At 39.6% G+C, this 144,179-nt stretch overlaps 4 protein-coding genes across 5 annotated transcripts; 3 read left to right on the forward strand and 1 right to left on the reverse strand.

Moving 5' to 3' along the window:
* Positions 1–6,216: 6,216 nt before the first annotated feature.
* Positions 6,217–31,213, reverse strand: TRA2A (transformer 2 alpha homolog). The gene is made up of 8 exons (XM_071560927.1): positions 30,999–31,213; positions 22,091–22,224; positions 20,427–20,592; positions 16,941–17,129; positions 8,706–8,821; positions 8,127–8,234; positions 7,345–7,412; positions 6,217–7,173 (listed from the first exon to the last, which is right to left on the reverse strand). Exons 1-8 carry the CDS (start codon positions 31,032–31,034, stop codon positions 7,163–7,165), a joined length of 828 nt encoding a protein of 275 aa, XP_071417028.1. The 5' UTR covers positions 31,035–31,213; the 3' UTR covers positions 6,217–7,162.
* Positions 31,214–31,439: 226 nt separating this feature from the next.
* Positions 31,440–53,742, forward strand: CCDC126 (coiled-coil domain containing 126). Of its 2 annotated transcripts, none has more exons than XM_071560930.1 (4): positions 31,440–31,636; positions 50,439–50,572; positions 51,193–51,523; positions 52,161–53,742. In XM_071560930.1, the coding sequence occupies exons 3-4, from the start codon at positions 51,286–51,288 to the stop codon at positions 52,340–52,342; spliced, it is 420 nt and encodes a 139-aa protein (XP_071417031.1). In that variant the 5' UTR covers positions 31,440–31,636; positions 50,439–50,572; positions 51,193–51,285; the 3' UTR covers positions 52,343–53,742. The 2 variants fall into 2 exon arrangements, with proteins under 2 accessions (XP_071417031.1, XP_071417030.1); XM_071560929.1 differs by lacking the exon at positions 31,440–31,636 and adding an exon at positions 36,781–37,070.
* Positions 53,743–60,842: 7,100 nt separating this feature from the next.
* FAM221A (family with sequence similarity 221 member A) lies at positions 60,843–68,771 on the forward strand. Its single transcript, XM_071560928.1, has 7 exons — positions 60,843–60,965; positions 62,482–62,655; positions 63,123–63,313; positions 65,372–65,578; positions 66,388–66,498; positions 66,837–66,925; positions 68,670–68,771. The coding sequence occupies exons 1-7, from the start codon at positions 60,910–60,912 to the stop codon at positions 68,736–68,738; spliced, it is 897 nt and encodes a 298-aa protein (XP_071417029.1). The 5' UTR covers positions 60,843–60,909; the 3' UTR covers positions 68,739–68,771.
* A 5,771-nt stretch (positions 68,772–74,542) lies between these two features.
* STK31 (serine/threonine kinase 31) lies at positions 74,543–107,162 on the forward strand. The gene is given in 19 exon segments (XM_071561252.1): positions 74,543–74,616; positions 75,436–75,532; positions 76,377–76,460; positions 76,462–76,536; positions 79,291–79,360; positions 79,363–79,465; positions 79,467–79,498; positions 81,332–81,503; positions 83,412–83,510; positions 84,295–84,401; positions 84,404–84,453; positions 91,002–91,043; positions 95,778–95,833; positions 95,835–95,955; positions 98,380–98,496; positions 99,524–99,621; positions 100,704–100,833; positions 103,101–103,166; positions 106,971–107,162. Coding segments are annotated over 19 exon segments (1,785 nt in total).
* Positions 107,163–144,179: the final 37,017 nt, after the last annotated feature.

The raw sequence follows: 144,179 nt of genomic DNA on the forward strand, positions 1-144,179 counted from the left end.
GCTGGGGAAGTTAGTATTCAGCTAATGGGAAGCTTGAGTACCTGTAATTAACTTTCCTCTAAAGTGAATTAATTGCTCTGAAAAAAGAGAAAATGTTAGAGATGATCATGCCTCTTGGCACTATATTAATTATTCAGTCAGACTGAAGTTGTATGTAATACAGTGTTAAAATCTTGGAGGCTTGGAGTTGTTTTTTGTTAGTGGTGTGTTTTTCTGTTTGCCTTTTGGGTTTTTTTTGGGGGAATGACTATTTTGGTTGGTTTGTTTGTTTTAAGGAGACCAGCATTTACCACACAAAACTGTTAAAGCCCCAACACAGAAATCCAAACTGGCAGCTCCTTATTCTGCCTCAACCAGGCAGAATTCAGCTGTAATCATGGAATTTGGCATATGGAATTTTTCAGTGTGAGATAGATCACCTTTTTGTTCCCTAGGTGTTGCTCCGGCCAAATCCTGCACTGAATCCAGTAGTCTGAAGAAAGGGAAAGTATGTTAGGCTGTGAAAGGTGAGAAGCAGAAGACAGCAGTTGCTAGCAAAGTCCTCCTTTCCAGTGCCATCCTGCCACAGCTTGGATCACACCAAAATATCCTAGGAGTGCACACAAGTCATCAAGCAGTTGACTGTTGCCTGATGAAGATATTTTGTGTATTTGTTGTGAGATTAGATACTACACAATATTTGTAAAGATCTGTGTTGTCAGTGCAGTGAAATCATGTATCATCAACAGTGATTTAATCAATGCTCAGTGGTTCCTCTCTCCTGCACTGTTGTGGGTGTCAGGCATCTGCTTCCACAGAACATGTAGAAGACAGTGGAGTCACTACAAATTATTAAATTCCAGCATCGTATAAAGTAAAAACATTGGCTGCCTCAGCCATCTACCAGGTTCTTGATCTCCATGAATTTTAGAGGGTTTCTACCACGAGACAGAGAGGGCTAGCTTACAGCTATTGAGGTAGTGCTGCAAATTTGCATCTCTTATAACCTTTCATCCACAAACTAAACTGGCAAAAAACTGGCCAATTATCATCATGCTGAGAACACGAACAAAAATGGAGCAGCGAAAAAGAGGAGTCCCAACAGTCCATGGTTCCTCCATCTAGAGTTGCAAGACCAGATTCCACACAGAACTGATCCATTGTTCCACCCCAACTAGTTTATATTAGTTTATGTGTGGGCAGTTTAGAGATTTTTTTATTATTACTGTTATTTATTTAAAGCAAATATAAAGGTCTATTCAAGACCCTGTGATACACTTGTGTGCAACTCGAGTTGTTCTCTGTCCGTACTTTCATTTGAGGTAAATCCTGAAAGACAAAGACACTGAAGCATCTTGGAGGGTTACCTTGTGCCTGAGCTGCTTACCACTGCTGCTATAATCCATGTATCATGGGACAGGGTCAGCATAAAAAAATTTAGCCTGGAAGTTTCGGCAGATCATAAATTACTGAACTTGAGATGCTGTGTAGAGAGCATGCATCCTGGTCCTAACAAAATAATGGGAGAAGAACAAGGAATGTCAGCATCTCAGATTGGACTAATGGCACAATTACATCAGTATAGGTTCTTGGCAACCACAATTCTTCACTCTTGATCCCTAATGTACCAGACACCTTCAGAGCCGGAAAGCTCAACTAAAAATGAAAGAAAAAATAGAAAAAAGGGGATGTCAGAGAAATAACTACTTTTTAAGCTTAAAAAGTATCTTGTGCATGAAGTACCACTGGCCTTTTGCACAGTGGGAAAATTATTTGCACCATAGCTGCTTGTTCTTTAAGAATTGACTCAAAGAAAGTTGTGTAGACCTTTGTTAATGAAGATCTTTTTTCATGTTTTGCCAAAAAAAATGTAGTTATTTGAAAGAGATCTGCTATTAGGTATCAAAAATGTAGCCTCAGTTGCTACCACAAAGATTAAGAAACCACTTTGTGTTAAGGTGGTCTCTCACTTCCTCAGGAAACTCAGCAACAGACCCACTGAAGTGGCTCACAGCCTTTCCAAGGCTGGTTTCAATGAATGGTTCAACTTGCATATCTAAAGCAGTAGAAGGAAAAGGTATTAAGGCTTATTTGTTCCAGCTGAATAACAAGTTTAACTCAAACTGAGGAAGTGTGATGATGGTGTTTTTTGCACCATCTGGACATACTGACCTACTTAAAGGAAATAGCTTTCTACTTTAACTTGATCAAAGTGTTGTATTTACAAAAACAACTGTATGAAATACAGAAAAAACCTTCCTCTGCTGAACCTTACAGTCCTTACTTGTCCCTATACAGAGGAAACCCTACCCAAAATATTTTATGAAGTCAAATGTAAGTAACGCAAGAAATTATGCCTACAGGTACTGCAGGTGGGGTGGCTTGAGTTTGCATTTCATGTTCTCCTTTATGGTGCTGTTTTAAAAGGCAAGGGAAATGACTGAATACGAGAGAAATTTATTCACATCATTTGCCCAACCAAAAAAAATAAATTGCTTTTGTAGGAAGCAACAGAAAATGTTTATTCTAGATTGTTTTCCTTCTCTAGTTATTCACATTAGTTCTAGAGAACTGCAGCAACTGAGCAGAATTGACTGATAGTAAAGGGTGGCCGTAGCGTAAGTCTGTCTAAACTGTTGTTACTTTGTGAAGCTGTGCAGCAGAAGGTGCTTTTTCAGAAAGCATTCTCCAGCTGTCTGGGCCACACCACTTCCATAGCATGCAGCACCAGAGTCAAATGATTTGCCAAGTATTGTAATACCACAGGTTTAATGTCATTACAGATTTGAAGTGTAGTTATGTAGGACAAATGACAAAGCAACAGCCTTAATGAAGTTCACTTTTTGCACATCATCTTTATACACATACACACACTTGGAAGGTACCGTGAGTCCACATGTAAACCAATATGTCTCTTAACTGTTGTCATCGGGTGCAAATTTTCCATTACAGTCTCAGACTAGCCTGTGTAGCAGCTGTTGTGAATTTCTTGTGGCCACTTCTTGGAAGCTTTTGGGAACACTGTATGTATTAAAAGCAAGTGTTATCTTGCATTCTATAGGCTATACCTAGAATTGAGGCTATATATAAACCTAGATAGATAAATGTCAGTTTTGTTGAAAGTCAGTATTTAAATATTCCCTGCAATTCATAGTGAACTTCAGCTTCTTGTGCAGTAGGACAGAGTATCATCAAGATTATTTTAATAAAAAAAGTTAGCTTAGGCTAACTTGTTTTTAATTTTTTGCAAAGCTGCAGTATTTGATCAGAGTTCTGAATATGCTTGTAATTAATTTAGAACTAAACAGAGTATAAAAACCTCTAGAAAAAAGTATGTATCTATTTTGGTAGCTGTGTTTACAGATAACAGTGTGAGAATTACCAGGTCTAATTAATTTCATAATCAGAATCTGGAGCTTAAAGAAACAGTGTTCCTAAATCTATTCACAACAAAGTATAGAGGAGGCTCCCATTCCTGAGAAAAATGTAAGCCACAGAACTTAAAAGAACTTGCTAACACAGAGATCTCTGCTCAACTGATCTCAGTTAAAAAAACCAAACCAACAAACAAAACGAACCCCACCCACAAATGAGGAAACAGCTGCAAATTACCCTTCCCATTTCAGGACTGTCAGTTTTAGATATGATCAATTAACTAATAATTTCACACATGTACAAGTATGTCCAATACAGTAAGAATTACCACTTTCACCAGTTCTTGCAACAGACTGCATCACATCAGTGAATGTGAAGAACAAAATGTACTGCATAATACAGTGCTGTTACTTCATATGTTCTTGTGGTAAGTAGGATGTTTAGGTTGAAAGACCTAACTGTTGGAAGAAACTATCTTCAAGCTAAGAATTGAAACACTGCTTTAGCTTTCAGGTAACAGTTGCTGAACGGCTCCCTAGGTGACTCATGCAACTTCTCCAGCTTTGACAATTACAGGCCACAAATGTGTTAACCTGCAGTAAGTAGCCACCTCTCTCTCTCACTTCCTATTATCCTAATTCCCTGCACCTCCTTCAACTCGCCCTGAAGCTATTTCCCATGCTTTTGCATCTGGTTGCCTCACTATTTCTGCACACAGAATCATCCAGATTGGAAAAGAGCTATAAGATCACAGAGTACAATGTATCTTTGACCAATAACCACCTTGTCAACTAGACCACAGCACTGAGTGCCACTTCCAGTAATTTTTTAAACATTTCCATGGATGATGACGCCACCACCTCCCTGGGCAGTCCTTTCCAATGTTCAACCCTGTCCATCAAGAAATTCCTCCTAATGTCCAATCCGAACCTCCTCTGGTGCAGTTTGAGGTTATGTCCTCTTGTGTGATCACTGGTTGCCTGGGAGAAGGGGCTGACCCCCACCTGGCTACACTCTCCTTTCAAGTGGTTGTACAGGACGATAAAGTCTCCCACCAAGACTCCTTTTCTCCAGGCTGAACACCCACAGCTCTCTCAGCCACTCCCCGTAGGACTTGTGCTGCAGATTCTTCACCACCTTCATTGCCCTTCTCTGGACTCACTCCAGCACCTCAATGTCTTTTTTGTCATGAGGGGCCCAAAACTGAACACAGGATTTGAGGTGTGGCCTCATCAGTGCCAAGTATGAAGGGACAATCACTGCCCTGGTCCTACTGGCCACACTATCCTTGATCCAAGTCAAGATGCCACTGGCCTTCCAGGCCACCTGGGCACAGTGCTGGCTCATGGTTCAGCTGGCTGTTGACCAGAACCACCACATACTTTTCCTCTGGGCAGCTTTCCAGACATTCTTCCTCAAGCCTGTACCACTGTGTGGGGTTGCTGTGGCCCAAGTCCAGGACCAAGCCTTTGGCCTTGTTGAATCTCATACAAGTGACCTTGGCCTATCGATTCAACCTGTTCAGATCCTTCTGCAGAGCCTTCCCACCTCCTGCAGATCAACACTCCCACCCAACTTAGCATCATCTGCAAACTGAGCGAGGGTGCACTTGAGCCCCTCATCCGGATCATCCATAAAGGTACTGAACAGAACTGGGCCCAACACTAACCCCTGGGGAACACCACTACTGATGGGACACCACGTGAATGTGGCACCACCATTCATCCCCACTCTCTTGGCCTGGCTATCCAACTGCTTTTCTTACCCAATGAAGAATGCACCTGTCCAAGCCATAGGCTGCCAGCTTTTTCAGGAGACAGTACCAAAGGCTTTGCTTAAGTCCACAGCCTTTCCTTCCTCTCATACACTAGGCAGGTTATCCAGACATGAAATCAGGTAGGTCAGTCAGGACCCGATCCCTTGGTTGTCCTGTATGTGTGATTGCACTCAGGGATGATTTGTTCCATAACTGTCCAGACACCAATGTCAGGTCAACAGACCTGTACTTCCCTGAATCCTCCTTCCAGCCCTTCTTGTGGATGGGTGTCACATTAGCTAACTATGTTTTGAAAGAACAAAACCAAAATGAAACATACCAACAGTTCTCCATCTTGAGATACTGGGACTTTGGTTTGTAGAGAAAAATGTTCACATTTCCTAATTCATCTGGATCACCAATAAGTACCAGTGAAATCATCATCAGAGTTGGAAGATTTAACTTCAGTGTTTTTGACACTGTGCTTTCACTTTACTAAGAGTTTTCAAATGCAATTTATGTGTAAAACATCACGGATCCAAAGTATTGGGCAATAATCAGTTAAGTTAGAACTTATCACCAATTTCTTCTGGCATATTCTATCAAGCTTTTAAAATAGTTGGATGTGTGCTAGTGTTTCTTTCAATTACTTGTTAATAATTCCTGGCATTGACACTCATGCAATACCAAAATACTTAATTATATTTCATAACTTACCCTCTTAAAACCATGACAAAGTCTTTTGGGGCACTCCCTGACAACAAGGCTGAAATTTTGCTGTGAGGGCTTCATGGTCCTATTCCTTTTGCTGGGCCAACATCAAAATTCAACCAGCCACCTGCTAGAAATCTAAACAAAGTCAATAGTGCTTCTCTCCTTCAATCATCTCACAACTCCAGCAAGTGACAAGGATGGCACAAGAGAAAGCTGGATTACCCACTCTGCTTAGCCATCTCAATATAACCACATACCGATTCTCATCGAAGGCAAGGCTCCTGCAACAACAGGTAAATGCTGCCTTTATTATCCACACAGCAGTATCAAGTCTCATTTAACCTATCTTCCAAGGTGATACGAAATGCAGAAAAAAACCACAAGAAACCATGTATCAGTGGACTTAACTTTTATTGAGGGGGAAAAAAGGTTTACATGTAGTTGTAGGGTTTTCCATTTATACTTTCAAAAGTTTAAAAAGGACCAGAAACAAAACTTGCTTAACCATAATTGCAATACCAAAATGATGGTGACTTTTCTTTAATGAACAGCAAATTATACAACTAATTGCTATGTTCAATGAATAATTTTTCTCCTGCACCAATTAAGGGGAAATATCCAACCAAGTACAATGAAAACTCCAGGATTTTAAGAGTTTTAACTTCAAATGTTATCCACTGTGTAGCAATCCAAAACTTTTTTCTATAAAACAGCCTTAATTGAGTGTACAAGGATCTATTCTCCCAGTCAGTCAAGTACCAAATTTTGCTCTAGCTCAAATAGTCTACTCTCAAAGCAACTACTTGACAAAAAAAAATCCTCTGGTTCATAACTATCTAAGCAAATTTGTCATTACAGAAAAGGCTCAAAGTTATTACTTGTTTATCAAACAGGTAAACATTTTAACAGAAAGATTAACAACTTACTTGGAAATGCAATTTTATGTTAAAGTATCCGAGTGTGCATAATACATATGACATGCAAGCTTTAAAAATATCAGTGCTCTCTTCTGATTAGTCAGGAGTCCAACTGTTTCAAAAATGAAATAAGAATGACTTCCAAAATGTATCAGCACTTTGGGTTCTCTATTTCATTTTGCTCAAGATGTTTTACTACACAAAAACTACAACAATTACAATATTTAAGAGTATTACAATGAGGAGGGATGGAAAAAGGAATACCTCAATTGAAAATATGTATATTCTAAATGAACCCAAGACTTGTGAAAGAGCTGGAAAGAGGACAAGAAAGAGAGGATGGAAGGGAAAGCAGTAGAGAAGCTAAAGATCTGAACTTAGTATTTAAAAATCAAGTCCCCAGCTGGAACTCTTTTGACCTTTAGTAGCGTCCTGGAAAAAACAAAAGACAACACAATTACTATAAACTGACTATACGCACATCATCTCAGGTTTACTGTGCCCACCTTTTTTGCTTTCACATTCAGAATTTCCATTGATCAATTCATATAGCAACAATGTTTATATCAGTCAGATTTTATTTATTCACTTATATTTACTTACTTGGACTGTAGGAACGGGATCTTGATCGTGATCGGTATCGACTATAGTAAGGCGATGGCGATCGTCTCCTTTAAAGGAAATGAAAAAAGGAGACCAAACAACATCCATGATGAAAGAAGCCTTATTCACATCACTTCTACAGAACAGAACCATTTCCTTAGCACTGAAACACTTGGCCTGCATGAATGATTTCTGCTTCATTTGGCTGTGGCTTACAGTTATTTAATAAATGCTTTTGTATTTCTCTATTTGATGTGTTTAAAACTGTAAGATATTCCTAGACAAAGAAATGAATAAACTCTCACTAGCCTTGGAAACACACGGAGTGCTTTTCCAGATGCCTACAATTCTTGTTGAACAGCATTCTCTGAAACCAGATAACTTTCAAAACAGCAAGATGGTTATGAAATGTCAAGCATTAAAAACCCCATCTGCAAATAATCCTTTTTAAACAGCAGTGTGTATCACCTGTTCCTGGTTCTATATACAGCATGGAAAAATGAGTTCCCTTCCTATCTGTCCACTTCATTCACGCAGTATATGCTCTTTCAGGTAGCAAAATCAGTCCCTTGCCCAATCGAATAACCAAATTAATTACATAAAGACTGAAGATGATGACTACTTTAATTCAACAAAACCTAAAGGAATGAGGCTCTAATACCTCTAACAGGCGCGTATGCAGAATATTGCTAAAAACTGTGTAACATTTTTTTTGTCATCTACCTTTTCAGTTTTCCCTACAACTCTGCTGCTCCTACAGAAATAAAATAAATATTAGGTACCTGTATCTGTAGTCATATTCTTCATATCTGTCATACCCTCTGTCATAGCCCCTATCATAATATGAGTCCCGGCGACGACCGGCTCCACCGCCACCACCTCCTCCACTGCTATTAGGGGAAAAAGCAAAAAACCTCTTTAGATACCTCCTCATCTTGATTTAAATTACTTAAAAGCTTTCTTAAAGTGGTCTTGTAGTAAATCAGACACTTAATACTATGCCATGAAACAAAACACAAATGAAATATTTAAATAAAAACACCTTCAAAAATTCATGAGTGATTTAAGTCTAATTCCCATAAAAATCAAAGGCCGATGGCAATTTAGGATTTCAGCAGGGTAAGGGTGCATTAACTGATGATGCTGTTTATTATTTTTTAGAAATAATTCCTTCGGTTTCTTTAATAAATAAAGATGAAATAAACCACAGTAGGATTTAACAGTGTATGTGAACCACAGTAACATATTTATATTAGTAACTGTGTGATAAAATCTAAGTGGCATAACTCATTTTTAAAAAAAGTATCTGTCGCTCTATTTCAACCAGATTACAGCATTCAGTTTAAATCCATCAAACTTACTGTGTTGGCCTGCCCATGTAGATGCCTGGGGTGGGTGTATGTGCTCTCTTGGTGATTGAGTAATCCACCCGAATCCTCCTGCCATCCAGCTCCATTCCATTTGCATGTTCCATTGCCTGCAGGAGAGACAAGGAACAGGTACATGTAATCTGCAACCCACTGGTTAACTATGGAAGGCTATGTACGAACACATTATTTTCTATCAGAAAAACAAGCTCTGAGCTTGTTTTATTTAGACTGGTTACTAGTGCCCCACTGTGGCGGAGGGCTCATCTCCTGCCCCCTGGCCTGTTTGCCGGGTGTTACAGAACCGCACTAGGGTGCTGGACTAACGTGACACTGAATCCTTTCTTAAGAGAGCACAGTGTTAATCACTGGTACAGTCACTTTCCCTTTACTTTGTCTTCTACCCATCAGGAAGGTAAACTGAAAGTCTAAACAGCTTTCTTCTGAAACCTGCCTCTTTCTTACTGCCGTCTCTGACCCCCGAGGGGACGGGTGGATTCAAAAGCAGTGCAAAACAGTGGCTTCCTGTAGGGTGCATATGGCCGGATTACTGCTAGTCGGCTGCCATTTCATGCTCTCCCAGCCTCCTGCCATCTCCTTTACAAGGACCTACTTCAGCAGAGCTTAGTAAAATGGCGGGTTCAGCCTACATGGATACCTAATTACAACCTTCCTCCCCACTCCCTCTCACAATAGCAGCTCGCTAAAGTGATACACAGGAGGGTCTGCGGGCGACAAGCCCGCGCCTTCAGACCCACCCGCAGCCCCTGCCCGCGCTCCCTGGATGTTCCAGCCCGATTTCTCTACTCTTTGAGAATCAATACCATGGCCTTTCACAAACTCAAAATCATGAAAGTTTTTCAAAGGAGCACAGCATAATTTTGAAAATTATGTTCACGCAGTAGTAACTTAAAACACCAAACCCCAACAAACCTGCAACAGTTAATTTAAGTGTTAATGTTGGGCTTGAAGGGATTTTTAAATATTTGCTTTTCAAGTTTTAATAGCTTTTATTAGCTGCTCTAGGATCTCTGAAATACTAGTATACACCACTTCGTGACATTAAGCACAGCACTTATTCAATTTTTGTTTTTCATGAGTGGAAGAGACACACTGTTACAATTTTGAGTTAAGGAACGGGACTGCTTTGCTATTTTTTATCTGCAAAAAGCCAACACCCAACCTCAAAGTATGAAGGTACCTCCAAGCAGAGCTTTTTTTTTTTCTAAAAAATGGAACAACTACTCAGAAATTTAACTATTTGCAAGTCTAACAAGAACCTTACTGAATTTACAAACAAGTTATAGAGGAGATACAAAAACCTGACACCCATATGATTTAAGTGATGTCGTCAAACTGAAAGTGACTGAAGTACCACTAATCTATTAAACTACACCGAGTTTGTATTTTAATAATGCTGTTTGTATCTATACTATATCGCCACCTAGTGAGTCCTGTTCCATACAAAACTGTAACTACATGAGACAGCTGCAAGACTCAGCAAAGATCATTTTAAGTCTTTTAACATACACTCAGGTATGTTTTCTGACTAAAACATACTCCTCAGCTTTACTTTCCTAGACTTGACACCAATTTATTTAAAGTCCTGTTCCACAGGGATGATCTAAATTAAAATAAGTCTGTGCACACATCCTAGGAAAGTACATGTGCACAAAACAAAAGTGAAGGCTGCAAATACCTGACTGAAAAATTAACTTCACAACAAAAAGTATCTGGAAACACAACAATATACAAGCTAACCTCTAAGAAGTTTTCTGCTTTGTGGCATTATTTAGGTCAGTCAACAACTCACAAAACAATAAGCTTAGCTACCAAGAAGTCACCTACAGTACAGAAAATCTGGATATATATGTCTTATGTAGTTAAACCAACAAACACCTCTTTAAGAGGAAGAGTTTTGTGATAGAGGAAACGGTACAGAAAAGAGCAACGTATCAGCAAGAAAGATGAAGAGTTGAGTGTTGATTGGTTTAGAAATACCAGGAGAAGTTACATTTCAGTGGATAAAGATTAGATCATAGTTACCAGACCTCATGGAAGTCCCAGCACCCTGGGCATAATGTCTAATGTCCTACCCAATATTAAAAACTTTAACTTTCTTAGGGTTCAGCAGCTGCCAGGCATAGCTGTCAACTAAAAGTATTAAAATAAGCAAAATCTTTAAAAGATATACAAACATAACAAAGCCTTTTACTATTCTGACTGCATTCCCCAAATGCAGAAAGGCCAAAACTGACAATAAGTCATTATATATCCAACAATAATTAATAGTACGGATCACTCACATTCAGTCATTAGCAAATGGAAATTCCTTCCAAAGATGTTCCCAAATTCTCTGCACCATTCTTAACGTGCACATCTCAGGCCTCTGACACCAAGTACTTAAGCTGACATTATTAGGTAAGGATGGCTGCAATATGACCAAAAAAGCCTGTTTGAACAGCTGGGTTCAGGTAAGAGATACAACAGTATTTATTTTGCATGAAGGCCGTAAAAATGTATTGATGACTTTAATGACTGGAAATTCTGTGCTTTATTGGAGGTTAAAAATTTAGAATAAAATTCTGGATGTTACAGTTTTATTGGATGCCTATTCAAAAGAAATTTCAGTTTGCTTTTCTTACTGTTTGTGGATATACATGACTGCTCTGTTGAGAGTACGTGTCAAAGGGAAAAAACCTGTACATTCTCCCTAACATTGCAGAAGATGTTCTCAAATACTGTTTAAGACCATGAAGTGAGACTTTTTAAAGACGAAAATCAAATAATATTGGGGTGTAAGACACACAATACCCTCTTAGGAGTCTGTCAACAATCCATTTTTATTACAACCTGCATTCTTTTCCAAATACGAGAGTGTTAAAAATACTTGCATGGCTTTTCCAAGAGGATTCCTATAAACATGCACTATTAATTCTGGTAGTAAATTCTATGGAAAAAATTTTGTAGGCCAGAATACATCTGTATGTTTGCAGGCAGAAAACAGAGAATTAGGATTGGGAATGGCACAGGTAATAATTCAATCTTATATTGCATTTTCAAAGCTTTTCAGTTTTAAACCTTTAGCAGACTATCCATAATAACAAAACTTACTCTCTGTAAGGTGGTACTTAGACAAAATGAGCAGTTCCTGAACTACAGCAGGATGGTCTCCAGTGGCTCAAAACAGTTAGAAAGAAGGCATTAAATTTAACAAAAATTTCAATTTAATTTGATATTTTTTACAGTATGTGATGTTTTCTTAATGCATTAGCATTTCGGTAGAGTAAAACAACTTTGGAAACAGAAGTATATGCACGAACTTACACAGGTGATTATTATTAGTTAAGCAACCAAGAAACCACTAAAAAATTTACATAATCCTTCAGTCTGGATAATGCCACAAAGAACAGCGTGGACAAGGAAACAACATGGGGAAATTTCTCCAACCTGTACCATGGTCACTTAGGCAAGAGTGTGGGGAGGAAAAAGGGAGATACAGGAGAGAACTTGACTTTGCAAAGCTGTGTCACAGTCACTTTACGTTACACCAGGGGAGTTCAAAATACCACTTTTGTAATGTACAGAAGACCACAGAGTTTTCATTTCCACTGCATTTAACTGGTTTGAATTACTTCAATAACGTGACATCACTACAAAGTTCACAACACGCAGAATGAACACACTTCAACAGTCAAATATGAGCAATTTTTGTTGTAACTTATTCTGAAAGTGTATTTTCACAGTTTAAAAATAACTACATGAGACACCGTTTGGTATTTTTTATCCTGTTCAATGCAGTTTTGGAGGTTTCTTGCTTGTTTTTTTTTAATTTTTACTGGAAGTTCTTTCTGTACTGTATTTAATGCCACTGATCAAAACATAACTCCACTGTATCACAGGTACAGAAACGGATGAAAGACACAACAAACTCGATTTCCCTCCCTGCCCCCAGTGTATCAAACTCAGGATTTAACAAGGACAATCGAAAGGAAATTGCAGGGCGGGTGGTTGAAAATTGATGAGATGAATAAAAAAATTTAAGAAAGTCAGCTTTTTTACACTTGCCTTTTTACAACTTTTTACTACTTGTCTGCCAGGTTGAATTTGAGTGTCCATTTCAACTTTGAACACAGTCCATTTACATTCTGAAGTTTGAGACACAAAAGTCTGTAACTTCCTAATTCCAAACATTTGAGACCTTCTTGCCTTCTTTTCTGGTGTATCAAGGGTCCTTTTTGATACCAAAAGCAACACTTAGAGCACTTAGAACACTTCAAAAAACTGTGGGAGTTCTGTTCAATAATGATGGGTCTAAGCTGGTTTGCTTGCAACAGATTGAATGTTTTGCCAACCAAAGTGATAAGCCCTGTTATTATTCTGGTCTTTGGACACTGAATTATGTTAATAGTTTGTCTTGATTGCTAATAAACACTCCTTCAGAAAGCAGTTCTGAAAGATGGTCAACACTGAGGAACATGTAACGAGCATCAGAAATCAGAACTTCCATATTGCCAGTAACTGTTACAGCTGATGCTTCTCAGCTGAGTTCCTCCCACAGACAGCACATTCACAGTAGCCTCAGTTTAAACAACAAACACTTCATATTCTCAGTTACTGAAAAGCTGGTTAATGGCATATGAGATCTCTGGTAACTGTTGTAAGAACCATGTCCTTAGAACAGTAAGCACTTTTCATTCATGATCTACTCAACTTCTTGTTTACCCTGACACCATCAATTCTCCCCTATAACTTTATTACTTTTCTCATCCTAAGACATAGAAATTTGTGATCCTCTAACACAGGAAGAAAATCCCAACATGATGAGCAGGAGCATGCCCTTTATTAATACAGTGAAAATACTGAAAAACAACTCTAACACTGGCTCCACGCCAGTGCTGCCAATACTGAGAACTAAGGAAGAAAGACTGGGAGAAGCGAGTCTTCAACAAACGTTTACAGACCTTGTCCTTTGCACAGTGTTGCACACACAATTCTGAAAATTTGGTACAAGGGTGGCCGAGACAGGACACTGCAACACCCAAGGCAAAAAAGCACATCAAATCCTCGGGTTTTATTTAGAAAAAGTGGAACATAACTTCATAAAAAAAGAAACCTATTACACTCATAACAAAGAATAACCTTTTTCTTAAAAAAAATAGCTAGATAATAACATAAGCTTTGCGATAGGCTTTGAAAAAGAGTGCAGACAAAAACACTGGCACAGCAAAACCTCAGGTTTTCTAGACAACCACTAGACATCCATCGGCTATCTTCTGGACATCCATCAGTCCTCAATAGTTCTTGTCTGCTCTCACACTTGGAACTAACAAGAGTGTCTTGAGTATCCTCAGCACGGCTCAGCACCTACTAATCCAGTCACAAATCCTGCAAACACCAGATCACAGCAATAGAAGAGATTTGATGGAAAAGGAACCTGTCTGATCCTGAAGTTTCATTTCAACATCAGCAGAGCTTCAAATAGAAGAGATCCCACAAGAAATTTCCTGGATTGGGCACACACATTGAAAACTTCTTTCCCACTTCTGTTAAAGTGGAATGACTGATGGTACTGTGATGCTCTGACAGCTGCTCTACATAGTAGTTATCAAAAGCTGAACCTCTTCTCCTCTTTATAATAAAAAGGATAAAAATCACTAACAACAAGGCTGCCACAGTGTCATAATCTGAAGTTCTGAAATTTTAAAAGTAAAAACAAACTTTAAAACTGCCCCTTGGGTGTTTTTAGGGAACTGTGAAGTATCACATTTAAGAAATGTTATTTTACATTGGTTTTGGATTTTGAACACATCAAGCTAGTTGAAAACTCAAAATGTCTTTACTGCCATATGGAACTATAAACTGTACCACAATCTTGACCCACACCAGTATTTTAACCAGTCAGTAAAAGTAACCAGGGATGACAAAGATCCTGAGGGATTTCAGCTGGAATGGAATCCACACACAAGTGACGCTGACCTATCTTAATTATTGCCAACTAATTTGGTGTCAAACTTTAGTATTACCAGTGCATGTCTGCTGAGAGGCTTCCCTGTGTCGTCCCTCCCAAAGGACAGTAGTGAAGATTATGAAAGATTTCATTTTTCTTAAAGTTCCACTCTTATTAACCCATCTATCTTCAAAAGGGTTGGAATCCAGTTCAACATCTCATCTCTTAATACTCATGTTTTGGGTTTTGGGGATGTTGGTTTGGCTTTTGTGACTGGTTTTGGTTGGCTAGGGTTTTTTTAATTATTATTTTTAAGAGGTAAGTTATTTACTCAGAACAAAAGTAATTCAAGTGTCACTACTTTTATGCATACTCAACTTTCAAACTTGAACTCTCTTCCAGACACAGAATTGCTTCATGTCCTTCAGGGTTCTACTACTGGGCCTCTCACTGGGTTTCACACCTACAGCTCTCTCATGCCCACGTATCTCCCCTTTTTCTACATCAGCTGCCACTTACTGCCACCTTCAAATTTGTCCTCAAGGACCATGAAGGAAGCCAAATAAACGAAGATTTTTACTGTCCTTTTTGCCAAACCTTTTCAGTTATCTGAGTTCCAGATGTCAGGAGAGTTTGCATCCTTTCCCTCTTTTCATGCACTAGCCCATTGGGGAGAAAATTTTGGTTTAATTACATTCCAAATTATTTCAGTTCCTGCTTAAGGTGCTAATCTTTTTCTGTATTTCTGAATGCAAAGAACATCCCATTTTTTAGCTTTGCATTCCAGTTTTGTAGCATCTGCCAAAACAGCTTTATATGAAACAAATTACTTCATGCTATTTACACGGAAAATTTTAAGAAATGTATGGTGTCATGCATGACCACTGCCCATGGCAACCAGGAAAAACCCTCCTTCTGAAGATATATGAAGCTGTAGAACAGCCAAGACTTGCACACAATGTGACAAGAAATACTGTGCAAGTATTTTGGTATTTTGGATGTTAAACGTTCTACAAAACAGTAATTTTTTCAAAATCCCACCAAACTCCAAGAACAAAAATACCAGGCTAAGAGTTAGAAGAGAGTAGGCCATTAAAGGCAGCTGGATCCTATCCATCCCATTAACATGTCTCTCAACTTGTCCACGTAAGAGTGGGAAAACAGAGAAGGAACACTAAAGGAAGTTGTGTGTCCTTTTACTCACCCCTGTAACCTACAACAACCACACACATACAAACCCTACCCTTCCTATACAGTGATTCTCAGATAGATCATACCAGAAAACAAAGGTGACAACCGAGGATAGTTCAATCAAGCAATTCACAAAACAGGGTTTTTTCATTAAGATATCATCAACTAGCATCAGTGCTCTCAGTTTCCAGTTTTTAATAGTAGGTTCCACAGCTATCATCCTTCCTCCCTTCAATGCTAAGTGATATATAGGAAAAGTCATATTTAATGTTTAATATCTCCTTACAAATAAACTTATCAAATATAAACAGAATCAAACACCAAATCAGAAACATTTGCCCCAGCCAATTAATCCATAAACAAGACTGTGACTGTGTTTGCCCAAAAAAGAGAGAATCCCCCAATGCAGGCTTAAAGAATTCTCTTTTTTTTTTTAGGGTATGTCCTTGCTTTTAATACCAATTTCATCTACAAATTTCAGTGAATGTAGTAAAGTTCACAGTGTCATTACAGGGGTAAAAAAAAAATAGTGCTTATTGTGGTGAATCATAACACAGGTTGTTGTTCATATTCTTTGATTCCTTCCTTACAGATCAGTAACAGGAACAACTCAGCTACCCATGACAGCAAAGCTGCTGAACAAGGCATGCATCAAGAGAAACCCCATTACTTCTCAAATGCACAATGACATGCTTTTAGAGAAGAAAATGCAAAGAGAATCTCCAGAATTTGATACAGGAAATTACTTTGAAAAGTTAGCTTCCAAAATCTCTCAAAAAACACTCCAGATATAGGAGCCTCACAAAGGCTTATTTCCATTTTGAAGTCAACAGATTAAAAATCCAAGTCCAGTGCTCCTTTCAATACAGACAGCTCCTACTCAAAATTTGCCGAAACATCTGAACACTGAACTAAAATGCTTGAGCTCTTTATAGGTGCCATGTTGCTTGAACAAAATATTTTAAACTAATCTCACTGTGAGAACTTGCTAGTGACATACACTCAAAAACACATTTTTTTTAATGGAAAATTCATGAAGACAATGCATAAAGAGCACAACTGTAAAAAGTAATAAAGCATGAATGTACCTCTTTAGAATCATCAATTCTCTCAAAATAAACAAAAGCAAATCCTCTTGATCGTCCGGTCCGTTGATCATAAACCACATTGACACCAGTCAAAGGTCCGTAACGGGAGAAGACTTCACGCAGATCTCTCTCAGTGGTGTACAAACTGAGACCAAACACTCCAAGACAGGTATTAGGATCTGGATTAGCCTGGCAAGACAAACATTCAACTCCAATTAAGTTTATACAAAAACCAGTTACATATTCTCATATAAAAACTTAGCAATTATAAAAAATTTAATCTGAAGAAAACTAAACGTACATAATTCCAGAGCTTAACGCTTCATTGTAGGATATTTTCAATAAGCATTCTCATTGTAAGACATTTTCAAAAAAATCAACTACTTTCAATGATTTTTATTTCAAAAAAAAAGACTCAGGCAAACTTCTGCTGTTGGTGAAAAAACTCAGTTCATAAAAACTAAGCATTCTGATTACAGAGAAGTGATAGAATAACAAGAACCCATTTTATTAGTATTTCATCCTCAAATTGCCAACAGGCTGCAGATACAACAAACAAATCTGCGCTAAGAACAGATCTGACAGCCTGAATTCCCACCCTCAGCCTTTCTGCATGGCCAGTGCTGGTACTAAAGAGTGGACGCTGCCTCCAGCTGCACACACTGGATGCACTCGAGCTCCTAAGAACAGACAACCGAATTATAATTTAGCTTCTACCGTAACTTCCTCCCCCTCAACATCTCCTACACAGCAATAGTGGAAATCACTATTTACATTTGAAAATTTATCTTTGCACTTGTAAACTGGGGGAAAGTTACTTGGTTCTTTCATCCAGATAATAAGTTTCACAGCTTGCCACAGTCAATGCCACCATAAGATTCCTTTATTCAAAATTAAACACTTTTTTCAGTTAAGCTTCTGGCACCCATTACATCAGATGCAGCGATTTAAAACAGCAGCAACAAGCAAAGGGATTTAATGCTTCTGCCAAAATAACAACCAGAATTTGACACACTTAAAATTTGTATTTCAGTTTCAAATTTTCAAAGTCATTGATGCACAATAATTTATGCCCCAGAACTTGCTTTTCAGCCTGATTCAAAGAGTGAACAGGTTTAGATCTTCTGTCATGTTCTTTTCAGCACTTTTGTTCAGGTATCTATTGTGCAAATAGGATGCCCAAACAACTCATATACTTACAGCTCCTTTCCTTCCATTTGTCAAAGTTCAAACTTTTATTTTGAGACATGAATCCTCTACAATTCCTTACTACAGCTAAAGAGCACAACAAAACCTGGCAGTCTGCAGTCTGAAAGTTTTAATTATCCAAGTTTAGATATATTTTTATTCCGTATTTCAGTCTGTCTGATAATTCAGCTACTTTGGCAGCTACACTGATTTTTTTAACTGAACTCTTGTGAGTCTGCTGAAATCTGTCTTCTAAATCATTGTTTGGACAAGTGTCTCCACACAGTCCGTATCACCTTTTGCCTGTTTTTTAACTCTTAAACACTATTACCTTTTCTGAGGCAAGAGAAGTACTCAGATCAGACTGCACATCCTAAGCTATAAGTGGCAGCTGTATCACCACTGAAAGGACTGAACTGACGGTGGGGGTCTAAAGGCAGCTTTTATATTAGGTTTTTGTACTGCCTCCCATCAACACAGTATCAAAGCTCTCTACATGATCAGAAGAAAATTGCTATGAATGTTCCTGGCATCTTTAGGACCCTGCTATTTAGGGGATTCCAAATCTGGCTGAGTTTCATTTTGACACTACTAGAACTACTCCTTAGAATTAACGTGAAATTCACCATGAAAACAATTTTAGTGTTTCACAAAGTCATTTCCAAAATAGAATGACTTCTTCACAGAGCAAAACATCCTAGTATTTCCTAAAGTAGTAAAGTAGATTCTTCCACCTTTCACCAGAAAAAGTGATAATCAATTTGAGGTTCAGTTATTTCTGCCAATTTTTCAAGACATTAGATTACTATTTACTACATTGTAATTACAGGCTGGCAACAATCCACAAAAAGCTTAACTATGCATGTTGCTTTACAACAGCTTAGGCCACTGCATGTTAGCACTGCTGGAGTCTTTTCCTTTTCCACACGCTCTTGTCTTCTCCCTCACATTGTACTACCTGTTCTGGTGATCTGCTTCACCAGGGTAAGCCTGCAAAGAAACTATGTGCTGTTTGACAAAATTAATAAAAAACCTGGACTCTAAACCAGATTAAAACTAAAAGGATCAGAGAAGTACCAATACCCTGGACAAGGAAAACACAGAGCTGCATGTAATAGCACTCATTTAGATCAGCCTGACATGATATGAAACTAGAAGATAAGGCACTGAAACAAATTAGACAAGACACTACTGGAGTGGAGAGCTATGAAGATGAGTGGGGCACTGAAGCACCGCTTACGAAGAAAGGCTCAGAGAGCTGGGCCTGTTTAGCCTGGAGAAGAGATGTCTGAGGGGATCTTATCAATGCATACAAATATCTCAAGGGAGGGTGTCACAAAGACAGGGCCAGACTCCTCAGTGATGCCCAGCAACAGGACAAGGGGCAATGGGCACAAACTGAAACATGGGAAGTTTCATCTGAATATGAATAAAACCTTCTCTGAGGGTGACTGAGCACAGGAATACACCGATCAGAGAGGCTGCGGAGTCTCTTAACCTGGAGATGGTACAAAACCGCCTGAACGCGATTCTCTGCAACCTGCTCTACATGAATCTGCTTTAGCAGGTGGGTTGGACTAGATGATTTCCAGAAGACCTATCCAAGCCCAACCACTCTGTCATTACAAGGGACACTGGGAAAAATCTCTCCAGAATGACATAAGATTAATAGTTTAGATTTTGGATGGTGTAGCTATACTTCCTCCTGCCCATACAGAAACTTCTCATCTACATCCTGAGGGGCTTACTGATCCTTTTCAAAACTAAGTTTTTCTAGTCTACTAAGGTTTACATATTACTAACACAGCTGTTTACTTCAAGTTGAACCAAATTAAATAATCAGAGCTATAAAACCACAAACAACCTAAAACATAATATGCTCTATCTTATAAGCAAATTAACACTTGGAATTTCCTTTTTGGATCCTCCAGTCCATCTTGTTAATACTGTCAACCTGGAAGCATGCACAGAGGTCTCACTTTCGTGAGGGGTATATGTACTTGGAAGTGTAAGTAAGAAAAAAATCAGAAGGGTTCAACTTCTACAGTCAACATCTCTGCACATACTAACTTGCAAGAAAATGTTTTTCAATGCATTTCCACAACTTTCCCTGCCAATTGCAGACCCAAGAAATAAGTGCCCAGCCATAAGGAAAGAGACTGCTCCATACATACTCCACACTCCTACCCAATTCCCATATCCTCCATGGACAAGCCAGTAGGTCAAACTCAGCTGACAGGTAACCTGGATAAGCAGCAACTGTTTTATTGCTACTCAGCCTTGATGAACATGACATACTCTGCTGCCAGTGTGTCTTCTCCTGTTCGACATCGGAGAATGACTACGGCTCCTTCGACGACGGTATTCTGGAGTGTATGACCTGCTTCGAGAACGTCTTCTGTGGGAATGGGAATGGGACCTGGAACGAGTGTAACGTCTGTGCGAATGTCTTCTGGACCTGGATCTTCAACAAAGGGAAAGCCTTTAGTTAGGTCAGATGCACGCAATATTTCCTAGATAAAATTATTTTAGAGGATCTCTACAATTAGTATCATGAAGCTTCTTCTACCTCGCACATCTAAAGATCACACAGATCTCTAATAACCTGCTCAGCAGAACCATTTTTAACTCTGTGAGTGCTTCTGGCATACACTGAGGATTATGTTCACAACAGTCTTGGGGAATTTCAAAGTTTAAACTTTTATCAGCTTGACAGCTTATGGAACTAACACTTGCAGAATGATACAGAAACCAGACATGCCACACTGTGGAAGTTCTGTTTTGACTGAAATCTGAAAGATCTGGCAGCATTACAGTGCCACAATCTCCACAAATTAAATTCACCTAGGCACAAAAATTACTTCAGACAAAAAAAACCCTGAACACCTGATTAACTCCTCAAGCATGTCTTAAACAGGCAGTTATCTGGCTAAACACTGCAAGAAAAGAAACTGTAACATTATCCTGAACTTTCCGAATTCAGAGCAGAGGAACTCTTTTACAGCTGCCCTCGTATAAAGTGTATAAATAGAGAAGATCTCATCTCTCCCAAGAACTGAGGAGGAGAAATAACACAGGACTATGCAATTCCTGTTCCCCATCCAGAGCTACAAATGGTGTTTTCTGGTTTCTCTCTTCGTTGATGAAATAGCGACTCGGTAGCTCTCCCATTTCTATCAGCATGATGGTACAAGAGAGCAGACAGACAGCATAAGCCAGGTAGTATTTATGACATATTAGAGGAAAAAGGGAGAGAGATTCCTGTTATGTTCCATGCAATCTCTGTCAGAACTGACAGCTATAAAGGTATGAAGCTGCACACATGAACTCATAGGAGAAAAGGACAGAGAAAGATATACAGGGTATCAAAAAACTGAACTTAAATCTTAGAGGTCTTATAAGTCAACAACCTACCTACACCCAATTTAAGATGTAGTATTTGATTATGTTTTTAAACCTCCAGTGAAGGAGTATCAAGAACATCCCCAAGCAGCGTTTTCTAAAATTTCCAATAGTTACAGAGCTTATTCTTTTTACCGAACCCTGCTACCTTTGCTGCAGTTCTTGCTGGACATAGTTTTTTTGCCTGAAGGAGAAGTCCATACAAGAATTCCCCCAAGGAAGATTCTGGGGGAGGAGGCAGGAGCTTTACAGAACTGAGATGTAATCCCTTCTGAATTAAGATGCAGTCTCTTCTCTCTCTTCTGGAGAAGAAAAACCCACAGATTTTAGCTGTGATTTCTATGTTACTCCTTCTATTTACAGCACTTGCTCTATTCATACCCATGAAATCTTTCCTCAACTTTCTCCATCTATATGAGCACAAACACACAAATTAGCATAAACCTGTAAATACACCCCAGAAGGTTTATAATTTTTACAACACAGGAAAAGAAATCTCATCAATCTACCAAAAGAATACCAGAAACACTAATCTGACATGAGCAATTTTCTGGACATACCTTGATTTTGATCTTGACCTAGAGTGCGACTCAGAATGTTTGGAAGCCCTCGATGGACTGCGGGATCCTGACCTGCTCTCCGATTTTACACGAGCAGGACTCCCAGCTGGAGATTTTGACTGGGAGCGAGACTCCTAACAAAAAAGACAGTATTACAAATGGTATTGGTTGCATAAATGCCTAACTCCTAACATTAAAAGTACAGTAAATCTATTATATTGATTGCTCCTGAAAAACAAATGGTTAGGCAATACCCTCCAAAACAAATTTCATTTTGCTAACCCACTGTTAATATTGTATCTTTCCTCAAATAGGTCCCTGCTTGAACCAGATCACCAATTCTCTATTAACTAAGTAATCATGCAAATTCATCTACAACTTGATCATACAGACACTGGAACATAAACCATACATTTACTTAACCTAGGACCCATTCATTCTTCCAGATTCTTTTAATTCTACTTCACTCTTGCTTTCTACTTTTCTTCATTCTTCATTGAGTTTTTCATTTTTCATACTTCGTGTATTCTTCCCCAATTCAAACAATTCATTATAGCCTTAAAAAATATTCAAGTGCTTCTATCTGACCAATCTTCTGTTCAATTTTTTCCCCCATTCAATTTTAATTTTCTGATCTTTAATACTTTTCATTAGCCTTCTTTTATCTTGATTTATCTTCCACATTCTTGGAAAAAACTCTTCAATTTCTTCACGAACATTAACCTTAATGGAAAAAGAACATTTAGTATATTTAAGCACGTGGGGATTATAAAACTCTGCTGGAGTTCAGATGTTATCTACCAAATTGAAAAGCCAGCAGGTAAAGTGCAAGAAACTATTTTATAAAACAACTTTTTTTGTTTAAATATCTTTAAAACTATATAAGTGTCTAAGTTCTAACAATGAGCTTACTGAGTTCTCAGTGTTTTACTGTATTTGCAAAGCTACCCTCCTCCCCTTGGAGATTTTTTGTAAGATACATACAGACACTAAAAACTAATTAGCACAAATATACTGAAGTATTGATATCAGTAATTCCCCCCCTACAATAATACGAATGTACTTCTCAGTATTGAATATCCCAAATTTTACTCCTACAAGAATACTAATACACTCTCAGTTCAACAGAATGGGCAAAGATTTCCAGTTAAAGCCTATCTATGCACATACTTACTTGCATAATACATGCATATGGGTATAAGCAACATAATTATTATTCTTCCTATTTTTCTTCCTCATTGTTATCCTGTTTTCCTTATATAATCCATATAAACTAAGATGTAGAATAGTACAGTTAAAGCAATCCAATAAAAGTAAAGACAGGAGGCTTTTTTTTCTTGCATGGTAAGGCACACAAGAGAAAAACTAGGAAAACAAGCAAACAAAGAGCAGGTTAGGATTTCCTCACATTTTAGTGCATTTCTAGGGAGCTTGGCTATAAAATCCCCTACAGAATAGTATGCTGTATACATTTGCATAATTACAAAAACGTGCAAAATGCTTAATGAAAAAACACATACCAAGTTCCCCTCCCACAGGTGTTACATTTTATGTTTATCTACACAATTTCTCCTCCTGCTTGTCCTCACAATGTTTTTCTCAATTTATTTATTACTCTACCTATGTTCAGATTTGCATTCTCTTTTACAGTTCAAATTCTTCAGTACTTTGGGCTGAAGTTCTTTTCAAAGGATCCCATCCTCGTGTTTCAAGACCATCTATCCACCAGCAATGGAACCTGACAGACTCCTTACTAACAGGTATTAGAACCACACTACCATTCCCTTTTATCTCAGTGAAAAGGATAAGGGGACACACGGAGAGTGTCACCTGCTGGGATGACAGGCCTGCCAAACTTTAACTATGAAGGCCAAGTTCAACACTCAGCTGTGACAGGTGGACCATGTATAATCAGGTCTGCATAACAGGTTACCCTTTTTAAAGAAGGCTATCTGCTACACTAATTACATGACATTCACAGAAATAAATTATGTAGATGCATTTAAACAATACCAACTTTTATTCAGCATTTTTACATTTGAAAGCCACTGCTCATCATAAAAGAAATTTTTCTTTTAGAACTAGTAGCATGATTTTTCATCATCTTGCCTGTTTTTGTATTTTTCAATGTTCAATAGCCTCCTAAATTCTTCCCTTTATACCTCACCCTTTGCAACAACTGCCCATTTCTCTGGGAAATGCTTCTACTTCTCTCCCTAACAGAAATGATCAGCAATATAGAAAACCATTCAAAGTGACATCATATTTAGAAAATATGCTTCAATAAAAAGACAAAGAATTCACCCTCCTCAGATACCCCTCCTTCATGAGGATACTGCACTGTCCAGACTTTTCGTATTTGAAAGATCAGTTCTTGAACAAGAACTCGGGAAGCCTGAACAAATGCAACCCATCACCCCCCCGGCCACTCCCCAGACACTGCACAGTCTGGCAATGTTGGGAGGTGCCAAAAAACACCAGTGACCCAACTGCTCCCATGGAACGTAGAGGTCAGCTTAGTGTCCCTTACTATCCAACTGAGGCATCTTAGATTAACACCTGTAGAGTTTTTAATAGTATCAGTTATAGCAGCAAATCTGTGTTAAGTTACCAAAAGCAAATATTACACCACTTCATGTTGGCCAAGTCCTTTTGGAGCTGTTTGAGACCCTAAGGGGCTGCACTCACAAACACAACTTCAAAACTGGAGGGACAGAGGCAAAAGCCCAAGTTCCTACAGACTTCAAACTTCCTCAACCGAGTAAACTGCAGGTAAAGAGAGAGGACCTGAGAGCTCCTACAGAGCTTCGAAAGGAGAGACCAAGGGAATCACAATAACCTGTAAGACTGTAAGGCCTTAAAAGGACCTAATAAAATATCAGAAAGACTATAGGCATGGATTAAGAGATTCAGAGCTCCAAGGAGTCACAAAGGAAGATTTTAGAGAATTTTCCTCCCCTACTTCCTACTATAATGAAACAATTAGCAAGCTGTATCTTAGACTATAGCACAGACCAACCCAACTGTTCTTCATAAACAATTTATATCCATTCTGCAATATGAATGACAAAAATATTTCACATTCTTAGTACATTATCTTTAACATGAGAAAATAGACACCTCTATTATCCAAAGCACTATAATCTCTCAATTCTTTATTGGTCTTTAAGCAACCTGCACATTCTGATTTTAGCTCCATTATTATCACAGAAACTAAATACTGCATAAGAAAGAAAAGACTAAAACTCCACACTGGATCCTGAGCACTTTCTTCTTCTCTTGTTCTGAAGATCCCCAGTCATTTAAGGGCCTCACATGCGACAGCTTTAACTCAGTTTCACACCCCACAACTACCCTACAAAGCAGCACCTATTTTAAAACCTTGAGCTTTATTATGCAGCTTCCAGTCTCTACTTTCCCCTTACAAATGCACGGGCAGGTAACTCACTGTCACCATATCACACTATCCAGACCTGCTGTCACTACAGCCTGCAGGAAAAGAAGCCTCACCTAACTCGGTAATATTTGTCAGATCAGACTTTCCTTTCAAAACAAATGCTATGTGTGCCAATAACACTTTCCCCAGAAAAAAACCCAACCAACCAAACAGAAAAAATCCCAAACAAAAAACATATCCCCTCCCCCATAATAATTACAAGAAAACCCCCAACTCAGTTATAACTGGGTGCCTCTTCAGAATAAGATGTGGTGGCTTCTTTAAATACACACGAGGAAATGGGACCAATGATTCACCACAAATTGGAACTTGAAGACAAATTATTGCAGACAAACAAAATCTAAGGTATGCAGCTTCAATTATTGATTCTCTGGATAAGATGCACAGCAAGAAGCACTTAAAGAGAGCACTGAACAGTATTTTTAATCCTTGTTACCTTCCCTTATCCCAGAAATAATAACAAAATGAAGTGTTATGGAACAGATCTCTGCACTTGTCCCATTACCCCATGATCACAGAAACCCGTCCCTGAACAACTGTCAACTACTTCAGATGATCCCCCTGGCCAGGACATCAACCTGCCCATGGATTTCACTGGTACAGCTGTTTAACTGATGTCAGTTCTACCTATCACATACCTTCCTTGCATCCTTGACAATAAATCCTACTTTCCAATACAATTAGTATTTTAAAAGCATTTACAACACTTTTACACAGAGGAAATTGCACAAGTCTTTAACAAGAATCTTTCAGTTTTCCACCCACCAAGAGAAGGTAAGATGAGGAACATGGGGGGGTGAGGGGGGAACCCAACAAAACCCCAAAACAGCAACCTGTCCCCCCCACTGAAAAAACCCAGGCAAAGAGAAAGAAGTAACCCCCCAAAAACTACTCTTCTGCAATATTCTTCTGTCCTGAACTTCTGCCATGCATTACCTCAACTCACACCTTACCATTTCAGAGTATGACTGAAAGGCTACCAACATTTAGAGCAAGATGCTAAATAAAGAGAATAAAATAAATTTAAACTAGGCTCTCTACAGCAATGCATGGGAAATCAAATGGGAAAAAAAACCCACACAAATTTCAGGTGAATTCACTCTCTTAAGAGAAAATATAAATGGGTAGAAAAAAAGGACAGGACAAGTAGTCTATCAATACCACTAAGCCACCAAAATGATAGTTCAGACTTTCCGAAAATCCTGCTAAAACCTCCCACCACCCTACCCCCACAAAAAAAAGAAGTCAAACTCTGTAAGGGGACAGAAAAATGTAAGCAGTCAAAAAGGAAACAGATTTTAGCAGCAGCCTATATTCACTGGATAAACTGTCAAGTCAGTGACATCTCTAACTTATGAGAAAGGACAAGATGACATTTTAAACACTGTTTTGACAGCAATCTACCAACTTTCTCTGAAACTCACAAGAGAAGTTAAATCATTTTTGCTTCATACAATGTTCTGTTACTCTATATTAAAACCAAACCTGATCCATTAATTAGCTATTCTTCTATCAATACTACAATAGTACACTTAATAAGCTTCTGTATAAAAAGTAACTCACAAATTGTGCTCGGTTAAAGACATTTATATTTTAAAAGTTACCAACATAAGCAAACTTTATGAGTTTCTCAATTATGCCCTTTATGAAGAGGGGAAAAAAAAGTGGCTTCAGCAATAAGATTTTTGACATTACAAGTTGACCTTCTCAATGAGGCTTGAAAATATCCCTCTTCAGGAGGGTCAGTGGTCCTCTACCCCACACGGAGATGGTAAAAATAATTTCTTTTCAAAAAGTGCAGTCTTCCCAGCTGATGGTCCAGAACAACCTAGAATTCATTAAGCTGGATTAAAACAAAACAAAAATAAAAGCCTGACTTCCAGAAAAACTCCTTTCCCACACTGGTGCTTGGACACCACAGGGCAATTGATCCCAGCACTGTCCAAGGGAATGCAGAGCTCCTGAGCACAGGCAGCCCATCGTGCCTGTGTTACAAAAGGTAAGGAAAGCAACGTGTGCCTCCTTTTCCACAGCTGTGGCAGAAAGGCACTTCAGGAGAGGGGGATACAACAGCTGAACAAGCCCACCCCCCACACCATTTATTGTTTGCCAAAGAAATGATCTCAAAGTTGCTCAGTTATGTAATTCCATATGTAGCAGGCATTTTGCATACAAGTCTCATGAAGGAAACATAAGGCACTTTCACAGCTAAACTAACCCCAAAGCTGCTTGCACACCTACCAGCTGTGCACACCTTCAACAAGATGGCTTAAAGCAAAATCACATTTCTTGAAGTGCTTTATCAGATTTTACCATTTATCTCACTGTAAGATTCTGCACAGAGCAGGAGGAGGCATCTCATTCGAATGAAGGCAGAGAACCAACACAGAGCTATAAAATCGGAGTTCTACCTTTGTTCTGATAAAGTTTTATCTATTTAGGCAAACAGCACGTTAACACTGATAGAAAACTACTAAACCTTTAAGACTGCAGAAATCAAATGCTCCCCGAAACTCAAAAAAACCCTAATCAAAGTTTCAAAAGGAGCTACTGAGGGTCAGGTGTGTTTCGACTCCTTTCTGTTCGCTGCTCTGGGAAACACCTTAAGGTTCACCACAGAGCACACAGTAAGTAAATAACACCCTATTAAACCTAACAACAAATGACAAAATGAAAGGAAACAAGAGTTGTCTGTCACCTGACAGCAATGAAAGACAAAAAAGCCTCATCTTGCTCACAAAAACCCTTCAATGATGATAAAATACTTTCACTTTTCCAAAAGCAAGTCACTGGATAAGAACCATAACTTGAAATCTGTTTTTCTCTAAATGTCCATAAAGGTGGCTCTAGCACATCCACTATACTTTTAGTTCTGTTAATTTCTTTTCATTAAATCACCATGCTTGAGGAGAGGGATTTCTTCTGTTCAACCAGCCACTTTCTAAATAGAGAACTTGCTTAAGTTGAAATAAAATGAAAAATGTTATTAACATTTGCTTAAAAAAAGTCAGTAAAGAAATGAGTGAGCTCAAGAAGGAAACAAAGCTCTACAATTTTACCCAATACTATAGAAATTAAAGTTTTTAAACAGTTCAAATTAAGCAATTTAATTGGAATGTTATTTCCACAACTATTCTCAATTTCCTGTTCAGATTAATTAACATTACGATTTTAAAATCATAAATTAGAGGCAAAGCACATACATGGACAGGATCTTAATGCTGATAAATAAGCTTTTAAAAATCCTGATCATACTCAACGTTCATTGAAGTGTTTTGGGGCAATATACACCTACAGAGGTAAAATATAAAAGGACAAACTTAGAGCTCCCTTAGTCCTTACTTGAGTTTTTTAAAAGCACACCACACTAGTTTAAGTACTTAAGCCTAAGAGCAAATGGAAGAACTGAAAAGATACTTAGAATTCTTATTTTGGCAATTTCCAGGACAACAGATTCTTTACAAACTTTTCTCTGGTTTCTGCAGTTCCTTCTCCCTGTGCAAACTTTGGCACCTCAATTTCAGGTGCCTGCAGGGAGTAAAGTGAAGCACCAGGACATTCCCCGAATGGCAGAGTCCTGTCCAACTGGGAAGGGCAGACCAACCGTGGCAGCCTCAACATTACACACGCTTAACTTTATGCCTGTGAACACCTTAGGTAGAAACTAAATATGAAACATTACTCTGAAATACAATTTCTTATTTCAAATATTTCAGTAGAATGACAACAAAAAAGTATTACTGAAGGGGAAAAAAAGGCTTACAAAGACTCTTCAGCAGAAGTACAACTCTACCAAATTATAAATTAATCAAGTACCTGCCTTTATGTTCATTTATAAAAAATATCAATAGACAAGACAGTGGCACATGCCAGACTGACTGAGAAATTCCATTGTTATGGAGCAAAGGAAAAGTTTTCCTGACTCAGAGTCAGTTCTTTGCAATAAGTTAATTTTCCATCACAAAACCGACCCCAAGAAACTAAGCAGTAGCAGTCACAGCAACTGCTACGTAGGACTTTTCAGACTTCAAATACTCTGAAAACAGTTTAAGTTCTACCTTTTGCAGAAGGCAGCGTGCAGAAATACTGAAAGCACACAGTTATAACAGCTTTGTAACATGAATAACAGACCCATCAAGGAACCCCATACAAATGTAATTTTTTCCTAACAGTAATTCTTAAAAATATAAATACTGACTGCAAAATGGAAGATTGAAGTAATAATAAAAACAAAAAAACCCAAAACAAATAAACAAAAACTCCCAACCAAGCACACTCGTTGCTCAACTTTCTTGGTTGTTTTCCCTTTAGAGACCCCTTGATTTACCCGTGGAGAGCTCAGCTATCCAGGCACCTTTTGTCCAAGCAATCAGTATAAAGAAAAGGTTTTGTTCACCTCACCCGAAGAAGCAGCAGCCAGTCATTGTAGAGTCAGGTAAAGAACTTTCGGCCTAGGGAATTTTCATTATTTTTTTTTACTAACACCAGGAAAAGGGCAACGATACTCGTGTAAAAATAATTATTGGAATGTGACACTATTCTTCCAAAACTTTATTGCTCACTTGCCCAGACATTAACTCTACATAATTGCAAAGCTGCTGTTTCAAAAGCTGGTTCATTAGTTTCCAAAGTACTCTCAGGTGTTCCTGTAAAGAACCTCTTATAAGAACGACAAAAAAATCTCTCCAAAATTTTGAAAAAAAGTAAACGGTGATAGAAGAGGACTGAGCACACATTTCATTCTTTTTTCAAGCAGCTCCTAATTCCTGCTTGCCCTGATCATCACTAAGAAAACCCACAAAAACACTGGAAGGGACCTGTCACACGTGTACACGAAAACACGCAGCTATCAGAGGGAAAGGACACGGGCCTAGCGAGGTTACAGAGCCACAGCAGCTCGCTCGTCCGAAGCCTTCACGATCGATGAGTTTCAGTGGTTTAACAGCGACGGCCGGACCTCCCCGAGAGCCGAGGGGGCCCGGCCCGAGGCAGCTTCTGCGGCCCGGGAAGCTGCGCACCTCTCTCACAAAGGACGCGAGTCCCTTCTCTTTCGGACGGGAAGGCCTCGGCTGTCCGGCCGGCCGTGGGGACGGGCAGGGCGGCGACCCCAGGGCGGCTCGGGATCACGGCAGGAACACAGAGCAGCGGGGAGAAACACCGGGGGCCACGGCAGCGTCGTTCTCCCAGAAACAACCTGCCGTGGCGGGGCGGAGGGACCCGCAGCACCGGGGCTGGGAGAGGGGAGCGTGTGACGGAGGAACCGCGGGGAGCGGAGGGGGACGCGGCCGTCGCCCACGGCCCAGGCGAGACTCAGCCACCTAAAGGAGCCATTTTAGGGCCGAGCTGCGCTTCTCCCAACCCTGCCGGGCCGGAGGACGCCGAGAGTCACCACCCATCACCCCCGAGCCCGGTCTCCCCCTCAGCATGGCCCGCACAGGGGTGGCCACTCACCCTCCCCTCGAAGTTGTTCTCCTCCACGTCGCTCATGTCGGCAGAGTCCTGGCCACGGGGCTGGAGGAACGGGGGACGCTAGTCCCGATTAGCAGCAGCACCCACGGCCGCTGCTATCGCCGCCGTTACCACTATTACCGCTATGCCGGCGCCGCCGCCTCCCGCCCTCGCCTCCCGCAACGCCGCAAAATGGCGCCGCCGCCGCCGCTCCGAGTGCGCCCGGCACGCCGGGCGGGGCCGCCCCCGACAAAGCGCCGCGGGGGAACTGCCGCGCATGCGCGGGCGCACCGACTGGCCCGGCCCGGCCCGCCAGGTGAGCGACGTGTGGAACACGTGAAAAAATGTTCCTTAAAAAGGGGTGTTTTTTTTGATGTTCAACCTTTGTGTGCGTTCAAGCCTAATCAACAACACAGGCAGACAGCTAACAATCAGGCTCTAAGTGATGTCCAGGTGTTAGAAAGACAAATGACTTGTCAGTAGAATTGCCTTGTTACGCCTTAGGGATGGACATGTTTGAATGATCTCAGAATCTTAGACCTAGTGGGAGTTTTAAAAGCTAGGGGAGAAGGAAGCCCACTGATAGAGGACGCAGAGTGCAGAATTTACAGGCCGCAAGGACGTTTGGCAGAACCCCTAAGGTAAGGAGAAACTAATAAAGACAACTAACAAAGCAACTGTGCCGGAATCGGCTCTGGCTGCGTAGAAGGTGATTCTGGCAGGGGGCGTTGCGGCCACCGACCCAACAAACCCAACAAACCCACCAACCCAAAAGAAGAGAGGACCGGGCTGGGGGGGGTGGGAGAGGAGCGGGTTTTTATGCCAACTGGAAATTTAATAAGCTAGACTGGAGGGCTGATTTAGTTGTGTGTGCATGGAGGTAAAGTCATGTGGTCCGGTATTGAGTGTTTCTAGGAAACAGAGGCCTAAATTTTCACTTGCTATCTTGAGACCTGCCTTTTAACCACAATTTTACTGAAAGGTTTATCCTTTCTGTTCAGTCACCTTAGAAAGGCTTCCCTGTTCCTGTATCCTGTGCGGTTTTGGTGCTTCCTTTTCAGCATGCACAAATAGCTACAGCAGCTCTTACCTTGTGGGCACTGAGACCAAGTAGGTAGTTCTTTAGGTTAAAACATTTCCAAATATAATGAAACAGCTAAACTTGCTCTGGCAGTGCTGGACAGCAGGTGAAGATGTGTGGCCAGCAACTGCAGATTGCCCTTCCCAGACTCTTGCTAGTAGCTATACCAGAAAGCTGAGCCACTGCTCCTGCCCCAGCTCTGCATCTTTCCTGTGCTGCTTCAGGGGCAGGAGCTTCCTTCCCTCTGTGGTTGAGAAGCTGTTCTGTCCATATTCCTGTGCTGGCTCAGGCTGGTTATCTTAAGTTCAGCACAGCTGTACCCAAGGGGTGACAGCCTAACTGCATGCTCGTGTGAATATTTCCAAAACAGAATGAGGTGCTCAGAGGGTGATTCAAAGGCAGGAGTTGGTTCCCTTCAAATCAAACATGTTTGCTACACGAAGCACACTCCCCAGGCTTTAGACAACAGCAGTGTTCACAGTACTGGTTGCTTCTCCAGCCTGTGGCACTGGTTTTCCAACAGATTCCTAGTGGAGAAGCCCCACTGACACTTGGTGACCAGTGGTCACCTCAGCTCAAGGTTCTAACAAGCCTTGACATACCCTCTTCTTTAGAGAAATGGTTCATATTTCTTCCTACCTGGACCATAAATGATGATTATTTCTTGCTTCTATTGCAAATGGAAGGCTGGAACTGTACCTGCCAGCTCGTCCTCTTTTTCCTTGGTAAGTCAGAAGCAAATAATCAATTAAAGAGTAAATTAGCTCACAATGGTAAAGAAGACATTGGGGAAAGATCTTGCTTGTCACCTTGTTTGCAAAATATTTTATTTTGGCTGAAAGTTTCATGCATGTCACTTACTTTGAAAGTTTCAGTCAACTGCTTAGCCAGTTCTTGTTTAATTATAATTAAGTTTTCATTGTTAGTAGGCTGGCCTGAGTTTTAGCCTCTGCTGATGTCTCAGCTTTTAAAAGCCATTCTGAATCCATGTCATAATCGGTCTTCCATATCGGCTCTGCTCCATTCAGCTCTGGTAGATTGATTTGTTCATCTGCCTTTTCAAGTGTTACTTTATTAGTAAAGTACTTGTTCTACTGCAAGATCACAAACTCTTTTGGCGTAATCTGATTCTGATCCAGTCTGATGCTACCTATATTCTACTCCAGGAACAAAAGCAAATGAGAATAGGTATGCTTAAATTCTGAGATGAATATGCTAATCAATCCTCCATCATAGGATGGTTCACTGAAAAAAACCAGAATATGAAGAACCTACTGAAAATGCATAACGGTTACACTAAAAAACCCCCAAACCTGCAGGGGAGGGAGAGAAAGGTCAGGGGCATATAGAATAGGAATATACTTTTTGTTAACCTGTACACATATAAGATCTTGCTACAGTACATATTGTGATTCCGGTTCCTCGGAGTTAGACTAATACTGATGCAGACATTCAAGATGTTTGCTCCAGAATTTTTTCATTCCTATCATCCTAAAGTGTTCTGGCAATTAAACCTAAAATAAAAATGGCAGTCACTGATACAAATACCTATTTTTAAAAAGTCTAATCAAGTTTATATTTTATACTAAAGACTACAAGCTATCTTCACCATTTTTTCCATAACTCTTCTTCTCTGCATTGTTCTCTAGCATAACTTCATCATAGTTTCCTGGAGTATAGAGACAATAATTATTTGGTATTACATTTCAGCATTCACTAGTAATTAGTTAGTAAGACTCCAAAGTTGATCTGCATCTTTGGAAGCCTCTCTGCTAAATGGGAGATAGTTTAAACACAGAAAACAGCTAGAGATGGCCTAAAGGATATACTAACATGGCATAATTACATGTACTTCAAGCATGTCTTATGGAGATTTTTCAAGCAATATTAATATACTGTTGTGATAGACTGTTACCTTTAATGCAGTAGTGAGTATAGAGTATTCACAACTTGGGCAAAAAATGCATTTTGGGGGGAAAGATAGGCCCAAATCAGGCCCATTCCCTAAAGGGAAAGGGTGTAAATAACTGGTAAAGGATCAGGAAGAGGGAAAAATAGGAGTGGCAGTAAGGCAAGTATAAGATTGCATATATTCTTATCTGCATATACAGATCAGAGGATTAATTGGTTAAGGCAGAAGGTACTCTAATCACAAAGCATATGGAACAGCAGTCTGCTGTTTGCTCGCCGTTGCCATTCAGCAGTTTAAACGTATTAGGAAATTCTTAATGCATATTTGAAAAGGACAGAGCAATAGCTATGCAATTTCATGTCAGAAGAACAGTCTACAGATAATGAATGGCACGAGAGGAATGAAACAATATTGCAGCTGCTGCTTTTTTTTATTGCGAAAAATCATACAGAACACTGCAATATAGCAAGTTTTCACTGCTGCAATCCTGGACTTTTATCAATCCCTTGAAATGGTGCCAAGAATATTTTTACCCACAAATATAAGGACCATATAATCAGTATTAAGTTTTGATTTTCATATATCATTGAGGAGAAACATGGTGTTTGATATTGTTTTGCCATATAGTTTTTACCACATAGATAAGGGGAAAAAATATCACCTGATATTGTGAGATGCATGTTCAAGAAAGATGACCTAATACTTGAGGCCTTTAGCCAGTAGGAATTAAGAATGTTATTACTAGTTGAGAGTTCCTGTCCACAGAGGGTACATTTATAGTGGAGACATATTTCTTAATATAATTTTGTGACCTCCACATGGAAATCTTCCTGTTATTACACTGTTGACAGATTTCTCTTTCTCTCCCTAGTAAACTCTAAATACCATAAAAATTATATTTGCAAAAACATTACAGCTGTTCACTGCATGTCTGTGAAAATAAAGGTTTAATCACTGAGCAAACAATATAGTAATAAATGGTGGTAAATAGCTGCAGTACATTTATAATGTGAAGTCCATTTCAGACCATCTGGTTTCGATATTTTTTCAAGAGGAAATCTTCATGGGAAAGTACCCACAGAAACTGATGAAGTGACTCTAGAAAATACTTCTAGTAACAATTTTCTTGGTGCTGCACAAGATGCAGTCAAACAGTTCACTCCAAAGCTTACTTATCAATTCAGTTTTTATTTTTTTTGTTTGTCCTCATTTAACACTGTACAGTTTAGAAAAATACTTTTATCCATGGGACGGCTTGCAGAATCAAATAAATACATCATTCCTTAAATCCAGGCTTTTCTGAATTCTGTGGGAATACAGTCTTCTATTCAGTTCCACAATTGCCTATTTTTTTTAATTTAAATAACTCTAAGGTGAACAGCAAAGTTTTCCAGCTCAACAAGAAAATACCACCAACAACCAACTTTACCACAACATGTTTCCCAAGATTCTGAAATAAGTGACTATGAACTAATTCATGCAAGGAAAGGTTTTTATGCAACTGATTCACTAGCTGACATGATACCACCTTGCCAACAGTTTTGTCTATTTACTTAGGTGTAGGCCAATTGCCACTCTGATGGATCAATAACTTTTATTCTAGAACAGCATCAGATTTAAATGTTGATCTTTCCTGCGTCTAACCTGTGCGGAATATAAAGTTTGGAAACCAGAGAGAAGCCCAGGTAGCCTCTGACGCCCACTGGAAGGGAGGGAGGGAAAGGTGCAGCAGAGCGCAGTGCAGGCGTGGAGGTGCTGGTGGGGAGGTGGAGCACAGTGAGATGAGGAAGCTGCTGGGGCAACACAGGCTGTTACTGTGTTTATTTCACAGGGGATGCAAAGTTGCAAACAGAACTTTCAACTACACCCAGCTGTAACTTCTCTGTTGTAACCAGTACTTTGACTTGTGTGGGTAGGGACAATGCTGAAGGAATCGAGCTGGGTCGAACAACAGATAGTCCTGACTGCTATCAGCTCTGCCCCTGCTGAATGTGCCTTTATGTTCTTTACTTTGCCCTTATGTTTACCTTTGCTTAACTGATACCAGCTTCTTTGAAACACCACCTTGCAGGAAGAGCCTCAGGTAACTCACTAGAGCAATCATGCACCCAAAATGGATTTTATTTATGTAATTATTGTGGTGGGAGTTTAAATACCCTCCCAGCCATGAACAGTCACAGAATGACAGAAGTACAGACAAGTTAGGGTTGGAGGTGACCTCAGGAGAGCCAGTCCAACCTCCCTGCCAAGGCAGGGTCAGCCAGAGCAGGTGACACAGGAACACATGAGGCTGGTTTTGAATGTCTCCAGAGAGGGAGACCCCACGACCTCCCTGGGCAGCCTGTTCCAGTGCTCTGCCACGATCATCGTAAAGAAGATCTTCCTTACGTTGAGGCAGAACTTTTTATGCTTTAGTTTGTGGCCATTGGTCCTTGTCTTGTCACTGGGCATCACCGAAAAGAGCCTGGCACCATCCTTTTGACACCAGCCTTTAAGACATTTATATGCATTAATAAGATTCCCCTCTGAGTCCTCTCTAAACTAAACAGGCCCAGCTCCTGCAGTCTCTGCTCACGGGAGATGCTGCTGGTGGAGCCCGCGCCGCTGCGGGTTACGCTGCCGCGGGGCACGGACGAGGGTGGATCGCCCGCCCAGCGCCGAGGAGCGGCCCGGCCCGTCCGGGGCTGTCGCGGCTCCCTCGGGCCGCCAGGGGGCGGGAGCGGCGCGGGGGGCGCAGCGACGGGGTCGGCCGGGCGGGGCCGCGGGCGGAAGCGGCGCGGGCGGAGGTACCGGCGGCGCGGGGGCCGCCCCGGGCAGCGGGGAGAGCGGAGAGGGGCAGCGGCGCCCGGGGCCGGGCGGGAGGGGTGGCCCGGTAGCCCGTGTGTTCGTGGGGGAGGCCGCAGGCTCGGCGGGAGGGGGATGGCGAAGGGAGGCTGCGGCTGCCGCGCACGCCCACACCGCGCCTGAGCGCCCGCGCCGCGCCACCCTCCGGGAGCTGCGGGACAGCCTTACCCGCCTCTGCCTTCGTCCCGTCGTCCCGGTCCCGGCGCGAGTGTTGCGGTGTCCCTGCGGGCCCTGAGCGGTGAGTTGCGCTGGGATGCGGAGATCCCGAGGGCTGTGTCCGGGGCTGTGGTGCAGTGTCCTTGCAGGGAGATGAAGCGGTGGAGGAAACAAGGCTCGCCTGGTTTCCTTCAGCCTTTGCAGTCGTCTTGCCGTCCTGAACTGTGACTGCAGTGACTCTGCAAGATCAGTGCCTTGTACTGTAAGGACACAACTTCCAAAGACGCAAAGCTTGATTACAGTGATGTGATGGAACTTTCGGGTGGGAGAGGGGGGAGTTATTTAATTCATATTTAAGCAAAGACGGTATCCTTAATAATGTCGGGTTAACTGATCCTCGGGCACTAGCAAGTCTACTTAAAAGAAACCCAAACCAACGGGTAAATGTGTCACTGAAATTGGTCTCTTCGTTAATACTGAAGAAATAGCAAGAAGTAGTGTTGTATGGAATCTGCAAGATTTGAAACATTAGGTTTTAGTAGATTATAATGTATGAAACTTCCTGACAGCAAGACTTGTGAGCTAATGCTTCCTGCTTATAATATAATAAAATTGTCTTTATGTGTAATATCCGATGACGTTTTAACTACACTTTAAATCTTCCATTAAGCTTATTTTGTAAGTGTTTATAACGTACTATTATGTCTGCCTTATTTCTGTAGCTCTGTTCATCATTTATTATTAATTAACTTCAGTTCCCTAACCCAACACGGTAGTATTCTGTAAATTCTCTTTTATGTCTCTTGTCATCTAACAGATACTGACGGCTGGAGTGCAGTGTAATTTCTGTGTTTGTGTGCCACAAAACAAGCAGAGGGAATTTTTATTCTGTGCAATGACATGATAGGGAGTTTCTTTAGAGCAGTTCAGATTGAATTAACTAGATCTTTTTTGTTGCTGTTGTTTTGAGGGTTTTTTGGTTGTCATTTTGTCCTGAATTGTCACACTGGGGGGGGTGTGGGTATTTTTTCACTGTGGAAAGTGAACTTTGTAGGAATTTTGACTTTTTAAAAGAGAACCTTCAGAATACAAACGTGCTGAAGATCATAATTAAGCATGCATCTATTTTGTTCTAATTGTAATGTAGAGTTTATTTTGGAGCAAGTGTAACAAATTTCTGTTTCACTCTCTTGAGAATATCAAAGAAAGGAGACAATATGAAGATGATTTTAGATTTTGAGTAGCATCTTGTTCTAGTGTCACAAGTAGAGCAATTGCAGTTTTATACCAAATATGGAGATTTATTGTTATCTTTGTTCTCATTTTTACTGGAGATACCCATGTGTATAAAGCCTAAATTATTCTGGCATAGAATATAGAACTGTTTAATAATTCATTTCAGGTACTCAAGAACTCCAGAGAATTGGGCAATTATGCCAGAATTCCTTTGTTTTAGTAAGGAGATATTTTTCCTAAAGCTTTTACAATTGGAAATAAAGCTACTTCCTTTTTTAAAAAAAAAACTTTTGTATTCTCTGCTTTTAGAGACTCCTTTTGGCTGTTACCTCCTTGAAGGAGAGGCATTGGTGTTCGCTAATCTGATACTGTGGTTTAGCTGTGGAATTGGATGTTATTTGACTGCTTAAAGTAAGATATTTCCCCTGGAGTTCATGATCACTTGTACATTTTCCAAGAATAGTAAAAGGCACTAGTTCTTGCATCTTGCCCCAAACTAAGTAAGATAAATGCATGCTGTCAGCTTAAATCAGGAGTTGTGTAGTAAACATATCTGAAGACGAGTAAGTGTCAAAAATAGCCATTTTCCAGTAGCTGTCAAAAATCTGTGAGGCTCTCTTTTAAATGGCTGTGTTTTGTCTTGGTACAAGTTTACTGCTAAAATGTACTTTATAGAGTATTTGTTATTTGTCAAGTACTTTCACCTGTGATTGAAAACTTATGCCATTTGATGGGTGGGGTTTCCTCAACTGAGCATTATTAATAGTTTCGTGTATTTTCTTTTATGATTGTCAACTTCACAAAAATATGCATATTAGCATTTGCCTATGTAATTTAAAAGATTAATTTTGGATTGCTCAAAGCTGAGTGGGAACTTTGCCTGGATTAGAGACCTACACAAGAGGACTTAAAACTTATTCTACTGAAATTGGTTGCTTCAGTAATATTGAAGAAATAATAAGCTATCATGAAATAAATAATGTTAAATTCCTGTGTACCTTCTACATGATTTTAAGAACGGAATATTTTGCAGTGCACACCACTATGATGTTACCGTTAGCTAAGGCATGTCATAACCACTTACTATGCTAAGATGAACTGACATGTCAATCTAGAAATAATAAAAGATGTAGAAAAAAAGAATTTATTTGTCTTTAACATTTCCTTCAGTGTTAATTTTTCTAAAATCTTCAACTGGATCAGTCTCCTGGGAAGGAGTGTGAATGCAAGGCCTTGTCTGTTTTGCAGTTTTGCCACAGAGACATAATTTTGGTGGACAAATTCATACTCAGTTTGAACTCTGCAGGTTTCTTGAAAGAAAACCAGATGAGTTAAATTATTCTCCTCTCCCCTGTGGTAAAAGCCCTTTTTGTTGGTGTTGTAAAGGAATCCTGTTTGTGTGTATGCTCGATTGTGTGGCCATGTATTAGCAGTGGCAATCACTCCCCCATTGCAGCTGTCACTTTGTTAGTTGTCTTATTTCTCTTTAATGACACCCACCTTCCTTTTAGGTCTCTCTAAAGTGCTCAGTGAAAATCACTCTTATCAGTAGCCTACATTCATCATCCTGCGGGCTTGGCTCTCTGTAAAACTAGTTAAAATTAGCTAAACATTATCATCTCACAAGGAAGTTTTGAAGTCCAAAGGGCTTTGGAAAGCATAAGACAAAGACAGCTGTGAAATTTCACAAGGGAGTAGAGGTACTAGTTAGGAATTTGCAAGGGAGTACTTGTCATAGCCTTGTGTTCAACTGCACTTAAAATTTGTGTCATTTTTTCTGGAAAGTGAGAAGCCAAGGTCATCCTCTGTCATAACTTACTCTTGGGAGCAAAGGGCCTACTGTGACCCAAATGGCTGCAATAAAGCATAAAGAGAAAAGAAAGTGTCCCAGAGGGAATGAAGCTAAGAAAGCTATCTTTTTTTTTTTTTCCCCAGGAGGCTGATACAGAGATATAGAAATGTTTTTGGGGCCCAGATGGACCCAGTGGGAGGAGGGGAACTTCAGCAAGTATAACATACCATCTCTGTTGATATCTGCATGCTTTAATTTTCTTCACATGCCTTGCCAAGTCATTTTCCCTTTCAAAATCTTGAATCTTGGCTTACTGCCCACAGGAAAGGAACAAAGAATTTCTGGTTTTTAAATGGTTGATTTATTTTAAAAGCATTCACTGACAGTAGTAGGCAAAATAAAGGGGGAAGGCGCTGGGAAAAAAAAAAGGATATTCTAAGGTACCAAAAAGTACTAGAGCAGACTCCTTAGACATAATGCAAAATAAAAACAGTGAAAATAGGACTACATGCATTTAAAATAAAGAAAAGCCACAAGTATTTCTAAAACACTGACAATAAAAAAGGTTAGTGTTTGGGCTCTCAGATAATTTTATACCCAGGCCACTGTTAGCTTGCTGTGTGGGTTTTCAAGTCTGAAGCAATATGTTTTTGCTTTTAACTTAAAAGTTCATCTACAAAACAAATTGTGTGCTGTTTTTGGAAGGCTGTAGGAGGTAAAACTGTTTAGGGTTTAAGATATATTTTGAGGTAATCCCAGCAGCTCGTCAATAGCGACACTGTGTGTCTGCTTGGTGAGCTGTGACTTTTGTTGGCCCGTATATCCTTTGGCTGCATTGAGACACAAGGACTAGCAGGAGCACACAAGGAGATTCTCTTTTTTCTTTGTTGCAGCACTATAGGAGAATAGGTATTCTTGGTAGTTACCTATTTTTGCTATTCCCTTAAACCTCATGTCTCCTATGATTTCACTTGGAATATCCATTAAAGATATTCCCAAAAGACAGGTAGCAGTAAAGCAAAAGGATAAATTTTATTTTTTATCACCATTCTCTGGTAGTTGCAAGTCTCTGGCATGCAGAAGCAGGGAATGAAGGAACACATGCTGTTGGAGAAGGTATAAAGATAGATGTCCTGGAAACCACACAAAGGCAGATTCCTTTGGCAGCACACTCCAAAAGTGGTACAGAACTGCTAAAACCTGCTGCCCAGCAGTGGTCATAGTGATAGGGCAAGACTTTTTTTTTTTTTCCCAGAAATATGCCTTCTTACCTATTCTTAAGTTGGCAGGGTATTCTGTAGTGCTGATCCTTTCCTTGAGCCTAGCAGGTACTAATATAAATTGTCTCTTCTATCAACTGATCTATGATGCAGCCTTTAAAGACCCTCGAGCCTCACCAGCACAAGGTACAGCATTTTGGTGGGCTCTGTTGTGTCAGACGTTGCTGAGGTTTTATCAGGAGAGTATCCACTTTTCCCTCTCTGCTGTGATATTTTTCTGTTGACTAAATTTTACAACAGCAATAATATGAATACTTAACATGCTGAGAGTTGATTTTGTCAAAAGACAGCTCCAACATGTTTCACTTGTTATTGCTGTTAATTGTTGGTTCCGAGCACAATATCTTACTCTCTTGTGGCGCTGTGCAGCTGAGGAAATCTGAGCAATTAATGAGCCGGGGCAGTGTTGCTCTGAAAAGTCACCAGTTGAATGTGCCAGTACAGGACAGTGGTTTTATTGGCATACTCTCTGGAACTCATGTGCCCTTAAAAATACAAGGAGTGTCATTCTTCCTTGTGCACCAGTTTTAAACATGAATGACAGAACTAGGATGATTTGTGAAAGGGAGTTTGTGCTGTGTATGGGAACAGAGAACTGAAGTTTCTGTGTATTGCTGGGAATTGGGGTCCTATTTTACAACAAACATTTAAATTCTTTGAGAACCTGTTTGGCAGTTGCACCTCATGCAGATTTTTCTCCTACTGCCAAACCAACAGCTCTCTAACACTGCAAATTACCAGAATGCAAATGTCATTTTTGGTATTTTAAAAAGTCTAAATGTGTAAGCTCCTCGGCTTTTAGGTCCTTATTTCCTTGTCCCAGTCTTCTAGGATTAATTGGCCAATGAGTATATTCCATGCTGTGTTTGTGTGTGTCAGTCATTCTTTAGACTTCCCATATTTCTTATCTGCCAGAACTGTGCTGTCAGATAACACAGAGCCAGCCTGTCTGCTCTCAGAATGGTCAGTGTGATTGATGCCTGTCAGCTGAGTGATACTCAAAGTTTTCTGTTGGAAAATCAGACAACAAAATATTTTGGAGGTTACAGGGGTGAATGAGCCAGGGGGAGCACACTTTCAATAGATGCCAAAGAAAGAAAAATAATAGAATAGGGTGTGGTAGAACTGAGGAGAATTTTTTCTAGTATTCTGTAATACCCTGTGATTTTTGTCTTCCTGAAATGTTCGTTGGCAGTGAGGTAACATCCTGCCTATTTACAGCACAATTTACTGTTTACTGATACAGTACCCTCTCTGTATCAAGGGATGTTTGTTGCCATGAATTTAATACTAATTTCTTGTATAGATATAATTTTAGTATGTCAATTATAAATCATTCATAATTTCATAAACATTTTGTGCTCCCACTGAGATTGTAATAAATCCTAATTTTGTACTGTACAATTATAGTAATTATTAATGTCAGCTTTTATTTATACTGTCTTAATTTCTGTCTGTTGCCTGTTCTATTACAAGATTTTTTCCCCTTTTTCTGTAGTTGGATGTACTCTACTATGAGTGTATCTGACTTTTTTTTTTTAATCTCTGTCTTGGTAAATCACTTCTTGTGTTTATACAGTTAATAGTACAGTTAATAGTATTGCAAAGCCAGACCTGCTCTTGAATTTGCAGTGTCATGTTGTTGTTGGTCATAATTTGGCAGTGAGGAACAGATAAATCTTATGGTACTAAGTAATAGATTCAGTAAAATGTCCATTTTTCAAGCCTATTGACTTAATGTATTGGTTCATTAGAGACCTGTCTTGGTCTCTAGAGTACCACTGAGAAACTATGGCCTCAGTATTTTTGGCATTCTGTTTTTGAAAATATAACTAAAGAGGTGACTTTATTGGACTGTATGCTAACAATACTGTTCTGACTGCATTTTTCTTGGCTTTATCCCTAAAAGTCTTTCTGATCTTTGAATGAAATGGGATTCTCAGGCTTCAGTTTTCTGTATTCTTTACATCTTGTTGACTCTGTTTTTTGGGTTTTTTTTATTAAAGCTGCTTGTTCATAACAACCTAAAGTTCCTGATGGACCTGCTGCTTTCTTTTTCTCTACAAGTAACTATCTTCATCTGTCCTGTAGATTTTTCAAAGCTAGAAAGCACTCACCATCTCTGCAGGATAGGTTGAAATTTGCCCTGCTTATGTTAATAACCATTTCTAGTTGTTTAGTAAGGCTGGAGTCTCTTGGACGGACTAGAAAAATGACTAAAAATGGACTGAACCAGCAGAACTGACAGTGCTGTAAGGTGCATTGTAACCTCTTAAGGATTTGGGTATGTCTTGTTTGCCTGATAACCTGAGATTGTGTCAGAGGATGTATGAGGATTCCTTTGCCTTACAGGCTGTTTCATTTCTGTGTTGTACGTTAATGTCATCTCTGGGTTTTTCGTGGAATAAGTAAAACAGAATCTGAGGAAGACTATGCAAAAAAATTCAAGGAGGGTGTTTTGTTGTAACTATGGGCTGGTTTCCATGGAGAAGGGTCAGTATTCAAACTGAAGTCCAATGCTAACGTTAAGTAGTATCAGATATACCAGAACTTTGCTTTATTGTGGAACATATAATGGATTTTCTGTTTCTTCTTCCTTGGCCTTTCTTCCTTTTATTTCATGTACTCAATAATATAATTTATATATGATTGATGTTGAAATACAGCTCATAGGATAGAGACAAGAATTTATTTTGGAGGGGATGAGTTCCTTAGTTCTTTGCTTTCATTGCCAGATGTATGTCAGTGTTGTGGTACCACTGAATAAAGTTGAATCCACACTGGTAAGTTTTGGCAGTACATTTCTTAGACAACCAGCAATGGCAACAGTGAAGGAACCCAAACTCTTTATGTGTCTGTGAAGGGCAAACTTAGTGTCAGATCTTCAGGAACTGGTCATAGCTCCAAGTTCTAATGTTGCCTCTGGCCTGGGCTTGTATTTTTCAGAATAATTTCAGAATGCTGATTTTAAAGAACTTTGGAAAATTGTCAGTTGAATCAGGCACTTTGGGCTGCTTATTCAAAGGATTATCCGAAAGAAATTATCTTCTTCATGGATTTTTACACTCCCATTTTGCCCACACAGTCAGCTCAGGGGTTTTGTTTGATTTGGGTTTGTTTTGTTGAATTTTTTGTTTTGTATTGGGTTTGTTGATTTGAAGTCTTGTTTCTTTTCTTTCCCCCCTCAGATTTTCAAATTTTGTTCTGGTTGTACTCCTTCATCTTCATGGTCGTCTTCCCTTCATCTCAGTCTCCATGATTAGGGATGGTAGGAATTGCAAGGCACAGTTCTGATGCACCCTTTTCTTCTTGTTGCTCTCTGCAGTGTTTTGGCTGCCTTTGCCATAAGAGCCCCTGATGTGGTTGGGAGGGTGGTGAGCCTGTTTTCATATCTGGGATAATTCAGTGTGAAGAAGGAAGTCTTGGCTTCCCTTTTCCCCATGACAGGAAGTGGTGGGTAAGGAGGATTTGAGAGAATGAGGGAGAAGAAAAATGGCAAGAGGCAATGTTTCTTCTTACATCTGTGCTGTTATCTCATGGGATGCTACCTCTGAATTACTGAAAACAGAAATCCATTCTGAGGGCAAGTTTTGTTTAAACTGTAATGTTCATGTAGAGAAGTGCTGACCCTTCAGGGCAACAAGGAGTAAAAGACTATTCCAATCCATTCATCTTACTTATTGTGCTATTTTCTTCCTAATATGTACACTGTGAATCAGATATACAAGGAGAAGGCCCTGCCTGCAATTCCTGCTGCTCCTTGGCAGGAGTTTATTCAGTCTGTTCCTCTTGGCTAGGCCTCTTATCCTAGTTTATGGGCTTATTTTCGTTGTGATGGCAGAGTTACTTCCACTCCAGAGTGCTGCAGTGATACTGTCTAAATGCTTCAGCATGAGATATGGCTAGAAATCTGTGGAGAGCTGAACTTAATTTAAATTCTGCAAGAACTACCTGTTATTTTCAGTCTTTTTTTTTCTTACTGTTATTTTTGTTTTAATTAATAGAAGATGTAGACATTTGGGAATGAGGATTGAAACTTGTGTTCTTTTCTTGAGAAACACTGTTTGGTCTTCTGAGCCATTGTGTGAGTGCCCTATTCCTGGACCTCATATGTAAATATTCTCCATCGTATTTGATCCTGTTCAGGGATTATGTAGATGCTTAATGGTGTGGATGCAGCCTATGCTTTAAAGTCTGAGTACAGAACCACAGATTTGGCAGAGAGCTGGGAAAAAGTAGTTTTGTTTAGGGAGGATCTGTTTAATGAAATCTTAAATTCTACATCATGAATATTTGGAATTGTGCGGTTTAAGTTTTTATTGTTTTCTCTCTTATGTACTTAAGATAAATTTGTCTCTTAAAATAGTTTTTTAGGGTGATAAGCATGTTCCTTGAACAAAGTACATCCCACTGAAGTGACATGGGAGTTCAAATTGTTGCATGTTGGCTGTGTGTCCATTTGCACAGTCGTACCCCACAGTGGAGGTGATTGCCACTTGTGTTAGTGCACCCCACAGGACAAGTAAGGGTTTATATACTGACACTTACTATGGGGCATTTTATGCAGAGTAGCTTATTACTTTACAGCAACTTTGGTGTCCAAGTCCTAAACCCCCTGCCTTAGGTTAAAAATTTTCAGAATAATTTAGATATGCATGTTTATTTTAGAGTGCTTCAAAAGTTTGCCACTCAAATCAGGCACGTTGAGAGGATTATCAGAATAGTGAAGGTGAAGGCTAAGTGACAAGCCCTGCTGGCAGTGACACTTGTGTTTGAGGTGGACTGTGGGGTGTCGGCATAAGACCAGTTGAACGAGTCAGTGGAGGCGATGAAAAACACTTTGGAGGTGGAGTTAAGTTTAGAGGAGAGCTTAGCAGCATGAGGAATTTGGTCTCAAGATTCTGATAAAAACAGAGGCCTAAGTATCACTGTAGCAAGTCTCATGAAGAACTCTATGAAGTGTGTAACTTCAGTCTGAAAAGTGCTTGAGCCAGGTAATATATGGGGAAGAACAGGGAGTAACAGGGAAAAATATAACTATTATATAAAATTACTAGCTTTATTCAGACTGTTAAACAGTTAAATGTTACATTTCTCTTTCAAGAAAATAATTGGAGTATTTTCAGGGATGGGTAAAAAATGAGAAATACCAGCTATGTATATGTAAAGAGACTGAAAAGGTGGAATGTGTTTGAGGAGTAAAAATTAAGAAGAGAATGATGCATATATGTAAATATATGTGCATGTACATATATGATGAATCTGGACCATCTGCCATCTCTGTCTTAGAAGAGGGAAATACTAACATTCTTACCAAGTTTTCTTTTAAAGGTATGTTGAAGTCAGTTATTGGGCATTTAAATGTGTGCATCTGTTGTAAAGTGGAAATGAAGTCTACGTTCTTCCCTAAAAATTGCATCAGGTTAGGTTTAAAAATGTTTTTTTGTTTTAAACTCGTGTGCCTTGAAGCCCTCAACTTCAGCTACTCCATGAGAAAATCATAGAATCATAGAATCGATTGGGTTGAAAAAGACCTCCAAGATCATCGAGTCCAACCCTTGGTCCAACTCTAGTCCATTTACTAGATCATGGCACTCAGCGCCACGTCCAATCTGTGTTTAAAAATCTCTAGGGATGGTGAATCCACCACCTCTCTGGGCAGCCCATTCCAATGCCTGATTACTCTCTCTGTAAAGAATTTTTTTCTGATATCCAACTTAAATTTCTCCTGGCAGAGCTTAAGCCCGTGCCCCCTTGTCCTATTGCTGAGTGCCTGGGAGAAGAGACCAGCCCCCACCTGGCTATAACTTCCCTTCAGGTAGTTCTAGACAGTGATGAGGTCACCTCTGAGCCTCCTCTTCTCCAGGCTAAACAACCCCAGCTCCCTCAGCCTCTCCCCATAGGACTTGTGCTCCAGTCCCTTCACCAGCCTTGTTGCTCTTCTCTGGACCCGCTCCAGCACCTCAATATCCTTTCTGAACTGAGGGGCCCAGAACTGAACACAGTACTCAAGGTGTGGCCTTACCAATGCAGAGTACAGGGGAAGGATCACTTCCCTGGTCCTGCTGGTCACGCTATTTTTGATACAGGACAGGATCCCATTGGCCTTCTTGGCCACCTGGGCACACTGTTGACTCATGTTGAGCTTCCTGTCAATTAGTACTCCAAGGTCCCTTTCTGCCTGGCTGCTCTGCAGCCACTCTGTGCCCAGCCTGTAGCGCTGCAGGGGGTTGTTGTGGCCGAAGTGCAGGACCCGGCACTTGGCCTTGTTGAACTTCATCCCATTGGAATCAGCCCATCTCTCAAGTCTATCCAGATCCCTCTGCAGAGCCCTCCTGCCTTCCAGCAGGTCGACACTCCCTCCCAACTTGGTGTCATCAGCAAATTTGCTGATGATGGACTCAATCCCCTCATCTAAATCATCAATAAAGATGTTAAACAGGACTGGACCCAACACAGACCCCTGGGGAACACCACTGGTGACTGGCCGCCAGCTGGATGCAGCTCCGTTCACCAGCACTCTCTGGGCCCGACCCTCCAGCCAGCTCTTAATCCAGGAGAGGGTACACTTGTCCAGGCCATGGGCTACCAGCTTTTCCAGGAGTATATTATGGGAGACAGTATCAAAGGCCTTGCTGAAGTCCAGATAGACCACATCCACAGCCTTCCCCTCATCCACCAGGTGGGTCACCTGATCGTAGAAAGAGATCAGGTTGGTCAGACAGGACCTGCCCCTCCTAAACCCATGCTGGCTGGGTCTAATCCCTTGTCCACCCTGAAGGTGCTGTGTGATTGCACTCAGGATGAACTGCTCCATAACCCTGCCAGGCACGGAGGTCAGGCTGACAGGCCTGTAGTTGCCAGGGTCCTGCTTGCAGCCCTTTTTGTGGATTGGGGTGACATTTGCCAACCTCCAATCATCTGGGACCTCCCCAGAGAGCCAGGACTGTTGGAAGATGATGGAGAGCGGTTTGGCAAGCTCTTCTGCCAGCTCCTTCATCACCCTGGGATGGATCCCATCTGGTCCCATAGACTTGTTAGGATCCAGCTGGCTCAGTAAGTCAATAACTATTTCCTCCTGGAATACAGGAAGGCTATTCAGCTCCCTCTCCCTGTCTACCAGCTATAGAGGCCAGTTGTCTTGAGGGCCACCTGTCTTACTGGTGAAAACTGAGGCAAAGTAGGTGTTAAGTACCTCAGCCTTCTCCTCATCTTCCTTAACGATATTTCCCTCCAAGTCCAACAGAGAATGGAGGTTTTCCTTGCCCCTCCTTTTGTTATTAATGTATTTATAAAAGGACTTTTTGTTATCCCTAACTGAAATAGCCAAATTTACTTCAAATTCCACTTTTCTTTCCCTAATTTTTTTCCTGCATGACCTAGCTCTATCTGTAAATTCTTCGTAAGTAGCCAGCCCTTTTTTCCATAGTCTGTAAACTTTCTTTTTATCCCTGATTTCTTTCAGAATCTCCCTATTTAACCAAGCTGGCCGTCTTCCCCTCCGGCTGGCCTTTTGGCACACTGGGACAGCCTGTTGCTGTGCACTCAAAATTTCCTTCTTAAAACATGTCCATCCCTCCTGGACCCCCTTGCCTTTAAGGGTTGTTTCCCAGGGTATGCTCTGAATCAGTTCTTTGAATAGGCCAAAATCTGCTCTCCGGAAGTCCAAGGTAGAGGTTTTAATGGTGGCTCTCCTTACATCCCTGAGGACTGAAAATTCTATTATTTCATGGTCACTATGCCCCAGGCGGCCTCCAACCACTGCATCATCTACCAGCCCCTCTCTGTAAACAATAGGTCTAGCGGGGCCTTACCCTTGGTAGGCTCATTTACCAGTTGATGAAGGAAATTGTCCTCCATACACTCCAGGAACCTCCTTGACTGCCTCTTCTCTGCAGTATGAAGCTCCCAGGAGATACCTGGCAGGTTAAAGTCACCCACAAGAACAAGGGCTGGAGATTTTGAGACATCTGCCAGCTGCAGACAGCTGCAGTCTGTAACAGACACCCACAAGGGTGTCAGCCTTGTTGGCCTTGCCCCTGATTCTGGCCCACAGGCACTCAACCTTGTCACTGCTGACCTCAACTTCAACAGAGTCAAGAGACTCTCTAACATAGAAAGCCACCCCTCCACCTCTCCTTCCCTGCCTGTCTTTTCTGAAGAGCTTGTAGCCCCCCATAGCAGCACTCCAGTCATGTGAGTCATCCCACCACGTTTCTGTGACAGCAACTATGTCATAGTTTTCCTGTTGCACTATGGCTTCCAGCTTCTCTTGTTTGTTTCCCATACTGCGTGCATTGGTGTACATGCACTTCAGCTGGGCCATTGATTTCATTCCCAACTCGGGCTCTATGCCCTTAGGCCTATCTCTGGAGAGCCCAGTTGCCGTCCCTTCCCCCTTCAAACCTAATTTAAAGCCCTCCTAACCAACCCTGCCAACTTATGGGCTACAGTTCTTTTGCCCTCCCTAGATAAATGAAGCCCATCTGGTTTGACGAGACTGGGCAACCCAGAGTTTGCGCCATGATCAAAAAACCCAAAATTTTGACGATAGCACCATCCCCTAAGCCACCTATTGGTAAGCTGGGCTTTCCTAAACCTCTCCTCATTCATCCCAGCTAGCACAGGAACTAAGGCAATTACTACCTGTGCTCCTGTCCCCTGAAGAGATCGGGTCAGTGCCTTGAAATCTTTTTTAATTACTCTGGTACTCCTTTTATTAATGTCATCACTTCCAACCTGGACAACCAACAGTGGGTAATAGTCTGAGGGTTGGATAAGTTTAGGAAGTCTTTTGGTAATATCCCTCACCCTGGCCCCAGGAAGGCAGCAAACTTCCCTGTGGGACGCATCTGGCCGACATATAGGGCCCTCAGTTCCCCTCAGAAGGGAGTCACCGATTACAACAACCCTTCTCTTTTTCCTCTTACCTGTAGTCGTAACCCGTCCGGTAGGCTGGGGGTAACCAGAAGATCTTGTAGATAGATCTTCCTCCTGACTGTCCTCCAACAGACTGTCTGAGTCCAGGTCCATATACCTGTGTTTTAAGGGCACCCTGGCAGGTGAAAGGAGTCGAGAGGGGGTGTCGAGAGGTCTCTTCACTTTATTTTGTTTAAATCTTTATTTTTTTCCCCTATTACAGAGGTCCCTGAAGATCAGTGGCTCATACTGCTTCAAACTGTCTGGACATTTGTTGTTTAAGCGTTGAAGCTTTCCTACCACTCGTTTCTCTCTTGGAAGTCTTAATACATTGAGGGATCACAATTAGCTGTTATGGTAAGACATTTTTTCAAGTTGTAATAAAACACTAAATGGGTGCAATATGTCAACTTTATTTTGATTTTATTTCTTTATTAAGTAGCAAGACACCAACAAAAGCTTAATGGTGTATAACCAAAAGAGAAGACTTTGAACCAACTAAGCAACCAAGAAACTTCATTCTGTACGTTGTCTCTTTATACATGCTTTGTGCTTCTAAGGGAAGAATAAGAACCAAGAGAATCATTTTACAAGATTTTTGGTTTTGTGTGTAGATGTATGTATATAACATAAAAATGTTGGCTATAAATGTTTTACAAGTCTCTTCTAGATACTACATTTTGTATGAAATGCATTTGCGTTTAATGTCAGTTTAAATTACGATATTTAAAATGCTTAGGGTGACTTGTAGAAGCATAGAAGTTTTGATTTTTGAGAATAAAAATTGGTAAAAATAGTAAGAGGAAACCCTGTAAATGACAGGCGAGATAGAAAGATGACTGAACCTCTAAACAGATAACAATCCACAGTTGTTTGCTAGATGATGATATAATACTTTATTTAAGAACTGATACTTGTCCTTGATCTCAGCAACTCTAGCAGTTTTGAATAACCAAGCAATACTTTACAAATTTCAGGAATCAAGACCAATTAAACCATGAGAAGATGTACTCAGGATGATCCAGGGTTACTTTTCTTGAAATTAAGACGCGCCTGTGGCCTTCATCAAAATGTTTCTAACATTTTCAAGAAAAAATATGTCCCAGAAACTGAGTATGTTTTTACTAGTTTTTGGAATCATTTGGGGTTTGATGTTGCTGCGCTACACTTTTCAGTATCCAAGACGCCAAAGCAGTGCTGAGTTGCGTGGACAGATATTAGATCTCAGTAGAAGATACGTCAAAGCACTGGCAGAAGAAAATAAAAATTTAATGAATGGTGGTGGTGGAGCATCTATGGCAGGATATGGTAAGAGGAAAAAAGCTATACTAGTTATCTGAATGTATTTTTTAATGAAAGCTGTAAAGTTATAGTTTTTCTTTTTCAAAGAAAAAGCTCTTGCTTTTCAATCATCATGGTTGTAAATATATAGATCCTTTCCCCCCTACTTTATAGCTTATATAAGAAGCAATAAGATACTTTGTAATAGCAGTTTTTCTATGGGCTAGATGTATTATTTAGGGGAAAACTATTAACCACCTTTTTTATGTTGGAAAGTATTTAAATATATTCTGTTGCTGTCTACAAGGTGTTGTAGCTGAGTATTCTAGTACTGTTGTCTGGATGAAATATGAAATACTTCCCTTGAATAGTCACTTCTAATGCTCCACCTAGTGATTTTGTTCTTACACTCAAATATTTAATTGACTGCCTTCATAGTTCCCCATTATGGTGGTGTGTTCCTTCCCTAAAATAACAAAGAAACAGTATTAAAGAAAAATCTAGCAGCTGTTTAATTTTGTATTTGTACATCAATCTGCACTCCTTTCCAGAAAGTATAATGGGAGGATAGCAAGTATTAAGATGTGAATATGTTGAAATAGCAGTTCTTTTCCACACACAGTAAATAATAGTCTCTAATTTGTTTTTTTTCTGTTATCTTCAGCTGATCTTAAGAGAACAATTGCTGTTCTTCTAGATGACATCTTACAACGCCTTGTGAAATTGGAAAACAAGGTTGATTACATTGTTGTGAATGGCTCAGCAACAAATACCACTAATGGAACTAGCCATCAGGCTCAAATAACTTCAAATAAACGTGTAAAACCAGCAAGCAACATTAGATAGCAAACAGGGCTGCTTGGCATTGCTACATCTGTAATGGGTAATATTTAAGATAAGCTTTTCATCTCTGGCTAAGGCAAAGCAGTAGTTAACTCTAAAAGAAGAATAAATTATTCTATTACACAGTGTGCTGGATCTACATAGGCCTAGCATATGTGCATAGGCTCTCAAAGCATTATTTCATTGCCTTTGAGCAGTACTTCTGAAGTGATCTTTGTTGTCTTTAAAGATATTTTGTTATCATGATTTGATGTAGTATGCCATTGGAAAATAAAAATATGTGGAAAGCAATGGGGAACTTATAGGTAGATTTTATATATATTTATTTAAGTATGAGTATAACATATCTTTTGGATAGATGAGAAGCATTGTAGCTTATTCATCTTTTGTGATCTGTATTTAAGCTGAGGTCGCTGGGGAAAACACGTTGTTACACAGATGTTAGAAAATGTGTATACTTAAAATATTTTGTTACTTAATTACTAAACAATATTAAATTGAGGATAGCATTGGTGGTAATATTTTAAAATTGTGACCCAAAGAATGTCTTTATTTGCACTATCTGTCAGAATAATTATAGAATTTACTGTATTTTAGGAAAATTAATTATAACAGGAAAATATTCTATGTAGTAACACTGTCCAGGTTTATCTTTATGCCAGAGTTAGGGCAGTTAGAATATCAAAAGCAAATCATGATGTGTGATATCTTAGATGATTATTTCTTACAAAGGTATTTAAGTGTATGTATTTTGTAATTGCAAACGAAATTATTTAAGTGATGGGAAAATGTTTTGGATATGTGAATAGTTTATTTTTATTCATTGCCGTGTGTTTCAACATTTTAATACCTTGCAATTTGTGATGACTATAGCACACCATCTTCCTGAATTGCTTTATTGATCAGAAGGAAAATCAATGAAAGGAAACGAGGAATCTCTGAATTTAACAGAGTTACATACTAGGGGTGTCTAATCATGAAATATTTGAGAGCTAAGGTAATATTTGCCTTATGTCTAAGTAAGCCTTACAGCAAAGTGAAATGGGTGCACTGTGAATGCACTGTATTTCAAAATGTTCCTGAAGTCATATTGAAGTGCCACTGAACCTGTTTTTTAAATTGTACTGAATGTTTGGTGGGGACAGAGGGTACATTCAGAGACCTTTGCCAAAAGTGTTCTGTGAGTGGGGTTTTGGGGGTGGGTAAAACCAGAGGTGCTGGATGATATACCAGCTAAAGTTATGTGTGTTTTTCTTTTCTTCTGTTTCCGTGCTGATATTCTTGATGGTTATAAAAGAAAACACACTTACAACCTTACTTAGTATCCAGGTGATTTTTTGGTCACATTGTGTGTAAACATGTACTCACTTCAATGCAGAAAGAGAAATAAATTTTTAATTGTACTTGTAAATGTTCTATTGTTCTATTCCCCCTCCCCCCTCAAATTATCAAACAGTCCTGTAATCCTTGCTACATATGCTCTGTCTGTTTCTGGATTGGAAAGTTGTGTGTCTCTGAGGTTTAATAGTAGTCTGTCTGGTATTCTGCTCAGTTACTGAGTTCTACTGCTCTTTAAATTCTAATGCCCTGAAACTTTCATCAGATTAGAGCTGAAGGGAGAAGGAATTGAAAATAAAATAAATGGTTTGGTGAAAACTTCACTCTTCAACCAAAGAGTAAAGAAGGTAGGTGCATAACTTCTTTTGAATCTGCAATTCTCTATTGACAATGTGAAGACGGATATAAAAACCTATATGTCTATCTGTTTATCTATGTTTTTATTTCATGAATACTTGACTAGTACAAACCATAACCTTGGTGGGTGATGTCTCTTTGTGCTATAAACAGACCATTCTTGTGTGTGTATACAAAAATTTTTCTTGTAAGGGTATGGGAAACAAAGTTATTGAGGATTGTTAAACAAACATAACAAAACACACGAGGTGATTATCCGTCACTATGTGGACAGGCAGGTTTTTTTATGCAGGGATTTTGGAGACTGATACATGCAATCATGGTAATTCATGGTGCCATTAGCAAATAGTTGTTTTTTTTCTCAGGTTTCAGTAGCACAATGGCTCATTAGAATTAGTTTGTACCTGAGAAATACATAGAGAAAACTGAACTTCCTGTGTCTTACGTCACAAAAGTTCCATTCATGAATATAGTTGAAAGAACTGTTCATGAAGGAGGAAGTTAAAAATAGTCTACATGTCATGTTGCCTGAAAACAGCATCATTAGGGGTTGATACGGCATTACATCACCATCTGTGATATGTGTTGTCCTCTTTTGTGGCTCTTCTTGTTCTGCTCTGTATTGCAGTTGCAATGCCATGACTTGTGTTCCCCCTTCACCAGCTATCTAGCACAGGACTACTTCCATGACTTCTGTGCTCCAGCAGTGCAGAGGGTGGAAGCCAAGCTTCTCCTTGCTCAACTGCCTTTCCTATTCATAACAGTAGCAAGAACACACCTGCATGTTTCAGCCTGCAGCCTCCTTTACAGGACCTGTGAGAGGTGTGGCAGTTGTGCAATGGCAGGAGGTTGTGTAAAGAACCCAAAGACTTGGGTGAAAAAGAAGCAAGAGAAAGCCTGCAACTTGCCCCAGGTCCAAAATGCTTGATAGTTTCACAGGACTTGGTTGTGTTGCCAAACATTTTTTTTTCAGAGACATATTTAAATAGTATTTCTGCAGTATTGCAGTTTTTATGATGCAGCTATGTATTTCCCATTTCAGACAACATCACAAATCCCTCCCCAAACTGACCTGCTTCAAGTTTTGTAATATGGAATGTTAAGGTTGGTTGTAGACTGGATTGGGTTTGGTGGGGGTTTTTTTGGCTGTTCTTTGGAGGGCACAGGGCTATATAGCCTCTGTTATATAAAGAACTGTTGATCTGGGAGGGATCAGGGAGTGTTTTGGTTTTGTCCTTGAAATCTTCCGGTAAATTATGAGACTGGAATTTTCCAATTTACTTCTGAGTGTTTATCAGCTGATTTCACTAGGTAAGTGTCAGTACTTTCTCTGTCTGTGGATGATTGCTTAATGTAGGTAGGAAAAAAATATTTAAGATCCACTCCCAAACTAAAGTTCTAATGAAGAAAAATGGAAAGAAACGAGTGTGTATTGATTGCTGTCTGAACAGACAGAAGCAGCACAGGTCTCAATACAGCCCTCAAGTTCCACAACCACATAACTGATAGCAAACATTTTGGGAAATTGTCTTTATTTTCTAGTTCTTATTGTTGCTTTTCTCAACTAAATAAATAATTTTGAAATCTCACTGTAGTAACCTTAATGTAATTAAGATGTCCAAGCATTGCCTGACAATTGTGTGTGAAAGAGAAAATGTGCTAAGTGGCTCCATGTTAAAGAACCTTTGGGTTGAATGGATGGACAGATGAACAGACACTCATCTGAAACACTGAGATGGCTTTTAACAAGCTGCCTGTGCACTGTTAGGATCCCGGGAGTTTGCTGATCTGCTTTTAATGCAGTAGTTTTAAAATTAAAGGCACAATGCACAAGGGTATAGAGGTTCATGTATTTAGTGTGGTGAAACATCTGTATCCTTGGTGCCCAGTAATATGTGTCACATTTTGCACAGGTGTCTGCTTTTCCAAGTAACTGCTAAATACTTGTTTTTCATTAACACAATCATTTGAAGAAGCTGGCTAGACAGATTAAAATTCTACTTCAAAATATTTGCTAATGCATGTCTATGATATGTGCAAGTTGCTTAAGGGATCAAGCACTTCCTGTGCATGTACATGTTCTGGGGTTATTTGCTGCCATTGTGGTCTTTGTTCATGGGAATGCCAAAGCAGAGTAAATTTGAGAACAAGATATTTATTTAGAAAAATGATTAAATAAAGTTTAACATCCCAGTTTATTATGTTGTCTTAAAAACCTTTTAATTCCTAAAAATAGTCAAACTAATTGAATAAGCTAAATGTCTAAAAGATTCTTATTTAATTGGTGTGGTACTTTTAAAGGTGATAAAGAATGTCAATTGACATCTTCAACAATTATTCTAAATATCCTTCCTTACCTAATGCCCTTTCATTAGTTTGTACTTTACAAACCAAAGCAGTCTGCTATCTGTGGGATTAAATTTAACATACCTGATAGTATGCCACCTTGAAAGGCAAGAGTGAAATGGGAGACTTCCCCTTATAGCAGTTAAAAAAGTGAATTAGACTTTTTCTGTGCTTCTCATGTGGAAGAGATGGTTATTGGATTGGTTAACTGGGGGCGGTCCCGTGGTGTAATGGTGAGCACGCCGGATTCTGATCACAAGGTCGTGAGTTCGAGTCTCAGTGGAGATCGTACCGAGCAGTTAAATGCCTCCCTGCCATCCGATCCCGTCAGATCTCGGATGCTCAGCAGGGTCAGCCCCGGTTAGTACCGGGTGCTGTGACAGTCCCGAGGACTTCACTGTCACCGTCCAAGCTCGCTCGGCCGTGGCAGATGGACCTTGGGACATAAACGGTGGGGCCAGCTCTGCGCACGCTGTGCCTCACCTAAAAAATCCACTGCGCAGGCTCGAAGGGCACACCCCCTCGTGGGGAAAGCCCTTCCCAAATCTTCGTTCACGAAGTTTGGCCATACATACTTCACTAACTTCAGTTTGTCAGGAATGCATAGGCATTTGTATGTGTTTGAAAATATCATTTAGGTTATTAAGTCCAAGTTAAAAAAGTTCACATTACATACATTCATTGCATCACATCTCTTAAACACCAGTGGCAGGCATGACATGCTGCTGAATTATCTTATCTCTAAGTGATCTTAATTACTACAAATTTCCCAACCGTGTTTGTCAGTACCTCCAGCAAACCCCTTTCATTGTTAATTGGTCCTTGCTTGCACATGAGCTTACACATTCCTTATGACATTCATCAACTGACTCTGGCAGTAGATGTCTAACCATGTTTTGTTTTTCTGGTAACAAAACTGAAGAGAAACATGCTGTCATTTTAAAATACTGTAAGTTAGGATTGATAATACACAAATATTTTTATTGTAACATAATGTATGGTCATGGTTAAAAATTTATAAAAGTGAATATTGCTTGTATTTGCTTTTGAGTATATCAGAATATTGATAACAAATGTGGGCAGAGGAAACAATAAAAACTGTTTCTGTTATTCTTTTTGCCACTTTGTTTTCAGAATAGCTGATTAGATAGTCATTGACCAGATTCATAGAAATAGAATGACTAACTACAATTTCAAAATGATGACTTGAGGTACAAAATATTAAACCATTTTTTCTAAATTATTTATTCTTGCATTGATGAAGTGGCTATCTTCAATTTACATAGGTATTTCACTGAGAATAATTTTATGCACTTGTCAAACTTGTAAGGGTTTCAAAAATGTAAAGGGTCACACATTTCATTGTTAACAGGGGGTGTTGAGATAGACTGTCAACACCCTATGCAGCATTAATCTGTTGCCTTTGATGTGTAGGCAGTACCTTAGGTCTCACAGAGCTGTACTGTAAGTAAGTGTCCATATGTTCAACCCAGTTTGATGTGTTCAGAGATCTTGGGCCAGCAGCATCCGTATGCTACATCGCAACCATAGGAGGTAAAACATGCCATCTGGATTCCTGTTCCTTCTACTTACCTTGTGTCACGGCTTCTTCATGGGAGCAGAAAGCCTTTTTTTTTTCCTGCTATTTAAAATTTTTTGGTAGTTTACCATGGAAAACCTGGTTTGACTGTCTTTCATGAATTTTATTTTGGATGTCTATTAACAATCTCTTAGAAGGGATGATACGTAGGAGAGGGTTTTCTGAATCCAAAATGCATTCCAATACTCATGCTATGACAGTAAAACAGCGTGTGTTTGAAATACCTTTGTTAGCTAAGAACTCCATTTCTTATTTACAAATCTTTTCACCTTTTGTATGTGTTCCCAAGTAAGTCTACAGATCCAGATTTGGATCCAAGCAGATCTTGGGTGGGGTCTTATTAGCTAATAAGACCTGGATGCTAATGAGACCTGAGTGCTAATAAGCTGAACACTGTGCTTCAGTAAACACTTGATATGATCAAATCCAGGAATAAATACTCAGGTTTTGTGGTGGAGGTACAGATAGGACAGATGCATCACAGAATTATTTGATCTCATAGGACAGATGCATCACAAAATTATTTCCTACTCTCAATAGAGAGCCTTCACTAAAAGCTGTCGTATTCAGAAACCTGGCTCTGCTCTCCAAATCCGAACTGTATTTCAGAGGACTGTTTTTAACAAAGATCTTGCACAGATGAGGCACATCAACCCATGACAAAGGAGCTCTGCTCATTCTATGTGAACCAGGCTTGCCAGAGTTCTTTCCAACCCTCCCCCTGCCTTTACTGGCAGTGCTGGGATCTCTGGCACCAGCGAAATGTGCATACAGATAAGGTATCTCAAAGATCTTCAGTTTTGTGTAGCTCCTGTGCAGCAGTGTGTTCCTTGGTATGTTTGAACACCCTGTTTGCAGAGCTGCTGGTCTTGCTTTCAAGGTCCCCTTTTCCCTATCTGTTTCTTTTTCAAAATTTTGGTCACAGAAGGGATTTTCTGTTCCTTGGAGAAACAATCCTGATTTTTTTGTGTGTGATTTTATTTTGCTCTACTGGCTTACTTGAAGATGTATTGACTGCAGTGAGTACTTCTTCCTGTATCTTCTCTGCCTTTGAGTGACCTGTTCATGTTCAGATCTCAGTGTGACAGAATGTGTGTGTTATATTGTAGTGCTGTTTCCTCTGCTGAAATTTCTTATACATGTGGCATAGCCACAGGACAAATGCGCAGACCATATGCCCTATCACCTTATATAGATACTCCAGAGTGTCCATGTTGTTTTGTCTCTCTGGGGGATGCTTTGGAAAAACACTTGTGACATTCCTCTTCACCTTCTGCTTCATTGCTGTCACTTGCCCAGTCCAAAACAATCTGGAGACTTCCCTGAATTGCTGCACTTTTTTTTGCCAGGCAAGTGTCATTATATGGTATGGAAAAAGCTTCTTTTCATGGGTCTCAATTTGATAGTCTGAGGGTTTGTACCTTATACTAGCAAGCAGAGCACAATTTAAATACCAATTTCCTAAAAGCTCAGTAGAAAACTTACTACATCTTTCCTCACATATTTGGTCACTTTGTGGCCAGTGTAGGCAGTTTGTATCAAGGGGAAGTAGCCAATTTACATGGACGGTGCAGTATCAGAAATAGCAGTATGTGGTGTATTCACTGCAGCCCTCAAACACTTCAGAGGAGTTGTTCGAATGCAGAGGCATTGCTTGTGGCACATGGAGAGGAATTGGGAATTGCAGGTTGCCATCTTTGGTCAGGAGTGTTGCCCAAAGTTAGCCTCCTGTTGTCTTGAACTATGAACAAAATACACATTTTATAATGGAACATATATTTTATTTTACAATGAAAAAGTGATGGGGAATTGGTGACCAACCAAAAATACCTGCCATCTCCCCACTAGGAACGTGGTGGTCTGAAATAGCAGCAGCAGCTGAGGACAAGGTGAGTGCAGGGCAGGCACCGTGAGGGCTTGGCTGGGTGGATGTGATGTGCTGTGTAGCTCATGGCACCTGTGATTGTGGGTGCCTTTGTGAGGCCCCTCAGGTGCACAGATCTGCACACACATCTGAGTGTAGATGTGTGTGCCCTGCCCCCGTGCTGCACTCAGGGAGTGTCTCCATCCCGAGGGCATGGGGGTGACTGCCATTCCAAGAGGGGGGTGTGCACCACGCATATCCTGGCCCTGGTATCGAGCCCCTCAAGATTTGAGCTGCAATTTTTTATTGTTGTTAATCATTAGCTATAGTTGAACAGTTATGATAAAGCAATTGCATTGTGAACGTTGTATGCTTCGCTAGTCTTTTGTTTTAAGGAAAAGAGAAGACAATCCCAAAATGAATGGGCTGTCTGGACAAGAGCCACCAGAAGTGAAGTCAGCAGAACTAAAGTAACTGAGGGAAAGGTGATGCTGGCAGTGGGCGAGCGCCACCAACCCACTGACCACCTGCTCAGAGCAGACCCAGACTCAACTGGAGACAACTGTGCCCGTGGACTAATTCGGGGTGGGAGCGAGAGGTATAACCAGCAAATAGGAGTGTAAGTACTAATGAATAAGGAAGTTATGTAATTTGTAACCAAAGAATGCTGATGCCTTTGTTAAAATCTATAAACAGTGTAAAGTTTTGATGACTGGTGAGCCTTTTGTGGGTTACCGCTGATCTCCCTACTTGACGCAAAGTAGCATAAAACACAGAAATACCTCGCCTGGGTGTGGGATTTTGCGCTGCGCGGGGACACGAGCCCGCGTTCGGGAAACATCCTGGTGCGCGCTCGCCGTGCAGCAGATCCCGCAGCTCCATGCACGTTCCCAGTCAGCAGTCGGTGCGGTGCGTGCTGCGGGAGACCCGCCCGCCTGCTCGCGCGGCATCACCCCCCGGCCTTCCCCCCCGGCCCGCCCGGCCTTCCCCCCGGCCCTCCCGCCGCCCTCCCGCTGGCGGGCGGTGCCCGGCGCTGCCGGCGCACTGACGGTGGCTGGGCCGGGCATGGAGCGGCTGCAGGTGGAGGCGGAGGCCGTGGAGGAATACGCGGAGTACCGGCGGTGAGGGACAGGGACGGCGGGGGGTCGCTGGGGCGGTGCCGCATCCCCGCGGCCGGCCCGGGGTCCCTGCCGAGGAGGTGGTCGCGCTCGCCTCGCTCCCTCCTGCAGCCGCTGCTTCGGGGCTTGCGGCGTCCGCGGTGTGTCACATCCACGGCCCGCCGGGCGCTGCCGCGGTCGTAGGTGCCGTGGTCGGTGTGCCCTGGTGAGGGCACGTTGTAAGGGTTGTGGCGGCACTGAAGGAACGCGTCGTCCTTCGCACCCAGGCCCGCCCGGCATTGTGTCTGTGCCAGAGGCTCTGAGAGGCCGCACGGTCTGGCAGAAGGGTTGGAACTCGGTTCTCTTTAATGTGCCTTCCGACCCAAGCCATTCTGTGATAATCTTCCAGCTGCACTGCTCTTTCAGAAAACACGGACTTCTGCAATCATGAGTTCAAGTTTTGCCTTATATAAGCTCCCTGTGCTGCTCTGTGTCCTTATTAATCTTGTCAGAACTCCTCTCGAAAGGCTGAGCAAAAATAAACACGAACAGTCATTGTGTAGAAACGCGATCTTAATTTAGTTTAGGCAAGCCTTGAGTAAAACAGGAGAGGTAGGCACAGTGGTATTTCTTACATAAGATGTGCAGTGATTCAGTGGGCGTTTGCCGGGTTGACATGCAAATGTAAGCGAGGTGTTGGCACATTATTCTGGTGCTGTACAGGACTGGCAATGCACAAATCCACGGAATATTTGACAAAGAATCACCCATTCAGTTTGTTTTAGCACATTGAACAAATAATAACTGAAATATTTACACCATTAATAGACTAACTTTCAGCATAGGTAAGTGCTGCAATTAAGTTGTATTTTACAGATTTTACTTACTGTCATCAATTGTTTCCATAAATTCAGAATTTGGATGCTGCTCTGGAGTTCCAGCTATTCAGTGACCTTGAATTTGAACACAGTGATCACTTAAGCAAGTGGGCCTGTATGAGTTGTGGGATACAACACCCACCAATTTCAGCTACAGAAACTAGCATAGTCTTCCTGCAAGTTAGAAGACACCTTGGATGTATTGTTTGTTACTTTGAGGGCAGTGTGATTTCCTGCTTGTTGTTAAATAGTCTCAAACTAGACTAAGATTAGATCAGCTGATACAAGTCCGCAGTACAGTTATGAAGTGACTTGCCAGAAGTCATTGAAGAAGTCTGAGGTGGAGCTGGCTTGGTGGTCATTGATTTTTCTGCTGTGTGAAAGAGTGCTTGCTAGTTTGCTTTACTAACTTTTCCCTCCTGTTTTACAACGTTGTTTCTCAGTCTGTCAGAGCAATTTTTTTAAAAGAGCATTATTCAAAAAATTTCTCTAAAGCTCAGATACAGTTCTGTTAAATGCATATCACTAGAGCAGTATTATGAAATACAAGGGTTTTTTATTTACAGCAAAAGTACTATTATATATTACTTGAAAAAATACCTGGAGACATCTACTTTTGTGGTCTTCATTTCCTTATGGATCTTTTTACGACACGCTTACAGAATTGTAGGGGATGATGATGGAGGAAAGCTCTTTACTCCTGAGGAATATGAGGAGTACAAAAGAAAGGTACTACCAATTCGCTTACAGAACAGGTTGTATGTGAGCTGGAGATCACCCACTGGCATGGACTGTAAACTTGTGGGACCAGAGACACTGTGCTTTTGTACTCACCGGTAGGTAGCTTTTCTTTTTCCATACCACTGTATGTCTAAAAAGTAGGAAAATGTAAAGCATTTACAGATACATTAATTTAAGGTCTAAGGGTTGAGAAAATAATGTTTTAAATAGTAAGAACTGTTCTTAAATCTAAATCTCAATACATTTTTGAGACTAAAATGATTTTGCAGTCTTCAATAAATTCAGATTTCAGGCATGGATTACTCTAGATCATATTGATTCTGATAGTGCTGTCAAAATGAAACATAAAGATTTATGATATTTATGTAATAAATAGTTGTAAAAGCACCTGATGCTGTGCATGTAATTGAAAATTAACAACAGTAATATAATTGAGGATACTTAAAAACCAAATCTGTGAAGTAAAGTCTAAGCCTTTCAGTTTTCTGATAATTACTAACAAAGTTATATTTCTGATAAATACTAACAAAGTTATAAAAGTTATTATTTTTACCTGTTTTAGGTATAAACAACACAAAACGGACTATGAAGTGCTTCCCAAAGACCGTCCCATTTGTGTGCCTTGTAGAGTGAGACGTTGTCCTTGCCAGGCCTACCACTTTGTCCCTCTGAATGGCACCCAGCCCATCCGCTGTAGGTGCAAACACTTTGCTGATCAGCACAGTGCAGCGCCTGGATATCCATGTAACTCTTGTAAGTTACTGATGGGCTTGCGGCATTCTTTGTTAGGAAGCTCAACAGGAACAGCATGTTAGGAATCTCTGTTCTTCCCAGAGTATGTTAGGTGTATGCTGCACTTGTATTTTGATCCTTGAAGAAGCATGAGAAGTGGGAAGGAAAACATCACCTTCTGCAGGAAGGTTTAGAACAATGTCTTTAGTTTCCACAAGTCCTATGAAGGAGCATAAGTTTCTGAATTATTTGGTTGGTGCTTATGGAGACAGATGCCTGAAGTTAGGCAGTAGGAGAGCACTTTGTCTTCAGTTTGTCACTGCCAGCTGCAATGCATATGAATTTTCTACATGAACTTGGTAGTTTGAGAGAGAGGAGTGTTAATCTGCATTCTTTTATTGCCTAGTTGAATATAATGTTAATTTATTTTTATATCTTCTCTCAGCTCAATGGGAAGAACCACTCTGTTCCCAAATAATACTGTTGTTAGCAGTCTAAAAAAGCAGTTCCTGAGCATACAGATTGTGGGTCCAAAAATGCAAATGGAATGAAGTTTCAAGCAAGAGCTTAGAGAAGGGATTAAAAGGAAGCTTTTTACTTCAGTTGTTTGAGGTTAATGTAATGAAACAGCAGTAATTATTAACCACATAAAAAGCATAAAGATGTTTTAGTCTGAAACCTCAAATTATGTAAGCTGAAGATTTTTTTGCTAGTTCTGTACTGTTACTAAATTTGTTTCATAAAATGTCTCTGTTTTGTACAGAAAAAAAATGTAAACAGCTTTTGCTGGTTGAGAATCGTATCCCACAAAATAAACCACAAATATTTATATGACAAACTTTCACGATTTGCCCTAAGTAGTGTGAAAATCTTAATTGTGCAATTGGGTAATTCAGAGAATCCACAGAACACAGTGTTTTTAACAATAATTTATATTATGCACTTCTTTTAGAGTTTATCAAAAATACAGGAAACATTTGAAGGCTTCACAGATTTCACAGAGAAGTGCCAAGACTTGATTCTGTTTTGGACTTGTGTTGCTTTACTGTAATGGTATCAGCCTGGTTCAGTGTTGATAAATCTAATGTAATAGATAAATTATAATTGAAAATACTGCTGTTGCACTTGATAATATAATATACACTGTATTCTGTGTCCAAACACAGAGTAGAATATAGAGCTCTATTACTAAAGAGTGACAAAAATTATAAGAAAAATCCTTTAACATTCTGAAGAATATGATCTTTGATCATATTATGCAAGACAAAAAAATCTTTCTTGGTGTTCTGCAAAATGAACTATGAGTTGGAAGCAGAGTAATTTGTTTAATGAAACATATGCAAAATCACATCATTGCTCCAGTGGGGCTTTGATGATGGTTTTAGCCTCTAGTTCAGGGCAGATATGTCACTTCACTTCACTCCACTCTGTTTCTGAACGTCATGTGACATTTGTATAACTATTTCAGATACATCCTATGTCTGTGTAAGCTTAAAAACCCCCGTGAAAGTCAGCCTGACATATGCTTGTGTAGAACCCATTTTGTTGTTGCCACAGTCTTTGTTTACTGCTGTGATAATTTTGCTAATTTTAAAACACATTTAAATTGTGAATCATATAATAAATTTTGAAGTTTTTTGGCCATTCACCATTGTCACATGCTGTACACCTTTGGAGACTATACTGCCAACATTCTACTCAGTGTCAGAGTATCTTATCATTTTATTTTCTGTCAGTGGATAGAGAGGAGTGTTATTAATGGCAGTGGACAAAAGTTGCAACATAGAAAATACAGTTAGATATCAGAAAAGAAATGTTTGCTTCAGCACTGATCCAGGCTGCTTAGAGAGGTGGAATCTGCATTTTCAGAGGTACTTGAAACTTGACTGAATGAGACCTTCTGACTGGATGGTCTCTATAATCTAATCTCCACTGTAACACTGTTTGTTATATACATTTTCATATAGCTGGATGCTTTTGTAGTGAAGGAACTCTAGTTTTTCACAAGATCAGTTTGGGGAAATCAACTGCAATGAGATATAAATTGCATTATGATTTCACTCATTTATTTTTTATTAGGTTCCAAGTGTTCAGGCTTTCACAGTTGCTTTACCTGTGCATGTGGTCATCCAACATATGCTCATGAAACAGTTGTGGAAACAAAAGAGGAGCGCTTAGCCCAGGGAAAGCCTGTGGGCCAGGATGTTCCTTATGCTGCCATGGGAGGACTGACTGGTTTTAGTTCTCTAGCAGAAGGCTACTTGAGACTCGATGACAGTGGAATAGGTACGTACAGCCGACCTGAGATGAAGTTTTAATTCTCCACCTAAGTAGTTTTAAAAAGCACTGAATCAAAATAGATTTTCAAAGTTTGAAGACAAACTGGGTCAACAGGAGTAGGACTGTGGACAGATTTTTTTTCCCAGCAGTCCTTTGGTGTGAAGACGTTACTGTGGCCATGTTGTCCAGCCTCCTACAGTGAATTGGTAAATAGCTCTTTATCAACAGTTCTGATGTCCAGCCCTAATGCTTCTGGTTGATATGCAGCATATCCTTTAGAAAGAACTCTGTAACTTCTCTTTTAATCTTTCACATTATATATTTATGTTAATCCTTTGGTCTAATACACCCCAGGTGTTTCTTGGTTATATATTTACAGCATTTTTTTTCAAACTCAAAGGTTAATAGCTGTTCAGCATAAAAAACAAGAGGTAGATCATAGAACAGTCATGTTAGTTGGCCTTGATACTTCTGCTGTTCTGTGATTTTGTGTCATCTAATAATGGACACATTTTGTCCTGGTACTGTTCTATTTATTATTGCCATATAGTCATTGTTTCTTTTTTAAATTCTGTTCTGGTTTCTGGGATTTGTGTGAAGTTTAGAAATTACAATATTACTGTAGTAACTAAAGGAACAAAGCTTTTCATTTCTTTTGAAGCTATGCTTGTACTGCTTTTGTTAACTCAACTTTATGGAGTCTGCACTGAGAGTTGTAGATATGAATCTGTAGCCTTTTTTTGACCCTGTCATGTATATTAGAAGTATATCTTGTGAGGTTAATTATTGTTTTCATTCAACTTATTTTCTAACAGGTGCTGCTTCTGCTGAACTTTTAGAAGCCCCCATTACCAGTGTGGATCATCCATTTCTAAGAGCATTCCAGGGTCCTTCTAGTTCTGCTCAAACCATCTCACAGATAGCAGGTGATGTATAAGATAATTTAATAGAAAATTTTTATTAATTTTATTAATGAATTGAAGGATGCTTAGAGCTAAAATAAAAGTGAAAAGTTAGCATAACATTCACGTACTTGAAATGCTTAGAATAACTGTTTTCTTAATGCTTGTTGTTTGGTCAAGATGTGCTTTTTAACTTACATGGTTTTTTCCTGGTACTTGTTAAAGTTCTGTATTAATGGTGTACTTGCCTGTAAAGATGATTATCATTTTAAATGTGTTTGGCCAAATGAAAAACATGACTAATGGAAATAGCAAATATCCTTAATGAAAAAGGGTGTTTGGTTTTTTGTTTTGGTTTTCAGGTAGTTCAAGTGCCACAGGGGAAATTTCTCATGGAAAACCTACAGAAGATGATGACATGGCTTACTTTGAAAAACGTTATCAAGAGCAGGCAAGTTACTACATTTATTGCCTAATTCAAATACACTTTCACAAGAGGATGTCTAGAAAAAGATACATATATTATTTAAGAGGTATATAAATGTATTGTATAGTTCCTTCTCTTGTTCCTGAGTAAGGACAGCCTTCTTAACATAAAGTTTTAAGTACAGTTATGAACTATTACAGGATTTCAGAGGTCAATCATGTGTGGGATACCATTTACCTTAACTGGGCAGATTTTGATCGAAGTAACTCTCCATTACAGAAAACCAAAATATTTTACTGTGTGACAAAAAAACCAACAAAGCAGACTCACAGAAATCCCCTGTGACATTTAGGACTATGTGTTTGCTACCTCATTTATAAAACTTCATGATGTTTTTTTTAATGAGTGAATAAATTGGGTTAAATCTAGTCTGTCTTTCTTGGATGATCTGTATCACTCCCTTAGTGGTGCCTCCTCCACCCCACTGACTAACTTAAATTTAAATGCCCTGTGGTAATAGGTTACTCACATGCCTAAATACCTATTGTTTTCCCGCATAAGCTCCTTAGCTGCACCATCTGAGCTGAAGTATGTCTTGACTGTTTATGAATTCTTTTCTAAGGCAATGTTGCATAATGGGCTTTTAAAATCTAAACTACTGTTGTGCTTGGTGCTTGCAACAAGGTGGTTGTTGAAGAGAAAGCTGCTGTAGCTTTGTGAAATGTTAAGTGGTTCTCTTTATTTTGGAAATAATCACAAAATATGGATGGTCCAATGTTAAAAGTTTTATATCAATACATAGAAAACATGTTACTATCAAAACCAAATTCCTCCATTTCTTTCCCTCCCCCCCCCCCCCCGCCCCCCGATTTTATTTTCTTTGCAAAAAGTAGTAGGAATTTCAGCTACAAAACTCAAGCCTCCAAATGTTTTAAAAATCAGCTCCAGTGTAGACCAACAACAGGATTGCTTAGCAGTGAGTTCTTTTGTAGGGACATCCCAATGAAGAATGAGGCCTTGTTTCCCTTTGACATTATTTTATGGAGGTGAAACCACGTTAAATTTCTTTTCTCTTGCATTTTTGATTGCAGCATGATATATTAAATGCAAAAGTCCATGCATCCCTTTTATTTAATTACTCTAAACATAATTTCATGCATTAATGTAACAATACTTGAGAGCAACTGTTGCTTCTAAAACCAACAGATATATTTGTTTGGATTAGTAACCTTACTACAAAATGACAGAGTTCAATGTATATGTGTTGGTAAATCATACCATGCTACCGTGTAGAAAAAATATCTCTTGAGGGAAAGTCATGACCATCTGGGACAGTGAGGAGACACTGAGATGGAGGTTTAGCCTTTACCTCAGCACCATTCCTGTGTGACTTTGTGCATGCTGTTTCATCTAACTGTGCCTGTTAGACATCTGTAATAAAACTGCTTTACCTTTCATTGACATGAAGATAACCCCATAAACATTTGTGAGCTACACTGGTGTTGAGGGATACTTAGGTACTTAGATTACCATTATCAGAGATAAGGCAGCCCTGGTTTGAATGTGGGAGGAGCAGCAGAGCTATGGAAGTGCCGCTTTGTCCAAACATAGGGTGCAAACATAAGCAATGTGAGGTTGGGCTAGTAATGCTCTGTAGTTCTCTTCACTGCGTGTACTGCTCTTGTAAATTTGTGACTGGATGTAACAATTCCATACTGCATTGTTAACTTACTTGAAAATTAATGCTTGATGTTTTTTCTTGTTACAGCTAAAAATGGAAAAAGCTGCTAAACGGAGAGGGAAAAGTCCACTGCCATCAAAGAAGCCATGTGATTAATAAATAAATATTTATTATTTGTCACACTATTCACCATTGTATTGAGTATTTTTCTCAGTGCCTACCTGCATACTTGTGTTTAGGCATCTATTTATTCTGTTGTTTTGTTCATTTGCTGAAATTAATTTTAATTATGTTGTTGTAATGAAATGGATTCTTTAATTGATATATTTCTAATTTCCAGAACAGATATTTCTTTGAGAATGGGAAATCATATGTAGAGAGTTGCAGAACTGTTATTTAATGTCTAAGAGAATAACCAGGTTTTTAAATAGGAGGTTGTCGGAGGGCAAAGAAAATATATATCTTATTCTTAGACTTCTATGACACATTTTCTCTATTTGTGGAGTCCTTTGAACTCATCTTGTTCATGGATTTTTACTTGGTGAGATTTGTTCTTTTAATATTGACATTTGAGTATTTTCTTCAGCTTTTTTCCCTTTCTGTTGGTTTCACCACCTTTACAAAATTCAGGCATACCCATCTTCTCTCACACTTCTCTAGGCCCTGTTCTTGCCATCATGAAAATATTTTTTTTCACTTGTGATGTTCTGTACACTTATAAACCCATTTCCACACTTCTGAGCTACTTGAAGGGATCTTGCTTGTGTACTTTATCCCAGATTTCTCTGGGGGTACCATTTTGCTAGTTCTGTTTGTCTGTTACTGTCCATAACAACTATTACAATAAACTTCTGAAAACAGGTGGAAATGGGTATGTTATTTATTGCATGTAAACAAATAATTGTATAGTGTTTGATACAAACTTTTTTATCCAGCAGATTCATCATGTCTAATCCAACACAGACTGAGTCACTTGAAAGAGATGTACTTTTGTATTCTTTATCCATATACACAGCTGTGGCAGCATATGTTGTATTAAGGTAGTGGACAAGAAAATATAAAATTTGGTGACTTTGTGTGGTGATTTAATTCTGCAAAGCAGCATAGCAAGAACTTGGTACAGAATAACTGGCAGAGGGTGCAGTTTAGGAGGCAAAAGCAGAACCTAAGCTAACTTAGTCTCCTTTGAAAACAGAGGTCTAAGTAAGTTTGTCCTTAAAAATACTTGAAGATGTCTCTTGTACTGGAGACTTTACAGGTGGTGCGTGTGTACTGAGACTTTGCAGCAAGAATTGGGAGAAGCTTACAAATCTTTGTTTCCCATCGGACAGAAAGCCTCTGTGTGCCTGATAGACAAAGGAAAAGAGGTGAGATTGAAGGCACTTGGTGCAGGGCAACTTGCTTTTTTGTACAGATATCAGCTGTCATAGGGAAAGAGAGTTCTTGGGAGTGGATGTGGGTCATAGAGTGAGTGATGAAGACACCTGAAATCTAAGTGAGATGCGAATGGAAGGCTCAGTTGCTGAAATTCAAAGATTTAAGAGAGCTATTTGCCTTAATTCTGTCTTACACTGCTACAGATGCCAATCAAAGAGGCTAATCTGTTACTTTAATTTAAATCCATAACATGTCAACGTGTCTAATTAATGTTTTAAAAGTACCTTTACCGTTAAATTTTACACAGTTACATGTTGCTTTAACCTAGTAAATGAAAATACTATTTTGAGCTCCCTCTTCTGGCCCTGGCAAGCAATGAGTTCTACACATCTGTTTGGTCTTGTGAGTAAATGGCGTTATCATCATGGAATCACAAGGAAAAAACCCAAATATAAATAACATTGGTTTAAAAAAATACAGAAAATATTATTTCAGTTTTCAGAGATATTATTACAAACTTAATAGTGAAAGTTTCTAGTTGTGTACTTATCCCTATGACTATATCCACTAGGAAATGCAGTTCTGGAAATGTGTGTTTCAGAGATGACCTTTCTCACAGAGAAATATTGTTAGAGACAGAGGTTTTAATAGTCACAATAGACTTATATTTTGTATTCTTTTTTATACTGATAATGTTTAGAAAATATTATGCTCTCTTTGACATTATGAGTTGAAAATATTTGTCAGTTTTAAATATTAACTCTGCCGAATTCAGTCCTACTGAGCTGTACTTTGATCATCATGAACTAGTTTTGTTAAAGTAACCAGAAAAAAAAATCTGCACTTAAACTTACTTAATGTTTCCTCTTAAATGATATGAAAAAATTATTACATTTATTTTATGGTATTTCTTTTCAGTTGGAAAGGAGGTTGGATCATAAAATTATCAACTGTATTTAAATACTGCTTAGGAGTTCTGACCACTTTTCCCTCATGTTGATGATGTCCAAAGAAAAGAAACTTGGTTTCCTTACTAGAAGGCATGCTTTTGGCTTCTTGGTATTCACATAATATGTTTTGCTGAAATTTTATTTATAGCTGTACATGAAAAAAACAGATACAATGTATCTCAATATTTCTGTCTGTGAAAAATGGACACTGATGTCATGTCTTAAGTGAAATTTCAATTTATCCTAAAAAAAAAATTTTGTAGGATCCAAACTGTAATCTTCGATTCTACTGAAAAATCTCTTTGTAAGTATACAACGGAATTTTTTTTAAGTATAAAAGCAGAGACCAAATGCTAATGTGATGGTCATTAACAGGGGTCATTACATAAAGAGCTCATTTTAACAGGTACTCATTGATGGTTTTTTTCCTGAGAGCAGCCATGAACTTTGAACAAAGTATCATGGAACAGATAAGTTACCATTTATCTGTATGATTTATTGGTGAGTGTATATCCGTTGTTCAGCTAGACACATTAACTGTTTCTGACCCTAATCCAAAGAATCAGGCATGACGGAAAGGGTTTTTTGTTATACACAGGACTTCTATAAGCTGTTAAAGCCTAATTGCATAGATCTTGGGCAAAGCTTAAGCATATCTCATTTTTAAAATACCTGGCTCTCAAATCAATATTTTGCCATTATTATAGGACTCCTAGAGTGCAGAACAGCTTTTCCCCACTAGTTTTAGTCATCCTACGTAAAGGCTTAGATGTATCTTGGCTATTTTTGATAGCGGACATGGGTCAGTGATCCTAAGTGGAGGGCAAGGAGCTCCTTCCCATTCTGTGTGTTTCTGATACTAAATATAAACCATGTCTGTCTGTCTCAGGCTCGGGAGGAAGGGGAATGTGATGTGTGAATTCACAACCAGTAAGGGCTCCTGTGCAGAGTTACTTTGTCAAGCTGTCAGTGTCTTTGCAGCATGCTGTGCATATTAAAGAGTTGACAGGTCTTGTGGCTGTACATCCCTGGAGCCTCTCTCTAGAGGTGGTTTGTAGCCACGTGGCCTAAGAAAAAAGAGATACCTTTGTAGATAGTGATAGTATTTGTTCTTAGCACAAATATAATTAAAAACAACAACAAAGGTTTTCCAGTTTAAAAGACCTTGCACAGGTGTACCTGTTGTGTTTTTTTGTTTGTTTTTTTTTTTTTTTTTGTAACTAAATATATTGCTTTTACCTGGAAGCCCACTCCTGCTTTGCTTTGGAGTCTTTAGCATTTGTCTTCTGGTGGAGTGAGTTGCTACTTGCTTCACACTGGTTTTGCATTCACTGTACCCAGGCTGTCTGGGGCATCCCCTAATCCCATGGGCTCCTTCAGTTACCTCCCAGGGAAGGTTCCAGGCTGAACCACATGTTGCCTGTGTAACCCTGTGTTGTGGGCAGAGTGGGCGCTTCAGACAAAATTTAGTAGAGAAGACCTCCCACTGAGTCTCAAGGTGCAGAAAGGACCCCCTTGCTTTCTGAACTCATCAGAGAGGAATCTAGTTGGGGCTGGATTCAATCTCAGTCCCAGACTTTGTCAACATTTTATGTCTAAACAATTATACAGGCATAATTGAAGCTTTGTATACCTTTGTCCTGCAGAATTAAGGATGGCAAACCAGATATATTTATAAAAAAATTATTTATTGTGATAAGGATTCAACTAAAATAATCAGAATTATTTACTGCACAATATAAAAGCTATAACTAGTAGTATAGTATCGTGCACTACTTTGAAACAATGTTGAAGTAATTATATTGAAGCAATTATATTAAAGCTAGAAAAGACAATTATTAAGTAGACATAGTGGTTATACTCACCCATACCAATGACCACGGGCAAATCTCTTGCTCAGCCTTGAAGAGTAACCTTGAGGGGCATTCCCACTCAAGGGAAGAATCTCCACAGACACTCCAAGAAGGAGGTATGTTAGAAGACCCTGCCATTAAAAAGTGGGACTGGGCTTTCAAAGTGTAAAGTGATTGACTGTCAACCAGATGTCTCCAGGCCAGCTGTGTCAGCTCAGCAGATTTAGATAATGTCCTAGTTCAGCAGGTGGGACCAGTTAACACTGTGTGGGGGTGATCAAAGCTGTGTATTCTACCCCCTCTATTCATTTCCCAAGGACAATGGACCCTTAGCAGCAGCTGCCCAGGGAGTCATTAGCATCTAATGGCTGCTAATGGGCCATCCACAGTTCAGGGATACCCCATGACTCCAGAGTTAATCACCCATTGTGTGAGTCCCCGCCCTGGGAGAGGGACTGGGTGCTCCCTGAGGAGTGGTGGGTAAGAAGACCTCGGGAACCACTTGTCGGATCCAGAGGAGCAGCAGGACCTTGACAGGAGGAGACCACCACTCTCGACCAGACTACAGCCATCACCTGCACCAACAGGTTTCTCACTTCCTTTTGCTTTGGACTTGGGGGAACCACACGGGTCTCAGCACAAGGCCTAACAAACCCCTTTGGGTTTGTGCCCCAGGACATTGAGTTATACTGCTGGGTTTTGTGAGTTGAAAGCAATTTCTCTTTGTTTCAGTGTATTTATGGTATTATCTTTCATTAAACTGTAACTGACTTATAATCTCTCTTGTGGTGGGTCCATTTCTCCTGCCGGTTTATCTTTAAACCAGCACAGATAAATTGCAATAGTATCAGTTGTTTGTTCCTTTATCAGGCACTTTACTAGCTCTGCCACATCTTTACCTCATTGTTAGGATGTTTAACTTTGGGGTTGATGAGTCAGACTGGTTTGGGCATTATTCAACACGAAAAGCAGCACAGATAGCTTTGCTAACAGGACGTTTTTTGAGTTGGTTTACCCCATTCCAGACAGAGCATCCTGCTACACACTGGCTGAGCACATTCCAAGGGCAGGGAGAAGGGCTGGGGAGAAATGCCAGGTGAGGTGATGGAGGAGCAGGATTCCCCTAAGCTGTGAACCTGTGGCATGTTCAGAGCAGGGACAAGCCATGTGTGCCTACAAGACCTGGGAAGGAGACCTTGCTGTCTCTGTTGACTGTGGATGTCTTGTGATGTTTCAGAATCTGTTGTCATGGATAGAGACATGGACCAAGACAAAGGTAAAGTGGGGTGTTTTTTGAAACAAACAAGTATGTAATCTAATGCTTGAGAATATTTTTTTTATTTCCCTCAAGTTGAAGGTGTTCATGTAATCACAGAATGGTTTATGTTGGAAGGACCCTTAAAGATTATCTAGTTCCAACCCCCCTGTCATGGGCAAGGACACTTTCCACTAGACCATATTGCTCAAAGCCACACCCAGCCTGGTCTTGAATGCTTCCATGTTATGGGGTGCCACGTTGAAGCAGCTGCAACACTTTGGGCACAGGTTAATTCAGAAAATGAGTTGATTTTAACTAAGATGTTTAATCTTAAAAAAATTGATGGCTAAAACATCTGCTGTTGACTGAAGAATACTGTAGGAGGCAGCTGGAATCCTGTTGAGGGTGGATCTCCCATTCTAAAAGTATCAATTTTTGTGTAGATGTGTAGGACGATGTTGGTGGGGGAGGTGGAGAGAAAAAGTGAAAAACCTCAAACAATGTTTATGTTTAATGTAGGGGATGCAGCAAGAAGAGGGGACAATCCAGAAGGAGTACCATAGCTTGCCTTTCCTGTTTGGTCTGCTGGATAATCTGTGTGTACATGTGGGTCAACATCTGTGTAGCTTTGAGCAGTTGGTAGAGGTAATGCTCCTTGTCATGTTCCCCACAGGAGTTTGGGAAGGGGGATCAAACTCTACAGATTCTTTTTATGGAATAGCTTTTTATAATAAGGGGGGGTTTAGATGTAATAGACATAGGTAATTCTACTCCTGGCATTCTGAAACTGTTTCAGTGTTTTATTTAATATATGATTTATGTAATATTCAAAAGTCAGCAGTGTGCTAAGGTTAACAAAATGTTTGGCTGCACAAGTTTATTCTTTCCAGCTCTGAGCTCTGGGTCCTTTCCTTTGAGTTATGAGTAGAATGGTGTCTACCCAAAGCCATGTTACTAGAATTGCCCTAGTTTTCCAGTAGTTCAGATACCAAGCTGTAACTGGAAAACTGCTTCTCTCAGCCAAACAAAAACCCAAGTCTTGCTTGTAAAGAGAACAAGGGCTGTGACAGAGCTGTTTTCTCCTTTTATTAAGAAGAGAAAGAATAGAGATACCACAGGATCGGTAAGTAAGTTCTACAGAAGGCTAGCTGGTAATTAAATTGTTAAAATTGTTCACTGCAAAGTATTTCTCTGAGGTACATTACCTGCCCTGATCTGTTTCATTAATTCTTGGAAGAAAATGAGAGCAGGTTTTCAAATGCACCTAAAATCACAAAGACTGAGAGCTTGAGGTGGGGCATTACTTGTCTCAACAGCTGTGTGACTGTTTTGATTTAATTTTTGGCTGTTATAAGCCATTAAGCATCTATTAAAAATGACAGTTAATAACTTTTATGCTCTCTCCACACTTTGAGTATCAGTAGATGTAATGAGCTTTTGAAAATAAGTTGTTCACTGATGGAAACTTGTTATTGGACTAATACAGTTTTTGGCAAATCTGATTTTAATATGGTAAATAGTTTGTGTACATGTAGAGATTGTTTTTCACCTGGATATGAAACCTGTAATTCTATGCGACCACTATTTGAGGTATTTTCTTTGTCTTTGATTATGCTGTGAGTTATATTCTCTAAGTTTTCCTTAAGAACTATTGGCTGTCCTAAAGAAAATACTTATTTTGTGTGAGCAGTCTTGCTGGACTTTACACTTCAGTAAAATTATGGAAACCTTGTTTTGTTTGTTTTAACATTCAGGAAATATAAAAATAAGGTAATATACAGAATGTTGAATTCTCTTTCTTTGTCCAGTAAACATTGTATGTTTTTCTTTAACAAGAGAGCAATGTTTTTTTTTTTTTGAGAAGTTGTTCTTTTCTCCATCTCAAGGACATATTTAGTAGCAGTTCTATGACAAGTATACAAAGAGTGATGGCAGCTTTTGGTACTGATTGAAATGACCTGAAAGAGCTGCTAATCAGCATTTGGAGACTGACACAGAGGGGTAATAATTCCTATTTAAAATGGTCATTTCTAGACAGGCTGTTTGACAGGGGAACATTAGGTTACATATCTGGCCATGAAGATTGTCTTCTATATTGCTTCATAGTTGTAGTCATTAGAGAAAAAAATTGCCAGCAGAGGTCTGGTTTGTTACTTAAAGTTTTGTCAGTCAGATTTAAGACAGGTGTCAGTGTAAGAGATTTCTCTAACTCAGTTCCTTCCTTTGAAGCATAGCTGGGCTTAGTACAGAAGATTCCAGTCTCTGCAGCATGCTTATATTATAGTAGTTGTCAGTGCACATTTCTATAGGAGGTTTTCATAACCTCTGCTGATTTACATTTTATCTTATTGTGCAGTGTCAGGTGTTGTACAGTGATTGTGGAAAACCTTAAATTTTGAATACACCAAACATAGGTAAAATTTCACCAAACTTGCAATGTTTGCAGTGTTGATGAGAAGTCCAGACTCTGGGCCCTGCAGAAACCAGCTGATCAGAACTTAAACATGTGTGACCAGGTGAGTAACAAACTTTATATAATTTAGATTTTTTGAACTGTAGCAGATACTGCCAAATACCAGCACAGTGTTCCCTGGAGTTGTCTGTTTAACTGTGAAGGCAGGGCATGCTGGGTAGGACTGTCTAATCTGTTGCTGTGAACCTACTCTAGAAATTAAATAGTTTTGTCAAAAGTAGTTCAGGTTGTGCAGGGGAGGTGTTTTTTAGAGTACGCTTTTGCCATCTTCAGCGCCTCAGGTCTATTTCTGTCTGACCCAAGTTCTTTCTGGCACTAAGGAAACAAAGTACCTCTATTTCTTTCCCTTTAGTTGAAAAGCATACCTCCCTTGGTCACAGAACCTGTGATAAATTCACTTATGTCTGTAAGCTGCTTGAATGCCTTAGTACTGTGCAAACTTTTGATCAAGAGAGAAAATAGCAGGAAAGAGTAGGAACCCTGTTGTTCCTCGCCAGCACTGAACACGAAAGGCTCAGGAGCTCACGGCAACAGGACTGGTAAAAGCTGTGAGCCATTCTGAGTGGCACTGGTGACCCTTAGATAAGCTTTACTGGTGAAGGTCTCGTTTTCTGGGACACCTTTTACAGCCCTCACAGCATGCCCCTTCAAGGATTGTCACTGGCACTACCGGTGCTTCACTATCCTGTGGCTTGGGAGCAGATGTTGCTGGAGGAGGTGGAGGCAGAAAGCATCTGTCCAGCTTGCCTTGTCTATCTGTCTATCATATAAAAGAGATCCCAAGAGCCCTTGTGCATGGCCTCATCCCTGTGGTCCTATTGACATTGCTAAATGTGATTTCTTAAGACAGATGAAAATCTCTGTTGTCAATTCCCTGCAGTTTTATGTTGGCTTTTGTGTTAGTTTTGGGGTTTTTAAAATAATAGTTCTTACTGATTGAACTGAAGCTTTATTTGCTTTCTCTGTGTAGCTCCCCTGACCCTACACCTTGCCTTCTTAATTTTCAACAGAAACAACTTGTTTTCAGAAATGCTGTGGAAAAAAGAAAACCCTGACAATGAAAGATAACTTTCTCCCAAATGTCTTGCAAAGATCTTGAGTACATGCCCCAGTCTTTCAAAACTCTTTGTCTTTGATGAAATTGGTATCTGCCAATTCTGGCATTTCCTAATTTCTAAATTAATAGTTTCAGTAAAGTAGGTTTCTATTAGGCAGGTACACATAATACTTCATGTTTTGCTGTGTTCTATGTAATCTTCTGGATCACTCATTGAAAAGCTAATAATGTAATAATTCAACTTTTTTTGGTTATCTTGTATAATACTGTTAAATAGTTGGCCTATTGTCCTCCAAAATAATTGGAATAACCCAGTTGCCAACTTCTGGACAACTGGACTTCAGCAAAGCCTTTGACACTCTCTCCCATAACATACTCCTGGAAAGGCTGGCAGCCCACGGCTTGGACAGGGACACTCTCAGCTGGGTTAGGAACTGGCTGGATGGCTGGCCCAGAGAGTGGTAGTGCTGCATCCAGCTGGCAGCCGGACACCAGTGATGTCCCCCAGGGATGAGTGTTGGGCCCAGTTTTGTTTAACATTCTTATTGATTATTTAGATGAGGGGATTGAGTCCATCATCAGCAAATTTGCTGATGACACCAAGTTGGGAGGGAGTGCCAACCGGCTGGAAGGCAGGAGGACTCTGCAGAGAGACCTGGGTAGGCTGGATAGATGGTCTGATTCCAGTGGGATGAAGTTTGACAAAGCCAAGTGCCGGGTCCTGCACTTTGGCCACAACAACCCCCTGCAGTGCTACAGGCTGAGCACAGAGTGGCTGGAGAGAGCCAGGCAGAAAGGGACCTGGGGGTTTGGATTGACAGAAAGCTGAACATGAGCCTGCAATGTGTCCAGGTGGCCAAGAAGGCCAATGGGATCCTGGCCTGCATCAAGAATAGTGTGGACCAGCAGGACCAGGGCAGTGATCCTTCCCCTGTACTCTGCGTTGGTGAGGCCACACCTTGAGTGTTGTGTTCAGTTCTGGGCCCCTCAGTTCAGGAAAGATACTGGAGTGGGTTCAGAGAAGAGCAACGAGGCTGGTGAAGGGACTTGAGCAGAAGTCCTATGAGGAGAGGCTGAGGGAGCTGGGGTTGTTTAGTCTGAGGGGTGACCTTGTCACTCTCTACAGCACCCTGATAGGGAGTTGTAGCCAGATGGGGGTTGGTCTCTTCTCCCAGGCAACCAGCTAAAGAACAAGAAAGCATGGGATTAAGCTCTGCCAGGGGAGGTTTAGATTGGATATTAGAAAGAAATTCTTTACAGAAAGAGTAATAGGCATTGGAATGGCCTGCCCAGAGAGGTGGTGGATTCTCTGTCCCTGGAGGTTTTTAAAATGAGACTGGATGTGCCACTTTGTTCCATGATCTGCTAATCACGGTGGTGTTGGTTCAATGGTTGGACTTGATTTTGGAGGTTGCTTCCAACCCAGCTGATTCTATGATTCTATTGAGAGCTTGGACTTCTGTCACCTCTGATACTGAATTCTTCAAGGCTGAACATTGAGGGGGAACTATTGTATTGAAGTTGAGTTTGACATTGACAGTGATTAGGTCAGGCACAGTTGTAGCTATACAAAAAAAGGCATTGTTTCAGAATAAATGTGTTATACATAAGATTCACCTGTGCAGCAATTTGGGTTTCAGTTCTAAACATGTCATCTTTTTCTCAGAAGAAAAATGGTGGATTTTGGCTAAAATTTTTCAGAGTTTTAGTACATAACTTCCTTGTCTTTTTATTTTAGAGAGTAAGAAGTTCTTGAGCAACATTGCTTTTGAAAAAGAAATAAAAATACATCACAAAGCTGAGCATAAAGATTGTTGCCCAGGCAGAATACAAAAAAAATAGATATTGGAGGAGAGGTGGTCAAGTAAGCGTTTGTTAAAAAATGCACATCCCCAGGAAACACTAAAGATGGTGAAGAAAAAAGTAGCTGTCACACAAAACCAACAATGTAAGACAAAAGCTTCAGTTCTACAGTAGACAAACAGGTCTGATCAAAAGCTGTAGAGCACCCAAAGAGGATGTTCTGACCAAGTAACTAGTAGCACAGGGAATCAGAATTTTACTGGAAACCACAGATTTGTCCCAAAGTAATCCTGTGGAATGTCACAGGGCACTTGGGATGAGTGATTTGATTGGTTTAGTTGCTGGGATGAGAGTATATGGGAAGATGGAAGCCAGTATTGAAAATGCAAACTTAAATTCCTCTCTTTTCAGCATCAGGTAGCACTGATACTCAATGGAAGGGAAATACATGCGAATATGTGTGCATGCTGTGGTGGTGGGTATTAGAACATCAATCTAAAGAAAACTATGCATTGCTGGTTGTAAAGCTTGCTCTTCCTCATTTCATTTTGAGAGACAGACTGTTCTTATGTACCTTAATGCAAGATTTTGAAAAGAAGGAAGGGGTGGGTAGCAGCTTCTAAGTAGAGAAGATACCAGAAAGCTTAGCTGAAAGTGAAGGTTGTGGGACACCCAGCCTGTAAGCAGATTTTGCAGTGATAGACAAGGCAGTGTTGCTTATTTTAGCATCTGTGTAACTCCCATGGGCTTGTCCTTGAGGTTTTTGTAGGTATCCCCTCTTTATTTATTAAAAATTCACTGGACACAAATATGGATAGTAAAAGTACCTAGCAGGACAGACATATTATGATGATTTATTTGTGTGGGAATGTAACAATGTGTGCTTCTAAGAAATAAAGCCAGCAATCACAGTTTGAAGTAAGCTTTAGGGGATAACGGTTTGTCTGCAGCTTGTAATTACATTGACAAGAGGTGGTGGTAAGTTGACAGATATAGTTGTTGTCAGAAATCTTTTTAAAGAGACTTGTCCTGCAGTTGCTAGGATTGCCATGGCAACAGGCTGCTGAGGAAAATGTTTGTGGGTGGGAAGAACGTTACTTGGCATTCAGAAAGTTGAGATGGTGTAAGAAGTATAATGTTCTCCAAAAAACTTATTTAGAATTTGATAGTGTTTCATAATTTGAACTTCTTTAACATTTTAATGAATCACCTGAGGCCACGCCCTCCCACATACCTGCACAGTATCCAAGTCTGTTTTACAGTTAGATCATTCAGGTAAATTTATGCTGCTAACATATACAAAATAAGGTGTTCGAAATTTTCTAACTTTATAGCAAAGTATCTCATCCTGAATTATTTTGACACTCTGATCTGCCTTGTTTTTTGAGTTACAGATATGCTGTGAATCTCATTTTAAAAAAGGAAGAGGGCTTTTTTTCTTTTTGGGACACAGTGTTGAGATACCTTTGTGAGTAAAACTGTGCTGACTGGCCTGAGCAAGCGGCAGCCAGGAGCTTCTTTAGTCCATTGCTGTATGTTTTGCACATCATGGGCATTTTTGGGATGGTATGCCTGGGAAGGAAACAAGCTGGTATGTAATCAAAGCCATGCAGGTAAGGATGGAGTTGATGTGGGACCTAGCGGAGATTTGATAGTGTATTGTTGCAGTACTTGGAGGCAGTTGGCTTTACATCACTCTTCTTTGTTACAAAACCGGCTTTTAAAGTGTAGATCCCAACACTAAGGCCAAAGTGCTTTGATTTATTTAAAAGATAAGAGATTTGAGTTACAATGGACCTTGATCTTTTTAGGTCTTGAATTCTAAGTGTGTATTGTATTGATGTAAGTGTATTGTAAGATGGGGTTTTGGATGGAAAAGGCTTTTGAGTAGTGATGGGAAAACATACAAAGGACTGCCTGCAAATTATGTAATTTTAAAAATTAATTCATCTTAATTTTTAAAAGGAGAATATTCTAGCTTCTTCCTCAATGCCAGATAGCAGCTCGGCGCAATTAAGATCAGATCAGATGACGTGCAAAGAGAAACAAGTTCTCAGAAGGGAAAATGTAAATCTCTTGCAGAGGTAGAAGGAACCAGAACTGAAGGTTCGAGAGCGGAAATGTGAACTTCAGGTATGTGGAAATGCAAAGTGGATACTTCTCATTGCAAACGTGTTTCTGACAATGCTTCTGTCTTATGGTTTCATCATCCTGCAGTTCAATTGGGAACTGTTCTCTGGAATATAGAAGGATTAAACAGGTTGAGTCTTGTCCTGCCCTGGTGCAGGGAGATCCTATCAATATGTGTTAATGCAGATTCTTCAATCCAGGCTGGACCTGAGCTCCCCTTGGTGTGTGTGCTGGCTTGCCCGCCCACTTGAAGCAACTTCTGGTTTGCATGTAGGTGTTCAGTTTAACCACTTCCTGATTAAAAACTTGATTTGTGTGTAAGGATGTAATCTTTGTGTGGTTTTTTTTCTTTTTCTCACTTAGACAGAAAAACAGCATTCCATTTGCTAGGCTGAAAATTCCTAAGCATCGTGGAATCATAGCAACTGTGGAATTTTAGAACTGCATAAAAATGAGTATTTCCTTAACTGCTGCTTAATAGAAAGGATGCTTATGTTTCTTTCCAGGGGAGCTTCCTGGAATTATCAGGGAAGAACAGTACTGAGCAATAGCTAATGCTAGGCTTAAAAAGGCTGTGACTAGTTTTAAATGTGATAAACAGCAGAAGAGAAGGGATTGTATGAAAAGATGCTGTGTTTGCATGAGTTCAGAAAAATGTTGTGCAAAGTCCCATCTCTACAGATATGAAAGGAAAATCTGCCTTTGCGTAAATGCCTTGGACATCCCCAAACCTGTACTTGCACACAGCTCTTTCTTTTTCTTGAAGAAATAACCAGCTTTGCTACTAGAACATCCTATGTTTCTGCATGAATTAACCTGTTATTGCACAGATTCTGCATTCACTGGAGATATGATGTTTGTGCACTTTTATGCAAACTAAATTAGTAAGCAACAGAATACATGCAGCTAAGAAAAAACATTTAAGTGCAAGAAAGTCTTAGAAGCATTTCTTATATATAGTCTGATGATTTTTCAAACTTCCCCCTGTTTTCTACAAACTTTTGTTACTATTTTACATTGAATGCAAGTGAACCACTTTAAAATAAAATGTTATGGCTATTATTTTGAGTAAGAAAATACTTTGTCCCTGCTAAGTAGCAGGTAGGAAATTATTGCTTGAGAAGGGTGATGTGTGGTGGTGGCTTTGAGGAGTACTTAAAAATAAAATCCTGCTGTCATAATGCTTTGGATGCATATCTGCAAATACAAAACTATTTATATCCTTCTGTGGTTTTGGTTTGTTTGTTTGTTGGCATTCCTGATTGTGTGTTGGGTTTTGTTTGTTTTTAATAACATATAACATTTGAAGACTGCATTTCATTACCTTAACTGGAGTTTATAAAAGCATCTCTCTAGAACCAGAGCAAGAATTTTCAAATTTATGTTGCCTTGAGGAATATAGCCTGATATGGTGCTTGGGCTTTTTGGGGGGGTCAAGAATATTCCTTATTTTTTCTTAAGTATATTCCTTGTAGGAAAGTCAGGTTAGTTGTAGGTATAGTGAGTTTTGCTGCACCATTTTGGGGTGTGGCTGTGATGGGAGTGAGGAGTTTGAGACCTTGGACTTGATTTCCTTGAATTAATGGGTAGGAATTTTTCATCAAGGGAAGAAAAAATTGCATGTTATCTTAAGACTTGCTAGCAAATGTGGAGTCATTGAAGAAATGTACCACTGAAATCAAAGAGGGGAAACTATTAAGTTTTATGAAGCTATTAAAGAAAATAAAATTGTTCTCATTGGTTTATATATCTTTCTAGGTATTTTGTTAGTGTTTTGAGGAAGGCCAGTTCTGTCTGTGCTTATCTCTAGTCTTCAAAAGTCCAAATTGTGGTCTACATGTTAGTAGCCCCGGCTGACTGTTGTGTCTTTTGATCTATTTTTCCATGACTTTGTTGAAACACTGCTCCAAAAATGATAAATAATTCAGAGAGAAGGAAGCATCTAAGAAAACTGAAAGCTTTGAACAACATACTTATATAGGAAAGAAAACCATAAGTTTGGCTGTTGGGGTGAAGGCACTGAAAAAGTTAGGTATGTATTTTTTTTTCTAAAATAGTACTATTAATCATTGCCTTGCTTATCTCTGGAAGTCATGCTTGCTTTTTTGTTTCCCAAAAGTTTTGTTCACTTAATTTTTTAAAGAAAAATATAGTGTTCTGTGCAGAAGGGACTATTTCCCAAAAACATGGCTGAAGCCTGTGCATTTTAGGAGCTAATGTTGGAATTTACATTGTCTGCTGCTCAGTATTTATCAGATAACTTTGGTTGGCTCTCTACCCCTTTACCACCACTCTTGCAAGAAGAGTTTTCAGTTCCATCCTCAAGGAAGATGCTAATTAGTAAATTTTTAGAAGTAAGTGGGTAGTATCCTTGGGTATCTCTATTGCTGTGAGAGATGTATCTCTTCCAGTAGCTGAAATTGCCTTTCTACTTTCTATAGAAGAGATAAAAATGCATTAGGAAGAAGACTTGAAATAGACTTGAGATAGAAATGATCATCATCTCCTTTAAGAAGGAATGTGTATATTGGTGTATCAGTTTGTGGAAGACGAATCAAAAAGGAAATACCAAGGGAGGAAATAGAACAAAAGGGAATTTAGAAGCAGGAGAGAATTTTGATGTACAGCCTGGTCAATACTGTATCCTTGATCCTTCCTACTTTCTAAAAAAAAAAAAAAAAGAAACTAGGTTATTAGCATTGCAGGTGTTAACTCAAAATCTGTATTTTCAAGGTGTTGAATAGCATCAATTTTTAGACTGCATGATTGTGAAAAAAAATCCTGATAAAATGTTTCTTCCTTATAAATTAGGCACATGGAAAAGTACAGTTGTTTTGGAGAGCAGCTCTCACAAGCCATAAAAGTGGTTACAGAACTTTTTCTCACTGTTCCATGTTCCTCGGAAAAATTGTAGAAGGTCGGATGGAATATGACTTGGCTTAAAAGAGGATTCAGTTATGTAGAAATGTGGTAGATTGTAATTATTTGACAGCAATTGACAGAGTATTTTAGTTTTGTAAATGTAACTGGGCAGCATAAGCACAGCAGGGAAACATCTTTTCTTTGCTAGATAACATCAAAGGCTTTGATACCTTTGCCACCTTTGCCATAACTGATGTATTTGTGGCAGGAGTTTTTTGTATGTATGTGTTAAACCTAGACTTTTTGACACCCTTGATTTTGCAAAGAAATAAAAGGAAATCAGAACATGGTAGCTCAAAGAGTTCTGTTCTGTGACAGAAACTGCTTCAGCTCTGCAGCTGCATTGCCTTTCTTCAAAACCTTTTGTTATATCAGCATGTCACTACTTAGTATGTGCTCCCCTCCTATGGGGAGTGCAGGGTGAGCAATGTGGAAATGTGGTGCTACAGAAAGACGGATTTGTACAGGGGAAAGCTGCCATCTAGTGCAACTTCTCTGGAACCACAGATCTGAAGGAGCCTGCTTGGCTGTGCAGGCATAGCTGTGTGGATAAGGATGGGTATGTGCTGCGTTTGGGAATGGGAAGTTTCCTCAGTCTGTGACAGGAGTTGAGGTAATGCACGGAAAGGATGGTAGTTGTGCATCTAGGATAATGTGTTTTGGCTATTTTAATGTACAACTTAAACCATTTTGAATGTGTTTGCTTAAGAAGCTTTGATGTATTATACTGAATTTAATGACTTGTGAAAGGGACTAGAAAATAATGAGCCATGAGGAGAATTCACTTGCATATGCTTTCCTTGTATAAATTCCTGATCCCATGTGAGAGAGTAGCAGTTTTAGTTTTCTGGAGATTATGTGGGATGATTTAGCTCAGCGAGGGTCCATAAGCCTGGTTGAACAACAGCCTATAAGTAAAGCAAAGCCATCTTAGATCTTGTTTCCATTCCACTGGCCAGTTTTGCTTTGACTCATTTCACCTGGAGATTGAGGAAAAGAAAACTGTTAATGTGGACCAGAGTTAGGATGGGTGCAGATTCTGTGTTGTGATTAGGGAGTCTCAAATTATTTCTTTAGTGCCATTCTGGTGACAGTGTGTGTGAGAGGTATTTTGGCCTTGCAGTTTTGTTTTGGTGTTGCCAACCCCAGCAAGCAGCAATTTCACATGAAAAATGTAATGAAAAAGGTTTTCATTCTTGAAGACTATTTGAATGATGGATTAATTTCTTGCAATATGTTAGGCAATCTGGGCATTGTCACCTGTTTCAGCTGTGAATGACTAACAATTAAGTCATGCCTGCATGATGCATTGTGGTGTGTTACACTGCTGTGGGATGATGGATAGGGTTAAATCTAAAGGAGATTCAGAATTCAAGGATAAAAAGCAGCTGCAACTGCCTGGACGGACTGAGATCGACATGTTCCCCAATACAACGATAAACATCTGCTTAGAGAAACAGAACAGAGTGTGGAATGAAGCAGAGACTACATGGCCTTCCTCTATTCTGATCCCAACAAAATGGGAGAACATTGTGCTACCAAGACCGTCCAGTATCTGCCTGACCAGGGAGAATCAAGATGTTCTACTGCTGAAGCTAGCAACCATGTAAAACCCCTTCCTCAAGTGCTAAGCCAAGACAATCCCCTTCCTCCCATTAGGTACACTAATCAGAACTAAAAGATATTTATAATTAGAGCCACTCAAATTTCACACAAACATAAAGAAAATAGGGAATAGGGGTGTAAAGGGGGAGAAAACCTTCCCCGAAAATGCTGGGACCAGTTGATGGGCTGAGTCCATCTGTTCCCCACCCAGAGGGACATCCTGGGCAAGAAATATACTCCATGTGGGCTACATGCTGCTTTTAGAACTGGAGCTATTGCTTGTGCTTACCCTATATCAGAGCTTGTGCTTCCATAATATTCATATCAGATTGCTTCAAAATGTATTTTTGCATAGACACTATCACTGACAGCCTTCAAACTTTATTAATCTGTCAAAATTTGTATTAATAAGTGTTATTCCATAACCTGTTAAAGTGAGTGCTGGCCGTTGCTGGCAGCAGAAAGCACATTGGTAGGACCCACTGAGGGGTCTTTGCTCTCTTGAGCCCTCCTTAAAATGGTGGTCGAGGTACTCTCTGACCTTGTGAATCTCTTGGTAAAGAGTCTCATTATGAGATGCTGACAGACTGTCAGACACCAGGGTCTCGACTTCCCTGAGGGTACTGACTGTAAAAAATCTAAACTCTCACCTTTCATGTGACAACTGCCAAAACACTCAAAATACTGCTGAGATTAGCTTACAGCACTTTGTTGCTTCTGGTAGCTCCACATGTATTTGTGTAGCCTTCTTGTTTAGTGTTGACAATGTGTGGCCTCATGTGTGGCTTGAAAACTATTTTTGTTCAGAAACCAACCCCCTCCACACTGCTCTGGGCTCCCCCATCCATTCTGACATTATTCCTTGTTGCATAAGCTAAGGTGCAAAGGAATGGTGCCATGAAACCTTCAAGATTTTTCAAGAACATGCCATTGTAAAAAAAATCCTGCTATCTGAAGTGGGAAAGTTGTCTCAGAAGTGTCACAAATATTTTAAAAGAGGACAATTAAAGAACATGGGAGTTCTGCAGGATTTCAGGTATGCTGTGGTGCACCCAGGTGCTGCAAGGGATAGGTAAGTGCAAATGTGCATGCAAGTGTAGAGCTCCCTGAAGGATTAATGTAGTTTTCAAGGTTAATAGGTGGCAGCTGGAAGCAGGACATCTAAAGGCTATTGTGGAATTTGTTAAAAGTATTTTGAAGTCTTTGGTAAGTGAAGGATACAGAACAAGAGTTTTGTTCGCATCATACTAGAGTTGCAGTGCCACACAGGTTACAGAATCACAGAATATGCTGAGTTGGAAGGGACCCACAAAGATCAGTGAGTCCAGCTCCTAGCCCTGCACAGGACCATCCCCAAGAATCACACCATGTGCCTGAGAGTATTGTTTGAATGCTTGTTGAACTCTGCCAGGTTTGGTGCTGTGACCACTTCCCCGTGGAGCCCTTTCCAGCACCCAACCACCCTCTGAGTGAAGAACCTTTTTCTAATATCCAACCTAAGCCTTCCCTGACACAACTTCAGGCCATTCCCTTTGGTACTGTTGCTGTTCACGACAGGGAGGAGATCAATGCCTCTCCTTCCTCTTTCCCTCATGAGGAAGTTGTAACTGCAATGAGGTCTCCCCTTAGTCTCCTCTTCTCCAGGCTGAACAGACCAAATGATCTCAGCCACTCCTCATATGGCCTCTGCTTAAGCCTCTTCACCATCTTCATTTTCCTCCTTTGGACTCTCTCTAAGTGCTTAATGTCTTTCTTATATTGCAGTGACCAAAACTGCACACAATATTCAAGGTGAGGCCATCCCAGTGCAGGGCAGAGCAGGACAATCCCCTCCCTAGACCAACTGGTGATGCTATGCCTGATGCCCCCCAGTCAGTTGGCCCTCCTGACTGCCAGGGCACTGCTGACTCATATTCAACTTGCCATCCACCAGGACCCCCAGATCCCTAGCCATAGGATGGCTTTCCAGCATCTCATTTGCTAGTCTGTATGAACATCTGGGGTTGCTCCAACCCATATGCAGAATCCAGCACTTTCCTTTGTTGAACTTCATATGGCTGGTGATTACCCAATCCTCTGATTTGTCAAGGTCTCTGCAGGGCCTCCCTGCCTTTGAGGGAGGCAACAGCTCCACCCAGTTTTGTGTCATCTGCAAACTTGCTTAATGTTCCTTCCAGTCCTGTGTTCAAGTCCTGTGTTATGAAGATGTTGAAGAGATGAGGGCCCAAGATGGAGCCCTGTGGAACGCCAGTAGTGACAGGTCACCAGTCTGATATTACTCCACTCACTATCACCCTCTGTGATTGATCTGTGAGCCAATTGCTAAGCCACCATATGATGTGTTTATCCAGCTGTGTGCTGGACAGTTTGTCCAGCAGGTTACTGTGAGAGACTTTTTTGAAAGCTTTACCGAAATCCAAAAAATTACATCAACTGGCTTCCCTTGATCAGCTAGGTGAGTTGTCTTGTCATAAAGGGAAATCAGGTTTGATAAGAAGGACTTTCCTCTCATGAAGCTGTGCTGGCTGTGACCAATGACTGTGTTGCCTTTCAGGTGTTTTTCAGTACCTCCCAGAATAATCTTCTCCATAACTTTGCCAAGCACTGATATGAGCCTGACAGATCTGTGTTTTTTGGGGTCCTTCTTGCCCTTCTTGAAAACTGGGACAATGTTTTTCAGCTTCCAGTCAGTTGGGACCTCTCCAGATTCCCAAGACCACTCAAAAATCGAGAGGTTTTCTGATTACATCATCCAACTCTTTGAGGATTCTGTGATGAATCTCATCAGGCTCCATAGATTTGTAGGGATCCAGCTGGAGCAGCAGTTCCTGCACAATTTCAGGGTTAACTGGGAGCTGACCATTCTCACAGTCATCATCCCCCAGTCAGGGCACTGAGACCCTCTTGATCTATCATCTGTAAAACAGAGGCAAAGGAAATGTTGAACTCCTCCGCCTTGTCTCTGTCCCGGTTTGTGAGGTGACCATCCTCATCTTGTAATGGGCCAATGATATTTCTATACTGCCTATTTCCATTACTATATGTGAAAAAAATATTTTTTGTTGTCCCCCACTTTTCTGGACAACTTCAACTCCAGTTGAGCTTTGTCTGGGCAAATTTTCTCCCTACAGTAGCAAGCGGCATCTCTGAATTCTTTCCATGTCACTTGACCTTGCTTCTACTGGGCACACACCTTCCTTTTTTTGCCTTATTTCCAAGACAAGATCCCTACTCAGCCAAGCTGGACTTCTGCCTTGCCTCCTTGACTTCTGACATTTGGGGATTGCCTGCTCCTGTGCCCTTAGGAGATGATGTTTGAAAAGTGACCAGCACAGGTGGACCCCAGAACCTGCAAAAACATTTTCCCAGGAGGCCTTACTTACTAATTCCCTGAGCAGCCTGAAGTCTGTTCTCCTCATGTCCAGAGTTGAGATACTGCTGGCACTTTTTCTCCTGTTAACAGAGATGTTAAACACAATGGCTTCATGGTTGCTCTGGTCAAGATGGCCCCCAGTCTCCACTTTGCTCACGAGATCCACTCTGTTGACAAGACACAGATCAAGGAAAGCATCTGTCTTAGCTCCCTTAGGATCTATAACATAAAGTTGCCATCCAGGTTTTTAAGGAATCTTATGGTCTGGGTTGTACTAGCTGTGTGATGCTCCATTAATTTCTGGAAAGTTGAAGTCCCCCATAAGGACAAGGGCAGTTGACTTGGAGGTGCCCCTTAGTTCCTCAAAGAATAATTTGTTGGTGTTGTCATCCTGGCTGGGAGTCTATAGCAGACTCCCACAATGACATCCACATTATTTGTTTCCCTCTTGATTCTTACCAAGAGACTCTCAACTGTGCCTTTGCCAGCTGTGAGCTCTTTTCATTCTGACCCTTCTATTATATACAGTGCCACCCCCCAACTCCTCTGCTCTGCCTATCCCTAGAACATGACTTAACTTTTTATTTTGCTGAGAGTAATTTTGACTTTTACCATCTATATTCTGTGCTGTACCATGCCACAGAATGCTGGCTACTGTACTTTCAAATACAAGAAATGTACATGATGCACACAGTAAATGGTGTACTTATTCTGTCAGTCATACCCACTTAAATTACACTGACTGTAGACTGGCTAGCAAACAGTTTTGATAGTGCAACCAAGTGTGATGATGTCATTGACTTCTTTTCCTGCTCAGTTACAATGAAGTACAAGTAAATCCAGTGTACAGGAAGTCCAACGAACCCCAATAGATGGATGAGATAGCTGGCTATTAAACTAAAGCAGACTGTTTCATTCTGCTCAATCTGTCAACCATGCTGCCACAATTGGCTTTACTAAGTTAAATCTTCCTGTTCAGTTGCCTAAGCAATGTGCTCTTCCTTTCACCTCCCTGAAGTGTCAATGCCCTCTCTCACTGTTATAAGCCTCATTTATTTTTAAGCTCTAGGGAGTGAACATCGTCTTGCTTTAGGAAAACATAATGCATCTCAAACAACTATCACAGGTGTGTGAATAAACAAAATAACTTTTGAGTGCAGAGTAAATGGCATTATTTCACTTTTCATTGTCTGTACTTTTTCATTTGTTTTAACCGTGTCTCTCCTGGATATTGCCCTAAAAATGAAGATGGGCAACTGGAACATATTTGTAATAAGGTATTTATGGAAACACTTAAAATACATATTCAAAATTGATCACAGAATTTGATGTAAATTCTGTATGCAAAGAGAAATGTAGTAGTGATCACTTTACCAGCTCTCTCATGAAACATTACTGAGAGGATGGCAGCTTTACAGATGAAAAAACAGTGGTAATTAGAAGTTTCCCTGATTGCAGTGTAAGTAGATACTCATAGTAACAGACTGAAATATACATACTGACTTTTCAGACACTGTAGTAGTGTTATGTGGATGTATCACTTAATTTGTGATTTCAGTTTTGAAACTTATTTGAGACTGCAGTGTACATATTGAGGGATTTTTTTTTTTGTGGGAAGGATGAAAAAATAATCATGCTAATGTTTAAAAAAGAGGAACTAGTCAATTGCTAATTAAAAAAAAGTGGAGATGCTGGGCTAATTTGGACCATTAAGGATGGATGCTGCTGCCAGAGCTATATTTAGCTATTCGATATACCGTAAAGTAGTAACTTCCACTAAAGGGAGCCAAAACTGCTGTTACGGACTTTCATTAGCATCACTGTACTTATCAGAAACAAGGGGGTAGGCGAGCCTGGAAGTTGATACAACCGAGTCTTGTGGTTGGTTGTGTGTGGGTTCTTTGTGCAGCTGTTGGCATGGCGGGTTTTATTGTTGTTGTAGGCTTTTTTTGTTGAACCAAATTTTGTAATTTGAGAAGCTTTTAGTCTTTTCTAAAGGAATTTAATTGTAATGTTTGCTGCTTCAAAGAGCTTGCACCTTTGTAAAGCAGGCTGTTAAAGTACTGCCTGTGGAGTTAATGCTCTGTGAAGTTATCTAATGGGCATTATCTGAGCCATGAAGTGTCTCATGTACACAGGTTGGAAACAGATTTGTCCTGTGGCTCCCAAGCCATCTGTTGAGCTCCTGGATAGTCATTTAGTCATATGTAGACCGTTAATTTTCTCTGGTGCTTGAACTGGTATTAACTGGAGTTTGGTTGCCTGGTTGAATCTTCTGCTACATTAATTCTCTATTGCTCTAGTTTTTGAAGTAATGTTCTGCAGAAGTCTTGGAAAGTGTTCTTCATGACAAGGAGTCATTATTTTTATGCAGCATATTACAGTATTTGTTTACAAACTAGCTCTTGTCTTATGCAGGAAAACCAGCAAGAAGTCTGTAAAAATTTTTTGCATCACCAATGATGCTCAAAAATGCAAGAGTGCCTGTTTACATCTTTTTGGTTGTTGTTTCATGTTTTTAAGTGCTGAAGCAATACATTCTGTTCACCTTTTATAATAGAGCTTAATCTACTGATTTTTATTATCCAGCCCATTAATGTCTGGCTGAATTACAGCAACTGTTCAATTGCTAATCTGTTTTTAAAGCAGTGTGTACTACAACTTGGGATTTTATTTTCAGTTGGAACTTGTCCATCTTTCAATTTCCAACCACTGGATCTCATTTTGCTCGTCTGTTACAGGTGAAAGATCTCTGGTCTATGGTGAATACTTAAAAATTTCTGATTAAGCCCATTTCTATGATTTTACTAGATAAAATAAATTTAAAACCACATTTGAACCTGTGTTTGTGTATACATATTTATATTACAGAGGCATTTATATTATATATTGCTTGTTAGTAGGAGGTGTTCATTTGACTGTTCTTTGGCTCCATGTGAAACTGGTATTAGTGCCATGGTTAACTCTTATGCTGTTTTCTGTTTTCTCACTAATAATGGCATTCCACACCAGACTTTCCAAGGTTTTGAAGTGGTGGGGCAGAGTGGGGAGGAGGTGTGGTAGGGAAGGGAACACATGTCAGTACAGTGTGTTATAGCTATGTCAATAATTTTACTTATTTTTTTATTTTTTGAGATGGATATAGAAGGAAATAGCAAATTTTTACAGCAGATCTATAAAGTTGTAGCTTGGTTTTTCTTTTGCATATATATTTTCATATTTTTATGGGCATGTTGGGTTAAATCACTGTGTAAAGGTCATTATGAGCACACTTCTGAGTGTGGATATTTAACTTCCATGCATTTCAAAAGGTTTGGTTTTGTTAAGTTTGTTAGGTACCTTGTCTCATATGACTATGGTGTTCTTCTCCTATTAGCATAACTAATCTTGCCAGTCATTTAAGGGAAGCTTTGGTTTGGTTTGTTTCATTTCTAGAAAATTATCTTCAGTTTAATAATCTTTCTGCAGATAATCAGTAGGGAGTTCATGGATCACTTGCATTTCTTACTAGAAGGAGGGATTTTTTTAATTCTAGAACATTCACTTCCAGCAAGAAATCTTTTGCAGTCTGACTTTGTGGATGTAATTTTGGATATAGGGAAGTGTGGATAGTCCCAGTTCTAATTTCTGTAATACAACAAAAACTACAGGACGAGGACATTTTAAGTTTTCTATGGCAGTTAAGACTCCCAGTGTTATCAACAGTCATGCAGAAACTCCTCGGTTGTCTGATCATGTAGTCCTATCTTTACACTGTGAAGGATGGTGTATTTGTGCAAGGTCATGTCATAGGAGTAGAGGCTAAAAAAATTTGCTTTTCACTCATTCCTAGCCAGGCATGTATTGTGTTACTCGTACTTTGCAAGGATTAATGCTTTTTTGTATCGTGTTCTACATTCTTTGGGTAAGAATTGCTGACTTGCTTTTTCTTCATACTCATTTTTTTTATGATCCGATATACAGATCGGTATCTAATTGAAAAAAGATGCTGCATAGGTAGCATCTTGTGGCTTTTTATTACCAGAGGCTCTATGAGGATTCTGTTCCTCCAGGTAGAGGAATTTTGTAGTGCATTGTTTATAGTTTTTTTCTGTTTTTTGATTGGTTTGGGGATTTTTATGAGTGTTTAAAGGTTATGCTGTGTGAATCCACTAGGTGGTAGGCATCAAGCATCTTCTAGATAACCGTACAGCAGTGAAATTTTAAGAGTGTTTTGATAATATTTGAAAGGGTACTGAAATGTTGCTAAGTGTGTGAATGCAATTTTGAGCTTTAGCTTAACTGAGTTGGTGGTCCTCTCTTTTGTTAGGAGCTGGAAGACCAAAATAGTTTTCCCATGTAGGGAAAGTAAAATAAGTATTTACCAAATATTAGTGAGAACCTTGTTTGCAATTTTATACAGCTGAAGTGGTCATGCTGTGCTGTCCTACAGAGTAAATGAGTAATTTTTCCAGTGTCTCTCAGAAGAGAATTTTAGGAACTAACGCCCCTCTCACTGAGGCTGTGAGTTGCAAACCTCTCTTCTTCATCAGACATCTCTTCTGACTTCTGTTTATCTTCTGGCGAGAACTGTTATTGGCCTGAGCTACAAATTCCAACAGCTTCAGCCACAGTTGGGTCCAACTGGCTAGGACTGAAATAACCAGTTGGTAAGCTCCATGCTTTGCAGTGATGAAAGCCCAGAGTGTGGGCATATATGTAAGTTACCCTAAAGCAAACTTGGGAGTGAGCTGAACAGTTGTTATCTGTCTGTAAGCGTTTCCTCTGCCCCACGGATAGCATGTAGGAGCTTGTTCTGCTCCCTTTGACTTACTACGCCTAGAGATAGTGGCTCTAGTACCAGTGCACATAGGCCTCCGAGCCCTCTTCATACGGTAGCTTGTTGTCCTTCTGGAACCTGCTTCCATATCCATATGTTGATGAAGTTGTTAGTGTTTTAGAGAAATGTATTTATAGTATGAAAAACACATGGAAAGAAGTAGGACATAGCTTACAGGATTCTTACCTCTAGAACAGCCAGATGGAATACGTGCAGATACTCTCCTGGTGTGACTAGTGTTACTACTTTTGTAAACAAAGTGTGATATTGGATATGAAACTGTTACTGAGCATTTTTCTCAGCTCTATTACCCATTTTTGGTTGCCGTTATATTGGTTGATTTTATTTTCTCCCTCCCTCAGACTGTTCCATTTGAACCTGGCTCTTGCATTGCTATGCCATTTTCTGTCTATGTGTATCCTGGTGTATTGAATCCCAGCTATTCAGAAAAATGCAAGAAAATTCTGTTGTGCACTTGAGCAATTCCAATAGCCCACATAAATTTAGCACAAAACTTTTCCTGGTACTTGCTTACAGACAAGCAGATTTGTACAAAGCTCATGTCACTTGGCTTAGTTGGAAATTGCTGTTTAAAGAGTCTAGTACACTGAATGCTGTTCATTGTAGTAACTATTGTTATGAAAGTGGTTTTATTTTTATAAAATACTGTTGAGTGGAGGGGTTTTTTTAGTTTTCGGGTTTTTTTGGGTGGGGGTTGTGTGTTCTTTTTGTTTGGTTTTTGTTGTTTTGTTTTTTCAGGGGAGAGGTCACTGCATGCAGTTAATTATAATGTGAGGAAGTTCTTATTTTTTTTGGCCCCAGACTGAACTTCACCATGGTGTGTCTGTAGAGCTGGGTCTGGTAGCAAGATCATCATGTGTAGTTCTACAAAATTGGTTAAACCCATTACCTCAGCTCCGCAGTACCTGCAGCCCTCACAAGGCAAGGCCATTGCTGCCCCTTTCCAGCCTGTAGTGATAGTGTTCATCCTTCTACTTGGTGTTCTATTTGGTCACTCATACCTCTGCATTTCAAGGGTCTAAAAGGCTCCTGACAAGTGACTTTACATTCAAAATCATTTCTTGGCTGCTCACCTTGTTTCTTAGTACAAATTCACTTTGTTTTCTGAAGTTGAGCAGTTCTATAAGGAGCATTGTGGATTGAATCCCATTTTATTCTTTAACCTGACGAGCATGACTTTAAAGTCCACAGGGAAGAAGTAGCTAGAATACAAGTGTCTTCTTATGAGCTGTTAAGCTTTTTGTGGTGCCTTTTTCATCCATGCTTTCAAGGAAAAAATCAAACTTGATGATCTCTGTGTGAGATCCTTTTCTGCATTGCATTTTCTGGTAGACCTACTGGCACTTGACCTGAAAGGAAAGTGGAATGTAAAATATACTTCACTGAACATAGAAAGAGACTTTTGTAGTAAAAATACCTTTATCCCAGCAGATAGTGCTAACTTTTTCTCTGTTAAACACCTTGATTTTTGTAGGCAATATATGGTCCCAGAATTCACTTAGTTTGCAAATCTGTTTTGCAAATCTGTTTTTGTTTGATTCATTTGACATGCAGGAGCTGACAGCTTCTCTGGAGATGTTGTATGGTCAAGAGTCTGAAGCATTTGACTCAGGAGGTATTTCAACAGTGCTTTGAGTGAAAAAGCATTAAAATGATTAAATTAAATTGTGTCAGAAATAATATGGACACAACTCTGCAAATTCTTGCTGACAGTTTCAGTGACATCTTAAAGGTAAGGCAAAGAGTCAATCTTTCCTGTTGGTGAAAATGATGAAGTATGACACTGCCTAACCAAGCTCATGAGGAGCAGGCATAGGTAGGGACCTATGAGAGAGAAATTGTGCATAGGAACAGTGGCTTTACATGGCAGTGCCTCAATACAGAGGGAAAAGTAATACACTGAGAAATACAGCAATAATTTACCTTTATTTGTGGTGCAGTGAGCTGTAGTTCATAAAAAAGATATCCTTTTAGAAGAAAGCATAGATGTCAGTACTTTCATGCAAGTATAACTTTGGGTGTGCTTTTCTATCTGTTCATTGTGTGACTGAAATGCTGCTGCTAGTCCTTTCAAGAGGCCTTGGGATAGAAAGACTTCAGAATTTAAAAGGTTCTAGTCCATAAATGCTGCTGAAGGTGGTGATGAGAGATTACTTCATAGAAACAGCCAGTCTGACTGGATGTGATGTAGGTACAGGCTGCAGGCAAATATACAATAGATTTTTTCTTTATTGAAATGTTGAATATGAAGAATTTACGCAAATAAACCATATACCATTCTGCAGCTCTGTCTCTCTCAGACTGAGTTGTAGGATGTTTGGAGCATTGAAACTGGGTGCAGGTTATTTCTCTTAAAAGGAGATGGTGCAAATAGATTACCATCCATTGAGCTCTGCTGGTAAAGACAATGAAAAGTAGGGAGGTAACTTTGTGACTTTCCTGTCTCTGTGCTTAATATCTGTGTTTTTTCTGAGTTTAGGACTCTTAGTCCTCCTGGAAAGACTGTCAGCTTCTCTCTCTCTCCATTCCTGTGGGCCCAGCTACCTCAGTCTCCTTCTTGTCACACTTGCTTGTAAATGTTCTCAGTTTGTGTTGACATAACCTTCCTGCCCACATGAATTGTACATAATGCACAAGGGTTGTGCCCTTTCATAGTGAATAAGTTGTCTGCTCTTGCAGTTCCTTGTACCCAGAGCATTTACTATGCCCAGATGCTGTTATGGGTATCAGTGTTCCTTGACCAGATGATAAATGCTGTTCAGCAGCAATGGTGCATGCCATGTGGAGTATAATGTTAACGAAGATAATTACTTACAGATGTTTATAATCATGTCAGTTATTAGAGGGGGCAAACAAAACCTGCAGGTGAGTTTCTGTGATTGCAATTCAGAGTGCTATTCTGCAAGTATGAAAGTGATTAAAGCTTGTTAGTACAGTGATGAACTTTGGTTTACTTATTTCAAATATTAACTTTCCTGCAAATGATTCAGAGGTGGAGGAAATGTATCAACTTTTGGCATGGGTTGGTAAAGTAGCAGTACTTAGACCAAGGAGGAAATTTTCATTTATCCTTCTTAGACACTTAAAATTTTGATATGCAATTTTTCTGTTGAAATTTAACTTCTACTTCCATTAGAAAAGAAAGAGTGAGCAATTGTGCAAAGGAAATGCTTCTTTGAAGTTTTCCCCTTCTCTTTATTTTAAATAGATACTCCTTTCCCTCTCTTTCTGAATCCAAATTAATCTACTGTAGTATCTATGAAAATATATACAATAGGAAATGGGTCAATGACAGACAAAGAAATTTTCAGAGCCTGTACTACTCCTTTTCAGTGTGCAACTTTGGGCTTTTGGGAGCAACATTGTTTGAACTTGAACTGTTTAAGTTTTTATTTTTAGCTCCTCTAAGGTTAAGACAAGAATGTATTTTCACAATATTTAGTGGAATACACAAGTTTGATTGGTAAATGAACAAGGTGGGGTTTGCAGGTTTCTCTTATGACTGTGTATCTTGCACGTTAATTACAGGACCATGTTTCTTTTTTAATTCTGCTTTCCAGTGTAATGTCTCTTCTTCCACAGATGAGAGCACCAAAACTTTGATAAAAAACAACATTCAGTGTAACTATAAGGTAATCTTACTCATTGTTCTCTGACATCTTCTGTACTTTATACCTGATGCAAAGTTATTTCTGACTTTTTTGAAAGCACCTATGGTTTCCTGGTGAAATCTTTAACCTTATTTCACACTTGATAGACTGTGAAATGGATCCCAGGATGTGTCTTTGTCTCAGGCAGTACCATATAGGAATGGAAATCTCGTGTACCCTATGTGGGCAGCACATGTTGATTTTTGACGTGGAATTCAGTAGGAGGATTTGGATTCTCCTACTGTTTCATTTTTTATAAAAAGAAAATGAGATTAGGAAAATAAAACCTTGTCAAGGCAGGAATCAACTTCATTTTTGCCTGGTGAATCTTAACTCTATTAGTTCTAGAAATTGTTATATTACTCAAGTGTGAGGTGAGATCTGACACAAATCCTGATTAGATTTCCAGTCGTGCTAACTCTGTATTTCTTACTTGTTTTTGCTGGCTGCTTGCTAACTTCTTATTTTCAATTGCAAGGCTGATTATTTCTTTCTGCACTTTGAAGTGTTGTAGTCTGATGTTAGAAGCATTTTCTGATTTAGAGGAAGGGGTTAGCAGTGAGGATTAAATTCTCAAAAAGGTTCAGTTGGCTGTTTCTGAAGAACTGGATGCAGACTTAGATGTAAGTTCTAATCATAGCTGCTCTGTCATGACTTTTAAAAAATATTTTATACATCTTTGATTTCAGTTTGAAAGTCTTATTAATGTATCAGACAAGATATTTGCTACAAGGCAGCATGTTTTTTTTTGTGGGAATGTAATAAGAAGCCAGATGGGATGGTCCCCAGAGATATAAGAATGTGTTTTCCAGGCAGCAGGCAAAGAGGACAGCTTTGCGTCACAGGAACTGAGCTGTATGTACAATGTCTTGACTAAGAAATAAGGGGAAAACTGGTTCTTCTGTCTATATATGCAGATAAGCTTTCTTTGAGCCTTACAAGTTTTGGCACTTATGTTGAAAATACAGGTGAAAAGTCTGTTTAAAATAGTGAAATTGCCTCTCTGGGGGAATGTGCATGGATTACTTTTTCCAGGCTTAAGTGAAGAATAGTTTTTCCTCACTTTCATTTTGCAAGTGACAAGTGTTTTTGCCTTACTTTTAACCTTTTCCTATGCTGGTGTTAGCCTTTTTCTCTGTAATTTGTATTTTCTGACAAGTGTTACCTCCAATCTCCTGTGCTGACACTGAGGTACTTTGATTGTCTCTGCAATGAGAATCCCTGCTGTGCCCAAGAATGGTCATGTCAGCAGAGGTTACACCTGTCCTCTAAGTAGCATCATAGTAACACAAACTAGTAGTTTAGTCTGCTTGAGACTCCTCTTGGTGATGGAACCAGTGACTCCCATTGGTTGAATGCTTTAATGCTCCATAGCTGTTTATCCTTAAAAGAAATTCTTTTGTAGCACATGGAATAAGAAATTGGACTTCTACACAGAAATGCCAATCAGTTTCATTCTAGAGAAACTCTTGCATGAAGTCTTAGATTTCCCTTTTAGAATCTCCCTAAGAAGAGTGAGAAAAATCTGATAAATTATTTTTTCCATTAACAATGAAATTTCTCAATAAAGATTTTACATCTTAAATGTTGGTGTGTATAAATGAAGAAAGACTCTCAATATTTAATCTCCCTTTATGCAATTCAGTCCAGGAGAATGATGAAGCAGGGAAGGGAATAATTATGAGTACTTACAATGAAGATATATATGAAGTTCATAGTGAGCAAAGTATGATCACTGTCTGTCCTGGGTTGAGCTGGCAAAACACCAACTGTCCAGGACAGAGTGAAAGGGTTCCTCCTGCCCCCGACCAGCCAAGGGAAAAAAGAAGAGGGAGAGAAAAGAAAAACCCTCAAAACCAGGTTTATGCTGAAACTAACTACATGTATTTATACAGAAAAGAGAAAATTAAGAGGAAACTACAATATAACATGCACTTACACAAGTTATATATAACAAGGAATAACTTCCCACTCCCCAATTAATACAAAGCCCATTACTCTAAATTCATAAGCACTCCAAAAGACACTCAGCAAGAAAAAGTATAACAACAAAATATTTCTACTTCCCTGAATGCAAACAAAATGCAAGCAGAGGTAACAGAAGCAGGGCCTAGCATAGTGGAGGAGCTGCTAGATGTCTTCCTCTTAGTGCAGCCATGATGGAACTAACTAAGCCACTCCCACACACTGGATTTTACACCCTTTGAGATGATGTAGTATGGTATGGAATACAATATTATTGGCTGGAAGAAGTCAGCTGACAATTTCAGGCTTGGTTTGAACTTTTAAGCCTAACTTCTTGGCCTACTTGGTTAAACCCATAACACTGTCATACCAAACAGATACTTGAGGTGTTTATGCCTCATTTATTTCTATCCACTGATCTGTACAGCAAACCTTTTCTGACAAATTTATTTTTGAAAAATGTCTCTATCTTTTTATGAGAAAATTCTAGTATTGTATTGGTGATGAGAGGTTGGTTCGGTCAAAGCTTCAGGATTGCAGTGATACATTACCTTAGCCACTGCTTTGTTTCAGTTACATACAAAGATAATTTCTTAAAGAATAAGCAGCAGAAGCTGGAATCTCTGGATTTATAACAAATCAGTAGTATGTAACTTAAGGGGGTTGAGCTCTAAGTAGAATGTTGGTTTTCAGGAGATCGTTAGTGTAATGAAAACGAAACACAATAAAAATCCTCCTCTTTTGGGGAAAGACCCTGAAAAGCTGAATTCAAATAGGCTCCAAGTAGTTTCTCTAATGCATTGGACTAAAGCTTATTGAAATAGAAAGCTTTAAAACTTTCTGATTTTTTTTCTTTTCATCCTAGTTCAAAAAAGCAGGCAGAGAAATGACTGAATAGAGGACCTAATATTAACAACTTATTATCAGTTAAGAAAACTGTGAAAAGCTTAAAGGCACAATTAAGATGGAAGCAGGTTGAAAACAACATTAAAGAAGTATGAAAACATTACAGTGTTGATATTTTTGTCTGTTATTTTTCAGATTGGTTTAGAAATATTTATTTAGTCTATTCCAAGCAAGTGGTAACTATGTAGTTTGCCCTTTCTGATTTCAGTTTGACCTTTAAATGTGAAAGTTTTACAGCCCCTGAGACCAAACTTGAATGGCATAAAACCAAAAAAATACCAACCAACAAAAAACCCCCAAACAAACAAACAAAACAAAAAACAAAACAAAACCCAGTACATAGACACTTTTCTGTTTCAGTTCCCAGCCATGACACTGTGCTTTTAGCTACTTCCCTCCGGTGATGGGTGCTGGTTCCCGACATGTACGGTTTTGTCCAACTCTTTCTACTCTGCTAGTTGTGTGATTATTTTAACTTTTAACTGTGTTGATAATGTGTATGCCTCCTCTGGTGACAGAGGGCATTGTCCCAGTTTTCATGGTTTCCCACTACTCCTCAGAAAAGTTCAAAGAATGTCAATATTACTTCAGCTTCACTGGTACTATTCACTTCAGTTTCACTGCTGTTTGTTTGATCGCACATTAATTATTCCAATGATGCTTAAAGTAAAAAAGAACCTGCATGCTGTCTCTAAACATTGTAAAGGGACAGTAACCTCCCAAGAGGGATTTAAAATGAGATACACTAATGAAATCTATTGGGAAAAGGACTCTTGAATAATGAGGTGACATGAAAAAAGCACCTGCTTTTTCTAATTTGAGAAGTTCTGCAATTTGTATTCTTTGTCACCTTGTGAAATTTAATAGTTTCTTAGTGCATGGTATGCCAGGGGGGAGAAACAGCCTACTTTCCTTCATTAGGTGGTGTGTTGGGCAGCATCTCCTACACCTCCTTATTGTCTTCTGGCACTGTATTGCTGCCTCCCCAACTCAGGGTGGCAGTGCTGTGTGTTCTAAATGTGAAAACTTCAAAGTTCCCAAACTCGAAAAGCCACAAGCTACCCAGCAAGTGCTGATGTTCCCACGCAGTAATTTTGCATGAGCAGTTAATGTATTGAAACTGGTTCACTGGGTACCAGCTGGCGCTCCAGGTATATGGGGGTCTTCCTGGGAAATACTGGCAGTTCCGTCATCTGCACAAGGATGGCTCCAGTAATGCCTTCTGTGCAGTAGTCAGCCACTGCCTATTACCTGGCTTTGAAGATGAAGCTGTTTCATCTAAAAGTCACTCTTCATTATGCTTTATTCCCAATTTAGGAATCTGTTGCTTAAAATTAAGTAGGATGAATAAGTAATGAAATAGAGGAACTAAAGTGTAGCTTGATATCATAGATGTTTTTAATTTCTTAACATCATAGGATTAAATTAGAACAATTTTGCTACCATTTTGCAGATCTTCATCTGTTCAAAGGGTTTTTACAAGTAGAAGTGAGGGCAAAAGAGTAGTAAAACAACCCCAAAACAAACAAACAAAAAAAAACCCAAACCCAAAACAAAACCAAAACCCAAAACAAAATCAAAACCCAAAGAAACAAAGTCTGAAAGAAATGATTGATTCTGCTTGAAGAAACTATCTGGGATGCAGCAAGATCAGCATTCTGAAACCTCATCCAAGTTTGCCAGCTGAATTTCACATTGCTCCCCATATAACTAATCTTCAGCTCAGACTTGGCCTTGCATTGATTTGATGGAAAATTCTAACTCAAGACTTTGTATTCAGTAGTTGCCAGTTTCATGCTGGGCATCTGATATTGTGCTCTCCCTCATTAAGCAGCAGTGACGCTTCAACAACAGAGACAGTGATTTTCTGATTTCTCTGCTGATCTTTGTCCCAAGAGCCCCTCACTGACAAAACACATGCTTCCCTTTGCTGTCTATGTAATTGTTCAGAGTAGAGGCATTTTCATCTTGACCTGCAGGCAATGTCTGAAAAGTGCTGTACTCATACATGCTTCTGGGCAATAGTGAAGGCTAGGAGGATTTTACTTGTTTTATGGGTACAGAGTTCGCATTTGTCTGTTAGAGTGCATTTACTCCTCAACATTTCTCAAAGAGGATTATGTAGTTAAGGACATAACTTGGGCATATACTTTCGAGTCATATTTTTAAAGGTCTATTTCTTTTGTCCTTTAAAAGTGTGTGTAAGGGAAACTTGAGCACCTTGCACATTTTACTCTACTATAAAATTAGAAAACAGTCTTGCACTAATCCCTTTTTGTTTGAAACTCAGTGAGTCTTCTTGACTGATGTTGGGTTTTGTTAAACTAATGGGAAAAACACATCAGTGTTATTACAGCTTTGCATTCAAAACCAGCAGTTTGGCGTATAAGATGGAACACCTGAGGTGGTTGTGGTTGTCATGGTATGTCAATTATCAGATGAGAAAGATAAGACTACTTTTGGTTAGAAGTGGTTAATCAATTTTTCAAGTCAAATATTTCATTTTAAGTACTGGGTTGAGAAAATGTTCTTAATTGACTATTTGCATAATCTAAATAGAATCCACAAACAAAATGATGATTAAAAAGGTGGAAAGCCTCAGTTTTCTTAATATTAAACTCAGACCTCAGAAGGAGCCACTTCTTCACCAAGAACTATTAATTGAAAGACACCAAGTTACAAGCTTGGAAAATAAGTCTTTGAGATTCAGCCTCAAAGGAACTATTTCAATTAGATTTTGTTTTCTGAAGTCAGGAAGTTGACTTCGTTCATCTCTCTGACTACATAAAGACTGCATAGTGCTTAAGCATTAATAAAACAGCCAAATTCCATTTTAATCACTTAAATGCAGTTGAAAAAGTGGACTATGCCCTTTGTTCTTTGATTTGGGTTACTTTTTTGTGAAACAAGTTTTCCTGTGCCTCTGAAACAAATTCACAGATATAACTGAACACTGCATGATACAAATTTGTGTTACTGTTTTCATTCTTTCCACTCTCAGCTGTTATTCTCTATTTTATTCCAGGAACTCTTTTCCCCTTGAACTCTATTTTCAAAACCTTTTGTTGAAGCTTATCCTTGCCTAGTGTCTCAATGACTCTTTGAGAATAAGAAGTAGATCTATGCACCTTCATGTTCTCCAACTTTGAAGCTGATCTTCACTAACTTACCTTTCTCTTGGATATTAATCATAAGCACTTAATTTTATAGCCTCATCTCTGTGCATTCTTTGCTTGAGTGCTTTTAGTTCCTTGGGTTTATTTTCTTGTGTAATTGTCATTCCCATAATCTTTCAGTCTTCTGGCCAGGAATTAAAACCAAGTAATAAATCCCTCTTTCTTAGTTATACTTGTGTATTAATGATTTGCCAGCTTTGCAGAGATGACTGTTTAAGCATGGAGTTAAACTACTGAAGTTGTGTTCCTTATGAGCTTAGTGTGTCCTGTTTATTGTGTTTAGATTAAGAAAGTGTCATGATACAGTACCAGACTAACACAGCTATAATGGCTCCAGTGTCCTGGCAGCATAGTTTGTGTATTGCCACATAACATAGTGCTGCAAATAATCTTGGTTTTTAAGTTGGCTCCTCTACAGTATGTCTTTTAATAACTTCACTTCGGCAATGTTCACCAGTGATGAAACCATTACTAATAATGCACAGGACTGTCCACCAAATTCTTCTGCAAAATTATTTTCAATGGGACACTACCATAGAATAGAGCAGAATAAAACAGGCAGCATTTGAGCAAGGAGGTGATTCTGTAAGTAGCCTATCTATCTTATAGCTCATTATAGTTGCTTGTTTTTTTATTAAAAACTAAGTGAATGTTATGAAACACACAATACTATAGGAGAGAAGTTTCAGTACTTCATGATTGAACATGAGGGCCAGCTATTGGGGTTTAAATGCATTTCACAGAACTTGAACAGAGCCATCTGCCCAGTGCGGTGTTCAGGATTATGCATAATAATACTTAGATACTAAAAGTCCCTAACTTTCTGTCATGCATAAGGGAAACTTATTTGTTCAAGGAATTAGAAAAGATTTCTTGAAACATTAAAACTAGTTGGTTCACTTCTGTTTTCCATAAAATTTCTGCTGTGATAATGTTTTATAAATAAGGTCCGAAATACACAAATTAAAGTTTAAATGGACAGTTTCAGGGCATTATACTTCTAGGTACATTCTGAAGTGCAAACAATTGGTTTTGTTTCAAGAACAATTAATGGATTTACTTGGTATTGGTTTTAGCAGGGATGAATTAATTTTACAGCTTTTAATAAGAGCAAATTTGTTGGATTTTTTTTAAAACCTGATGAAAAGAAGCAGCATTGGTTTTGACTTTGTATTTAGGGATTCATTCTGGATGCATGTACATGCACGTGCCCCGCCACTAAAGTCTGCCAGAAAGCAATCTGTGCTGCCTGCAGTGCACAGAAACACAGATGAGTGTTTGACTAAGAAATGTAATACTAATAAATATCTTTCAGCTGTTTCTTGGGGAATCTTTTAGACCACTGGCTGTTAATCCTTGTCCCAGTTCTTGGAGAAAATCTATTTTGCTTTAAAGTGCTTTATCTATAATCAGCTTATTCGGAATTAATCTCCATGCCCATCTGCAGGCTCTTGACAGACTGGTAATTTCCCTTCCACTTCAATCTTGTACCCAGAGGAATTGCACATTTATAACTAGTAAAATTTTTATTGTTTTCCACAAATGGAAAACGGCCACAGGAAAATAACAAAGCATACAGGGATGTTAATGTCAGGTAACTGTTGAGGGAAGGCAATGTTTAGTGGTAAGATCTTGTAGCCACTCATTTAGCTATGTCAACCTTCAATATTCAGTGTGTCTCAGCATCCAGTTTTATGTATTAAAAAAAAAAGAAAATGTAAGTAAGATTAAACACAATGAAATGGAGTAAACATTGTGAAATGTTGTTCTACAGCAGTATTCCTTGTGGAATCAATTTTCAGTATCCTTAGTGTGAGAAGAGGATTTTTGTTCTTGATAGATATTTTACAGTGTCTTGAAATGCAAATATGTGAGTACAAAGCTCTTCAGGCTCTTCAAGTGCTCAGATTTTCTTCACTTAAATTTACAGAGGAAGTGTGTAGTCATGGTTCACTCCTGTAATTTATTGCACATGTTTGGGCCTTCTTAACTAGAGATTTTCCTTTGAGTATTTAAAATGTTTTATAAATATTGAACAATCCTTTATGCCTGCAAGATCAACAGTTTTCAGATCCCATCTTTAAAACCAGATTCCAGATTATTTGGGAAATGACTAATTCTCCATAGTCACTCTGATAATTAGTGAAAGAGTTGGAAATTGCTTGTTTTTAAGTTTTTGACCAGTTGTGTACATTCCATTGCATCACAGGGATTCTTCTGTCTGGGTGAAATAGGGATAGATGAGAGGTGTACAGCTATCTTGTACTTTGCTGTTAATATTGACCCTGGACAGAGGAGTTGCCTGCTTGGAGGCTGCAAATGAGCAAGCCTTCCTATGGAAAGATTCTGTTCTGATTGAGTTTTAGTAATCTAGATCTCCAGATCAGAATTTGAAATTGTCTTTCTTGTAGTCCCTTTGTCCAAATCCAGTGTGTTCTCTTCCTGCATCAACAGCTGATGTTTATGCATATTTGGAGCAGCTGTGGATTTGTATTTTGTGTATGGAGTCTAGTGCTGCTAATGTGCTAAGTATTTAGGCACGTAATCCCTTCTGATAAATCCAAATAGCCTAAGTGATGGGTTAATAGCAGAATAGCTGCTGTTGATTTAGAGCCCATTACACCGGTTTTCTTTTTTCCCCCTGTACTCCTGAAGAGAGATAAAACAATAAGACAAAAATTAAGAGAAGACATTGTAGAAGTTGAAGGGGAGCTGTTTTGTTCCTTCTCAGTAGAAAGACCAGCTTGAGTATTCCTGTAATTTATAGTAGTTCAGTGAATTGATATTTCAAAATTTCAAAACCTCATGCTTTCTGTGAAATCTGTTGGCACCAGGTTGACAGGCCTGGTGCTGAATATTTGGTTGTATTTTGTTGGTAATGAGCACTATGACTGTCAAGTGCTGCTGTCCATTGGGAATGCTGCGGTACAACATGTTGTGAAGGCTTTGAGCCCTGAGCACTTAGAAGATGTGTTCATCAAATGCTTGGTTGTTATTTGCAATTGAGTTTGTTTTGCTTACTGGTGAAATCCTTCTCCCTCTGTTTGTAGGATGATAAAGTTAAATCTCTTCTGAATTTGTTCTGCTGTAAGAGACTGATGCCTGAGCAGGTGCTGAGGAATGATTGCTTTCTTGTAGTTGATGCAATTCCAGTTTCACAGCAATCAGGTGAACAATTCTAGCCACATGAAAAACCTGATTCCGAGAAAACAGACGGGGGGGCGGGAAAAGGGATTAACTGAGGAGAATGGAGTAAACTCTGTGCAGTAGATGAGGAATTTCTCTATCAGGTGTTTGACTGATACTTCTGGTTTTGTTTGGTTTTGAAATTATTGACCTGATTTGAAATCTCAACATATAAAAGGTTAGGTAGGTGCAGTCATGTTTTGTGATTATACAGTCTTCATTTTGTTTTTTTAAAATACATTTTGTTCTAATTAAATGTTGGGGGATATAAGTGTGATGTTACTTATTATATTCTTAGTTTGTCAGTGTTTTTCTTTTTCTCTGTGTAGGCTTTAAATTTACAGAGGTTAGTCTTGTTAGATGCCAGAGATCTGTAAGATAAGACTGTAGTGAGTTGTTTTTGTATCCACTGTTCTATCCTTCTTCATGCTCTGATTCCAGATATCACATTCCTCTTAAAGATGCTCTAGGGTATTACTTTTTTTTCTGGAGTTTTGTTATTATTGCATAGACAAGTTGTTCCCACAGTAAACCGACTTCTGGATTTGAAAAAACCCAACAATTTACTGCTTTGACAACTGATAAAAGAAATGGTGAGCTACCTTCCTCTTTTCTGTTTTTCTTCAGTCAGAATGCACAGTGTTTCTGTAGCAGTATGTTTAGCCTCTGGGTGTTGCTCTTGGACAGCACTGTTGGCTGACAACTCTTTTGCAGAGGAATTACTGAAGCTGCTTGTTGTTGGATAAAGAATGTAAAAATGCAGTATGTTATAGGCAAGCAGCAGCATCAGGGGAATTGGGGAGTCCTCAGGTACAATATATGGTCTACAGTGGATAGAAGATACCACCTTGGCAGGCCCACCTCTGATATTCGACTTAGTTTTCTATCCTTAAGCAAATACATTTTCTTATATAGAATAGTATGTAAGATGTTTCATTCTCTTTTCATTAAATGATGATTTTTTTCAGGTTTTTTATTGTGTGTATAACCAATGACAGTAAAACCTTTGTTAAAAGTATTTTTATGTAGAATTTTTAGTTAATGTGATAAATATTTTCATTATAGAAATCACACAAAAATAATACCTTGTCAATGAATGTAAAGTTTAGAAGATTTGTGGAATGCTTTCCAAATATTGGTTGCATTCACCATTAATAAAATGTTAACTTTATTTTTAATTAATATTAAACACTTGAGAGAAGACTAACCTGCTGGATTGTGTCATGCTGTGTAACATATATTAGAATAAATTTTTGCCCAATTTTCCTGCTCCAGAGTTCATGTAACCTAAAAATAAATAAAAAAAAAGAATCAGACCCTTCAAAATCTCTTCACCAGCTGTAAGTAATATGAAACTTTTTGTTATGTATCAGCCTTTTCCATTTGAATTAAATGCTAATTACACTTTTAGTGTCACTGGTTCTGTTTGTTTCTACTTCAACATTTTCTATGGTAATTTTGTAGCTCTGAATTTCTTTTCATTTCTTACTTGCTGTAGGCCTTACGAAAATAGGTTGGTTCAAGGTCATCTTGCACAGCTATCCTGCCAAAGCTGAATACTAATCTATGCTAATGGACTGCCTGCTGTGTAGTTCAAGACATGTCTGTTTCTACTGCATCTCTTCTGTCTAGGAGGTGGTTACTTGAAGGATAGAGAGGGAAGGTTGATATGATCTTTTAGGAACCCTCTATCTCCTTGCTCACTTGCTGCTTCTTCTAAGAAGCCCAAAGGGATCTTGCCTCATTCTTCTTTGGTATAAGCATTCTTCAGCTTTGATCAGGGTCCTTGCAGAAACCAGGATGGTAGAGGCCCATCAGAGGCTCAGTATTGCTTTACTGGGAAGTGAGGCATTCAGTTGCTGTCATGGGCACAAGACACATATATCTTCCTACGGCCTTTAATGATAAGCCAGCAGTTCCAGCTCCAGGTGCTAACAATATTCTTTCACAAGGATTGTTGTCTTCATTGCTTGTTCAGATTTGTGTTCTCTCTGCACTCATCATGGTGCTCACCAGTTGTGATTTGGTATCAATCTTGGCTTTTGCTCAGGGCATTATACCCAAGTTGGCTGCTACAATTGCCTTGTAGTCTGTAGTTCTGGTAACAAAGACACCTAAGAGGAAATGCTGTCTTTAGGCATCTGCAACTACTTTCTCTGGCTCTGCCAAACCTAGCCTGCAGACCTAGGTTTCTTTAGGAAGGCAGATTTTCTTTGGGAAGAGGAGTTCTTTCAACAGATTGGAAGGACATTAACATTCCTTATAATTCTTATATTTCTTGTAATGTTTTTGGTGGAGCTGGGGGAGCTACTCCTCTGGTTCTGAGTGCTGCATCTCTGGCCAGTTCTGGAAACTCCTGCTGTTCTGTTTACTGCTTCTTAATCTTCATGCTTACCCTAACATACATAATAATATTGCTGCATCTTTCCAAACATTTTGCTGCTTACTCCTTTAATATTTAACACCTGTGCCTGTGTAGTTTCAAGAAGGGTTGGATGGGAGGCAGGAGATGTTATTTTCTACTTCAAAGCAACTCTTTGCTAGTACAGAGTCCTTATTATCAGCACTCATTAGTATTTTAACAATTTTTTTCTGCAAGTTTGTATAGCCTGCAGATTGAATTACATTCCTTCCCATGTAACTGCCTCAAGAACTTCCTTTAAGTGGGCAATGACTGATTTCATTTGCAGTCACTTCATTTGCCCAGGTTGTAAGGAAACTGATTTCAAACCAGCAGTCCAGGAGCTTGCAAGGTATTGACTTTCTAGGCCACAGTGGATGTTTGAGAGCCAGATCTTCATTCACATAATTCAAAACCCTGGTGAAAACTTTTCTCAGATTTCTGGACATGTGCTGGCAGGCACTAAGATAATGCTCCATGCCACAGCTCCTGCAGGAGTTGTCTTGTAAAGTGTGTTTTTCACAGCAGACATGCTGTGGATAGATAGACCAAAAACTATGATCGAATTGTCCTAAATCTGCTGTTACAGTTTGTGGTGGTGGCACATGAGCTCAGGTGTTGGAATTGGGTTTTGGCAGCTTTAGATTCAGAGACTGTAATATAGCAAGATCACATCATGTGGAAGCCAAGCTAAAATGATTTGAATTAGATTTGTTAAGAAATATATATTTAGAATCCCTTTTGTCTGGCATCTCTGTGTTAAAGCTGTAAGGTGTGTTATTAATACATGGGAAGAAACAAGATTTGACCTGCTGTCTGAAGATGTGATGTTGGTTTGTATTTGTTACCTGCTGTGTTGCCAGTAGCTATTTATCTGCCAGAAGCCTATGGGTGAGATCAACTTCCATGTGCTGTACAGCAGAGATGGGAAAGCTTAGCAAAACTCCCTAAATTTACCTTTCTTCACTTGTGAACTTCCAGCTATTCAACTTTCCTGCAATCTTAACAATTGGTAGCATAGTCAAACAGACTGGATCTGTTCTGTCTCATTTTGACCAGCCCAATGTCAACCAGGAGTTTCTGATATTCTGAATATTGCATTGCAAGTTTCATCTGTCAGCTTAGCAGCCCTCTGGCTTCCTTATGATCCCCTTTTCTGACTCTATGGCCTGATGTTTCAGCAAAGCCAAGAGCAGTACCATCTGGCATCAATGTAGAGTACTGGCAGACTTGACAGCTCAGGAGAAAGTCCTTGTTTGAAGTGAGGGAAGATGGTGTATATTTGGGGCTTTAAGATGCAAGATGATAATTCCTTTAGATGACACAGCAACAGATTTTGCCCTTGCCAGATCTGTCTTTGATTTTCTCCTCCCAGGTGTGGCCTAGGATGCCTGTGCTGTAAAAGTGCATGTTGCAGCCTTGTGATCAGTACATGGTTGCGTGTACTGAGTTCCAGGGCTGAGGGAACATATCTAATGTTCACTCCAGCACCTAGCAAGCCCTCCAAGCATTGCTGCAACTTGTCTTTCTAACTAGCTTCTTGAAAACTTTTCTTCTTTCACTCTGGTAATGAAATTTCTCTGTTACTCTCAAAGACAGTCTCTTGTGGTGTTACCAGAACCTGAAATGTAAGTTCTTAATAGTGTAGCCTAGTGTTCCCTGTGATGGGTTAGGTTATTGTCTGCTCCCCAACCCTTGTCCTGGCAAAGTAACAGTAGTGTAGACACGGGAACAATTCTTGAAGGACAATAAAGTTTTATATCCAGTAGATGGTCTTTCCAGTGTCTTGAAATCTCATAGAAGGATTTTTTAGGTGGTAAGTGGCACAAATCAAATTTTTATGCAGTGTTTGCATGAACTGTGGTAAATTGCAAGCTGTGCAAGTCCTACTGGCTGAAACACTGAACAAACACAGAAGAAGCCTTGCACAGCATAAAAGTCACATGCAATGTGAATGTGTATGGCCAGCACAACTTGGAGGATTTCTTTGTGTAAAAGTATTTCAGTTTACACTATTGATTTTAGAATTTTTTTGGAGCAAATAGATTGAAGATGTTTTGGTCCAGCTACTGTGATGAAATCTGGGTGAATACTCCAAAGAAAAAGCCCACTGGCCTCCATATCAGGAGATGCAGGTGAGGACTACTGGAGTTGAAAGTGGTGTTATTTACAAAATTAATTTTTAACTCTTAGATTTGAGATAAAATTTGAAATCTGCTATTGGGAAATGCAGTTTTGTTCCTCAAGTGACTTTTCATCCTTTTCCTAATTTAAGATGACTGTCAAAACGGTGATTCCACAAAAGTAATGCTAATCTCTGAAAGCTGGTTGTGACTTGCGGGTGTAGTTAAGGCCACAGTTTCCAATGCATTGCACGAAAGGAAGAAATATCTTGAAACTTTTGTGGTTGGACAACAGTATGTTTACATTAATGTCCTTTTTCTAATACTCTTTTCACATATTTTGTTAACCAGAATTTGACTTTGTTGTATTACAGTGATGTATCTACAAAGCTGTTATGTTCTTGGGATGGATTTTGCTATTGGGGTCTCACAGTTCAATCACTGTGACTCTACAGCCTTTCTATTGCAGTACTTGATTCCTTATGTTGTCTCTACAAATGTCATTACTGTAGAGGGTGGGAATGGTTTGGTGGTGGTGTTCTCTTGGAGACACTGTTACTTCTTCCATGGTGCCATTTGCAAGTGACGTGAGTACTAATGTGCATAAACAGACCGATCACTTGGGTGTGTCACAGTGATTTGTCACAGAGCAGCCTGTGCCCCTCCAACTTAATAATAGGCTTCCAGCCTTGTCTGCATGTGTGCTGAAGATTATCCCACTGTTTTACTAGGGGAAAAGTAATCTTTAAAGATAGGATCAAAAATTTCACACATTTATAGCCTATTCCTAGTGCTGCAGACAAAAATGTTGTGGGTAACTCAGGGAATCCATTGGATACCAGTGAGGTGGATTTTAAACACACCTTTTTCCTTTCTGGGTATTTCTGTTTCACTGAAAGTCTCTCTAAAAAAAATGACAGGTTTCAATAGGAAGCTTAAGAGACATGCACTGAAACTTGCTCTAAGATGTACATCTGAACAGGACTTGGTATTGCCTATACTGTCTGCACTATTTTAAAGTGTGGGTGGCAGTATTAGTTCCTGTTGGTCCTAACTCTGCCTGAAGCTATGGTTTTAGTCCATTGCAAGAACAGTGTCAGGAAACAACCTGAAAGTACTGTTAGATGAGACAAAATGCTGAACTTGGTTTACTGAATAGTCGTCGTATTGAAAAGTTTATAGTCAGAACATGCTGACAGATCAGTGTGTAGTGTTAGTATCTTAATACCATGCCTCAGGGCATTTATAAAGTTAAATTTTTGACATTTTTATTTGCTTTTTGACTCAAAATCATGATTAATTTTTTAATCTTTTACAAGTTCCGTTTATGACTGTTATTTAATTGATGGTAACTACAAATTATACTGCAAAGGAATAAATGAAAGAAATGCAAATAGTATAATTGGAACATGGTAATCTTAGTAGCTTGAGTCATGAATTTCATCATTTGCTGCAGTTAGTATCATTTTATGATTCATAAGTCTATTAATTTCTTTTTTTAGTGTTCCATCAGATAAATAGCTCAAGAGTAAGGTGTTAGAATTTTCTTGTCTCACCCTGATTGTAGGAGAGAATGCAGGTTTGATTGTTCCTACATAAACATAGTAAATCTGTCCCTCTGACCTCTTAAATCTACAAAACAACTTCCTGCGCTTGAGTGCAGCAGTAGCTGATTAAGGCATTTGGATTATCAAATGACCACTATCTCAACCTGAATTTTATACTTTGTTCAAATTGTTTTGAAATGCATTTGTTCATTTGTGAAAGGTGACCTACCACCATGGATCAGTGCACAGACACTTAGAGTGATCCCAGGCTGACTTAAGCAGGAAGCAATCAGCATTTGCTTAATGTTAAATCAGTGCTACTACAGAAGTACTGTCAGGCCCTTGAATGGTTGATGTCTCTAATTTAATTAGAGAAAATGTACTCTTTCCATTACTCTCTGTGGGTTCACTTTCAATTTAAAATCCTCGCGTAGTGTGATTTGTTTTGAAATGTCCTCGCATTCTAGGTGCCATGGCAGCCATCATTCCTGCCACTTACCTAACTTAATTTTGAAAAGCTCTACAGAAAGGATCAGTCTTTATATAGATAGGTAGGTAGAGATACATTATTAAATCAGAACTTACATTAGTTCAGGAGAATGAATTTGCTCTAGTAGTGTTTGTTTTTACACAAATCAGTGTAGTGAGGATAAATCCATAATGGACACATAAATATATGCCCAGCATCACTGAACTCATGGTCATTCATTATAAAATCAGTACCCTCAGTTCACAGAATTACAGACTAGGTGAGCTTGGAAGGGACCACAGTAGTTCATCTGGTCCAACCTCCTTGCTCAACCAGAGTCCTCTAGACTACCTGGCACAGGAATGCTTCCAGATAGCTCTTGAATATCTCCAGGGAAGGAGACTCCACATCCTCTCTGGGGTTTCTGTCCCAGTGCATGGTCACCTGCCCAGTAAAGAAGTTCTTCCTCATGATCAGGTGGAACATCCTGTGTGTCAGTTTTTGCCCATTGTTTCATCCTGTTGCTCAGCACCACTGAGAATAGCCTGGCTCCATCCTCTTGTCATTCTCCTGTCAGGGACTTATAGACACTGAAGTACAAATAAGTTTATGCTAGGGTAAATGTCATACAAGCTTAAAGTGCTCAAGCTAAAAGGCTCAAGGCCTTGGCAGCGTAAGTATATAATCATAGTGTGCCACTAAGAGCTGGCACTTTTCATTGAGCCAAACCTTGCTTTTATAGAATGCTTTTAGGCTCTCCTTTTGCCACGTGTCTGTCCACTGTTAAGGACAGATGAAAATATCCTGTACTTGCATACATACCTGTATGCATTCTGATGTTTGTATTTAGATTACTCTGGAACTTCTGCTTCCCAGTTTTCATTTAATTCACCTACATCTCTTTTCTGTAGGGCTCTGTGAAAAGTCATTCAGCTGTGCCCTTAGAAGAACTATGTTAATTCTGGAATGACCAATGAATTTTCAGCCACTGTTTAATATCTCTGCTTTTTTCCTTTTTAATAAGTCTTAGCATGAGAACTCACTTCCATTTCTGTAAGTTGCTGTGTGAGATTAGGTCACTTTTAAAGAATATGCAAAATCATGTCTTTTTGACCATACACTGGTTATGCTAATAGCCTCAAAACCAGATTAAGTTAGCTTTATCAAGTTAAATGCCAAGCAGCTTCAGTATAAATCTATTGCAGAAGACAGGATTTTTTGAGACTTAAAACATTTCCAGTGATCTCAATGCTATGATCTTTCTTTTCAGTAAAATAGTGGGGAAACTTCTTGACCAAGGTATCCTTCCCAGATTTGGGCATCATGCATGAAGGAAAAATAAAAACTCATCAGAGACAGTTCAGAGAGGAATATAAGAGAGTCAAATATCTACAAACCTGAATCTATGTGAGAGAAAAAAAAGATTTGGATGAAGAGTGCGTGGTTTTTAATTCTTCAAAAGAGTAAAAGCCTGTAACAGAGGTGAAAAATAGAGTTTTTATTCCTGTTTCTGCCCTTTGGAGATTAAAGGATTGAGTTTTACAGCAAAGGAAGTTAAAGCTAGATAGACTTCAAACTGAAAGGAAGTAGGTTTAGATTAGATACTAGGAAAAAATTCTTTACTGTGACGGTGATGAAACACTGGAACAGGTTGCCCAGAGAAGTTGTGGATGCTCCATCCCTGGGAGTGTTCAAGGCCAGGCTGGATGGGACTCTGAGCAACCTGGTCTACTGAAAAGCAGGGTGGGTGTTGGAACTAGATGATCTTTAAGATCGTTTCTGACCTAAACCATTCTATGATATTAGTGAAAAAAACTCAAACTCATTCTAATTCAGCTTAATTAAACTCTGCAAAGTATGGCTGAGGGAGGCTTGGAACCTCCAGTACTGAGATGAGCAAGTATCTCCAGTAGTGAGATAAGGTTTCTGTCTGGCAGGAATGACACAGGTATGTGTAACTACTATTTGGTGGATGATGGGCTGGATAACTGTTTTTCTGTTCTACTTGGCTCTATCTTTTGTATTTTTTTTAATGTATCACTTTGCCTTAGGCAAGCACTATTATGTAGGTTGGTTTCAGCAAGAAAAATACATGTGAACTTGGAGTACCTTGAAGTGGATAAATTAAAAGGAAGAAACCTGTGTCATAAATGCTCTTTTGCAGACGATAGGGAAAGGAGGCCTAGGTTAACTGTGTGCAATTGAGATGTGTCAACCCCAGGAAGCTTTTTTCCTTTACTGGAATCTGCACACAAGTTCCTCTGTACCAAAGGTAATCTGACATTTGCAGAGAACCGCAGCACCCAAATTAATAGGTTTTACTTTCAAGGATGACATCAACAAAAGGTTTTATCAGTTGTAAAGTCTTGTTCAGTGCTTCTCTAAATCAGTTTTAAAAGTTTTTAATCTATTTTATGCAAAGGCCTGTTGTCCTTAACTGGTTGTGAAATGCATTGCTTCAAGCGGCAACTGTCTTTTGTGGCCAGAATGTTACAAGTACACAATTAGTAAGATACTGAGCTTTGTTTGGATTCGAGGTTGATAACACCCACAGATGTCTCATCCTGTTGAAAAATATTCTATTTAGAGTATACTGCCTATATAATACTGCCTATATATCTTGCATGGAGGAAGACTTGCCAGATACCACACTACCTGCTGGTAAATTGTCATCTTGCTGGGCAGGAAGCTGCATTTACATCAGTATTCACATGGGCCCCACCTGCCTCCCGAATCTGTTTCAAAATGGGACTGACTTCATCCTTTAAGATAGGTGACCAAAATCCTGTAGACTATTCTTATACATCTTTTTTCACAAGCAGTACCTGACTATGAAAACAGGGTCTTTTGCTATACAGGTCTGCTGTTGATTTTCCTCTGCTGTGCTTGTTTTGCATATCTGCTGCAGAGATAGTTATGATGATCTAGTCATAGCTGCCTTCAGACAGAGAAATAAGCAGCAGAAGGAGGGGAATTTCTCAGAAATACACCTCTTGCTTTTGTTCAGCTGTCCCTAGTAGGAGTAATATTAATAATAATACACAAGTATGATGCAAGCAGACTTGTTTTTTTAAATGAAGCATGTTTTCCAGAAGAGAATGTTTTAGACCATTATCTCATACTGAATTTTTTCTATTAGCCTCTTTCTTGGGAAACCTGCAGATCAAAGGTTGAGGGGGAATTCTGAACCAGGAGAAGGTAAAGAAGCCCACCTCACTCATTACACTGATTAAATTGTGTAAATAGACACCAAAGTGTCTCTTCTTTTACAGTCCATTTGTTGAGGCAGTCTTGGCACTGGACATTTTTTGTTCACTGCACCCATGCAATCATGATAGCCTTTAACTTGGAAGAGTTTTCAGTCATTTCATATGACCCTAAAAATTTTTCTGAGTTTATTTAGAGTATGCACTGCTGCTCTAAGTCCACCACAGGCAGAGAGCTTAAGATATAGACTAATCCCACCCATGTCTCCCAGCTGTCTGTTCCTGATGTGCAGTATTTTTCCACCTCATCAGAAAGATTTTACATTAAGAAAGTGACTAAATCTGTTTAAATGTTTTGTTGAGTGAAAGTGGATTGTATCAGCTGTTTTTACAGCTTTGAGCTTGTACTAGTGTCAATGCTTCCCTTGCCATGTAATCAAAGCTTTGCAACTCCTGTGATGAAGAGGTCAATGCCATGCTAACTTCTCTTCTGCTTTTTACATTAACATGTTAAGCTACAAACATGTAAATTTGACTGAGGATGAAAGTATTGGGGGTGTTCAGATTTATCCATGGGAATGGTATGCATGTTGTGTCGCTGACCCAGAGTGGAACAGTATGGATGAAAGCATATATGTTTTCTTTTGAGCTACAGCATTAATATATATATAGCTCCTGTAGTAATTCCAAAATTACATATGCACAAGAAAGACTTTGTAATTTCCTGTGAAAAATTAAGATCGGTTTCTCTTGATTCAACTTGTCCAGATACTGAAGTCTTTACAATATTTTCTATGTTAAGTGTGGAAAATGCCTGTGGGAAACTATATTTCTAGATGTTGATTTTCATACAGGCAGAAGGGTTTCCATCCTCAAAGTGCTCCTGTGTAAAATAAGTACAAAATTCTGGGGTGATGATTAAAATACTCATGTGTGTGTGTGCGTGTGCTTGCATCCACTTCTTTTTTGTGCTGTAACTCTGTTACTCTTCTCCAGGAGCAGGAAAGTGTTAGAGCAAAGCCTGTCCAAGATCTTTGTCTTCTAGCTCTGTTGCTGACAAAGATACAGAAGGACATTCAAATGTATCTAATCTAAAAGCTGACATTTGTATTTTATATTCCCCAACATGACGTGAACAACTAGGGCCATGCCACAGCAAACCTCATAACTGTCACAGTGTGTGAATAGACAGATAGATGGGGTACAGATGTTATGAAAAGAAAAAGAATTAATATAAAGAGAAGTTTATGATGAATTCCTTTAGTCTGCATATCAATTTATGTGCTTACTCTCCCTGACCTAGATGCCAGTTGCTTGTTTGAATATTAGGCTGATAACAGACACTTAAAACCAGCATCACAGAATCGCAGCATGGGTGAGGTAGGAAGGGGCAGCAGGAGACTGTCTAGTCCTACCTCTTGTCCAAAGCAGGATTACCTATAGCAGGCTGCACAATTTCATGCTTAACTGGGTGTTGAACCTCTCCAAGGATGTAGACTGCAACAATCTCCAAGCAGGTTTTTCCAATATTTGACCAGTTTGACAATATAAAACCTTTTTCTTAGGTTTAAATGAAATTTCTTGTGTTTCAGTTTGGGCTCTTGGCACCCTTTCACTGGGCACCATTAAGAAGAGTCTGGTTCAGTTTTTCTTACACCCTTGCATCAGATATTTATAGGCTCTGATCGTCCCTGAGTCTTCTGGTTTTCAGGCTGAGCTTTCCACCTTTCCTCATGTGACAAATATCCCAGTCCACGTAGCATCTTCATCAATTTTTATTGTGCTTTCTCCAGTGTGTCTATGCCCCTTTTGTACTTGTGACCCCAGAACTGGACTTTGTGCTTCAGAGGACCCCCCAGTGCTGAGTAAAGGGGAAGGACCACCTCTCTCAACCTACTGGTGATTAGCACAGGCAGGTTCTTCTGCCCCTGCTCCAGTAAAGGGAAGATTCCTCATGAAATGTCTTGGATGAAGTGTTTGAATGTGCTGCTGTGTACCTGCAGAGCTGTGCAAATACTTTATATGTGCGCATGATCTTGGTAACTGATGGGGAAAGTTTGAATCTGAAAATACTTGGTGTAATTAAACCGAAAAAAAGTCTTTTATCACTTGAAAGACAAAGGATTGCCAAGGTGATCAGTTCTGTTGCAGGCAAATTCAGAAGTTGAATGGGGGATCAGGGTGACTGGGGAGTGTTTTCATGATCCAAAGAAACCCTGGGCAAGTGCAGGGTCCCATCAGGTGCTGGCAGCTTGTGCAAGTGCCACTGACAAGCCATGGGTGGAGTAGGAGTAAGGATGGCTACCCCCACTCCAAAAAGGGTAGCCCTGGGGAGGACCAGGACATCAGTGGCCTTCTTTTCTATGACAAGTTGGCTCTTAGTGGTTTCATCACACTGTCTGGAATGTTAACAGTGTCATGCATGCCAATATAGTTACTGAGGTCTGATATATAAAAACAACCCCTCTCTTCCCCGCCTGCCCCCCCCTCTTTCCCTTCCCCCCCAACCAATGCTGTGAGGGTGCTTATGTTCTCCACAGCTGGGTGGTGAGCAGCAGGAAGAGAGTCTGGTTGACATAGGTTGAGATTCTTGCCTAAAGTGTTTTTGTGATAAGCACACTTCTTTGGTGCCTAATCTGTAATTTCATATACTGAAGAACACCAGGTTCTTGGAGGGCAGATGGGAAGTAGGTGCAGGATGGAATAACCTGGGAGACTTGGTATTAGCAAGGGTCCTTTCTGCCCTTTTTATTGCCAGCTCAGTCCCACTGACTACTGAATCAGTGTTCAGGTATGGTTTTGGTGAGTACTAAGCATTCCTGTTCTCCAGCAGGTAAGGAAAGGGACAGGCTTTGAATAGTCTACCAAACATGAATTCTACCTGGGAGCTACTGCAAAGGGGGAAGTGCACTCTTCTGTTGTGATCAGTGAAAGATAAAGCAGAGTGCTTTTTGCTTTCTGCAGTGTCTTGGGCCATGTGGCTGGTGTGTGAGATGATGAACCAAAGCCTTGATGTTCTTATTCTCTTCCACCTACCATCAATGGTGCAGACGTTTTTCATGGCAATATTTGGCTGGGACTAATCAGTATTGGTTGAAAGACCAACTTTAGAAGTGCGTTAGATGTTGGTAATCAGACTTCTATGCTGAAATTGCTTTGAAAGCAGGAAAGAAATGAGAGCTGACTCCTGTTATAGCAGCTGTCCTTGAAAAGAAAACATCTGAATCTTTGTATAGATCTCTTGGCTAAGAGTGTGTTTCAAGTACCTGATAGTTATTAACCTTCCTTCTATGAAGAATTAAAGGTATTTTGAGTCCAATATCTTACTATTTTTTTAAAAATATGTTTTTTGGTACTATGTGGGTCAATCAAACTCACTGACACACCAGTCATCTCCTGACATTTTAATTGTTCCTCTTTCATTATGAAAATAAAGAAACTCTGTGCAAAGTCTCCTTCCATAAGGAATGGCACATACATGTAATTATAGGATGCCTTTGGTGTTTATAAAAAAAAGAAAGAAATTAAATGACTAATACGTTTTGCTGGTGGAACTGACAGCTGTAACAAACCTGCTTCTGTCATCAGCTGCAAGCTTTTATCCCTACCTTATACTAATGAATAAATCATCTTATTACATAAAATTGCATTCTAATTGCTCCCATGTCAGTCTATTTCAGGTTAGGCCTAGCCAGTAATGTTCCCTTGGTGCCTGGGTTTTCCCTTTCTGCTTGACTGCTGAGCAGTCGCATTTACAGGTACCTGGTAATGGTCTTGGAGAGGGAAAACTGGCAGAAGACAAAGGAGAGAAGGACAAGAGAGGATATAAAGAAGACAAAGAATGAATGTAGGAGACACAAGAAAAAACTGAAGGAGCTGGTTGAATGGAAGAGCCAAATTAAAAACACTTAGAAAAACTAGTGGAATGTGAGTGGGAAGAGAGGGAAGATGAGTCAAAACTATGGCAAACCTTTTTGTGTTAGGCCTTATGTGGAGCAGCCACGTCCGTTTTGTGTGACAGGAGGATTTTCCTCAAGCTCTGACAAGTTGTTATCATCTAAGTTTGACTTTTCTTCATTTAAAATGTTACCTGGAAGACATTAATTAGTAATTTAATACTGTAGAGAGAAGAGATGTATGCCCTCATCCCTTCCCATCATAAAGTCAAATGATTGCTTCTCAGTTCAGAGAAAAAGACAATTTCAGTAGGCTTTGTGTAGCTGAGAAAGTTCTTCCAAATTAACTGTACCTAAATGACTTGGAATTCATCCTTCAGCTATCAATAGACAATATCAGCTCTCATATATTGATTTTGGTTAGGCTGATTAGAAAAAGGACCGAGAGTAAGTAAGACACGGTTGAACAAAAACAAGAGCACCTGTGTAGAAATCATGCAACTTTAATTAAATAGGTTTAATAACTAATTTAATTGGAATTTCCTGTGTTAGATAATGCATTTAGCAATGATGGTGCAGGTCCTAAATTACTGATGTGATCATTTGCGGAAGGAAAAAAGTTGGACTTCTTGTTGCCCTTCTAAGATGTTAAAATGACATCTAGAATTTTTGCCTCTGTTTGCTTTCATATAGTGAATTTATCTCGTCTACCCCATTTTTTAATGAATCACTAGAGTACTATTAGGATCATACCTTATAAGCAAATGAATCTGATTAACTGAGGAGGGGAAATTCTTTGTTTTAAGATGATTTATTGTTCTCTTTTCTAGGTTGACTGTAAAAATGATTTATCTTAAAATCCTGGCAAATGGAAGAAAAGCTGTTGATGCTAAACATCCAGAACCCTATTTCCTACTTGGTATTTCTGGGTTGTTTTTGGAGTAAAGATGTAACATTTTCAACATCCACAAATTTTTTAACAAAAATCCTAAACAAAAAAAAATCTTATAGTGAGCAAAACAAACACTTCAATTTGTCTTTCTAATACACAAAACAGAAAATGAGATAATTTCTTGCTTTTTTAATTTGCTGAGTCTCTGCTTTAGAAGATCCATATTACTGTAACTTGTTCCAAGTAAAAGAGTTCCTTTGTAGAGTCTGCACAAGGAGTGTGTGGGATTCTAGTTTTTATTCCAGGCTTGAGTGTGGAAACATACTGGCAAACATTCGTTTTTTTGGTGAGAAATGAACAGGGAGTTCAGTGTCTGTAAGCAGCACTGTGAGGCAAGAATAACCCAAAGAGCTGAATAGAAGTAATTCCATTCCTTGATTGCTTTTTGTGTATGAACGCAGGCAAACTGACTGTGTTAAGCATAGACCTAAACACAGAGGTTTGTTACAATTCCAAATTCTAGTGTTGTATCAAGTTTTTCCCTTCAGTTTATTTGTCACCATGGACATCATTCTGAAGGAGCATTTTGATTTCTGGGGATTGCTGCTGAGGTTTGATTTTGATAAAATGTCTTTCAGATAAGGTGGTTTTTAATTTTGGTTCTATTTCCTTTTGCCAGTTTTCTCCCTTCAGGTACTTGATGTACCTCCTGCTACCCACTGCCATGATGTGTATAACTCTTCTGGGTGACAGGACTTCCTGGTTCCTGTTCTAAAGCTGTGAGATTTTCAGGGAGAGGTTGAAACCATTCTCTCATGAGAGTGTGTAACACCAGTGTCCATGCATCTTCTGGAAGTGTGCAGTCGGATTTAAGGACTCATTTACACTGGCTTCCCACACAGTGCCCTGGGAGTTTCAGCAGTAGTAGGATTTCACAAGTGGCCATTAATTATCATGGGAAATGGGGCTGTGCACTGAAATGACACTGGTGCAAAGTCCTGTTAAAAACAGTGTGTTGATTCTGACCTGTTACATGGGGGTTTTGGCCAAAACAACTGACAACAACATGTAATTAATCAGCAAAGAATATTTTAAAACTGTAAAAGGAGAAGAAAAAAAATGGATTGATAATGTCTGGAAACAGAGATTAAAAACATAAAAATGGAATGTGTGACTCGGGAATGGTCCTGTGCAGGGTCAAGAGTTGGACTCGATGATCCTTGTGGGTCCCTTCTAACTTGGCGTATTCTGTGATTCTGTGAAATCAGCTATGAAAGAACAATACGCACAGAACAATGAGAATGGGTTAAATCAGTGAGAAAGACTGTATGGTCCGTGTAAAACTGTTCAAGTTCCCATGTAGGCAGTATCTGAGGAACTGAGCAAAATGGAAGAAAAATGTTTACAGTAGATTGTAAGAAAAAACACTAAAGAGCCTGTTTTGAGGAATTTCAGATGGTTAAACACGAGGTGGTAGGTTTGGACAGACGGTGCTGAAGAAATATCTCTGAGCAGGGTGACTTCTCTAGGCTCTGAAAGAGGGGGCAGCAGACACTGGTCATGCATGGGTAGAATCAACAGAGAGAGAGGATGATGAAGGGCTGCAGGTCCTGAACATCACATGAAGCACTTCAAAAATAGCAGTGGAGGCATGTTCTGTGGGCAAAAATTTATTTCAGGAAGCAGTCGTACAAAGGCTGAAAAGTTAGTCTTTGAAATATCAAGCTTATTTCTGTACAGTATCTAATGTGAACTGTGTTTGAACACTAAATGTGCAACCACAAGACTGCTGGGATGTCAAAACTGTTGTGGTTACTTTTGCCATGTGAAATGAAGCTAAACTGAATGTAGAATAGAGGGAAGAAAAGCAATTTCAAACTAGAAGATGTGTGTGAAGACAGACCTGTGAACATCATCTTTATGGGGCTTGTCAGTGAAAACCTTGCCATGACTTCAAGAGTATTTGTTCCCAGATGCTGAAGAAGCAACAAATTTGAGATAGAATCAAACACAATTTTTCTTTTCCAAGGAAAAATTTTAAAAAGTTATTTTTCCATAAGCCTTATTTCTTTCATGTTTTTGCTAGTTTCTTGAAGTGGGTCAAACTTAAATGGCAAAAGGAGCTGATTCATGTGTCATCCATAAATAAGAAAATCTGCTTTGCTGAGCTTGTAACGCAAGTAATGCCAAATACTTAGGTTAGGTCTGCCCTCCACATTTTCAGTTGTTTTTCAAAGGGTGTCTCTTAGGCATTTAAGATTTACTAGCAGCCCTTGCTAGTAATCTTCAGGCTTTGGGTTTTTCTGTTATTATCCTGTGTGCTTGATTGAAGGTCAGTTCTGAGTGAGAGCTCTTATTGATTTCGAAAGTGCTAAGTAGAGATTTTAAGGGTTTTTTCCCTCTGTACTAATGCTTTCCTCATTATAAATCAATGGAAGCACATGCCCAAACTATAGTGTGAGCAGACCTAATCTCGGGCTGTCTCACCAGGACTGAGTCAACATAGAGCCAGTAGCAACATTGAGACCTTGGTGATTATTGAGCAGGAGGTGGCTTAAGGTCTATGAAAACTACTGCCATGGTAACATAAATGAGAGTAAAAAACAGACCTAAGTAGTTAATGAAATGGGGAAAAATGTAGCAATGGGAACAGAGATTAATTGGTAGGACTCTGTTTAAGCACTTCTAAGAAGCAAGCTGCTGGGTCCCGTGTCGGTGGGACATGCAATAAGTGGACTGAGTGGGAAGTTAATAACAGAGGGGACAGGTGTTGCTGAGAAGAGCTCAGTGTGCTCTTTGTCTTACAATTCATTGGAAGGACCACAGGATTACTTTTTCTGGTGATATCTTTTTCTTGGAAAAGGAACTGTAAATCTCTGTGATTGTCATATCAGTACACCAACAGTTGCTGCCATTAAGCTACAGGTAATGTATAGTCAGATCACCACAGAGTTCTGCTGATACAAGCAGCAAAAAAAGCAGCTTAATTAATAGTCTGTGCATTTCAGTTACTCATATTCAGAGGTCTAGTAAATATAAAATTTATAAATTTACTTATGTTAGGAGTTTTCAGCTCATTAAATGTACAACACACCAGGAGGTGCTTTTTGTCCTGCTCACTTGTGGAACAGGCTGGCACAGAGTGAAACTGCTGTTACAGACCAGCAGCTGTTGGGATGTGAGTAAAGTGTGTCCTTTACAGCCTCCTGGGAGAAAACAGTCTACCACTGTAAATCTGAATTTGGGGTGGGAAACTAATAATGCATATTAAAAAGTTTGAGGGGTGGTGGGGCAGGCCTGTATGGGATATCACAGAGCCAATTGATGTGGTTGGTTTTGATGTTCTCCTTTCTTTGGATGTTGTGATAGTTATGCTTTGTTTTCCAAAGCTGTAGTCATATGGTCTGTCTGTCAAAATTGAACATATAATGATTGTGCAGTACTTCATTGTTTTATGATCTCATGTTTTCTGATTGGTCCCTGCTTTCTACTGCTGTTTTATGGATTTTCATATTCTTTCTTGCTGTCCTGTGAAGACAAGTACACACAAGGGCAGGAGCCTACACTAGCAACAGTGCTTTTGTGTGTAATTTCATAACCCCACACAGCACCACACTCTTCCTGCTTTGGAGGCTCTTCATGTGCAATGGGTCTTTTGTGTCACTGGGGCCTGTGTGAACCAGCCTGTCATCCTGCACAGACACAGAATCGCAGAATCAGCTAGGTTGGAAGAGACCTTTGAGATCCCTTGAACCAACACCACTGTGATTACTAGATCAGTGCACTAAGTGCCACATCCAGTCTCTTCTTAAAAACCCCAAGGAAGGAGAATCCGTCACCTCTCTGGGCAGGCCTGATTACTCTCTCTGTAAAGAATTTCTTTCTAATATCCAGCCTAAACCTTCCCTGGAACAGCTTAAGCCTGTGTTCGCTTGTTCTCCTGCTGGTTGCCTGGGAGAAGAGACCAACTCCCACCTGGCTACAACATCCCTTCAGGTAGTTTTAGAGAGTGATGAGGCCACCCCTGAGCTTCCTCTTCTTCAGACTAAACAACCCCAGCTCCCTCAGCCTCTCCTTACAGGACTTATGCTCAAGTCCCTTCACCAGCCTCATTGGTCTAGAGAAGTGATCTGGAGAAGAGTACTTTAGAGTATCATGAGTCCCCTGACCATCACAGAGATAGTCAAGGCCTGTCTCAAACAAGCAGCAGTAACATTCTTTGGATGTGTGCCCACATGGCACATGCTGGCTTGCATCCCGGTGCAAATGGCAGCAGCACAGCTTCTGACTGCACACACGTGCAGAAGGCACATTGCTGTTCCTGCAGTGTTTGCATGTTGTATTAAAGTAGCCAGTGTCCTGTGGTGGTATCTATGCTACTAGTTTGCAGATCCCTTTAGTACTACAATGGTTAAAAACAGTGCTGATTTTTATGTATTATCCTGACATAATCAGAGCAACAGGGATGAATACCTGGACGTGACTGTAGGCTGTAATTTCCTTGCCCTTTGGATCAAGGAAGGTGCAGAAGGACAGCCAGCCATAGTGTGAACAAGTGTACTGCTTAGGACTGTGATCAGCCTTATCAGTTTGGTGGAAATAGTGCTTCCCTGGGTGGGCTCTAGGACTTCTCTTGATTCACAGGTACGATGATGGCAAGGCTTTGTGAATGAAGATTTGGGAAGGGCTCAACCCACATGGTGTGTCTGTCAAGCCTGTGCAGTGGATTTTTTAGGTGAGGCTCAGCGTGCGCAGAACTGGCCCCACCCTTTAACTCCTAAGGTTCATCTGCCACAGCTGAGCGAGCTTGGACAGTGATAGTGAAGTCCTCAGGACTAGAACCTACAGTCCCCAGTACTCCCAGGAGGTCTCCCAACCAAGTACTGACCGGGACTGACCCTGCTTAGCTTCCGAGATCTGAGGGGATAGGGTGTCAGGTTGGCATTTAACTTCACAGGTGTAACTCTTGGAGATCTGCCCTTCAGAGCATTTGGCCAGGCTGCTGCTGAAGGCTGAGCTTCAAAAGGCTTTCTCTTGAAGGCTTTGGTTCTTCTTCAGGGTTTTGTTTCCTGCTGTCAGAGGCTTCTTTTTGCCCTGTTGCTTTTCTGCTGATGAGTGCATCTCATGAACGTGGTCTCTGATACCATTTTAAAGCCTCTGTTTGTTAAGGATGGTGAAAAGTGGAAATGAAGGATGAGTGGGATGGATGCTCAAGGCAGTGGGGCTAGATGGGAGTAAGAGAAACAGCAGAGAGAGGAGAGGACAACAGATGGGAAGCAAGATGGCAAGAAGGTAAGTGCCATTCATTGCCTTCATTTCAGGTTTTTCTAGTTCTCTCTTGCTAAAACTTAGAAAGGCAGTGCAGTTTTGGGTCAGGGTTGTAGCTGAACCAGTATTCATAACACTTCCCTGCATTTATTTTCATAAACATAAAAAAAAAAAAATTGGAGCCAAGGCAAAATAATTGTGCCCAAATCTGTACTGGGACTTGGAATCCCATCCCTTGCTTGAGATTCCTGTTGTAAGACCAGCAATGTCACCTGGAGAAGTCCCACAACTGATGTGCTGCTCTTTCTGAAATAACATGTAAATATTCATGTTTACAAAACCAAACTGAAATCTAGGTCCTCCTTTCCCCCCCCATGCCTGAGCAGGGCATACCTGACCTGCCTGCTTCATAATCATGGTTTGTATATGTGCCCTGACAGCCATTTTAGTGCTTGTTTCTTTATTTATTTATTAACAGAAGCTCAGTTGTGTTTCATTTCATTCTGTCATTTTTGAGACTTGGTGCTCTTACACATCTTGCTGTGTCCTCTGTGTTTTTTGTTTTGCATTTGTACTTTTTTTGTACCTTCTGGAAATTTATTCATGGGTTGACATGGCATCCAAGCAAACATGTCCTACCGTTCCCCAGTAAGAGGCAGTGTAATTAATTCCAAAGACCTTCCACTGAAAGAGACCTTTGCCTTCCTCTTAACAGTGAGAGCTGCTCAATTATACTGGAAAGCTTCATGTGGGCCCAGGCAGACAGACCACCTCTCCCCCCCCAGCACTTTCTGAAGGACTGCTGTATTGTCATTTGACAGAGTCACTCATTTCCAGATAATTGGCTTTTTAAAGGGCATCTATAGGACCCAAATAACTCTTGGCATACTGTTTGTGCCATTGACCTGCCAGGTTAGCAAGGGTTAGACTTAATTGCCTCATTTATGGCTAATGCATTCCAGTTTTGCTGTTGCTTTTTCTCTAAGGATAATTGCTCAGACATGTATTTTTGTTTCTGAAATCTTGATGAATAAAAACAAAGGTCCTGCTTTGTGAATAGAGATGCTGCTTTCATCAGGAGAGGCAGAGGTCATGTAAAATCCTTATGTTAAGGAAGTGACCACATACGTGGGTGAGAGGTTGTCCGCGTGAGCCTTGCTCAACTCTTTGACAGCTCAGATTCCACTCTGCGCTCCATCGTCAAATCTCTTTGTGCGGTGCAGCTTATTGCAACAGAAAGCAGTTTCCAGGCAAATTATGTCCAGCACCACACTCCTCACTCCTGTCTATGCTCTGTGGGCACAGGGGTGGTGTAAGGACACACTGCAAATGCAGCTCCCCTGGTCACAGCCTGTGCCTGGACATCCCTATGTGGATGAAAGTTGGTGCTGAAACAAGAGGAGACACAGGGCACCTTCTGGATTGGTCTGGGGTGTAAACACAGCACTACTCTCGTGTGTTCTGCAGAATTAATCCTGATGTTTCTACAAATACATTTTATCTATATCTTCTGTGTCTCCAGTAATTTGACTCGTGAGGATGGAGCAAACTTGTGGCAGCATATGCTTTGGTTTCATGACAATAGTCACTCTGTCTTTTTCAACACCAGGTGATGTGTCTGTTAGGAGCAAAATGAGAACTGCAGACTTCAGTGCTTCTGTTGCAGTTTTGTAAAGACAACACTATATGCACAGTTGTGGGTTTTGCTTGTTTTATGGTTAGAGTAATTCCAGCAGTTGGGTTTGAGTGAACAGCTCTTGGACAACAATGTCATGGCTGTCAAGAGGAGACCTATACCCCAGATTTCATTAACCATCTCCCTGAGTTTTCTGAGGACCAAACAATTACAGCCAGGAGAAGAACCTGGCATCCCTGGCATCCAAGGACACCCTGAAGCTGGGGTGTAGGTTAAGTGTCCAGCCATTGTGGATTTCACATGGTCAGAGCTCTGCCTCCAACTTCTCATCAGTGACACAGACACCAAGTTGTCAGATTTGGCCTCCTCCATAGCTTGGTTTATAAGGCTTCCCTGGTTTAATTCCCATTTGATTAAAATACATACTTTACATAAAGAGAGGGTCTTGATTGACAGCCTTCCTTTGATAAAAGTACCTCTGATATTCTTGTGCACATAGTGAGTGAGGGTCATAACTTTGCTTTAAATGCCTTACAAGGTGAGAAAGGGGAAGCTGAGGGTCAGCATTGGCATCTGATTTTCTTGGAGGGCATCTTGCTCCCTGTGGTATTTCCCCTGTGGGAATGGTCACACCAGTGGCACCTACAGCAGCAAAATGAACTGAGCAGGAGCATCTATAAGCCAGATCTAATCCACTGGGTTTTTCCATCTGATCCATTGCCTTCAGGTGGGAGTGGAGGAATGTTGACTTGCAAACTCGACTTGTGATAGAGTTTGAATGCTTCTTTACATGCTGGTGCTCAACCTTGCCATGCCTGTGCAGGAGGAGAAGAGCACTGTGTCTGAAGATTAGCATTCTGCCTGTAGCAGTGAGGAGGCTGGTTCAGGGGATCACTATCATTACACCATCACAATAGATTTTTGGGAGTGTGTGTGTGTTGCACAAGATTAATGACAAAAGTAATTGTATGTGATGGATCTGCCATGGTTTAAAGCAGGCCTAAATGTCTTTATAAAATGTACATTGTACTTCTGATGAAAGTGTAAGTTTAATGTCAGAGCTTCTGTTGTGAACCTTTCCAGAGAAGTGTACTGTGTACTCCTGTTCTTGGGAATGTATATATATATATATATATGTATATATGGCCAAACTTCACGAACAAAGATTTGGGAAGGGCTGTCCCCATGTGGGTGTGCCCTTCCAGCCTGCGCTGTGGATTTTAGGTGAGGCTCAGCGTGTGCAGAACTGGCCCCACCATTTAAGTCCTGAGGTTCATCTGCCACGGCCGAGTGAGCTTGGACAGTGCCAGTGAAGTCCTCAGGACTAGAACCTACAGCACCCGGCATTTCCCAGGAGGTCTCCCATCCAAGTACTAATCCAGGGCTGACCCTGCTTAGCTTCCGAGATCTGATGGGATCGGATGTCAGGGAGGCATTTAACTGCCCTCTTGGGAATGAATTCCTGAGGAAAGCTCTCAGAAGTTCAGTTGTAGTCACTGGCAGCACGTATAGAAAGAAAGGAAGGAGAGATGAATACATAAAGAGTGGTCACAGATGCCAATGAACACTGGATTTCATTTGCAGAAATTTTTAAGAACATTGCTTAATCCATTGCCCCACTCTATGCTCTGTTTCTTGCCTGCCTTCCTGAGGAAAGAGTAACAAACCTCATAAACAATTGGTTATTTTTGATGTGGAAGTGAAGGTGATTATGCCAGTCATTAACCACGTAATTTTCAATCTCAGTGTGAAGATTGGAATGGGAATTTTGTACTTCCAGGAAAGAAATGTGAAGCTGACTACAAACAGCTGTTTAAAAAGAGGCTCCAAGATTTTTAAGGACATTCAATAGATGGTTTAAAGCAACAAAATGGTTATACTTTTATGCTTGTTTTATGGAATTTAGCAAAGAACTTGTCAGAGTAGTTTGCTTTCTGGATGTTTTAATCTAATGTTAGATAACAACCAAATTTTAAAATTGGTTTTGCAGAATGTACTCAGTTTAGGTGCTGCCCTGAATGAGGGGAAATTGTAACCCTGATCTTGGCATGGCTAGTTCAAAGTGATGTGTGTCCTGGAAGACAGGAATTAACATGAAACCTTGCCTCCCCCAGTACGTGCCTTAGCGTGTAACCTTTGTTTGCACAGTCTTTGCTCCCATCGTTACACTCAGCCTGGGGCATGTGTGAGCCTGTGACCACTTGTGTTTCCTTCCACTTGCTTCAGACGGCTGAAAGGAACCCTGAACATCAAAAACCTGCTCTCTCAAGGATACCATCCCCCTCAAGTCTGAACACACATTGGTGAAAGACCATAAAAGGAAAAGACCAATCCAATAAAACCATGTCACTAGTGGGACCTTGGTAATTAAAAATCTGCATGAAGTAATTGTAGGACTAATTACTGCACTCAGAGCAGCCATTCAAATACAGTTGTATTCAATCAGTGCCTAAGTCATAGTAGTTGTTTAGAACAGTTCTAAAACCCACCTTCACCCACTGCTGGCTTTGTACTGATTAAACTTTCAGCAAGTTTTGTCTTGCTCTTTGGCTCTTTCTTTCTGAAGTCTAATCTCAGAAATGTTTGGATGCCAAAACCTACATATTGAGGATTAAATGAAGGCTGTAATGATCCTGAAATCATATACAATGTTTATCTTGTTCTTGCTGAGCCCAAAGCTGTGAAATACTGATCATTTAAAAATGAAGAAGAAATAAAAAAAGTACAGGTGCTATAACTTCTAGCCAGCTAATAAAGAAAATGTATTTATAAGTCAATGTTATGTTTCTATGCTGTTATTCTCGAAATTATACCTCTGGATTCAGTTCTGACACAAGTCAGTGATCTAAGCATTGGGTGTCTTTGGTTGCCATCAGGCTGCATGTCATTGGAAAAAGACACGTGTTTCTGTGAACACTTATCAGTAAGGTGTTGCACTAGAGAGGACTGGAAAGGTTTTATTTTGTATAATCAGATTTAGATGATCTGCCACATGGGAGCTCCCCAGAACATTACTGACATTGATTATTCAGTTCTTTTTGATATTTTCCTAGTTTGACTGAAAAAAATTAGCACTGTTTGAATTTGCTGTAGCAAAACCACTGCTAAAAAAATGCACGACGAGAAAAAAGCAAAAAATCCTGGGACATTACTGGAGGGGAAGAAATAAAAAGTAAGGCAGAGCAAGGAATAAAGCCTTTGGGAAACTGGTGCAGTTGTACTTTACTTGGATTTTCTTGAGGGAGTGTCTACAGCTAGAAAACGGAGAAGGCCTTTTTTGTTTGTTTGAATATTGCCCAATCTAAACTCTAGTTTACCAGTGGAAAAACCAAAGAGATAACTTTCCCCTGAGCATTTTCATACTTCTGAAAATTGCTTGGTTTTCAGAAGTGCAGAATTTTGTGGCCAGACTTTATCTCCAGTCCTACAAAGGGGCTTGTATAGTTTGGGCTCAAAGTGAATAGAATAATAATTTCATTTCTAGCTGCAACATTTTAATGATTTATTCACAGACCAATAATTATTTCTTATTTTGTTACTCAGTCCTGCCTGAAATTCCTCAAAATGTTGCCTAATACTGAAAAACAGGGTGAAATTAAGCTCCCTGTGTGTGGTAGTTTCATATGAATAAGAAAATTCTGCAATAAACATGTCTAATTCTCTAAGATACAGAGCAGTCTCTTACATCTCAATCTTATTCTTCAGATTTTTGAGATTTTCCTTTGCTATGATGCAGAATACATGATCATGTCAAGATGAGGGAGGTTCCTACCTAGTAGGTGCTATATATAACAGCCTTGTTCGCCAGATTTCACCTGGTGAAGCAGTGATGCCTTCAAAAGACTCAATGGAGCTCAGTGTTCCTTGTGGCAGAAGATAGTGGAGAGGGATTTATTCCAGATATTGATGATAAATATAATTTGCACAACCATTTAAATGCATGAAAATTAAATCCTTGCATGTTCTCTATTGAAGTGCCAATAAGTTAGCAATTTTTAAAAAGACATTTCCTCTCCTTTCTGACACTGCAGATTCATTAGCTCATTTCTCTGTTTCTCTCTGGTGTCTGCAGAGTCCAGATTTCTCCCAGTTAGAGAAGGTTTTTGAAACCAGCGAGGATGTTATCTCCAAACAACTCCAAATCTGACTTCTTAATTTCAACTCATTTCTTTCTCAGAAGGCTTTATGTAGTATAACCCCATGCTCTGCCCACGTTTCCAGTGGCTCACAAGGTTTCAGGAATGAATGTTCAATCTGGTATTGTACTGAAACACCCCAAAAATGGGTGTTGATACCAGACAGCTGCTGTAGAAACTGGTAGTGTGGTGCTGCTTCCCTCTGTCTCCTGTTGTATTGGGTGCCAGTTTCAGTGTAATTTCCTGCCATAGTGATGCAAAGACTGATTTTGCAGCTGTATTTCTAGGAAAGATACCCTTTTTGATGTCCTTGAGGTATTAGGACCCACAGATTCCTTAATGGCAATGAAAATACTGATTCAGGGGACAGTACCTTGACGGATATGCATTTATGAAAACTAGAACTGGGCCTGTGTTCTGCAGTTGTGATCCAGTCTTTACAAAGAAGAAGTCACAATGTTGCCTCAGATGATGAGGTGCTTGGAATGTTTGATGGCTGCGATTTGGAAGGGTCGGAGGAGGGAAGAGGAGAACTCTTCAAGAAGACTTTCAGCACACATCCAATTGCTTCTTCTCAAAGATGTAAGATTTCTTAATTTATAGCTGTTTTTGAAACCCATATATATGTATACACAAACACACTATTTATGCACATGACATACATATTTAACAGAAAGGGCTAATAGCCATGTGTCACACAAGAGCACAGCAATACAATGTAAAAGCTGTAAATCTAGAGAGCACTTGGAAAGTGAGGAAGCCTTTCTACTGGAATTTATGTGTTTTGAAGCAGAAATTGTTTCATCTGTCATTGATGCTTCATAGCAACCCAGACTATATAGTCTTTATCTTCCTGACTCTGAATAAAAATCTATGGGTGCCTTTGGTAAATGTTACAGTTGCTTCTAGAGAAGAATCTTTTTATTGCCGTACTCAAATTAATCTTGGTGCCTTTATTAGCCCAATGTTTCTTTATAGCCTTTGCTAAGAAAAAGAAAGAACATTTTATGGAATCAGGATTAAATTTATGCTGTTCATTATTAGTGAAAAACTTCAGATTTGATACATTGGGGAGATTGTATTCTGCTTGCAATTAGTGAATTTTAATCTAGAATTCATAAATTGTGCAGATACTTCATTACTTAATATCCACTATTCTAGATACCTCTTTTTATTAGGTTAACCCATTTCAGTCTCCAAATTTGAATAGTGGCATGCAGAAATATTTGTTTCTCCAAAGGAACAACAAATCTTATTCAATTCAGTTCAGACTTTTGTTCCCCAAATGGCACTAACAGTCTTGTCTGTTGTGTCTTTCCTCCTGATTTAGCACTGCAGAATGCCAATGAAAGTGAGTTAATAAACTATGAGGTATTGCATAATTCATATTCTCCTATATTATTATCTCTTGTTTTAGAAGAATCTGTTCTCATTCTTGTCTTTTCTAATTCTTGTGTCCCTCCCTCCAGTCATATTCCAGAGAAACACAGAAAGGCTTAGCCATTTAAGATTTAGCAAAATCAGGTGCCTATGTCCTAAAGAGTAATTTTCACATGTTTCCAAACCTCCTTCAGGACCAGAATGGGGAGTGTATGGCTGTAGAATTTCCATCATATCTGTCAGTATGAAAGGTCTGCTGGAAATAGTGGTCATGAACACTCTTGCCCAAACACATGGGTAAAGTAGGGTAGTTAGTGGTATTCTGTCCCCATACATATGGAGTTGGTTGGTGGTTATGAAATTCTTCTGTGTGAAATGAGAGACCTCACATGAACCAGCCATCCATTTCCTTCTCAGCATCTTGCTTTAGTGATGATGAAATGGGAATGGCTCTTGCCATCTCTGCAAAAACATAGCTGGTTTCTTTCACTCACAAGAAAAAACACAGCTCTGGTCCAACAATGTGGCTTCTGGCAGCCTAAAAATCTTCCTCCCTCTAGACATCTGCAAAACTCCAGTAGCTTTAGGAGCATAGATGTGTGGATTTGAATCCTCTCTGACGGCCGATGTTCAGAAATCTTGTCTGCAGTGCAGCCAGGATGCTCAGATAGTGATATTATGATACAAAGAGTGGGGACTGTTGCTGCTGCCTGGCAATGTCTGAAATGGCTCCTGCTCTGCTTTCAAAATAATCTGTTGTGATTGTAAATCCCAAAATGGTACAGATATTTAAGCCCTGAGAAAGACTGGGCCTGAAGGCAGAATTTCCTTACTGTGTACCTTACATGTATCCTTCAAACGGTCTGACTGCTGTTCCAAAGTTAATTGTGTTTTGGAAGCCTTTTTCTGTAATTTTAGAACTACAAATCCCTCTCCAGGTGCCTGAGAGGAGGTTGCACATCACAGAATTACTGAGTGGTTGAGCCTGGGAGCCAAATAACTTAGTTGTTTGGAAATGTTATTACCATATAAGATATCGACAGCTATAAAAATTCTCCTAGGCAAAGTCTATATAGATGCTTTTTGTCCCCTGTGTGCTTCTGTGAATGGCATGGACAAAGAGGTATAGATTACAAGCTGTGGCAATAAATGGCTATAAATAATATCATCAAAGAAAATGGATCCCTTCAGATATGGACTCTGATATTCAGATGTGTCGATGATTTACTGCTTTCCTAGAATGTATGAGAATGAGGTACTCGAAAAGGATCAAGGTTTTTACCACAAGTAGCCATGTTATATGGTATCTTTGAAAATATCACCCCTTTCCTTTGTTAGAACAAGTTAGATTTCTTGTCTTCTTTAGAAAAAAGGAACTAAGTTGTTTGGCTTAAGGGATGGTGACACTTCATGCTTTTCAATAAATGAGAATAAATCTGAAGCTGATAGCTGACTACTTGATGACTCAAGAAAAATTTGTTTATTGGACCATAACACATAGCTTTGAAGAAACAAAAAACATAGAGTGGTAGCTTATCTTAACCCACTCTCAGTGATTCATCAGGAGAGTGGGGATTTAGTGACTTTCATGTCAGTAATCAAGTAAGAGGCAAACCTTCCTTTACTGGGTGGCTGGTAACAAACCCTGTTCTATAAAACTGTTTTAAATTCAAGTTTACCTCCTCTGAGGCGTGTTAAACCTGAATCATTCATTTTTACAACTCACTCATCAACTCTTACTTTGTTCTATTTTCAAATGGAAAAAATAACTCTCACTTTGATAATTGTTCTCTTATTTTGTTTTCTAAAATTGGAAAGTATATTTTTTTAATCTATTATTTTTGTTGAATTGTCTGCACATCCTGTGGACCTCATCATGTGGATATTTAAAAGCCCTGAAATGTGATAAAAATATAATCTTCAATTTCATTTGTATATTCTTTTCTGTTGCATTCAATACTTACTGTCACTAGGCCTCCAAAATTATGCTTACATGGGACTTATTAACAAAGTGCCTATATTCCTATAGTGTCTAGTTCTTGGACCTTTCCCTCCTTTATCTTGATCCCTTGTAACACACTTCCAGTGCTAAGCACTGAGAAAGATTTTTGAGGGAAACTGTTTTGTAGATAATCTGTGGTTTGGATGTCCCACAGTGACTGTCCCTCATTTTGTGTATGTTGTAATAGCATCTCTCTTGTGAGATTCTGTGGGAGTTCACTATGATCAACCTGCATGGAGCCAGATGGTTGAAGTATCCTTAATTCAAACAACAGTTTTCTCCCAGCTTCTGCTATTTGTCTTCTGTCTGTACATTTAGGTTTTAAAAATGAATGTCTTCTAACCAGAAGACGCCCCTACTTTTCAGGCAGAACCTCAAAGAGATTTTGGGGTGGAAGACAGTAATCATTAGTTAATGAGCTGATGACCAGCTGATAGACTTTTGATAGACAAATACAGACAAACTGACATGACTGGGAGCCCAAGGCTTATGAGAAAGGTAGGGATTGATTTCAGGGTGCACTTTGTTGACAGGTTGAGTGCATCTAAGTCCATGGCACCTCTGAACAGGCCACTGCTGCCCTTTGCCTTCCTGTTTCTGCTCTTTTCCCTGCACTGACTTAAGGGCAGCTGTGCAGTGAGCTAAATCTGTTTTCAGTCAGGCGGCAACCTTATTTTTCAGGGTTAATAACTGAATGGGCCTCACCTTATGTATCTGATGTTTTTGTTAGCCCAACCGCTGGCACAAGGGCATGAGCAAGTGGCTGGGGGCAGCTCTACCCCTTCTGGTGAGAATGTGGGTTTAGATCATCCTCATCCAACTGTGAAAATGCACCAGGAACAGATAGACAGATGTGCTGGACGAGGAGCTTGTCAGGTAATGAACAAGTTTGTTTGGATCTGCCTTGTTAACTTTGGCAGCTTCTCTCGTGATGAGAACACTTATGTTGTGTGGGAGAAAGACAGGGAACAGATAGTACCACTCAAAATACTGCTTACATATTAAGACTGTAACCAATACTTATTCCCCTCTGAACACCCCTCCTATACTGCTGGAAAGCCTTTTTTCTCTCAATTAGCTTTGCTATGGAGTGCTTTTAAATTTTTACTGTCATCAGTGGCAAACCCCAGACTTGGGCCCCTCTAGTGACAAACTTTACAGTTATAAAGATTATGAGTGAATTTAACCAAGTCATGATTAAGCTTTCATTAGTCTTATTATGTGATAATTTTAATAAAATTTTGTACTTTGAGTTTTAGCTTTCATCTTAGCTTGCTAATTTAAAGAGAGACGGTTGCATCTGTAAGTGTTGGAATGTCTCCAGTGTTCTTTGCCATGCTTCTCTACCAAAGCTCACTGAAGTTAATGCTGTTAAAGTTGGGGCTTTTATTTTTGCATCTCTGTTTTGAAGTTCAAATGTTATTTTCTGGGAAATGTCTCATCATTAGACTGTTGAAATAGAAGCATTTTCTTAACATCTTCTTCCTGTCTCTCCATGTATACATGCATGACCAAATGGAGTAGTTTGCATGCCTGTGTATCCTTCACTAAAATACAAGCAATGATGAGTTTGAAGCATTTTTCAAAGTGTATATTCACAAAAGGGCTACAAGCATTATCAGGCTTACCTTAGTGACAGCTGCCTGGAGCTAGAAGCATCCATAAGGGTGTTAGGGAGAAAGACAGTTTGACTCCAGTGTACTGAGAAGTGTTTGCTGAGTAACCTGGGAAGCGGATCAGGGAAAAGTGACAGAGAACTCTGCCTTTACTGGGACTTTACCAAGTAAGGTATGGAGCAAACCGACATTTAAATCTGATTTACCCACATGTTCCTACATTTGCTTTGTTTCAATTCATATAACTGTGTCTGGAGCAGGCCCAATAGCGCATTTTGAGGCTCTGCAGAGGAGATGATATGTGGAAGGGCTGATGGACCACACCATCACCTCCCTTGTTTCATGGGGAATGGCCAGAAGGCTTTCTTATGGTAGTTCTTATGGCAAAGCTACATGAAACTGGGTGGCCAATCACCAAGGCTAAAATTCTTAGATTTAGATAATTCTTGAATGCCTGACTTCTGGCATAAATACATAAATTTCTTTCAGTAAAAAGATTTTTCTCCCGGTAAGTGTTACAAATATCTTAATCTCCTTCCTCAAAGGAAAAAAAGAAAAAGAAAAAAGGGGGGGGGGCGGGGGGGAGGGGGGGAGGGGGAAGAAAAAACAAATTAAAAAGAGGAAAGATTTAATTAACAGAAAACTGTTCATTAATTTGATAAAGTTGGAGACTGCACATCTTCATTTGCCATTTTAATGAAAATTTAGGATCCTTTAACTGAGGTTAGTGTTGTGAATTGAAAATTAACTGAAATTGAAGAGTAAAAGAAAAAAGTACTCATGTTCTGAAATGCTGCATACTGTATTATTTGAACAATGCAGTGGTGTAGTGAAAGGATGATGCTTGTCATTATAATTTTTTGTACTACAGGAATGAGCAGTCTTGAACTGGTCTGTGAAGGCTGAAAATTAACAAAAAGAAGTCCGTTCTTACATAGCATTTGGCCAACAGCGAAAATCACTGTTACAGAAGGTTTTATTCTCAAAGGTTTATCTGCGCCAAAACATAAAAATAGTAAAAAAAAAATCATTTGCCTGCTAAGCAGTAGATGATACTTTTGTTTGAGGATGTGCCCAAACTTCAGGCTGTTTGAAGCAGGGAAGTTGCACTGGGGGTGGTATCCTGGCATACTTGCCCAGTTCTACATCAGAAGCATCTGCTGCTTGTTGCTGTGGGAGCCTGGATGTGGGGTAGATGGCTCCTCTGTCGGATTCAGAGGCATTCTTATTAAATATAGCTGTTCCAACAAGATGTTACAAACCTAGCTGACGTTGCTTGTATATAGCAGACTTTAAGAAGTGACAACTCCCAAAATGTGTCCTCCCCCAGAAGCTGTTTGATAGAAGAAGCAAGCAATTTTTCTATGGGTGTTTGCAATCCTGTTGTGACTGGTAGAATTTGTTACTGGCCATCTTGCCCTGCAAAATTTTTCACAGTTGAACTTTTGTTGGGAAAAAATTCTCATCAGCTGCAGACCAGACAGTTTATAAGATGCAGTGTTACTGTCCTAAGCATTGATAGTTTTTGTTTTTCCTTTTTAAGGTTAAAGGAAGCATGGCAGTGTTTAGTAGTTTGTGGGGTGGGAGATATAGCACTGAAAAAACATGGAGTTAAAGAAAGTCTTTGAACTGGAGAAACAAGGCTTTAATGAGGGCAGGATGGGGCTGAGAGTTGCTGGCTTTTTAGATTAACAGGAGACTTGGTTTCAGAACAAAGACCAACAACAAGAAAACTGTCAAATTCAAAGCTGTGTTTGCTTTATAAAGTGGCGGATAACAGCTGAGAGGCAACAAAATTGCATTCATAGAGGCAGGCTCATTATGGAAAGGAAATAAAAGATTAAGCAAGCCACTGCTGATTCTCATTGCTTTGGGTGATTCAAAATCCAAGATCTCCGCAGTTTGTATGCCGTAATTTTGCCCTCCCCTTTCCTTCTTGCCTCTTGAGATCAGTTTTGAACGTACTAGGCAAAGATTTTATTTAGACTTCTCCCGAGATTGAAATGTGTTGACAAGCTGTATGTGTCAAGGATGCTTACACATGCTGCTGCCTAATAATAACAACAGCTCAGAACCACCTTTTTTGTAAGGTTTGCAGCTCACATAGAAGACTTGAATGTTATTGCTCACTGAAAAATTGTTGGTATCTCTCTTCAAGAATGGTTGTCTTCCTGTGTTATAGCCAAATTTGAACCACATCACATATTTTCAAAGCAATTTTCAGATTTAGGATTTGGATGTTTATCTTTGTATTTAAAAGAGAGAAGATTTTTTCCTTTTTTTTTTTTTGCATGTTTGCTTTTCTCTGTAATTTTTTAAAATTATTATTTTAAGATAAGATGGTATTTTCATAAAGGAAATGGTTGCTCTGCAAAGTTTTTTTTCTTTTTTTCTTCTATTTTTTTTTCAATATAGAACTACTGTGCAGCAAGGGACCAGAAACCCAGCCAGAATCATCATCATCAAAGCAGCCTGGAATTGAATAAGGATATAGACTCCAATGGATAAACCCCCTGCTTCTACTATTTCAGTCTGCACATTGACTTGTGCTTGCCGATTACGTGTGTGGAATTCAGGAAAAGCAAATTTCCTTTGGCTTTTTGGAAGCCAAGACTGATTGGTGCAATTAGTAATTAAATACATTATTCCTTAATTACAAACAGCATGGAAAAGGCTTCAATTAATGGGGTAAGGGATTCTTTAAATGTCTTTTGACCTGTGACCTTTAAATTGCACTGTGAGCACTCCATGCAAGGCGTTGTGGGGTTGAGGCCTTCCTTTTACACCCCTTGTGGCATTTTTTTCTTTAGTTCACTGAGTTATGCAAAATCTGATTCCACAGCCAAACAGATCCAGCATTTTTGTGGCTTCCCACCCCTAGTGATGGCTGTTGGAAGCAGTGGTGGAATATCCTTGCTTCAAAGTGTTTGGGGTCATGGTGGCACTGACAGTCTGGCACTCACTTGGCCTTTCTAGGGTATTGGTCTGGGTGCTGGTTTTGATGTGCTGCCAGTAGTCTTCTTGCAGAATCACAGAATCATTCAGGTTGGAAAAGATCTCTGAGGTCATCGAGTCCACTGTTTGACTGATGACCACCTGTTCAACTAGACCATGGCACTAAGTGTCACATCCAGTCTTTTCTTGAGTGAAGATTGAAATTTGAAGCAATAGCTTCTTTCCATGAGGGACCACCAGCAGTTAGTAGGGATATCTAGGAAACCATGCCAGAAGACTTTAGACGGGACAGGTACCATAGAGGTCTGTCTTTGACCTCCCAACCCTTCCACAGTGGGTGGATGAACTGATCTGAGTGTGCCACCCACATTGTGTTTGAAAATAGAAAAGGCCAGCTACACAAAATTCTTTCTTTTCTTTACTATACTAGTTTTCCATAGAGAAAAATGCAGACTAATGAAGATTCACAGCCTACTTCAAGAATTCAATCCTATGTTTCCTCTGAACCATGTATTGCCACATTTGGGATCAATGAATTCATGTAGATATATTCCATTGCTATACATTTAAGGGAATGAAGTGCTTCAAATTAACCCAGTACTCTTACTTTTGTGATTTTTAAAAAATTATTCTGTTCCTTACTTAGTGGAGAAAGCTGAAAGTCTAATGTTTCAAATGAGACTGCTCTGACATGCACTTCACCCATATATTACATTCTTGACTTCATATACTCTGGTTTAGAAAATTCTATGAAAAAATCCTCTCTATCTACAAAATCTTTTTCTAGTATGCTGGTGGCTGACATTAAGAAGGATCTGCTGGACATGTCTCACCAGCAAAATGGGATCAAAGTAAGGAAAACAAATATTTAAATAAGCAAATAATAATTTATGTATCAAATTATTAATTGATTTATAGCAGCATTATGTAATATCAAGCTATATATTTGGCCTTGAGGAAAGCAAACATTAAATGACATCTGACAGCAGAAATGTCTTGATGTCTCTTTTCCATTTACTTCATTCCATCATTCAATAATTGAAAAAGCAAAGCCAGAAAGACTTCATCTGAATAAACGCACTCAACATGAGACATCTGCCCTCATGCATCTTGGCATCACTGGCAAATTGAGTTTTGTAGTGGCAGTAGAGGCGTTTTGGAGCAGAGAGGAAGAAGAAATGGTTCAGCCTTGCTGCTGCTTTGTCTGCCCCAGCACAGATACTGAAGCTCCCTTATGGGTTGAGAGGAATTGGCTCATCTCCTCCCAGTCCCCAGGGAAACCTCATCCTCTCTTGCATCTTACCAAGTTTGCCTTTGTCTTTTTAACATCATCAATAAGAAAGTGGCTATAAAAATTTCAGGCAAGATTAAATCCTCCTGATGTACAAGTGACAAAACATGGGAAAAGTCACCACAAAAAAAGTATGTTCCAAATACATATTTTGACACCAAGATTCTGTCTGTTTTATCTGAACAGATATTAACCATTACTATTGCAAAATAGCTTTTCTTTTTCTATAAGGTAAACAAATCATGCATTTTTGGGTAGTGCTAGTTTGCACTGCGGAGCTGATTAAATAGAATAATCTAACCATTCTATCACTGATTACATAGCTGGTGGATTTTATATTTCTATGCAGTTTTCCTCTGGATTAAATCATTTAATACTTACTTAGTACCCAGTTGCCTAGGTGCATGATGCTAGATTTCGTCTCATTGGCATCTTACTATTGGTAAACCAGGGGAGGAGCTGGCATATCAACTGTGCTACATAATTTTTTTTCCACTTTTTGGCAGATAAATTACTTCCCAAGAAATAGCAAATATAGCTCTCAAATTGCATCCCCTGTATCTTAAACTCTGTTCAAAGCCTGACTTTACAAAACAGCGGGGAAAAAGGGGTTATTTTATGAATGTAGCATTAAAAAAAGGATGGGAAACATGTTGGGCAGATGCCAAGAGTAACAATCAGGTGGATCAGTGCAGTGAGGAGTAGCTGTCACACTTCCTTTCCTATGAAGGAAGGGAAGCTATTTATCTATTTCTTTTATCATAGTAATCAGCCTTTATACTTGTTAGTGAGCTGTAATGACTTTGAGACGTCAGTAGGAGTTTATTACATTTATAGCAGTTAATGCCTTTTTTCCCATTTGCTTGTTTGAAAATGGCATCTTTGTAGAACATCTCACCTGTCTGAATTTCTTTAAATAAATGTAATATAGTCAGTTCAAGACATAGCTGATAATGGATGTGAGATAATATCTTGGATACAGCAGCATAAATTTTAAGATGACTATATTCTGTCATGATGAATATTAGATAATGATACCTTGTCTCTATAAGAATAACTTATTTTATTATCCAAAATGATCTTATGAGCTCTTTGGATTCATGGGAAATAACTTGGTAGAAACCATAAACTATTCAGATTTTGCTGAATATTCTAATCACACTGGCATCATTCTTAATTAGAAATTTAGGAACTACCAAAAAAGAGACAGAGGAAGCATATAACAGCTTCCCATTAACTCAGTACTTTTGGAGAGCTGGTCATGAGTGCCCTTGTGTTGTAAGTGGGCTTGGATGTTTTCTGTTTCCAGTGTTGTCCGTAGCACAGCTCTTCCACATGTTCCACATCATCACTGCCCAGCTGTAAGCTCTAAATTTATAACTAAAGAAGGTTTTTCTCATGCATTTACCGCTTAGGGTGAGTCAACAAAGTTGCTTGCCTCAGTGAGGCAGCAGGGCTTAGGCCTTCCCATAGGATGGGTTAAAAATGCTCTGTCAAAACTGGTGTTGGCTTTTATCTCCCATGGGTCACCTGGGCCATGGGGCTCTCATGGGAGGTTTGCGTGTGTCTGGGGTGTTAATTTGGCCAGAGGATGCTGTTGGTACAGTAGGAGCACTGAGCATCCAAACTGAACATCTTGAGAAGTTTTTACAGATCTATAAGACAGATCCTTTAGATCTGAAATTTTCTAACTCTAGACTAGAAGGCTAATATTTTTTGATAAGAGAAAAGGAACCCTACCATTTAAATAGTGCTGGTTTTGACCTAGATTTCAGTCTGATTGCACAGATAAACCCCAACACTATTTTTTGCATGGGGCTCTGAAGAAACATATTCCTTAAAGGTGCTGCTTTTCTAAGGATGAGTAATGTGTCATCTGTGGAGGTGGTGAAATACAAAAGGCATTCCACCCTATGTTTTTGCCTTGATTAGCACAGGGTTACCACAGAAAATGGCATGCTTGGAAGAACAAGTGAATGCTTGCAAGTGGAGAGAGCAATAAGGGTCTGCAGTCTTACAGGTTACAGATTTTCATAGCTTTGTATTTTATAGTGGGATGTGTTCAGAGACAGCATAATACATGTTGTTAAAGGGGTGTATTTTTACCTTGGGCTAAAACAAGAGGCTCCCAGCAATGTTAATACAGGTTGTGGAGTCACATTGTGAAATCTACTAAGCTTCAAAGGAGCTGTTTTTAATATATGAGCCACAAAAGAGTTAGGAGTGCTCTAGCTGTTTTTATAGCAAAACAGTAT

Source organism: Pithys albifrons, chromosome 7, assembly GCF_047495875.1.
Source record: "Pithys albifrons albifrons isolate INPA30051 chromosome 7, PitAlb_v1, whole genome shotgun sequence".
NCBI lineage: Eukaryota > Metazoa > Chordata > Aves > Passeriformes > Thamnophilidae > Pithys > Pithys albifrons.

Bases quoted from the DNA above. Each gene is read 5' to 3' on its own strand.
- CCDC126 (XM_071560930.1), top strand. From the start codon at position 51,286: ATGTTTCTAACATTTTCAAGAAAAAATATGTCCCAGAAACTGAGTATG. The intron at 51,524-52,160 runs GTAAGAGGAAAA...TGTTATCTTCAG, and splicing joins AGCATCTATGGCAGGATATG to CTGATCTTAAGAGAACAATT.
- FAM221A (XM_071560928.1), top strand. From the start codon at position 60,910: ATGGAGCGGCTGCAGGTGGAGGCGGAGGCCGTGGAGGAATACGCGGAG. The intron at 60,966-62,481 runs GTGAGGGACAGG...ACACGCTTACAG, and splicing joins GAATACGCGGAGTACCGGCG to AATTGTAGGGGATGATGATG. The intron at 65,579-66,387 runs GTACGTACAGCC...ATTTTCTAACAG, and splicing joins ACTCGATGACAGTGGAATAG to GTGCTGCTTCTGCTGAACTT.
- TRA2A (XM_071560927.1), bottom strand. From the start codon at position 31,034: ATGAGCGACGTGGAGGAGAACAACTTCGAGGGGAGG. The intron at 22,225-30,998 runs GTGAGTGGCCAC...CTTTTTTGTTAG, and splicing joins AGAACAACTTCGAGGGGAGG to GAGTCTCGCTCCCAGTCAAA. The intron at 20,593-22,090 runs GTATGTCCAGAA...CCTTTGTTGAAG, and splicing joins AGGTCAAGATCAAAATCAAG to ATCCAGGTCCAGAAGACATT.